The sequence below is a fragment of the Phyllobates terribilis genome, unplaced genomic scaffold, assembly GCF_046119375.1.
Source record: "Phyllobates terribilis strain yellow unplaced genomic scaffold, ASM4611937v1 Scaffold_2__4_contigs__length_985480577, whole genome shotgun sequence".
Taxonomy (NCBI): domain Eukaryota; kingdom Metazoa; phylum Chordata; class Amphibia; order Anura; family Dendrobatidae; genus Phyllobates; species Phyllobates terribilis.
Genome location: NW_027362762.1, coordinates 4,615,717 through 4,759,895, shown reverse-complemented (window position 1 = coordinate 4,759,895; position 144,179 = coordinate 4,615,717). Strand labels below are relative to the sequence as shown.

Below are 144,179 nucleotides of genomic sequence, written 5' to 3'. Positions count from 1 at the left end.
TTTGTTTCACACAAGCAAGGGCATGTGTGATTGGCAGTGTATGTCACATGTCCTTGCCCTATAAGACCCAGCCATTTTCCCCGTCGCCACCATTTTCTCACTGCTGCAGCTGCGTGTTAGACGGCACCGCTGTTGCTGTGTGCGCTATACCTTGTTAATTTCAAGCCAATTTTCGCACAAATCTACAGATAGCTTGGGAGTAGGGAATAGTTGTGATTGCAGTCCTTTTAAGGACTAGGTTACAGCATTTCCTACGACTTTTATCAGGCAGGTCTGTGCTCTTAAATAGATAGATTGTGGGAGTAAAGACTAATTGTAATTGGAGTCCTTTTCAGGACTAGGTTACATGAGTTCCTATCAGTTTTTGCCAGGCAGGTCTGTGCCAGTGCTGTGCAAGTTTTTTTCACAGCATTTGGCTGAATCTAGCAAAGCTAATCCTTTTTGGCCTATTGCAGAGTGTGTTAGTCAGTGGAGTAGCCTATCTGTATTGCAAGATATACCACCTGTGTATAGAATACCAATTTTTTTACTGCACCTAGTGAAGTAAAATCTTTTGGGCATAGCATCATTCTATTAGTCCATCTATACTGACCTCCATCAGGTTGCAAATTGAATATAATTTTTTTCTGCATCTAGCTCTGAAAAAATATTGGGCTTCTAGCAGTGTGTGGGACTTGTTGTACTAGTCCATCTATACTGACCTCCATCAGGTTGCAAACTGAATATATTTTTTTCTTCATCTACCTCTGAAAAAATATTGGGCTTCTAGCTGTGTGTGGGACTTGTTCTATTAATCCATCTATACAGACCTCCATCAGGTTGCAAACTGAATATATTTTTTTCTGCATCTACCTCTGAAAAAATATTGGGCTTCTAGCTGTGTGTGGGACTTGTTGTATTAGTCCATCTATACAGACCTCCATCAGGTTGCAAACTGAATATATTTTTTTCTGCATCTACCTCTGAAAAAATATTGGGCTTCTAGCTGTGTGTGGGACTTGTTGTATTAGTCCATCTATACAGACCTCCATCAGGTTGCAAACTGAATATATTTTTTTCTGCATCTACCTCTGAAAAAATATTGGGCTTCTAGCTGTGTGTGGGACTTGTTCTATTAATCCATCTATACAGACCTCCATCAGGTTGCAAACTGAATATATTTTTTTCTGCATCTACCTCTGAAAAAATATTTGGCCTTATAGCAGTGTGTGGGACTTTCTCTATTAGTCCATCTATACTGACCTCCATCAGGTTGCAAATTAAAAATAATTTTTATCTGCATCTAGCTCTGAAAAAATATTTGGCCTTCTAGCAGTGTGTGGGACTTTCTCTATTAGTCCATCTATACTGACCTCCATCAGGTTGCAAATTGAATATAATTTTTTTCTGCATCTAACCCAGCCAATAGTTTTGGCCTAATACCACAGTTTGGCCACTCAGCTCTGCTCGGTTCCCATCCATTGATTTTTTGTGCAAACAACTCCAGAGTTGTTAATTAGTTAACCACCAAAATGAGTGGAAAAAGGCCTGCTGCTGGTGGAAAGGGGAATAGGCGTGTTGGGAAGGGGAAAAAAGGTTGTGTCCGTGGGGTAGGTGTTAAAGCAACAGTAACATCTGCAGAAGAAAGACCATCTTCCAGCCAAACTAAAATGTCTACTTCTTTTAGCGGACAATGTGATAAGATCCCTTTCTTACGGCCACGCCAATCGCTACAAATTCCAGATGAGGCACAAAAACAGCAGGTGCTTCAACGGATATCAAGTGCTCCTTTAAGTGGGCTCTCCTCCACATCAACTTCAACATCACAAATACTCCAGTCCTCAAAGGTGTCACCCCAATCGCACTTGCTTCCTCACAGCTCCCAAATCTCCAGCTGCCCGTCTGAGTATGAGGTAGAACAGATGGTTGAGTCTGCAGAGCTGTTTACTCATACTATAGCCTGGGAATCAGAGGTCGACTCCAGCGCTTCTGTGAATCCAGACGAGGAAATGATCTGCACTGATGCCCAGAATCTTTATGAGTCGGATCCAGGACCAGACGCAGAAGGTTCTGACCATAATGTAGACCCTCATTCCCAAACTGTAACTCCTGTTGGTGGAGACAATGAGGAAGACGATGATAAGACTCAAATACCTGATTGCAGCGACAACTTTAGTTTTTTGTCAGGGCAGGAACAGGTTGGCTCTGAGGACGACGGGTGTGATAACGCACAGGGTGATGATGATGAGGTTGGAGATCCCACTTACTGTCAACCCACAGTCAGCCAAGAGATGAGGTCAGCAGAGGAGGTGGAGGAAGATGCTAGTGACGACGAGGTCAGGTTGCGCCTTCCTGGACAGAGACGTAGTACTGGAAGCACGTCAACAACTGCATCCTCAAACACAACTCTGCCTCTCACCACAAGTCGTGGTGGCTCTTCAGGTCGCATGGGTGCTAAGCCTTGCATAGCCTGGGCATTTTTTCAGATCGATAAAGATGACCCAACTCGTGTTATCTGTAACATTTGTCAGCAAAAGCTAAGTAGAGGCCAAAAAATACATAGTTTGAGTACTTCATGCATGAACCGGCACATGGACATGAAGCATAAGTTGCAGTGGGAAGCTCAGTGTGCTACAATGCGGCCTAGCCGGCCGGGCCAACCACCGTCTGCCATATCTTGTGCATCCGCGGTCTCTTCATCCTCTGTGACTGGGGGGACAGCAGTCACACCTGTTTTGGGGCGCAGACCTGCCACCTCTTTACCTGCAACAGCCAGCGTGATTGGCAGGTCATCATTTTCTTTGGAGGTGGTAACACCAGCTGGTGTTGAGCGCTGTCCGACATCGATAGCACCACCTTTGGATCAAGGCAACCTAACATGTCCGCCTGCATCTTCCTCACAGACCGGCAGTTTGCCGGGGACACCCTTATCAACCCCGTCTAAGCACAATAGCCAGCCCTCGGTCCCTCAGATGTGGACAAGTAAAAGACCATTTCCTCCTAGCCATGAGAAAGCTAAGAGGTTGAATTTCACCATCTGCAAGTTCTTGGCTACAGAAATGCTTCCTTTCCGCCTGGTGGACACAGAGGATTTTCGAGACCTTATGTCCGTCGCAGTGCCCCAGTACCAGATGCCCAGTCGGCACTACTTCTCAAAGAAAGGTGTGCCTGCGCTCCACCAGCATGTCGCACACAACATCACCGCTTCTTTGAGAAACTCTGTGTGTGACAGGGTGCATTTCACCACAGACACTTGGACGAGTAGGCATGGACAGGGGCGTTACATGTCGCTGACTGGGCACTGGGTAACTATGGTGACAGCAGGACAAGGGGCTGCTGTCCAAGTCTTGCCGTCCCCACGAGTTGTGCGTCAATCCTCTTTATGTCAAAGTTCCTCCACTGCTTCTGCCTCCTCAACCTCCTCTCGGTCTTCCACCTGCACCCAAAGCCTGTCTGGTCATGCCACAAGCTTTCTAACTGCGCAGAAGGGATCCTGCACACCTCCTTACTATGCTGGCAGTAGGGCTCAACGTCATCAGGCGGTTTTTACATTGAAATGTCTGGGAAATGTGAGTCACACAGCTGAGGAGTTGTGGTCAGCTCTGGAGAACCAATTTCATGAATGGTTGTCTCCACTGGACCTGAAACCAGGGAAGGCCGTGTGCGACAATGCTGCAAACCTGGGTGCGGCCCTTCGCCGGGGCAATGTCACACACGTGCCTTGTATGGCTCACGTGTTGAACCTGGTTGTCCAGCAATTTTTAGCCCACTATCCCAGACTAGATGGCCTTCTGCAGAGGGCACGGTCGCTGTGTGCTCACTTTCGCCGTTCGCATCCCGCAGCTCAGCGACTTACATCTCTACAGAAGTCGTTGGGCCTGCCACTTCACCGGCTAAAATGCGATGTGCCTACCCGGTGGAATTCAACTCTGCACATGTTGCAGCGACTGTGGCAGCACCGACAAGCCCTGGTGCAATACGTTCTGACGTATAGCCTGGGCCAACGAGATCCAGAGGTGGGGCAAATCACGCTGGAGGAGTGGTCTCAGATCAGGGACCTATGCACCCTTCTGCACAGTTTTGAAATGGCGATGAAGATGTTTAGTGCTGACGATGCCATTATCAGCATGACTATTCCGGTGATTTACATGCTGGAGCACATGTTAAACAGAATTCGGAGTCAGGTGGTGGCACAAGAGGAGGTGGAGGAGGTAGAGGAGGAGGAGTTGTATGCGGAAGGGCTAACATCTGCAAGGTCCAGACCGTCGGCAGCACCAAGGCGGCAGGCATGTGAGGGTGGGGGAGATGGTTTTACCAGGGCGCATGGTAGCAGCCAAACTAGTGAGGAAGGTGCAGGAGCCCAGGAAGAAGTGGAGGACGAACTGATGGAAGACTCATCAGATGAGGGAGACCTTGATCACATTTCTGTTGTGCGAGGTTGGGGGGAGAGGACAGAGGAAGGAAGCATGATTGTTACCTCGCCACCAACACAACAGGGACTTGGTGCTCCTGGATGCGCAACACACATGAGTGCCTTCTTGCTGCACTACCTGCAACATGACCCTCGAATTGTGAGAATTAGAAATAATCCTGACTACTGGGTTGCCACACTGTTAGATCCCCGGTACAAAAGTAAATTTGCAGAAATTATTCCTGCCATAGAAAGGGATGCACGCATGCAGGAGTATCAGCAGAGACTGTTGCAGAATCTTACATGTGCTTTTCCACAAAATACCAGTGGTGCACGTAGTGAATCTCACAGTTCCAACTTGCCAACCGTGGGACCGTCAAGTGTTCAGCACTCAAACCGTAACAGAACCACAGTATCTGCTGGTAACATCAATTTTGCGGAATCATTTCACCACTTTTTTAGCCCATCCTTTGCAAGGCCACAGGAGACAAGAAGTCTGACACATAGTCAACGCCTAGAGACGATGGTACAGGAGTATCTCCAAGTAAACATTGAAGCCACGACTGTGTCACTGGACCCTTGCTCTTTTTGGGCTTCCAATCTGGATAAATGGCCGGAGCTAGCCACTTACGCCTTGGAGATCTTTTCATGCCCCGCAGCCAGCGTTCTGTCTGAACGTGTGTTCAGCGCTGCTGGTGGTGTGCTGACAGATAAGCGCATGCGGCTCTCCACTGATAATGTAGACAGACTCACGTTCATAAAGATGAACAAATCATGGATCTGAAACGACTTTTCTACCCCTGTGTCATCCTGGGGAGAGTAAAAGCTTGATGATTGGTTAAAATCACCCTACCAACCGTTTTAAGCTTTCAAATTACTAATCATGTTTATCTGTATCTTGGCTGGAAAATAATTTGGGCTTTGTAGCAGTGTGCAGCACTGATTCTATTAGGCCATCTATAATAAGCTCCACCAGATTTAAAATTACTAATCATGTTTATCTGTATCTTGACTGGAAAATAATTTGGGCTTTGTAGCAGTGTGCAGCACTGATTCTATTAGGCCATCTATAATAACCTCCACCAGATTTAAAATTACTAATCATGTTTATCTGTATCTTGACTGGAAAATAATTTGGGCTTTGTAGCAGTGTGCAGCACTGATCCTATTAGGCCATCTATACTAAAGCTTCACCAGATTTAAAATTAATAATAATTTTTAGCTGCATCTAGCCCGGAAAATAATTTTGGGGCTCCGAGATGCGCAAGACACATAAGTGCCTTCTTGCTGCACTACCTGCAGCATGACCCTCATATTGTCAGAATTCAAAGTAATCATGACTACTGGGTTGCCACACTCTTAGATCCCCCAAACTTTTCGATCAACCTTTTCATTTTAATAAAGACCAAAAAATGGTCTTTTTTGAAATTATAAGCATTAGCAGGTTGTTAGAAACTGAAATCAAACAGTTTTCAACTCAAAACTTTATTCTAGGTGATGTTACATTTTCACATAGGACCCCTTGTTCGAAAGGAGCTTCTGAACTCTCTTGTCATTTGAATTTGTCAGGTTTTGGATGGTTTCTGCTTCAATTGTTTTGCATGAGGACAGAATACCCTCCCAGAGCTGTTGCTTAGATGTGAACTGCCTCCCGCCATCATAGACACTCCTTTTAATGATGCTCCAAAGGTTCTGAATGGGGTAGAGGTCAGGGGAGCATGGGGGTCACACCATAAGTTTGTCCCCTTTTATGCCCATATCAGCCAGAGATGCAGATGTTTTATGTGCAGCATGAGATGGTGCATTATCATGCAGAAAAATGATCTTGCTGTGAAATACACGGTTCTTCTTCTTGAACCATGGCAGGAAGTGCTGTTTGAGAAAATCCACATACATTATGGAGTTCATCTTTAGCGCCTTCAGGGATCCTAAAGGGGCCGACAATCTCTCTCCCCATGATTCCAGCCCAAAACATTACTCCACCTCCTCCTTGTTGGCGCTGTAGCCGTGTTTGCGTGGGGTGTCCATCAACCAGCCATCCTCCACTCCATCCATCTGGACCATCGAGCACTGCACGGCACTCATCCGTGAACAAAACAGTTTTGAAATCAGTCTTCATGTAATGTTTGGCCCACTGGAGCCGTTTCTGCTTGTGTGAAGTGGATAGAAGAGGTCGACAGGATGGCGTATGCACAGCTGCAAACCTCTGAAGGACCCTGCATCTTGTTGTTCGGGGGACGTTGGAGGCACCAGCAGCTTCAAAAACTTGTCTGCTGCTATGACAAGGCTTTTTTGCCGCTGCTCTTTCAACCTGACGTAATTGCCTGTAGGAAAGAGTCCTCAATTTGCCCTTATCAGCACGCACACGTGTGTACTGTGAATCAGCTACATACTTCTTGATTGCCAAGACACTTCATCCTGATCATCGCACAATGTTGATTGTAGTCATGCCTTGACCTAAACACTCCACAATTTGTTGCTTCTCAGCAGCCGACACATCCTTTTTCTTTCCCATTTTGGCAGAAAATGTAGGCTGCTTAATAATGTGAGACAGCCTTCTTAAGTAGTCTTGCCTTTCATTGGACACACCTGCCAAACTAATTAGCACAGGTGTCTGCAATTGCTTACAGTGATATAAAGAGCCCTGACACACATCACCATCAATGAGTTTAACTGACAAACAAATTCTTCCCTTATCACTCCTAAACACTTTTTGCATAATAATTTGGAACACAGTGTACATGTGCTTTTCCACAAAACACCAGTGGTTCACGTAGTGAATCTTACAGTTCTAACTTGCCAACCGTGGTCTGTATGGAGTTGTTCAATAAAGGGCCCAAAATTAAGATAACATAGATGGGAGAGGTCTCTATGAATAGGAATTCCTAAGTATTTGATACCCTGTGAGGGCCAGGCAAAGGGAAAGTTGGACTGGATGGAATCCTATATGGATTTGGGGAGGGAGACATCGAGGGCCTCAGACTTCGCTGCATTGATTTTAAAATTTGACCATGTAACAAAGTGATCTATTTCAGCCATAACAGCATGGATGGATATATGTGATTGAGTGATATATACTAGGACATCATCAGCAAATAGAGAGCACTTGTACTCGGTGCCTCCCACCTCAATCCACCTAATATTGGGGTTATGGCGAATTGATGAGAGCAGGTGCTCCGTCACTAGGATGTATAAGAGAGGGGACAGAGGACATCCCTGCCTTGTCCCATTGGTGATTGTGAAAGGTGATGAAAATGTTCTGACGCACCCCCTGGGCCTTGGGACACCCGGAGCCGGACCCTTTTTGGTGGATGCTGGTGGTTGTAGTCTCCGTGGCGGCAACCCGGTTCCGTGGCTCAGGGTGGTCAAACTAGTGGCGGAACTATTTATGTGGTTTTGATGTTTAAATGTCCGACTACGCCACCCGTGGATTGCGGTCAGAGTGAACCGCCGCTCCAGGGCAGACCGCTGAGGCTGGTGTTGTGGGTGCAGCAGAGCGTAGCATAACTCCCCACGGGAGGAGTATAGCCTCAGGGCAGTGTATGCGGAGGATGGGGGTGATGGTGCAGGGCAGCAGCAGTAATGACACGGAGTCAGTGATGCAATCCAGGACCTTTACTCACAGTTCTTATTATCCAGACCACGTCTGCAGGTAACGGCTGCCCACGTCGTACTGTGCTCACCAGGTGAGGGGCTCAGACAACTCCCAGATAACTTTGGAGTGCTTCACAGGACCCCCTTTGTGTGTCCTTTGTCTGGCCTTTCTTACCAACCCTTCTGTCCGGCTGCCTCGGGCCTCCTCTTGGTAAACTTGGTGCCAGTTTCCCTGACCCTATGTGGGGCCTTCCTAGCGGGTGTAGCGAGGGGCTGCGCCACATAAAATGTCACAGCCTCCTGTTTCTAGCTGAGGGTCATTTCCTGCCTCCACTAGTTTCGGGGACAGGTCTCCCCCTTTGGCCTAACCCCTCCACGCAGGTGGATTCGGGCGTGCGGTGGCGACTCGCCCGTCCGCACCCCTGAGATCCCTTCGTTCCTCGTTCCTGGAGCCTTCTCCGCTCCTCTTCCTTCCTTCTCCCTCTTCCAGGCCTGGGCCTCTGTTACTAGGCCCGCCTCCAGAGCAGAGCTCATGCAGAGCCCCTGCTCCCTGCCACTTCTGCTCAGACTTCTCTGCACTGAACTAAGATGGTGCCCACCTTTTATACTCCCTTCTCAATGCACCCAGGAACTGCTTCCTCCCTGCTCCTGCACTACAGGGTTCCCCTTCCTCAGTGTTCCCTCCCCCCACTCCAGCCAGGGACAGGGACTGTCGTGCCCATCTCAGGGGCATATTGGTCGCCCTGCCCCACGGCAATGTGGTGTAATGCATGCAGGTGTCGGGTCCTGATCCACACTACATCCTTACCTGAGAGTGAGATATCACACCTCTGGGTGAGGTGCAATACCTCTGTAGCAACCGAGCCCTCAGGGTGCTACAGTTCCATTTATCTTCAGCCTAGGTGACGTATTGCGATACAGGGCCGTGATTTTGGCTATAAAAGGGTCCCCTAGACCCCTACCCCAAGCTTTTTAAGAGAATCATATATGGCGTGCCAGGAGACTCTATGGAATGCTTTCTCAGCATCCAACGAGAGTATCTAATTACAAATTTTTAACTGCATCTAGCCCAGGAAATACTTTGTGCCTAGTAGCAGGGTCTGCTAGTCAGCGGATTATCCCGGCTGTTAAGCAAGCTACACCACCTGTAGTTTGGACACTTCATTTTTTCAAAGGAAATGCTTCGGGACCACAGGATACTCAGTGAAGAGCATCAGGAGGCACCCCAAGGCATAGGGGCTCGGACTGGCAGTAGGATGCCTTGCGGTGGACAGCCGAGCTCGATCCTTATAAAAACTTTTTAACTGCAGCAGCTTTAGTGGACGCTACTGGAGCTGGAATTACGCGGCTGCTGGCATGAGACTTGCCCTCCAATAGATCCTTGTAAATGGATTTAAAGTGTATTTATTCAAATTAGAGAGGCAATTTAAATTAAAAAGCTTAGAGCTGCCTCCACCACAGGGGGGCTCGCTCGACCCACCAGCGGACAGGCACCAGTATTGGGAGAGGGGGGCTGGCCGTCAGGGTTCACCGCGGCTCTGGCACAAACCCGGCGACACGGAGGTGGCACGGGCAGGAGCGGACTGAACGTGTCGGCTTCTCACTTTTTGGATTTTAGAAGGGCATGACATGCCTATATCTGTGTCTCCCCCTCCTTTTACTCCTCCACCTCTTTTCTTTTCGCATGACTATATGTACTTGTCACTTTTCCATGTGTTAGTTGTGTCTTCTGAGCAGTTTGTCAGCTTTTGGACACCTTTGAAGGTGTTTTCTATGTGTTTCTATGTGTTTTTGTTTGCCTGCCATTGGTTTTAACGGTGTTCGAAGGTGTTCGACGAACAGTTCGGTGAACACACGGGTGTTCGACGAACCGAACCGAACTCGAACACTACGGGGGTGGCTCAACACTAGTAGGGATAACCACGGGGCATTGAAGTGCCTCCAAATTTTTGGCAGCCCTTGCAATCACTGCATGGGCAATAACAGTATGGGAGACCCACTTCCTAATAATGGAAACATTTTTTTCATGAGGCCCTTCTCTACGTCTCTTGCTAGGGGCATTATAGTGCCTCCAAATTTTTGGCAGCCCTTGCATTCACTGCATAATCAATACCAGTATGGGAGATCCACTTCCTAATAATGGGAATTTTTTTTTAATAAGGCGCTCCTCTACGTCTCTTCCAAGGGGAGTGCGTCCAAATTTTTGGCAGCTGCTGCAGTTACTGCATACACAAGAACAGTATGGGAGACCCACTCCTTTATAATGGGAACATTTTGTTACTGAGGCCCAACACTATGTGTCTTCAAATTGGTATTGAGGTATTTCCAAAATTTAGGAAGCTGTTATACTCACTGCATATGCAATAACTTTATAGCAGAGCCACTCCTTTCTAATGGGAACATGTTGTTACGGAGGCCCACCTCTATGTGTCTTCAAATTGGTATTGGGGTATTTCCCAAATTTAGGCACCCATTGTACTCACTACAAACACATTAACTGTATAGCAGACCCACTCCTTTCAAATGGGAACATTTTGTTACTGAGGCCCACCTCTGTGTGTCTTCAAATAGTTTTTGGGGTATTTCCCATATTTTGGCAGCTGTTGTGCTCATTGCATATGCTATAGAAAAACAGTAATAGTGTCTCCCTGACTGTTCAGACACAAATATATCTGTTTAAAAGAGTCTGGTGTAGGCCAGATAACTAGAACCGTGGTTTTGCAGTTCCACGGGTCAAATCTCTGTATTAACCTTGCTTTTGGCTTTTTTTCGATAAAAAAAACAGTAATAGTGTCTCCCTGACTGTTCAGACACCAATATATCTGTTTAAAAGAGTCTGGTGTATGTAGGCCAGATAACTACAACTGTGGTGTTGAAGTTCCACAGTTCAAATCTCTGTATTATCCTGCTTTTGGCATTTTTTCCGTAAAAAAAAACAGTAATAGTGTCTCCCTGACTGCTCAGACACAAATATATCTGTTTAAAAGATTCTGGTGTAGGCCAGATAACTAGAACCGTGGTTTTGCATTTCCATGGGTCAAATCTCAGTATTATCCTGCTTTTAGCATTTTTTTCCATAGAAAAAAACAGTAATAGTGTCTCCCTGACTGTTCAGACACAAATATATCTGTTTAAAAGAGTCTGGTGTAGGCCAGATAACTACAACTATGGTTTTGCATGGTTCAAATCTCTGTATTATCGACCTTTTTGCCTTTTTTACATAAAAAAAAAAAAACTGAGTGTCTCGCTCAGTGTTCAGACACAAATACATACATAGTTACATAGTTTCTAAGGCCGAAAAAAGACAAGCGTCCATCCAGTTCAGCCTATTTCTTGTGCACTGCAGCTATTCCGCAGCGTTGATCCAGGGGAAGGCAACAAAAAACCATGCGGTATAGGCCAATTTACATCATTGAGGAAAAATTCACTTCCCGACACCAATCTGGCAGTCAGATTAAATCCCTGGATTAATTAACTATCACTAATCATAAGATGTAATTTTATTGTTCTCAAGAAAGGCGTCCAGGCCTCTCTTGAACTCATTAAGTGAGTTGGACATCACCACTTCCTCTCCCAGAGAGTTCCAGCGTCTCACGGCTCTGACCGTAAAGAATCCCCTTCTATGCTGGTGCAGGAACCTCCTTTCCTCCAGACGCATAGTGTGCCCCCTCGTCTTTGTCACCATCCTTGGTATAAACAGGTCATGGGAGAGATCTCTGTACTGCCCCCTGATGTATTTATACATGTTTATGAGGTCTCCCCTAGGCCTTCTCTTTTCCAACGTAAATAGGCCTAATTTTGACAACCTCTCTGGGTATTCTAGTCCCTCCATTCCCTTTATTACCTTAGTCGCCCTCCTTTGTACCCTCTCTAGCTCCAATATGTCTTTCCTGAGCACCGGAGCCCAGAACTGTGCACAATATTCTAAGTGCGGCCTTACCAGCGCTTTATACAGAGGAAGAACAATGTTCTCATCTTATGCCCCTATTCCTCTTCTGATGCATGCCATGACTCTATTTGCCTTCGCAGCTGCTGCCTGACACTGGGCACTCCAATTTAATTTGCTGTTAACCAAGACGCCCAGGTCCTTCTCCATGTCAGATTTCCCCAACGGTTTCCCATTTAATATGTATGGGTGACTGCTGTTTTTCCTTCCCATGTGCATGACCTTACATTTATCGGCATTGAACCCCATTTGCCATTTTTTGGCCCAACTCCCCAATTTATCTAAATCCTCCTGTAGCTGTGCCCTATCCTCATCTGTATTAACTACTTTACAAAGTTTAGTATGATCTGCAAATATTGCTATTTTACTATGCAACCCTTCCACTAGATCATTAATAAATATATTAAATAATATTTTGCCCAAGACAGACCCTTGAGGCCCCCCGCTAGTAACCCTGACACCCCCTGAGCTTACTCCATTGATAACCACCCTCTGCTTTCTATCCCTCAGTCAGCTATTCACCCACTTGCACACATTATCCCCCAGACCAAGCATTCTCATTTTATATACCAACCTTTTGTGTGGCACGGTATCAAACGCTTTGGAGAAGTCAAGGTCTACAACATCCACGGACTCTCCCCGGTCCAGCTGTGAGCTCACCTCCTCGTAGAAGGCCATCAGGAGCGATCCCTCATGAATCCATGTTGATATGGAGTTAGACAGTTATTATCATTAAGATATTCTACAATAGCATCTCTAAGAAATCCTTCAAACAATTTACCCACAACAGACGTTAAGCTGACTGCTCTATAGTTCCCAGGGTCACTTTTAGACCCCTTTTTGAATATTGGTACCACATTTGCTTGGCGCCAGTCTAGTGGGACAGTCCCTGTCCATAAAGAGTGCTTGAATATAAGATACAGGGGTCTGTCTATCACATTACTTAATTCTTTTAGTACCCGGGGGTGTATGCCATCTGGGCCTGGTGACTTGTCTATTTTGATATTATTTAGGCGTTTCTGAACTTCCTCCTGGGTTAGGTGGGTGATATTTAGCGGAGGGTTTACTTTATCACTCTGCATTTCCTCCGATAAATTGTTTTCTTTTGTGAAAACCGTGGAGAAGAAGCTATTGAGTAGGTTCGCTTTACCCTCATCGCCCTCTATGATTTTACCCAGGTTATTTTTCAATGGGCCAACTCCATCAGTTTTAATCCTTTTACTGTTTATATAGTTAAAGAACAGTTTGGGATTCGTTTTACTTTCCTTGGCAATTAGTCTCTCTGTCTCCTCTTTTGCTATTCTTATTTGTTTCTTACAGATTTTGTTTTTTTCCCTATAAGATATTAGCGCTTCCTCGCTGCCTTCTTGTTTAAGTTTACCGAAAGCCCTTTTTTTGTTTTTCATTGCCCTCTTGACCTCCTTATTAGCCACATTGGCTTCCTCCTATTCCTAGCCCTTTTATTCCCATAAGGTATGTACCTTCTACAGTGACTATGTAGGACTGTTTTGAAAATGTCCCATTTTCTATCCGTGCTCCTATTACTGAAGATACTCTCCCAGTCTATAAGGTGAAGGGCATCTCTTAGCTGAAGTTCAGTGTTTTTGTGACTCCCTTGCTGGGCACCTACTGAAGCACATGTGGAATTGTATAATGTTGGGGTCACTATTTCCCAGGTGCCCCCCGACCTGCACCTCAGTTATTTTGTCTGGCCTGTTAGTTAATATTAAGTCTAAAAGGGCCGTCCCTCTAGTTGGTTCCTGCACAAGTTGTGACAAATAATTGTCTTTGATAATTGACAGAAACCTGTTTCCTTTCTGAGATCTACAGCTTTCGGTTTCCCAGTCTATGTCGGGGTAGTTGAAGTCCCCCATAATAATCACCTCGTTATTTTTTGCTACTTCGTCTATTTGTCTCATTAATAGACTTTCCGTGGCTTCTGCTATATTTGGTGGTTTATAACAGACTCCTATGATAATTTTATTCTTGTTTTTTGCCCATGTATCTCCACCCATAAGGACTCGACCTCCTCATTTCCCTCCCATACATCCTCCCGTATTGTAGGCTTTAGACACGTCTTTACATATAGACAGACTCCAGCCCCTTTCCGACTTCTTCGATCCCTTCTAAACAGACTGTAACCCTGTAAGTTAACTGCCCAGTCATAGCTTTCATCTAACCATGTCTCGGTTATTCCCACTATGTCATAGTTACCTGTAGATATTTCTGCTTCCAGTTCATCCATCTTGTTTGTCAGGCTTCTGGCATTTGCTAGCACGCAGTTTACACGATTTTGTTTTGTTCCAATCTTCTCCCTGTGGATTGTATTGGAAATTTTCTTACCTCCCTTCCAAGTATCTTGTCTTGGACCTTCTTTGTCGCACTTCATATCTTTCATTAGTATGTTCTCTGGTTGCATGTTCGTGTCCGGCATTTTTCTTCCAATATATCTGTTTAAAAGATTCTGGTGTAGGCCAGAGAAATAGAACTGTGGTTTTCCTCTTCCACGGTTCTAATCTACTTTTTATTACCCTTTTTCCATTGATAGTGAGAGTGTAAGCTATTTTACTTCTTTAACAATGGGCAAGGCGCGTGGCAAGGGACGTGGAACTGGACGTTCTGGTGATGGTTCGTGCAGAGGACGGGGCCGTGGCCAAGGTGAAAATGTGCCACAACCACCAGCCACATCTTCTCGCTCCCACTTCTTGACCGAATTACTAGGGAAGCACAGAACAACACCAGTATTGCAAACTGATCAGTGTGAACAGGTTATTAATTGGATAGCAGATAATACTTCCAGTTACCTGGGCACCACCACCTCCGATCTGTCTTCTACATGGTGAAGTTTTAGTAGCCGTGAGTCTCGACTGCATACTCCTCCTCACCCTGATGCTCCTTCCTCCCACCATGCCGAGTGTCGTCAGACAGCAACTGATCCCACACTTGGACACTCTGAAGAGCTGTTCACTGGTCCATTTCCATATTTGTGCCCCTCGCCTGCTCCGCTTGAAGTGGTGGAAGAGGAGATCCCATGTAGCGATGCCCAAATATTTAACACTAGAACTACTGATGGAGTCATTTTGACTCCTTTCGTTTTTTATTTCTCTTCTGTGACTACATTTTTCAGAATTCCGGCTTGAAACTCAGTGACTTTTCCTCAAATATGATGTGAAAAAAGATTTTGTGAGAATAAATAATTTTGGTGAAAAATTTGCGCGTTTTTTTCAAAATTTACCAAGAACTACTGAAGGGAGTCATTTTGACTCCCTACTATATTTTGAGGTCCTTTTGTCACTAAATGTTGCTATAAAGTTTTGTGCATAATTTTTTCACTCTGTCTTATTTACCCTGATGTTCATATAGATGTAGTTCAATTTACATGTCAACTTTTCACATTTTCCTTGTGTTTTACCTGCTTGTATTACTGTGTAATGCTGAACAAAATAGCTTGTTTACTCTAGGCTCTTATCTTATGCTAATGAAGGGTGGTGTTTTTCTAAGGTCCTAGCAGGAGACAGTATTCTGGATAGTAACTTTACTTTCAGTTCAGCTGAAGAGACAAAGAGAACAGACGCAGACATACGAGCTCTGAAGACTCATACAGGTATGAATTGTTATGAAATAGCTTAGCTGTCTGTCAACTGATTCAGCCCACCTACTTTTGAAGGTGGCAGAACAGTTATTATTTCTTTTAGTTTTCATTTCATTTCTATTTTTCAGCAGGGAACTATATAGAATTATGGAATTTGTGAGGAATATGGAGAGAAGACGTTTGATAAAGCCTCAGGATATTCTGGCTACTTTGCAATCCATACCGGAGGATGAATCGGAATCCGAATTGCAGGAACATGTATTTGATTCTGACAGTGATGAAGATTTCATTTCTCAGAACATATCAAGTGAATCTGAAGACTCAGAAGGAACAAATCCAGAAGGTAAGTAGTTATGTGTATTTATTTGTTCTTCCACACACTGAGTTAGGGCCTGTGCACACTAGCAGAATTCTGGCTGAATAGCCATCTGGATATTCTTGCCGCAATACAGGCCGTACCTGCCCGCTCATGCCTGAAGCTCCGCTCCAAACCCCGGGCTGGAGCCGCTGTCAGGGACAGAGCAGCGCTTGCTTACGCGCGAGCACGGCTCCGTCCCAGACAGCGGCTCCAGCCCGGGGTTCGGAGCGGAGCTTCAGGTATGAAACTCCGCTCTGTACCTGAGCGGGCAGGTACGGGCCGGATTGTGGTGAGAATATCCGGTCAGATATTCCGCCGCTAATCCAGCCAGTGTGCACGGACCCTTACAAAACAAAAATTCTAAATATTCATCAACTTTTTTACAGATATTCCAAGCACATCAACTGGGGATCGGGCTCATGCAGTTATGTTGCCTCGTGACCATCCTCCTGGTCATGTACAGAAAAAATCAGCAAAACGTCCCAGAAATGAAAGAACAACAGATAACGATGGCGGCGAAGGTAATGCAACAACAAACACCCGAGAAGGCGAATCTGAAGGAATACTAGTTTCAGCGGATGGTATTCAATGGAAACCTGTTGAAATTGGAGAACACTTGCCTGGTAGGCGTGACAGCCAAAATATTCTTCGAGAAGCACCTGGCCCTACAGGATACGCCAGAAGAAATATCATTATCGATAGTCCTTTGAGCGCATGGTGTTTATTTTTTGATTCATATATATTGACACATATAAAGAACTGTACGCTTGCAGAAGCATGCAGGAACAATAATTTACAGTTTACTCTATCTGATGAGGAGCTAGATGCATTCATTGCGATATTCTATGCTCGTGGAATATCTGGCACGAACCGTCACTCGATTAGCAGTATTTTGTGTAATGACTGGGGAATACCGTTTTGCAAAGCGACAATGTCTAGGGACCGCTTTGTTGAAATTATGAGGTTTCTCAGATTTGATGAGAAATCTACTCGATCGGAGGGACTGCAAACGGACAAGTTTGCTCTATTTTCTACTGTGTGGGACAGGTTTATTGAAAATTGTATTGCGTGTTACAAACCTGGCCCATACATAACGGTGGAAGAGCAACTTTTCCCAAGCAAAACTAGGTGTCCATTCACGCAGTACATGCCTTCCAAACCAGATAAATATGGCCACAAATATTGGCTAGCTGTTGATAAGAGGAGCAAATATCTGGCAAATGGCTTCCCTTATCTAGGCAAAGATGACACACGCCGTGCTGAGGACCGTTTAGCTGACCATGTGGTAATGAAGTTATTGGACCCGTTTTTGAAAAAAGGTCGCAATGTTACAACCGATAATTATTTTACTTCAGTAAAATTAGCTAAACAGCTGAAAAGCAAAGGAACAACCATCGTGGGAACACTGAACAAGATAAGGCGAGAAGTGCCTAAAGAAATAAAATCCATGAAAGAGGAATTGTACAACACTAAAGTGTTTAGAAATGAAGACAATTTTACACTTACAGTAGATCAAGGAAAGCCCAACAAAAATGTTGTCATTTTGAGTTCCGTCCATCCAGATGTTGTTGTTGCGTCTGATTCCGCTAAAAAAACTCCAGAAACGGTAAAGTTTTACAATGAAACAAAATATGGAGTAGATGTAGTGGATCAGATGGCACGAAAATATACCACACGAACATGCACAAGGAGATGGCCTGTTCATGCATTTGAAAATGCCTTAGACTTTGCGGGTATAAATGCATGGATAATATTCAAGGAGATTACCCACCAAAAAATGTCACGCAAGGCATTTTTGCAAACGCTTGTGAGAGAGTTGAGTGGTCCTTATGTCACAGATAGGGAAAAGGGTTCCACGTCCCAAGTTTCTACATGCTCAGAAGTGATGGTTCAAACAAAATTTTGCCAGATCAAAGAAAAGTGCAAGAAAAATAGATCTGTCGGAAATTGTAAGACTTGTGGTAAGTCTTTGTGTGGGCAATGTACTGCCATAAATCAAAGGCAATGCCTAAAATGCGAAACACCAAATGTTTAGAAGGTGAATTCTGCGCCATATTTTCATTTTTATGCTCCTCCACCTACATTTTCTCTGCTTTTTGTTCTTCAGTTGTTGTTTATATGTGTGCACTTGAATAAAAAAAAATGTTTGAAAAACGTCTATTATAATTATTGTTATTTTCTGTAGAAAAATAAGAAAAGCAGAAAAAAAACAATCAAAAGCATTACTGTTGGATCTCACAATAATAATACATTACAAAAAATATAATTATTAATAAATAACCACAAATGAAACTCTAAAAATAAACGAAAACAACCAAGGAGTCAAAATGATTCCTTTCAGTAGTTCTAGGCGGGGTCACGAGTCCAGTAGTCCTAGTGTTAAACAGCCACGGCCAGAGGAAGTTGACGCTGGCAATTTGTCACAAGAGGTGGACCATGATGAGACACAATTGCCACGAAGTAAGGAGGAGGATCGTGGTGCGCAAGTGGAAGAGGAGGAGGTGGTGGATGATCTAGTAACTGACCCAACGTGGCAGGAGGACACGCAGAGCAAGGCCAGCAGCACATAGGGGGAGGGTGGCAGAGTACCCCAACAGGTAGGAAGAAGCAGTGTGGTGGCCGCACACAGAAGGCAGGCAACAGTTCCCCATAACACCAACACGAGGGACATTGCCAATACAACCGGTAGGTCTTCCAGAGTCTGGAATTTTTTTAAAGACTCTACTGATAATCCCAAAAAGGCGATTTGTACCACCTGCCATGCCAGCATCAGCAGGGGTGAAAAAACTACCAGCCTGACCACCACCAGCATGAACAGGCACATGGCAGCAAAGCACCTGACTTTGTGGGGTGAACCCCAGGGTCCACGACCAGTGTCAGCGAGTGTCACCACTGCTTCTTCCGCTGTTGTGCGTGTAATAGAACCCCCTGTTGTGTGTGCAAGGCAATCCCCTGTCCATACTGCATGCAAAGATGCCCCCTCCTCTCAGTCTTCACTTGTTATGGCAGTTTCTCAAGAAACAGCATCAACGTCCACGTCCACATCCCACCGCAGCGTTCAATTGTCCATATCCCAGACCTTTGAACGAAAGCGCAAATTCGCAGTCAACGCCCCACAGGCCACAGTCCTAAATTCGCACATTTCATGACTGCTTGCGTTGGAAATGCTGCCTTTTAGGCTGGTGGAGACGGAATCCTTCCGCAACCTTATGGCGGTGGCCGTCCCTCGGAACTCGGTCCCCAGCTGACACTATTTTGCCCGGTGTGCCATCCCCGCACTACACAAGTGACTCGCCCCCTGGGCCGAGGGGCACCCGGAACCTGGCTTCTGGGGGTGTTGTAGTGTCTGTGGCGGTGACCCGGTCCCGTGGCTCAGGGTGGTCAGGCCAATGGCAGTCTATTTATGGGGTTTTTTTTTTGTGGTTTAATGTCCGACTACGCCACCCGTGGATTGCGGTTATTAGGAGCCCCGCTGCAAGGCTGACCGCTGGGGCTGATGGTGTATGTGTGGCACCCCAGGGGTCTGGTTTCCACAGTAACGGCAATGTTATGTCTGAGAGCAGGTGGGAGGTCTCTTGGTCAGGGATCCTGTGCATGCCACACCTCCTGCCCAGTCCTGGGAGGGGAAGAACTTCCCCTATATAAACCTAGGGCTGAGGCAGGGTTAGTGAGTAGAGAAGAAGTAGAGACAGAGAAGAGAAGCAGATATAGGAAAGAACATCAGGAGCTCTGTGGGAGCAGTGCTACAAGGAGTCAGGGGCTGGCAGCTGCAGAGCTCGCCCTGACTGAGAAGTTATCACCGGACCCGGAGTCCGAGGCTGTGGGGACTAACTCCTATCCAGCAGCAGAAACCGACCGGCAGGGGATTGCAGGTCCTCTGGCCCAGAAACCCAAAGGCACGGTCACACGCGTGGGACCAGCACCGCCGTCGTGGAGCGGAAGCTACTAGAAGGCCCCGAGTCACCGGCCATACGGGTGAGCACCACACGGTACACTCAGGGACGTGGGCTACTTATACCCGCTTCTAGCAAGGTAGCCAGAAGAGTATCGTTAGTTTGGGAGGCCTACAACTCCGCCTGGCCAGGGGAGATCCCATCTGCTCAAGGACTGACCAGGCCCCAATCGCTAGCCAGTACTCCGGGAGGGTCTATCGTTGTCACCAGTAAAGACCCTGAACTACACCGTACCGTCTCTGAGTGGTTCCTGCTACCCCCATCATCCACGTCGGCTGCCCTGAGGCCATACCCCTCCCGTTGGGGGTTATACTATCACGCTGCACAATCCTACCACCGGCCTCCGCGGTCTGCCCTGCAGCAGCAGCTCCTTAGCTGTACTCAACGGGTGGCGTAGTCGTCCAACATCTACCGCTAATACAGCGCCACTTAGTCTGACTCCCTGGGCCTGTGTCGCGCTGCGTTGCGCATGCGGGAGCTTACCACGGACCGGATCATATGCAGCTTAGGTAGTGTGACTCCCCACGGGAAGAGTGCAGCCCCAGGGCAGTGTAGTGGATGGTGAGGGTGATAGTGCACGGGAGTCCCAGCACTAGTAGTGCTGGTACGGCGATGAAGCAGGAACGACTCAGAGTCTTTGCAGTGCAGTTCAGGGTCTTTACTGGTGATATTAAGGCAGACCCTCCCGGGAGTACTGGCTAGCATAAGGGGCCTGGTCAGTCTGCGAGCAAACAGGAGTTCCCCTGGCCAGGTGGAGTTGTAGGCCTCCCCGTCTATCTGCACTCTTTCTGGCTACCTTGCTGTAAGCGGGTAGAAGTAGCCCACGTCCCTGAGTATACCGTGTGGTGCTCACCCATATGGCTGGTGACTTGGGGCCTTCTGTTAGCCTCCGCTCCTGGATGGCGGTGCTGGTCCCTTCCTTGTGACTGAGCCTCCGGGCTTCTATGGCAAGAGGACCTGGAATCCCCTGCTGGCTGGTTTCTGCTGCTGGGCGAATATCAGTCCCCACAGCCTCGGACTCCGGTGTCTGGTTATCAGATTCTTCTGCCAGGGCGGGCTATATCTCTGCTTAGCTTTCAGTCCCTGGTCTTCTGCTCCTAGCTCCTACAGAGCTCCTGCTGTAATTTTCCCTCTCCAGGCTCTGACTCTCCTAATCCCGCCCCAGACCCAGTTTATAAGGGCAGATTCCTCCCCTCCCAGGTCTGGGCGGGCGGTGTTGCATGCTTAGGGCTCCTGACCAGAGAAACCTCCCACTTGTTCTCAGACATAATATTCCTATTACTGTGGCAACCAGACCCCTGGGGTGCCACATCCCCCCCCTAGTGACTTTTAGTACTCCGGGACTAAACACATTTTTAAGAAAACACAAATACAGAGTATAAACAATAATACAACAACATGTTTACAAGAAGCTTTAGTCTGTAGAGGTCACGGCGTGTCCGTGACCGGGTGTCCATGTCACCCAACAAGGTTAAGTCTTGGCACAGAATAGGGGACCTGTCCAAAGCAAACCCCATGCGTTGGCCCTGGGTGTGGCTGCAAGGCTGAAGCTTGCTACTTTGAGCCGCAAGGAGGCCACGCCAGACAGGTTTTCTCTTCCGCGGCCATCTTCGCAAGAGGCACCAAGGTGCAACTGTCTACATGTAGTTCCGGTTCTTCAGCGTCCATAATCTGTCAGTACAAATAAACCTGAAGGGTAACTGGAGAAACATAATTAATAAACAGGCAATAAACGTAAACCATAAACAGTTAAACAGATAAATTCACAGTGCATTAGTTTAGATTCTCCAGCGAGCGGGCACCTGACCTCTAGTGCTTCTAGTGGACCTACGAAGCTCACTAACTGGTCCTGCACTACAGGGTGTAGAAGGTGTTACGGGCAGGCCTGGCAGCTTTCAGCGCACTCTTTGGCTCACTAGGGGCACGGCAGGCTCACTACTAGCAGAGAGTTGATTCTCCTGGTCTGCTGGTATGGATTCTTCTGCCTCCTGGGCCGGCTGCTCTTCTGACACTACCTGTTCCTCTGTAGGTCCTTGAGGGGCTGGCTGGAGAAAGGTGAGGAAGGATACCACGACTGCGTTGTTGATCTGAGTCCAGGACCGGGGAAAGTCTCCGAGTACGGTACTGATCATTTCTTCCCTTTCCTCTGCGGGTTGAGGGTTTTCTTGATCTTCTTCAGGGCTTTGCAGCTGCTCGGGACACTTCTTTAGGTAGTCTCTGGAGACAATGGCTGTGGTCTCTCCTCCATCCTTACTGATGACGCAGACTTTTGGGTTCTCATGGCTTGAGGGCAGTACGGTGTACGGGTCCTTCTCCCACTGGTCGTCCAACTTGTGGAGCCGCCTCTTTCTCTTCAAGACCTGCTCTCCAGGTACCAGGGGAACAGCGGGAGCATACTGGTTATAAGCCTTCTCTTGCCTTTCTCTTGCTTGAGACAGACTCCGCTCGATGCTCTCCTGTACTTTCCGATACTGCTGCTGCCATTCTATATCCCAGTCTGCCTCTGGCGAGGTGTCCTCAGGTGTCAGGACTCCCGTATCCAGGTCAATAGGCAGCTTACCAGGTCTTGCTCTCATTAGGTAAGCTGGGGTACAGTTCGTGGAACCTACAGGGATGGGATTATATAAGTCCACCAGATCAGGCAGTTTTTCAGGCCACAGACTGCGTTCTTCCAGGGGCAACATTTTTAGCAAGTCTATCACCACCTGGTTCATTTTCTCACATAGTCCGTTGGTCTGCGGGTGATAGGGCGTTGTTCTTATCTTCTTGCAGCCATACAGGTTGCAGAACTCCTGGAAGACCTCCGCTTCGAAGGCTGGTCCTTGGTCCGTCAACACTTGCTCCGGATACCCGTATGGACGGCAGAAGTGCTGCTGGAAGGCTCTAGCTGCTGTTTGAGCCGTTAAGCCCTTGACAGGGACCACCACCAGGAACCGGAAGTAGTGATCTACGATTGTGAGGGCGTAGACATACCCGGATTTGCTTGGAGCCAGTTTCTCATGGTCCAGGGCTGCCAGTTCCAGGGGCTGCCTGGTGATGATGGGCTGCAGGGGAGTCTTCTGGCTGGCACGGTCCTTTCTTCTTAGGTTGCACGGGCCACAGTCTCTGCACCACCTCTCAATGGCTCCTCTCATGCCTACCCAGTAGAACCGTTCACGCAACAAGAACTCCAGCTTCTTCTATCCGAAATGTCCTGCTCCGTTGTGGTATGCCTCCAGAACCATAGCCGCGTCTCGTCTTGGGACCACTACCTGCAAGGTCAGCTCATGTGTTCGAGAGTTAACCATTCTCTGGCACAGCTTCTCCCTGTAGAGAAACAGCTTACTTTTCTCCTTCCACAGTTGCTTGGTCTCCTTCGGAGCGTCTGGATCCAGACGGGCATCGGCCTGTGTCACCATTTCCTTCACCAGACGGACTGCGGGATCACTGTCTTGCATTTCCGCCCAGCTATAGTGGGGCAAGGGATTGAACGTAGCAGAGCGCCTGTCCGTCACACGGTGGGAATACAGGGTAATCCCATGACGGTGGAACGCAGGGAGCTCGACTTCTTCCAGATCTTCTGGATCTTCCCCTACGTCCGGTAAGTTTGGCATTCTAGACAGGGCATCCACGTTGGCATTTGAGCGTCCCGCCCGGTATTTGATGGTGAATTCATAGTTGGACAGGTGGGCCATCCATCTCTGCTCCAGGGCACCAAGCCTTGCAGTGTTCAGGTGTGTCAACGGGTTGTTATCCGTGTACACGGTGAAGTTGGAAGAGGCAAGGTAATGCTTGAAACGTTCGGTCACTGCCCACACCACTGCCAGGAACTCTAGCTTGAATGAGCTATAATTCTCAGTGTTTCTCTCCGTGGGCCGTAGTTTTTGGCTGGCGTAAGCGATTACCCGTTCTTTCCCCTGCTGGATCTGGGACAGTATGGCTCCTAGCCTGATGTTGCTTGCGTCCGTGTGGAGGATAAAGGGCTGACTGTAGTCAGGATATGCCAGGATTTCATCCCCCGTGAGGGCCATCTTCAGCTGGCAGAAGGACTCCTCTTCCAGCTTTTCCCACCTGAAGGGTGGCTTCTGGTTTTTGGCTTTCCGAGATTGACCTATCAGGAGGTCCTGCATAGGGCTGCCATTTTGGTGAAACAGGGAATGAATCTTCGGTAGTAGCCTACCAACCCGAGGAACTGCCGCACTTCCTTTATGCTGGAGGGTCTTGGCCAGTCTTTAATCACTGTGATCTTATCGGGGTCGGGAGCCACTCCGTCAGCACTCACCACGTGTCCCAGGTATTGCACCTTTGGTTTCAGGAGGTGACACTTGGAGGGTTTCACCTTTAGGCCGTAGCTTGCCAGGGCATCAAACACTTCTGCCAGGTGTTTCAGGTGGTCCTCGTAGGTTTTGGAATAGACGATGACATCATCCAGGTATAGCAGGACCGTCTCGAAATTCCGGTGTCCCAGACAGCATTCCATCAGCCGCTGGAAGGTTCCTAGGGCATTGCAGAGCCCCGAACGGCATACAGTTAAATTCGCTGAGACCCATCGGGGTGGTGAATGCGGTCTTCTCCTTGTCTGCCTCTGCTACAGGAACCTGCCAGTACCCGCTAGTAAGATCCAAAGTGGAGAAGAAGTTAGCAGATTTTAATGCAGCTAAAGATTCTTCTATTCTAGGTAACGGGTACGCATCTTTGTGTGTGATACGGTTGACCTTTCTGTAGTCTACACACATTCTCATGGTGTTGTCCTTCTTTTTCACTAGAACTAGTGGAGCTGCCCAGGGGCTACAGCTATCCCTGATTACCCCAGCCTCCTTCATGTCTCGCAACATCCCCTTTGCATGCTGATAGTGTGCAGGGGGCACAGTTCGGTATCTTTCCTTTATGGGCGGATGGTCTCCTGTGGGGATGTGATGTTCTACCCCCTTTACTCGCCCGAAGTCTAGCGGGTGCTTACTAAAGACTCTTTCGTACTCCTGAACCACCCAGTAGACTCCCTGTTTTTGGTGTGAGGGAGTGGAGTCAGTACCCAAATGCAGTTGCTGACACCAGTCCTCCATTTGTTTCTTAGAGCCGTTACCTTCCTCTGGTTGAGATGGAGGCAAGGGTTCTACGGCCTTTACAGAATTTTGGTTTATGGTGAACAATTTGGCTAGCGTGGCATACCGGGGCAGGTATACTTCTCTCTCCCCGATATTTATGATGCGGACGGGCACCCTCCCATGGCGTACATCGACCACCCCCGTGCTGTCAAAATGGTGGGCCTACTGTCTGAGTAGACGGGTTCTACCATTGCTTGGTAGTCTCTACCTCTTAGACCAATAGCTGCCCGGCACCAGATCATCATCTCACTTTTTGGGGGCATGGCAATAGGGAACGGGTCACACATTCTCACGCTACCTATCTCACCACCAGATAATTCCACTTGTTGCCGCTTCATCAGCGCCCGGATCTCTTTTTGAAGGACACGTTGCTGACCAGAACTGGTGTTCTTGGCAACCTGCTGTAAAATGAGAATCACCTCTGCAAGACAATTTTCAATCGCGTTAGTTCCCAAGGTTATTCTAGGGTGACTCTCATGACGGCCTATGTCCACAATAATCAATCCTTGTGCTGCTATTTCGACCTTACCGACCTTAATGGTCATCTCTTTGAATCCCACCTGCAGCACGGGCTGACCATTACTGGCCCCATTTCAAGTGCAAGCTAGCAGTATGGTATTGCAGCCTGGGGGTGGGTGGGTGTCAGGCTGCACACTTACGCCTGCATTCCAAGAAAACAAAGCAGATGCTAACTTCTATCATCATCATCATGCTCCTCACCTTGGCACTCTCAACTCACCTTATGGAGAAGCCAGGGCCCACCGGATGGAGTCTCTGGCTGTTTGGTGGGCTCGTCCAATGCTGCCCTAAAGCAGGCCAGGCTAAGAAAAGTGTGGGGAAGGTTCCCGGGACAAATAGTGGTGGCTGGGGACTGAGTATGGAGACCTCGCCGCCGACGCAGCCATGAGGTAGTGGCCAGCTTTGGCCTCCTCCAAACTAAAAGGCCCCATTTCAAGTGCAAGCTAGCAGTATAGTATTGCAGCCTGCGGGTGGGTGGGTGGCAGGCTGCATATTTGCGCTTGCATTGCAAGGAATGGGGGAGGTACAATTGAACACTGCCCTGGGACAATGACTTGCACAGGGATAGTTGCAAGTCTGCATCTTCTGATGCGGCAAGGATCACTTCTGATGGGCACACTTTTAGGCAGTGACCTGGGTGTTAGAGATGCTTCCAGAGGTCTTCCCCATGCTGTTCCCATGTCTTTTCAGCACTGTATGCATGTGTCACACAGCACATGGCCAGATAAGATTGTAAAATGTTAAAATGACATTTCCCAGTGAATGCATTTGTCTTGGTTGAAAGCAATACAAAAGTGCAAAAACGCATAAAAAACACTACGTGTGAACATAGCCCAAGGTGTGGAGGAGTATTTTTATTTTTGGTTATTTATTTTGCCTTATATACACTGTGTGCAGAATTATTAGACAAGTTGTATTTTAGAAGATTACTTTTATTATTGATCAACAACTATGTTCGCAATCAACCCAAAAAACTCATAAATATCCAAGCTTAATATTTTTGGAAGTTGGAATGTTTTTTTTTTTAGATTTGGCTATCTTAGGAGGATATCTGTTTGTGGCGGTAACTATTACTGTGCAGAATTATTAGGCAACTTAATGAAAACCAAATATAATCCCATCTCACTTGTTTATTTTCACCAGGTAAACCAATGTCAGTGCACAAAATTTAGAAATAAACATTTCTGACATGCAAAAAAAACAAAAAAAAAATTAGTGATCAGTATAGCCACCTTTCTTTATGATGACACCCAACAGCCTCCATCCATAGATTCTGTCAGTTACTTGATCTGCTTTCAATCAACATTGCGCGCAGCAGCCACCACAGCCTCCCAGACACTGTTCCGAGAGGTGTACTGTTTTCCCTCCCTGTAGATCTCACATTTTATGATGGACCACAGGTTCTCTATGGGGTTCAGATCAGGTGAACAAGGGGGCCATGTCATTATTTTTTCTTCTTTTAGACCTTTACTGGCCAGCCACGCTGTGGAGTAGTTGGATGCATGTGATGGAGCATTGTCCTGCATGAAAGTCATGTTTTTCTTGAACGATACCGACTTCTTCCTGTACCACTGCTTGAAGAAGTTGTCTTCCAGAAACTGGCAGTAGGTCTGGGAGTTGAGCTTCACTCCACCCTCAACCCGAAAAGGTGCCACAAGTTCATCTTTGATGATACCAGCCCATACCAGTACCCCACCTCCACCTTGCTGGAGTCTGAGTCAGAGTGGAGCTCTCTGCCCTTTACTGATCCAGCCTCTGGCCCATCCATCTGGCCCATCAAGAGTCACTCTCATTTCATCAGTCCATAAAAAGTTTGAAAAATCAGTCTTAAGATATTTCTTGGCCCATTCTTGACATTTTATCTTATGTTTCTTGTTCAAAGGTGGTCGTTTTTCAGCCTTCCTTACCTTGGTCATGTCCCTGAGTATCGCGCACCTTATGCATTTTGATACTGCAGTAACGTTGCAGCTCTGAAATATGGCAAAACTGGTGGCGAATGGCATCTTGGCAGCTTCACGCTTGATTTTCCTCAATTCATGGGCAGTTATTTTGCGCCTTTTTTGGCCAACACGCTTCTTGCGACCCTGTTGGCTTTTGCCATGAAACGCTTCATTGTTCGGTGATCACGCTTCAAAAGTTTGGAAATTTCAAGACTGCTGCCTCCCTCTGCAAGACATCTCACAATTTTGGACTTTTCAGAGCTCGTCAAATCTCTCTTTGGACCCATTTTACCAAAGGAAAGGAAGTTGCCTAATAATTAAGCACACCTTATATAGGGTGTTGATGTCATTAGTCAACACCCCTCCTCATTACAGAGATGCACATCACCAGATTTACTTAATTGGTAGTTGGCTCTCAAGAATATGCAGCTTGGAGTAGGACGACATGTAGAAAAAGTATCGTGATCAAAATACGCATTTGCCTAATAATTCTGCACGCGGTGTACAAGTCATTACTCTGGAAGGGATGTTCTTTAACAGAAGAAAAGAGCACCCAGAAACACCCAGAAGTGACAAGAAAAAGGACAGCCAAGAAGGGAAGAAGAGTGGTGGTGGTGGGAGACTCACTACTGAGAGGAACAGAAGCAGCTATCTGCAGACCGGACATAACCGCAAGAGAAGTATGCTGCCTCCCAGGGGCGAAGATCAAGGATGTTACCGATAGGATCCCGAAGCTCATCAGTTCCAAGGATGTCCACCCATTTCTTCTGATACATGTTGGCACCAATAACACGACAAGGAAGGACCTACCGACAATCTGCAAGGACTTTGAAGCATTGGGGAAGAAAGTAAAAGAACTGGATGCGCAGGTAGTTTTTTCTTCTATCCTTCCAGTAGACGGGCATGGCATCAGGAGATGGAACAGGATCCTTGATGTGAACAACTGGCTGAGACGATGGTGCAGACAACAAGGATTTGGATTCCTGGACCACGGTGTGAATTACCTCTATGACGGACTCCTTGCCAGAGACGGACTACACCTCAACAAACCCGGGAAACACACATTCGCCAGGAGACTCGCAACACTCATCAGGAGGGCGTTAAACTAGAAGAAGAGGGGGTGGGAAGAAAAACGCCGGACACGAACATGCAACCAGAGAACATACTAATGAAAGATATGAAGTGCGACAAAGAAGGTCCAAGACAAGATACTTGGAAGGGAGGTAAGAAAATTTCCAATACAATCCACAGGGAGAAGATTGGAACAAAACAAAATCGTGTAAACTGCGTGCTAGCAAATGCCAGGAGCCTGACAAACAAGATGGATGAACTGGAAGCAGAAATATCTACAGGTAACTATGACATAGTGGGAATAACCGAGACATGGTTAGATGAAAGCTATGACTGGGCAGTTAACTTACAAGGTTACAGTCTGTTTAGAAGGGATCGAAGAAGTCGGAAAGGAGGTGGAGTCTGTCTATATGTAAAGACGTGTCTAAAGCCTACAATACGGGAGGATGTATGGGAGGGAAATGAGGAGGTCGAGTCCTTATGGGTGGAGATACATGGGGCAAAAAACAAGAATAAAATTATCATAGGAGTCTGTTATAAACCACCAAATATAGCAGAAGCCACGGAAAGTCTATTAATGAGACAAATAGACGAAGTAGCAAAAAATAACGAGGTGATTATTATGGGGGACTTCAACTACCCCGATATAGACTGGGAAACCGAAAGCTGTAGATCTCAGAAAGGAAACAGGTTTCTGTCAATTATCAAAGACAATTATTTGTCACAACTTGTGCAGGAACCAACTAGAGGGACGGCCCTTTTAGACTTAATATTAACTAACAGGCCAGACAGAATAACTGAGGTGCAGGTCGGGGGGCACCTGGGAAATAGTGACCCCAACATTATACAATTCCACATGTGCTTCAGTAGGTGCCCAGCAAGGGGGTCACAAAAACACTGAACTTCAGCTAAGAGATGCCCTTCACCTTATAGACTCGGATAGTATCTTCAGTAATAGGAGCACGGATAGAAAATGGGAAATTTTCAAAGCAGTCCTACATAGTCACTGTAGAAGGTACATACCTTATGGGAATAACAGGGCTAGGAATAGGAGGAAGCCAATGTGGCTAAATAAGGAGGTCAAGAGGGCAATGAAAAACAAAAAAAGGGCTTTCGGTAAACTTAAACAAGAAGGCAGCGAGGAAGCGCTAATATCTTATAGGGAAAAAAACTAAATCTGTAAGAAACAAATAAGAATAGCAAAAGAGGAGACAGAGAGACTAATTGCCAAGGAAAGTAAAACGAATCCCAAACTGTTCTTTAACTATATAAACAGTAAAAGGATTAAAACTGATGGAGTTGGCCCATTGAAAAATAACCTGGGTAAAATCATAGAGGGCGATGAGGGTAAAGTGAACCTACTCAATAGCTTCTTCTCCACTGTTTTCACAAAAGAAAACAATTTATCGGAGGAAATGCAAAGTGATAAAGTAAACCCTCCGCTAAATATCACCCACCTAACCCAGGAGGAAGTTCAGAAACGCCTAAATAATATCAAAATAGACAAGTCACCAGGCCCAGATGGCATACACCCCCGGGTACTAAAAGAATTAAGTAATGTGATAGACAGACCGCTGTATCTTATATTCAAGCACTCTTTATGGACAGGGACTGTCCCACTAGACTGGCGCCAAGCAAATGTGGTACCAATATTCAAAAAGGGGTCTAAAAGTGACCCTGGGAACTATAGAGCAGTCAGCTTAACGTCTGTTGTGGGTAAATTGTTTGAAGGATTTCTTAGAGATGCTATTGTAGAATATCTTAATGATAATAACTGTCTAACTCCATATCAACATGGATTCATGAGGGATCGCTCCTGATGGCCTTCTACGAGGAGGTGAGCTCACAGCTGGACCGGGGAGAGGCAGTGGATGTTGTATACCTTGACTTCTCCAAAGCGTTTGATACCGTGCCACACAAAAGGTTGGTATATAAGATGAGAATGCTTGGTCTGGGGGATAATGTGTGCAAGTGGGTGAATAGCTGGCTGAGTGATAGAAAGCAGAGGGTGGTTATCAATGGAGTAAGCTCAGGGGGTGTCAGGGTTACTAGCGGGGGGCCTCAAGGGTCTGTCTTGGGCCCTATATTATTTAATATATTTATTAATGATCTAGTGGAAGGGTTGCATAGTAAAATAGCAATATTTGCAGATGATACTAAACTTTGTAAAGTAGTTAATACAGATGAGGATAGGGCACAGCTACAGGAGGATTTAGATAAATTGGGGAGTTGGGCCAAAAAATGGCAAATGGGGTTCAATGCCGATAAATGTAAGGTCATGCACATGGGAAAGAAAAACAGCAGTCACCCATACATATTAAATGGGAAACCGTTGGGGAAATCTGACATGGAGAAGGACCTGGGCGTCTTGGTTAACAGCAAATTAAATTGGAGTGCCCAGTGTCAGGCAGCAGCTGCGAAGGCAAATAGAGTCATGGCATGCATCAGAAGAGGAATAGGGGCATATGATGAGAACATTGTTCTTCCTCTGTATAAAGCGCTGGTAAGGCCGCACTTAGAATATTGTGCACAGTTCTGGGCTCCGGTGCTCAGGAAAGACATATTGGAGCTAGAGAGGGTACAAAGGAGGGCGACTAAGGTAATAAAGGGAATGGAGGGACTAGAATACCCAGAGAGGTTGTCAAAATTAGGCCTATTTACGTTGGAAAAGAGAAGGCCTAGGGGAGACCTCATAAACATGTATAAATACATCAGGGGGCAGTACAGAGATCTCTCCCATGACCTGTTTATACCAAGGATGGTGACAAAGACGAGGGGGCACACTATGCGTCTGGAGGAAAGGAGGTTCCTGCACCAGCATAGAAGGGGATTCTTTACGGTCAGAGCCGTGAGACTCTGGAACTCTCTGGGAGAGGAAGTGGTGATGTCCAACTCACTTAATGAGTTCAAGAGAGGCCTGGACGCCTTTCTTGAGAACAATAAAATTGCATCTTATGCTTAGTGATAGTTAATTAATCCAGGGATTTAATCTGACTGCCAGATTGGAGTCGGGAAGTGAATTTTTCCTCATTGATGTAAATTGGCCTATACCGCATGTTTTTTTTTTGCCTTCCCCTGGATCAACGCTGCGGAATAGCTGCAGTGCACAAGAAATAGGCTGAACTGGATGGACGCTTGTCTTTTTTCGGCCTTATAAACTATGTAACTATGTAACTATGTACTCACAGTTCTTTATCCAAGTTACTTCATTCAGCTGGTCATAACGTCTCGCGTCGCACTGTGCTCACCAGGTGAGGGGCTCGGCCAACTCCCAGATAACTTTGGAGCGTTTCATAAAATGTCACAGCCTCCGGTTTCTAGCTGAGGGTAGTTCCCCGCCTCCACTAGTTAGGGATCCGGTACCCTCTCTTGGCCTGACCCCTCCACGCAGGTAGATTCGGGCGTGTGGTGGAGACTCGCCGCTCCACACCCCTGGGGTCCCTTTGTTCCTTGTTCCTGGAGCCTTCAATGCTCCTCTTCCTTTCTCTTCCTCTCCAGGCTGGGGCCTCAGTTGCTAGGCCCGCCTCTGGAGCACAGCTCATGGAGAGCCTCTGCTCCCTGTCAATTCTCCTCAGACTGAGCTGGACTGAACTCTGATCTAAAATGGTGCCCACCTTTTATACCTCCCTCTAGTTGCACCCAGGAACTGCTTCCTCCCTGCTCCTGCACTACAGGGTCTCCCCTTCCTCGGTGTTCCCTCCCCCCACTCTAGCCAGGGACAGGGACTGTTGTGCCCTACTTGGAGCATATCGGTCGCCCTGTCCCCCGGAAATGTGGTGTAATGCATGCAGGTATCAGGGTCCTGATCCACACTCCATCCTTACCCGGAAGTGGGGTATCACACCTCTGGTTGAGGTGCAATACCTCTGTAGCAACCGAGCCCTCGGGGTGCTACACACACAACAGGGGGTTCTCTTACATGCACAACAGCGGAAGAAGCAGTGGTGACACCTGCTGACACTGGTCGTGGACCCTGGGGTTCGCCTCACAAAGTCGGGTGCTTTGCTGACATGTGCCTGATCATGCTGGTGGTGGTCAGGCTGGTAGTTTTGTCACCCCTGCTGATGCTGGCCTGGCAGCTGGTACAAATGGCCTTTTTGGGGTTATCAGCAGAGTCTTTAAAAAAATTCCAGACTCTGGAAGAACTACCGGTTGTACTGGCAACGTCCCTCGTGTTGGTGTTACGGGGAACGGTTGCCCACCTTCTGTCTGCGGCCACCACACTGCTTCTTCCTGCCTGTTGGGGTACTCTGCTTCCCTCCCCCTGTGTGCTGATGGCCTCGCTCTGCGTGTCCTCCTGCCACGTTGGGTCAGTTACTAGATCATCCACCACCTCCTCCTCTTCCACTTCCGCACCACGGTCCTCCTCCTCACTTCATGGCAATTGTGTCTCGTCATCGTCCACTTCTTGTGACAAATTGCCAGCATTGCCTTCCTGTGGCCGTGGCTGTTCAAATATTTGGCCATCGCTACATGGGATCTCCTCTTCCACCACTTCAAGCGGAACAGGCGAGGGGCACAAATATGGAAATGGACCAGTGAACAGCTCTTCAGAGTGTCCAAGTGTGGGATCAGTTGCTGTCTGACGACACTCGGCATGATGGGAGGATGGAGCATCAGGGTGAGGAGGAGTATGCAGTCGAGACTCACGGCTACTAAGACTTGACCGTGTGGAAGACAGACCGGAGGTGGTGGTGCCCAGGTGACTGGAAGTATTATCTGCTATCCAATTAATAACCTGTTCACACTGATCAGTTCGCAATACTGGTGTTGTTCTGTGCTTCCCTAGTAATTCGGTCAAGAAGTGGGAGTGAGGAGATGTGGCTGTTGGTTGTGGCACATTTTCACCTTGGCCACGGCCCCGTCCTCTGCACGCACCATCACCAGAACGTCCAGTTCCACGTTCCTTGCCACGCGCCTTGCCCATTGTAAATGAAGTAAAATAGCTTACACTCGCACTATCAATGGAAAGAGGGTAATAAAAAGGAGATTAGAACCGTGGAAGAGGAAAACCACAGTTCTAGTTCTCTGGCCTACACCAGAATCTTTTAAACAGATATATTTGTGTCTGAACAGTCAGCGAGACACTCAAACTGTTTTTTTTTTATGGAAAAAAGGCAAAAAAGTGGATAATACAAATATTTGAATCGTGGAACTGCAAAACCACAGTTCTGTTTCTCTGGCCGAAACCAGACTCTTTTAAACAGATATATTGGTGTCTGAACACTCATAAACACACTCAATTTTTTTTTTTTTGGGGGGGGGGGGGATAACAAAAGGTTAATAAGAGGCGTATTTGTACAGTCTGACTAAGGAAAAAAAAAACAGGATTTAGATTAAAAAAAAAGGATTTTTCCTGGCCCCTGAGACCTGCGGCTAAGTCTAGCAATTTGACCAGCAGGAGCAGCACACAGGACTGTAATGATGTGTTTTGCTGGTATAACCACTGCGTCTCCTATACAGCCTGCCTGCCTGATATCTGGGATGGATATTAGTCCTGAGAAGGACTGTTTGTTTGTTCTGGCAGCCTTTACAGACCCTACACTAACTATTTTGCAGTATAAATCTCTCCCTAGCTCAGCAGCGCTGTCCCTACACTGTCTGATCCCAGCCGTCTGTGTCCAAGATGGCGGCGCCCGGTTTTAAATACTCGAGGTGACGCTGTGCGGCCAGCCAATCACTGTAATGCCCACAAACAACATGGCTGCGGAATTACAGTGACTGGCTGGCCATCCCTGCATGTTCATTGGCTCTGTAAAGAGCGCCAAACATGCAGGGCGGAGACCCGAGCTCCCGCCCGAGTAACCCGAAAATGCTCGGTGCTCGCAGAACATCCCGAGTAGTAGTGATGCTCGGGCGAGTACCGAGCAGTGTCGAGCATGCTTGCTCAACACTATTAAAGATCTATGTATTATAGATGGCTATAGTGTAACTGTAAAGTAGTAACAGACAAATCCACAAGAGGGGGCTAAAGGCTTAGTCATGGTGAGAGTTATATCAGATACTAAATGTGCTTATAAACATCTGAGAAAAAGAGACACCAAGATACAGTTGAAACTAGAAGTGTACATAGACTATATAAAAAGACACATATTCATGTTTTTCTCAATATCTGACATGAAATCAGAATAAACCTTTCCCATTTTAGGTCAATTAGGATTATACCATAATTTTTAATATTTGCCAAATGCCAGAATAATGAGAGAGAGAGAATGTTTTAAGACATTTTATTACTTACCTCCAAGTCAAAAGTTTACATACACTATGATTACTATGCCCATATGACAATGTCATGTGTTTGGAAGACATTGTGTCAATATCCAAATTGAAACGAGTACTGTATCAACATAGGATGAAAGGCCACTCTGCCAGAAAGAAGCCATTACTCCAAAAGAAACATAAAAAAGCCAGATAAATGTTTGCAAATGCACACAGGAACAAAGACCTTAATTTTTGCAGACACGTCCTGTGGTCATGGAGGAGGCCGAAGCTGGCCACTACCTCATGGCTGCTTCGGCAGCGAGGTCTCCATACTCAGTCCCCAGCCACCACTATTTGTCCCGGTAACCTTCCCCCCACTTTTCTTAGCCTGGCCTGCTTTAGCATCTGCTTTGTTTTCTTGGAAAGCAAGCGTAAGTGTGCAGCCTGCCACCCGCCCACCCCCAGCCTGCAATACCATATTCCTAGCTTACTTGCACTTGAAATGAGGCCTTTTAGGCTTGTGGAGGCAGACGCCGGCCACCATGTCATGGCTGCTCGGCGGCCGGGTGTCCACACTTGGTCCCCATCCGCCCCCATTTGTCCCGGTGCACCTTATACACAAGCGCGCATTCCAAAACATTACCTGTGCCCTCCCCGGTGCATTTAGTGGGAAGGACAGCCTATTCCGCTGTAGTGTGTGCACGCCAACCCCCTGTTCATGGCACATGCGAAGATGCCTCCTGCCCTGCACCTGTCGTTGCAGACTTGCAACTATCCCAGTTCAAGTCCTTGTCCCAGGGCAGTGTTCCATTGTACCTCCCCCATTCCTTGCAATGCAAGCGCAAGTATGCAGCCTGCCACCCACCCACCCCCCAGGCTGCAATACCATACTGTTTGCTTGCACTTGAAATTGGGCCTTTTAGGCATTTGGAGGTGGAATCTGGCCACCACGTCATGGCTGCGTCGGCGGCCTGGTATCCGTTCTCAGTCCCCAGCCGCCCGGCGGCTAGGTGTCCACGCTTCGTCCCCAGCCACCTGGGGTCGGCCAGATGTCCATAAACGGTCCCCAGCCGCCCCTATTTGTCCCGGTGTGCCTTATACACAAGCGCACATACCAAAACATTACCTGTGCCCTCCCCAGTGCATTTAGTGGGAAGGAAAGCCTAACCACAAACACGTGGACAAGTGAATGTGGCCAGGGATGGTCCATCTCACTGACGCCTTCACACTGGGTTAATATTGTGGAAGCCGGGACACAGTTGGACACTGGGATGCAACTTGTCCTCCAGACATAGAGGATTGCGGGTCCTGGGTCAATCAGGCTTCAACACAAAGTTCAGAAGGCAGACAGCAGTGGTGGTCGGTCTCCTACACAACGAATAAATTATTTATGATCATGAGGCCATCCACCTCCTTAGCTTTCTGTTCCTTGGAATGCAAGCGCATGTATGTAGTAGTGGCTAGGCCTGAGTTGGTCAGCGTTTTGGCACATATCCTACCTCCTCCGAGGATTGCTGGATGTTTTCCTGCTACTATCCCAGTTCTATGACTCCCGTTAAAACAAAGCTTCAGGTGATGAATGATGGATGAGGTGGTGGCAAAGGAGAAAGAGCAGGAGGAACAGGGACCATTCACATCAATATCAGGCCAGTCAACCACACATGTCTTGTAGGATATGTTTCTGTACCAAAAGGAGCGGTTCTGCTACACAGTTATAGGGCATACTGTCACGCTGTCTCTGTATACTGGAGGTAGGGGGCCTAAGCTGACCCTAAGCTGGGGCCCTGACTAATTCCTCAACCTGGAGGTACTGTTAAAGGTACAGAGGTCCAGGCCGCCAGCGTAACCCCTACCTCCTGAGGATCCCTGCACCTAAGTAATCTAGTCCTGAGAAGGACCCCGATCACAACAAAAAGGGGACAAGTAATAATATGCCCACACACAGTACTTAGACGAACGAGACAGTACAAGGGAAAAACCAAAACCACCTTGCATACAAAAACTACACAACTACAACAGATGGAACACCAACGGGAAAGGAGATAAATGATAAAGCGAGGAAGGGAAAAAACTCTCCGAATACACTTAGCTCTGAAACTCCAAATTCCACGATCCGCTCTGTTAGTCTGCATGAAATGCTTTCACCGACACTTCCCTAACAGACCGGCAGGCATTTGAAGGAGTCTCACTACAGCAGCATTGATTGCAGCTGGGCGAGGCTGGACCTCGTCTAGCACAGAGAGAGAGAGAATTAACTCCCTCACTGCCGAAAAACACAAAGCACCAAAAAGTCAGCTGCGAGAAGTCAGGCTGTGTAATCGTGACGATCTTCGTGGCGACACACCCGTGACAGTACCCCCCCTTCTACGAGGGGCCAGGTTTATCCGGGTGAGTTGTGTGGAAGGCCCGAACTAATCGGTCTGCGTTAATATCCGACGCAGGAACCCACATCCTCTCCTCAGGACCATACCCTTTCCAATGAACCAGGTACTGAAGGGACCGGCGATTAAAGCGTGAATCGATGACCCTCGATACCTGGAACTCCAAGTTACCCTTGACCACCACTGGAGGGGGAGGTAAAGGTGACGGTACCACCGGTGCCACATACCTCTTAAGCAACGATCTGTGGAACACGTTGTGAATTTTAAACGTAGGGGGGAGGTCAAGACAGAATGCCACCGGATTAATAATAGAACTGATTCTGTACGGCCCGATGAACCTGGGACCCAGTTTCCAGGAGGGAACCTTAAGTTTTATATTCCTGGTAGACAACCATACCCGATCGTTCACACTTAGGTCCGGACCAGACACTCTCCTCCTATCAGCCATACGTTTGTATCGGTTCCCCATAGTATTCAGCTTCTTCAGCACCCCTCTCCATACTGAAGCGAGTGATGAGGAAAATCGTTCCTCCTCAGGAACCCCCGAAGAGCCCCCCCTACTGAAAGTACAAAACTGGGGGTGAAAACCATATGCCCCAAAAAACGGGGACTTACCAGTGGACTCGCTCCGCCTATTATTAAGAGCAAACTCTGCCAGAGGTAAGAAAGAAGCCCAGTCCTCCTGGTTCTCTGACACAAAACACCGGAGATATGTCTCCAAGCTCTGGTTCATACGTTCCGTCTGACCATTGGTCTGAGGATGAAAAGCCGATGAGAACGACAAATGCATCCCCCGCCGTGCACAAAACGCCTTCCAGAACTTGGACACAAACTGAGACCCCCGATCAGACACCACCTCGGAGGGTACCCCGTGAAGCCTCACAATCTCCCCAATGAACACCTGCGCAAGAGTTTTAGCATTAGGGAGAGCCGGAAGAGCGATAAAATGTGCCATCTTGCTGAACCTGTCCACTACAACGAGTATGACCGTTTTACCCGAAGACGGAGGGAGGTCCGTAATAAAGTCCATAGACAGATGAGTCCAAGGACGCTCCGGGATCTTCAAAGGTAAGAGGGCCCCAGACGGACGGGTATGTGAGGTCTTAGAGCGCGCACAAACCCCACAGGACGCGACAAAAGTTACCACCTCCTTATGTAAGTTAGGCCACCAAAACCGACGCGAGAGGAGATCCACAGTTGCTCTACTCCCCGGGTGTCCTGCAAAAACTGAGTTATGGTGTGCCTCGATCACCTTTTGTCGCAACTGATCTGGAACAAACAGTCTCCCCGGAGGTCCAACAGGGGCGTCCCCCTGAGCCTCCAATACCTCCTCCTCCAGCTCAGAGCATACTGCCGAAACCACCACCCCCTCCTGAAGGATAGGAATCGGGTCGTCCGTATTCCCGGCCCCAGGGAAACTACGAGATAAGGCATCCGCCTTTACATTTTTTGACCCAGGACGATATGTAACGACAAAATTAAACCTGGTAAAAAACAATGACCACCTAGCTTGTCTGGGATTCAGACGTTTCGCGGACTCCAGATATAGCAGGTTCTTGTGATCGGTGATGACGGTGACCGGATGGACTGCCCCCTCCAAAAAATGGCGCCACTCCTCAAAAGCTAACTTAATGGCCAAGAGTTCCCTATTGCCGACATCGTAATTCCTCTCAGCGGACGACAATTTTTTAGAGAAAAAGGCGCACGGATGCCACTTACCAGGGGACGAACCTTGTGACAATACTGCTCCCACCCCTACCTCGGAAGCGTCTACCTCTACAATGAATGGCTGTGACGCATCAGGTTGAATGAGTATGGGTGCCGAGGCAAAACATTTTTTCAAGGAGGAGAATGCTTGACAAGCCTTGTCAGACCACCTAGAAAAATCCGTCCCCTTTTTAGTCATGTCTGTGAGAGGCTTAACCATGGACGAGAAATTACGAATGAACTTCCGGTAATAATTAGCAAACCCCAGGAAACGTTGTAGTGCCTTAAGATTCTCTGGCCGATCCCACTCAAGAACTGCCCGCACTTTCCCAGGGTCCATACGAAAACCGGACGCTGAAACCAGGAAGCCTAAAAACTGGAGTTCCTGTACGGCGAACACACACTTTTCCCATTTGGCATACAGTTTATTATCCCGCAAGATCTGTAACACCTGCCTAACGTGCTCCTGATGAGACACCAGATCCGGCGAGTAAATTAAGATATCATCCAGATATATGACAACAAACTGTCCCACCAGGCGGCGAAAAATGTCATTAACAAAGTGTTGGAACACCGCCGGGGCATTAGTCAGACCGAATGGCATGACAAGGTTCTCATAATGCCCCTCCGGAGTGTTAAACGCCGTCTTCCACTCATCCCCCTCCTTCATCCTAATCAGATTGTACGCCCCCCTGAGATCCAACTTAGAGAACCATTTGGCGCCCACGATCTGATTAAAGAGATCGGGAATAAGTGGGAGCGGATACGGATCTCGGACCGTAATCCGATTAAGTTCACGGAAATCCAGGCAAGGGCGTAGGCCTCCATCTTTCTTCTTAACAAAGAAGAACCCCGCAGCCACCGGTGAAGATGAAGGTCTAATATGCCCCTTAGCCAGACTTTCTGAAATATAATCCTTCATGGCCTGCCTCTCAGGACCAGAAAGGTTATACAACCTAGCTTTAGGTAACTTGGCCTCAGGGAGCAGTTTTACAGAACAGTCATACTCGCGATGAGGAGGTAGTTCCTGACACCCTTTCTCCGAGAATACATCCTCAAAGTCCGCCAGAAATGGAGGTAAGACCCAAGGAGTAACCGCACCGATGACCGTGTTCATGCAGTTTTTATTACAGAATTTACTCCATTGGCTTATCTCTCTGGTTTGCCAATTAATAACCGGGTTATGCTTAGTTAACCAAGGAAGGCCCAACACTATAGGAGTGGGAAGACCCTCCAACACGTAGCAAGACAACAGTTCTTTATGTATCGCCCCCACTTGAAGTTTTACGTCATGCACAGCTTGCAAAAAACTTCCCTGACCGAGAGGCCTGGCATCGATCGAGAATATGGGGATGGGTTTAGCCAACTCACTCAATCGCATACCTTGAACCCGGGCAAACCGAGCATCAACCAGATTAGCCCCGGCTCCACTATCCAGAAGAACAGATATCCTCTCAGTTCTCGTACCCACCACCACCTCCGCCGGTACGAGAAACTGAGACGAACCTAGGGACGAAATACCTACTCCCAGATTGCCGTCCACCACACAACCTGGGATCAACAGTTTTCCGACGACTCTTCACTCTGCAAGGGACGGGATGGACACCCCCCAATAAAATGTCCCTTTCTCCCGCAGAAGAAACACCTTCCTGTCTTATGGCGCACCACCGGTCCCCTCCCCCGAAATGATGTCCCTCCTAATTGCATAGGCTCCTCTGGACTGACCAGGGGAACCACCATATGAGGGGACCTTGTAGGAGGTGGAGTCATCACAGGGGGTAGAGTTATCCCGCACCTCTCCCGAAGCCGTCTGTCAACGCGAATAGCAAGGGCCATAGCGGCTTCCAGTGACGCGGGAGAGTCATACTGTGCCAACACATCCTATAATTTGTCGGATAAACCTTGACAAAACTGGCTCCTAAGAGCCGGGTCATTCCACTGGGTGTCCGTGGCCCACCTACGGAACTCCGAACAGAATTCCTCCGCCGGACGATCTCCCTGCTGAATCCTACGTAACTTAGACTCAGCAAGGGAGATCCGATCTGGGTCATCATATACGAGTCCCAGAGCAGCGAAAAACCTATCCACTGACTGGAGAGCCGGGGAGCCCGGGGGAAGAGAGAACGCCCAAGATTGTGGGTCCCCTTGTAGGAGCGAGATGACAATTCCCACCCTTTGTTCTTCACTCCCCGATGACCGAGGCCGCAGCCGAAAGTACAACTTGCATGCCTCCCGGAAAACAAAAAACTTGTCCCGCCCCCCAGTGAACCTGTCAGGGAGAGCTATTTAGGTTCTGGTCCGGCTTGCTCCTGAGGATACAAAACCTTGGACCTAACGTCCGCCAGCTCCATGGACAAACTCTGCAACTGCCGAGCTAGACCGGCTACTGGATCCATGGTAGCTGGAGAAAAACTAAGTGGTCGGTGAAAATGTCACGCTGTCTCTGTATACTGGAGGTAGGGGGCCTAAGCTGACCCTAAGCTGGGGCCCTGACTAATCCCTCAACCTGGAGGTACTGTTAAAGGTACAGAGGTCCAGGCCGCCAGCGTAACCCCTACCTCCTGAGGATCCCTGCACCTAAGTAATCTAGTCCTGAGAAGGACCCCGATCACAACAAAAAGGGGACAAGTAATAATATGCCCACACACAGTACTTAGACGAACGAGACAGTACAAGGGAAAAACCAAAACCACCTTGCATACAAAAACTACACAACTACAACAGAGGGAACACCAACGGGAAAGGAGATAAATGATAAAGCGAGGAAGGGAAAAAACTCTCCGAATACACTTAGCTCTGAAACTCCAAATTCCACGATCCGCTCTGTTAGTCTGCATGAAATGCTTTCACCGACACTTCCCTAACAGACCGGCAGGCATTTGAAGGAGTCTCACTACAGCAGCATTGATTGCAGCTGGGCAAGGCTGGACCTCGTCTAGCACAGAGAGAGAGAGAATTAACTCCCTCACTGCTGAAAAACACAAAGCACCAAAAAGTCAGCTGCGAGAAGTCAGGCTGTGTAATCGTGACGATCTTCGTGGCGACACACCCGTGACACATACAGTGAGTGCAATGCCTACCAAAAATTTTGAGGCACTCCAATGCCCCTTGGAAGTGACATGGAGGTCAGAGGGCCTTAACTTAACTGTTTTTTCCATTTATAGCAACTGTACACTGTTGGCCTAAGCAGTGAATGGAAGGCTTTCCAAAAATTATGAGGAACTGCAATGCCCCTTGAAACAGACGTGGATTACAGCGTACTAAAAACCTTCTACCCATTATTGGGGAGTGGGTCTCCCTTAGTGTTCGCCTATGCAGTGAAAAGCAAAAGCTGACTAAAATTAGGAGGAAATGCAATGCCCGTTGGAAGAGTCGTGGAGGTTAGAGGTAATTAAAAACAACATTTCAATGCCCCTTGGAAGAGCTGTGGAGTTCAGAGTGGTTTAACAAGATGGTTTTAATGCCCATTGGAAGAGACGTGGAGGTCACAGTAGCTTAACAAGACGGTTTTAATGCCCCTTGGAAGAGTGGTGGAGGTTACAGTGGAATAAAAAGACAATATCAATGCCTCGTGGAAGAGACGTGGAGGTCACAGTAGCTTAACAAGAAGGCTTTAATGCCCCTTGGAAGAGTGGTGGAGGTCGCAGTGGAATAAAAAGACAATATCAATACCCCTTGGAAGAGACGCGAAGGTCCCAGTGGAATAAAAAGACAATATCAATGACCCTTGGAAGAGACGGGGAGGTCACAGTAGCTTAACAAGATGATTTTAATGCCCCTTACAAGAGCCATGCAGTACAGCATATTAAAAACATTATTCCCATTATTGGGGAGTGGGTCTCCAATAGTCTTTGCCTATGCCTTCCAAGCAAAAGCTGCCAAAAATTAGGACGGAGGAACTTGCAATGCCCCTTACAAGAGCCATGCAGTACAGCATATTAAAAACATTATTCCCATTATTGGGGAGTGGGTCTCCCATTGTCTTTGCCTATGCCTTCCAAGCAAAATCTGCTAAAAATTAGGACGGAGGAACTTGCAATGCCCCTTACAAGAGCCATGCAGTACAGCATATTAAAAACATTATTCCCATTATTGGGGAGTGGGTCTCCCATAGTCTTTGCCTATGCCTTCCAAGCAAAAGCTGCCAAAAATTAGGATGGAGGAACTTGCAATGCTGGCAACACGGACCACGGTCACCCTGGTGGTATAGTGGTGGTGGAGGCTGAGGATAAGGAGAAGAGCAAAAAACAGCCGAAATGAGGAAGCGTATGTAGCATCGGCGTCTCTGCCCCCTGCCAGGCAGTGACGCCGTCCCTCTCACCTCCCCGCTCCCCGCGCGGCGTCCTCCTGCGCTCCTCTTCCTGCTGCTGCCGGCGCGCGCAGCTTCCCGGGAACTGTACTTAGGGCGCGCGCGCGTTCCCTTTCTCTTATAGGGGCCGCGCGCACCGTCCTAAGGAGTCCCCGGCCAACAGCCGGGGGTCCTCCCATATATAAGGCACCTCTTCCAAAATGGAGGTGCCCGAGCAAAAGTTGATGCACAGCATACTTACCTCTGCTTCAGCCCTCAGGTCCATTTGCCAGCCTGACTACTATTCCAGTCCGCCAGTCTGACTACTCTCCAGCCCGACAGTCTGCCTTCCGTTCTACCCGCCAGTCTGTCTATGGGCAAGTCCACCTGCTTACCATGAAGCACCTACCAGTTACCTGCCTGCTAGCTGCCGTGCCTGCTAGCCCGCTCACCTGGGAGCACTTGCCTGTTACCTGCCTGTTACCTGATAGCCTACCTGGAGGCTCCTGCTGTCACTTGATGTGACCACCTGTCTGTTACCTAGAAACTTCTACCTGCCCTGCCGTCACGTGCCGTGACCACCTGTCAACTATCCAGAGACTTTTGCCTGCCTGTTGTGTCCATCCGCTATACCGGTCAGTCCCAGTCTGCTGACTCGTGGAAGCCACCTGCTCTCTTACAAGGTCGTCCCCAGAGTAGCACCTGGTCTCTCTACTCGGTCCCTCCCTGGTCACGGAGTCGTTAGCCGCCGTACGACCAGGGTCGGTCTGAGTTGATACTTAGTTACGCCCCTCTGGGTCCCTCCTTGCACCGCGGCACAGAGGTTCCACCCCCCGGATCCGTAACAGCGTATACCCATGTGTGGGTGTGAAGCGGTGCATGGGAATACACCTCCCGAAATAACACAGTGGATTTGACTTTATGTTACTCTGCTGTCATTTGGTGGTGATGAGAAGTCTGGCCCAATCCAGCCCTTGTTCATTTTGATAAGGGTCAACTTGTCAGCATTGTCAGTTGACAGGTGAGTGCGCTTATCAGTTATAATTCCCCCAGCGACACTAAAAACACACTCCGATAACACGCTAGCGGCAGGGCAGGCCAGGACCTCCAAGGCATACAGAGCACTTCATTCTAAGTGTCCAGCTTGGATACCCAATAATTAAAAGGCACAGAGGAATCACGGAGGACGCTGGTACGGTCGGCAAGGTACTTCCTCACCATCTTTTGAAACTTTCCACTCCTTGTGAGAGTACCCCACGCCTCAGGGCCTGTAAGCTGGGCGGGTGTCAGAAAACTGTCCCAGAACGTTGACAGTGTTCCCCTGCCTCTGCTGGATTGGAGTTGCGTCTCTCTCGCCTGTACGCCTTGGTTGGGCAACGAACTGTGACCTCTACCCCATTTTTGTAGACCTCTCCACCTCAGGAATAAGAGAGTGAAAGTTCTCCTTGTAGCGGAGGTCTAAAAGTGTCACCAACCAGTAATGACTGTCACCCAACGCGTAGGTCACGGTTAAGGCAGCGTAACATAAAGTCAGCCATGCATGCCAGACTGGTAATGGATTAAAAGAAAAGAAGAACAACCGAACATCCAGTCCCTAAATCAAATGAGTGGAGGGACAATTTATAGATAATAAAATACCTTTATTAATATAGTGGTACACCATAAAAGGAGAGAATTACGTACGCAGATAGGCATATATGTTGCTTCAAAATTTAAACATAAGAGCAACCAATTAGGACAAAAGGTCCTCTATCCATCCTGTCCTCTAAGTTAGTGACTCGCCCCCTGGGCCGTGGGGCACTCGGATCCGGGCAGTAGGGGAACGATGGGAGTAGTAGTGGCAACCCGGTTCCGTGGCTCAGGGTGGTCAGGCCAGTGGTAGTCCGTTATGCGCTGATGATTATGTCCAACTACGCCACCCGTGGATTGCGGTTATTAGGAACCACCGCTGCATGCAGACCGCTGGGGCTGATGAGGTGTGCAGCTAGGGTAGTGTGACTCCCCACAGGAAGAGTGCGGCCCCAGGGCAGTATAATGGATGGTGGGAGTGATGGTGGTGAGAGTCCCAGTACCGGTAGTGCTGGAGGCGCGAAGGAGCACACAGACAACAGGTTGCAGTCCAGGGCCTTTACTAAAACAGGTAAACTGACCCATAAACAGTCCCGGCTAGGAGGGGACCTGGATGTCTGAGAGCAATGGGGAAATTGGCCCTGGTCAGGGTGAGGGTGTAGGCCTACCGTGCTTTCTGTGCTCCTTCTGGCTATCTCCTCCTTATAGGGTAACAGCCCACGTTTCCGAGCTTTCCGTGAACTCTCGCCTGTATGGCCTGCGACCTGGGTTCCTTCCTGCTCCCGGCCTGGTACGGCTTTACTGGTCCCTTCTGTTGTGGCAGTGCCTCCAGGTTTCTTAGGCCAAGGAGCATACAGTCCCCTGCGGACTGGTTATCTGCTGTGGGATGTGGAATCCTCCCAGCCTCAGACACCAAGGTCTGGTAAATTAAGTCCTTTATCTGCCAAGACAGGCTCACCTTGCCTCTTGTCTCTGGCTTGTGGCTCTCCTCCTGCCACACTTCCTCTTAGGTGCAATACAACTTTCTGTCCCTGCTCTGCTCCGGGACAAGTCTCAGTACTGAGACAGGTCATCCAGTTCTCTCTAACCCTGCCCCCAGCACAAGCTTTTATAGGGGCAGCCTACTCCCCCTACTGGCCTGAGACAGGAGGTACTGCATGCTAATGTTCCCCTGACTAGAGAACCTCCCCATTGCTCTCAGACACAGCTTTATTACATTTTGTGGCATCCAGGCCAGGGTGACACATTCCCCCCTAGTAAAATTTAGTACTCCGGGACTAAACAGCAAACAAAGGCAATATACACGACTATAAAACATTATCAGGAACGTGACGCACAGATTGAGTTCTTAAGGTCACAATGTGGTCTGTGACCGGGTGTCCATATCACCAATACAACGGGGAGCCTTAACCAGGTGGGGGTCTGTCCTACCCCAAGTCCTTCACAGTCTTAGTTCATTCCTTGGTTAGGCTCCGAACGCAGTCCATACAAGGTCCCGGTTATAAAAAGTCCATAACCTGTGAGTCCTTACGGTAGCTGCAAGAAACTGAAACACAGAATTACCAAACATGCATATAACTTGGCAAACATTTCAACATTTGGCAACAGGGTTATTTACAATTTTAGTGCGCCCTATATTTTCCAGCGAGCGGGTATCTGCCCCTTTGTGCTCCTGGTTGACCTCCTTAACCCACTGTCTGGTGGTGGACCGACTTGGCTTTCCCCACTAGCGTTAGGGGTACAGCTACCAGCTGGGTGTACAGGTAGGGCAGGCAGCTGTCTGCAGGTTCTTTGGCTTACCGCAGGCATGGCAGGCTCACTGTCAGCAGAGGGTTGACTCTCCTGGGCTGCTGATACAGGCTCTTCTGCCTCTGGAACCGCTTGCTCCTCTTCACCTTCCGGCTCTGGTGTTGGTTGTTGCTGTTCCGGTTGCAGGAAATGCAGGACGGGTACCACTATGGCATCATTTATTCGAGTCCAGGACTGAGGGAACTCTCCGAGAACGGTGCTGATCATTTCTTCCTTGTCCTCTGCGGGTTCAAGGTCACTCTGATCCTCTTATGCACTACGGAGTTGCTCGGGGCACCTTTTGAGGTGGTCTCTGGAGACGGTACTAGTGGTTTCTCCTCCGTCCTTGGTAGAGATGAGCGGTGTTCGACTAGAACTGTTCGCCAATCTCAAATTCGAGCTGTTTTGGGCGGTGTTCGAGTTGTTCGACGAACCCGAACGATTTGCAAAAAATTCGGCTGTTCGAGGTTATGTTCGATAACTGTTCGTACACCAAAAGCGTGTCCTGCATGGATTGTCTGCCACTCACTGTAATGCCACAGCCATGGTGGTTGTGGCATTACAGTGATTGCCCAAATCGATGGGAACAGTGCCAACAGTGAAACATGAAAAGCCGGCAATTCAGCAGCGGCATACACCAGTACCCGACAATTTAGAACCGAAAGAATAGAGCTTCACACATAGATTAGATAGATATAAACATGTCAGCCACATATATACGAAGTACAGTGAAAGTGCTGCTTACTGTACTTGTCATTTAGCGTAAAGGATTTATCAAAAAAAATAATAGTGTTTTCATGCACCGTCTCTTTAAGAAAGCCGGCCGGCAATTCAACATCTGTACCCGACAATTTATAACAGACAGAATAGAGCTTCACACATAGATTAGATAGATAGAAACATGTCAGTCACATATATATGAAGTACAGTGATAGTGTTGGTTACTGTACTTGTCATTTAGTATTAAAATAAAGGATTTATTATTAAAAAAATTGGCGTGGGGTTCCCCTTAATTTTAGGCTCTAGCGGAGGTTAAGCAGACGGCTGGGGCAGATGTTTGAAGCCTGGGAAGGGGGTAATACCCACGGAGCTTCCCAGGCTACTAATATCAGCCCCCAGCTGAATACATAGCCTTTACTAGCTATTAAAATGGGGGACCCCCCCAAAAAAATGACGTGGGGTCCCCCCTAATTTAATAGCTAGCAAAGGCTAGGCAGACAGCTGGGGGCTGATATTAATAGCCCAGGAAGGGAGCCATGAATATTGGCCCCCTCCCAGGCTAGAAACACCAGCCGTCAGCCGCCCCAGAAATGGCGCATTCATAGGATGCGCCAATTCTGGCACTTAGCCTCGCTCTTCCACGCTGCCCTGGTGCGGTGGCAGGGGGTAATAGGGTTGGGGTTGATGTCAGCTTATAATGCCAGCTGACATCAAGCCCAGGTTAGTAATGGAGAGGCGTCTATAAGACACCCCCATTACTAACCCCATAGTCAAAGTTAAAAAAAACACAAACACCCAGAATAAAGTCCTTTAATTGAAATAAAGACACAGTCCTTTATTGTTCTAAATTAAACCATACTTACCGTCACGCCCATTCCAGCTGAAGCCAACGATCTCCTGCAATAAAAGAAAAATAATAAAGCAACCTCATCCTTACCTTTCCATGGTTCCCACGACAGCTTCAGCTCTGCTACATCGAGATGACAGGCTGGACCGCAGCAGAACGCTGCCATCCAGCCTCTCATCCCGCAGACACTGAGAAGCGCAGGCTTGCTTGCGCTGCTCAGCGTCTCTCTGTGACGACATCCAGATGAGCCGAGTTCATGTCCAATGAACTCGGCTCACCTCATGCACGTCACTGACAGCGTGGGAAAATTCTCAAGCTGAAGCGCTGAGTGCAGGAGAATTTTCCCACGCTGTCAGTGACGTGCATAAGGTGAGCTCATGTCCAATGAACTCAGCTCACCTCCTGCACGTCACTGACAGCGTGGGAGAATTCTCCTGCACTCAGCGCTTCAGTGTGAGAATTCTCCCACGCTGAAGCGCTGAGTGCAGGAGAATTTTCCCACGCTGTCAGTGACCTGCATGAGGTGAGCCGAGTTCATTGGACATTAACTCGGCTCATCTGGATGCCCTCACAGAGAGACACTGTGGAGCGCAAGCAAGCCTGCGCTTCTCAGTGTCTGCGGGATGACAGACTGGATGGCAGCGTTCTGCTGCGGTCCAGCCTGTCATCTCGATGTAGCAGAGCTGAAGCTGTCATGGGAACCATGGAAAGGTAAGGATGATGTTGCTTTATTATTTTTCTTTTATTTCAGGAGATCGTTGGCTTCAGCTGGAATGGGCGTGATGGTAAGTATGGTTTAATTTAGAACAATAAAGAATTGTGTGTTTATTTCAATTAAAGGACTTTTTTCTGGGTGTTGTGTTTTTTTTAAATTCTTTACTAGAAATTCATGGTGGTCATGTCTAATATTGGCGTGACCCCATGAATTTCGGGCTTAGGGCCAGCTGATAATGCCAAGCTGGCCCTAACCCCTTTATTACCCAGTGAGCCACCGCATCAGGGCCCTGGATGAGTTGGGTACAGCGCCAGAAGATGGCGCTTCTATGAACGCGCCATTTTCCGGGGTGGCTGCGGACTGCAATTTGCAGCGGGGGTGGCCCAGAAAGCTTGGGCCTCCCTGCGCTGCGGATTCCAGCCCCCAGCTGCCTAGTTGTACCTGGCTGGACACAAAAACAGGGCGAAGCCCCACGTCAATTTTCTTTAAATTATTTCATGAAATAATTAAGAAAAAAGGGCTTCCCTATATTGTTATGTCCGGCCAGGTACAAATAGGCAGCTGGTGGTTGGGGGCAGCCCGTTCCTGCCTGCTGTACCTGGCTGGACACAAATATAGTGCGAAGCCCCACATCAATTTTTTTTAAATTATTTCATGAATTTCCTGAAATAATTTAAAAAAATTTAAGTGGGGCTTCGCACTATATTTGTGTCCAGCCAGGTACAGCAGGCAGGAACGGGCTGCCCCCATCCACCAGCTGCCTATTTGTACCTGGCCGGACACAACAATATAGGGAAGCCCTTTTTTTCTTAATTATTTCATGAATTTCATGAAATAATTAAAAAAAATTGAAGTGGGGCTTCGCACAATATTTGTGTCCAGCCAGGTACAGCAGGCAGGAACGGGCTGCCCCCAACCACCAGCTGCCTATTTGTACCTGGCCGGACACAACAATATAGGGAAGGCCTTTTTTTCTTAATTATTTCATGAATTTCATGAAATAATTAAAAAAAAAGTACGTGGGGCTTCGCCCTATTTTTGTGTCCAGCCAGGTACAACTAGGCAGCTGGGGGCTGGAATCTGCAGCGCAGGGAGGCCCAAGCTTTCTGGGCCCCCCCCCGCTACAAATTGCAGTCCGCAGCCACCCCGGAAAATGGCGCGTTCATAGAAGCGCCCTCTTCTGGCGCTGTACCCAACTCATCCAGGGCCCTGGTGCGGTGGCTCACTGGGTAATAAAGGGGTTAGGGCCAGCTTGGTATTATCAGCTGGCCCCAAGCCCAAAATTCATGGGGTCACGCCAGTATTAGACATGACCGCCATGAATTTCTAGTAAAGTATTTAAAAAAAACACAACACCCAGAATAAAGTCCTTTAATTGAAATAAAGACACAATTCTTTATTGTTCTAAATTAAACCATACTTACCATCACACCCATTCCAGCTGAAGCCAACGATCTCCTGCAATAAAAGAAAAATAATAAACCAACCTCATCCTTACCTTTCCATGGTTCCCACGACAGCTTCAGCTCTGCTACATCGAGATGACTGGCTGGACCGCAGCAGAACGCTGCCATCCAGTCTGTCATCCCGCAGACACTGAGAAGCGCAGGCATGCTTGCGCTCCTCACTGTCTCGCTGTGACGGCATCCAGATGAGCCGAGGTCATGTCCAATGAACTCGGCTCACCTCATGCACGTCACTGACAGCGTGGGAAAATTCTCACGCTGAAGTGCTGAGTGCAGGAGAATTCTCCCACGCTGTCAGTGATGTGCATGAGGTGAGCTCATGTCCAATGAACTCAGCTCACCTCCTGCACGTCACTGACAGCGTGGGAAAATTCTCCTGCAATCAGCGCTTCAGCGTGAGAATTTTCCCACGCTGTCAGTGACGTGAATGAGGTGAGCCGAGTTCATTGGACATGAACTCGGCTCATCTGGATGTCGTCACAGAGAGACGCTGAGCAGCGCAAGCAAGCCTGCGCTTCTCAGTGTCTGCGGGATGACAGGCTGGATGGCAGCGTTCTGCTGCGGTCCAGCCTGTCATCTCGATGTAGCAGAGCTGAAGCTGTCGTGGGAACCATGGAAAGGTAAGGATGAGGTTGCTTTATTATTTTTCTTTTATTGCAGGAGATCGTTGGCTTCAGCTGGAATGGGCGTGACGGTAAGTATGGTTTAATTTAGAACAATAAAGGACTGTGTCTTTATTTCAATTAAAGGACTTTATTCTGGGTGTTTGTGTTTTTTTTAACTTTGACTATGGGGTTAGTAATGGGGGTGTCTTATAGACGCCTCTCCATTACTAACCTGGGCTTGATGTCAGCTGGCATTATAAGCTGACATCAACCCCAACCCTATTACCCCCTGCCACCGCACCAGGGCAGCGTGGAAGAGCGAGGCTAAGTGCCAGAATTGGCGCATCCTATGAATGCGCCATTTCTGGGGCGGCTGACGGCTGGTGTTTCTAGCCTGGGAGGGGGCCAATATTCATGGCTCCCTTCCTGGGCTATTAATATCAGCCCCCAGCTGTCTGCCTAGCCTTTGCTAGCTATTAAATTAGGGGGGACCCCACGTCATTTTTTTGGGGGGGTCCCCCATTTTAATAGCTAGTAAAGGCTATGTATTCAGCTGGGGGCTGATATTAGTAGCCTGGGAAGCTCCGTGGGTATTACCCCCTTCCCAGGCTTCAAACATCTGCCCCAGCCGTCTGCTTAACCTCCGCTAGAGCCTAAAATTAAGGGGAACCCCACGCCAATTTTTTTAATAATAAATCCTTTATTTTAATACTAAATGACAAGTACAGTAACCAACACTATCACTGTACTTCATATATATGTGACTGACATGTTTCTATCTATCTAATCTATGTGTGATGCTCTATCTTTCTGTTCTAAATTGTCGGGTACCGCTGCTGAATTGCCGGCCGGCTTTTTTAAAGAGACAGTGCATGAAAACACTATTATTTTTTTAAATAAATCCTTTACACTAAATGACAAGTACAGTAAGCAACACTGTCACTGTACTTATTATATATGTGACTGACATGTTTCTATCTATCTAATCTATGTGTGAAGCTCTATTCTTTCTGTTCTAAATTGTCGGGTACAGATGCTGAATTGCCGGCCGGCTTTTTTAAAGAGACGGTGCATGAAAACACTAATATTTTTTTTAATAAATCCTTTACACTAAATGACAAGTGCAGTAACCAACACTGTCACTGTGCTTCTTATATATGTGACTGACATGTTTCTATCTATCTAATCTATGTGTGATGCTCTATTCCTTCTTGTCTAAATTGTCGGGTACCGGTGTATGCCGCTGCTGAATTTGCCGGCCGGCTTTTTTAAAGAGAGTGTCTTCTGAGCAGTTTGTCAGCTTTTGGACACCTTTGCAGGTGTTTTCTATGTGTTTCTATGTGTTTTTGTTTGCCTGCCATTGGTTTTAACGGTGTTCGACGGTGTTCTAAGGTGTTCGACGAACAGTTCGACGAACAGTTCCTCGAACATCCCGGTGTTCGACGAACCGAACCGAACCCGAACACTACGGGGGTGGCTCAACACTAGTCCTTGGTGATCATGCACACCTTCGGGTTGTCGTGGTCAGACTGCAGTACGGTGTAGGGTTCCCTTTCCCACTGGTCGTCCAACTTATGTAGCCTTCTCTTCTGCTTCAGGACCTGCTCACCAGGTTCCAGGGGACCTGCAGGGGCGTGTTGGTTGAAGAGTCTTTCTTGCTTCTCTCTCACCTGGGCCAGGCTCTTCTCCACACTCTCCTGTACCTTCTTGTACTGCAGTTGCCTTTCCGTATCCCAGTCCGCATCCGGGGAGGTGTCCTCAGGTGTTAGGACTCCCATCTCCAGGTCTACGGGCAGCTTACCTGGTCTGGCTCGCATCAGGTAAGCCGGGGTGCAGTTGGTAGCATTCACCGGGATATGATTGTATAAGTCTATCAGATCCGGCAGTTTTTCTGGCCACAGGCAGCGTTCCTCCAGGGGCAACGTCTTCAGGAGATCAATGACTATGTTGTTCATTTTCTCACACATCCCGTTGGTTTGTGGATGGTAAGGCGTTGTCCGAATCTTCTTACAGCCATACAGGTTGCAGAACTCTTGGAAGATTTCAGCCCCGAACGCTGGACCCTGGTCTGTCAGGACCTGTTCCGGATACCCGTGTGGACGGCAGAAGTATTGTTGGAAGGCTCTGGCCGCTGTTTGGACTGTCAAGTCTTTTACCGGGACCACCACGAGAAAACGGGAATAGTGGTCAACGATTGTCAGGGCGTAGATGTACCCTGACCGGCTTGGAGCCAACTTGACGTGGTCTACAGCTACCAGCTCAAGAAGCTGCGTGGTGACGATGGGCCTCAAGGGTGTCTTCTTGCTGGCACGGTCCTTCCTCCTTAGGTGACAAGGGCCACAGTCTCTGCACCACTTCTCTACAGCCCCTCTCATGCCGACCCAAAAGAAACGTCCTCTTAGCAGGAACTCCGGTTTCTTCCAACCGAAGTGCCCCGCTCTGTCATGGTAAGCCCCCAGGACCATAGCTGCATCCCGCCTTGGGACCACGACTTGCCAGGTCAGCTCGTGCGTCCGGTGGTTGACAATCCTTCTGCACAGCTTGCCTTCGTAGAGGAACAGCTTGCTCTTCTCTTTCCATAGCTGCTTGGCTTCCTCTGGAGCATCCGGATCTATGCGGGCATCTTCCTGGGTCAGCAGATCTTTCACCAGGCGGATGGCAGGGTCACTATCTTGGGTCTCGGCCCAGCTGTGGTGAGGTAGGGGATTGATCATCACGGTTGTTAGATCCTCCTCCTTCACGCGGTGGGAGTATTGAGCGGCTCCATACCGGTGAAACGTGGGGAGTTCTACCTCCTCCAGCTCTTCTGGGTCTTCGTCACCTTCAGGTAAGTGAGGCATTCTCGATAGGGCGTCAGCGTTGGCATTGGTTTTGCCTGCCCGGTACTTGATCACGAAGTCATAATTGGAGAGACGGGCCATCCACTGGTGTTCCAGGGCACCAAGTCTTGCATTGTCTAGGTGTGTTAACGGGTTGTTGTCCGTGTACACCGTGAACTTTGCGGAGGCCAGGTAATGCTTGAAGCGTTCGGTCACGGCCCACACCACCGCCAAGAATTCTAGCTTGAAGGAGCTGTAATTCTCCGGGTTCCTCTCGGTGGGAGTCAGCTTCCGGCTGGCGTACGCGATCACCCTTTCTCTGCCCTGTTGGTTTTGGGACAGTACGGCTCCCAGTCCCACATTACTGGCATCTGTGTGGAGAATAAAAGGCTGACCATAACCAGGGTAGGCCAGGATCTCATCCCCCGTGAGGGCCATCTTCAACTGGCGGAAGGACTCCTCTTCCGGTTTATCCCACTTGAAGGGCGGCTTCTGGCTCCTGGACTTAGACTGTCCGATTAGGAGGTCCTGCATAGGAGCTGCCATCCTAGTGAACCCGGGGATTAACCTTTGGTAGTAGCCTACCAATCCGAGAAACTGTCTCACCTCTTTGATGTTCGAGGGGCTTGGCCAGCTCTTGATTGCCGTGACCTTGTCAGGGTCGGGGGCCACTCCTTCCGCGCTTACCACGTGCCCTAGGTACTGGACCTTTGGTTTCAGCAGGTGACACTTCGATGGTTTCACCTTCAGGCCATAGCCTGCCAGGGCTTCGAACACCTCGGCCAGGTGCTTTAGATGGTCCTCGTAGGTTTTCGAATAGACGATCACGTCGTCAAGGTAAAGGAGGACCGTCTCGAAGTTTCGGTGCCCTAGACAGCATTCCATCAGCCGCTGGAAGGTCCCTGGTGCGTTGCAGAGCCCGAAAGGCATACAGTTGAATTCGCTCAGTCCCATCGGGGTGGTGAAGGCGGTCTTCTCCTTGTCAGCCTCTGCCACAGGAACCTGCCAGTACCCGCTAGTAAGGTCCAAAGTAGAAAAGAAGTTAGCTGATTTTAGTGCGGCTAAAGACTCCTCTATTCTAGGCAGCGGATGTGCATCTTTGTGGGTGATACGGTTGATTTTTCTATAGTCCACGCACATTCTCATGGTGCCGTCCTTCTTTTTCACCAGAACCAAGGGGGCTGCCCAGGGGCTACAGCTATCTCTAATGACCCCAGCTTCTTTAATTTCTTTTAGCATGCCCTTTGCGTTCTGATAGTGTGCAGGGGGTACAGGTCTGTGTCTTTCTTTTATCGGTGGGTGGCTCCCTGTGGGGATGTGGTGTTCTATCCCCTTTACTCTGCCGAAGTCTAGCGGGTGCTTACTAAAGACTCTCTCGCACTCCTGTACCACCCGGTAGACTCCTTGTTTTTGGTGCAGGGGAGTGGAGTCAGCACCCACATGGAGTTTCTGGCACCAGTCCTCCTTTTGTTTCTGGGAGCCATTACCCTCCGCCTGTGGAGATGGAGGCAAGGGTTCCACGGCCCTGATAGCTTTGTGTTCGACAACAAACAGTTTGGCGAGTGTAGCGTACCTGGGTAAGTGTACTTCCCTCTCCCCAATGTTGAGGATGTGGACGGGCACCCTCCCATGACGGACATCAACCACCCCCTCGGGCTGTCAAAATGGTGGGCCTGCTGTCTGAGTACACAGGTTCTACCATGGCTTGGTAGTCTCTACCTCTCAATCCGATTGCAGTCCGACACCAGATCATCATTTCACTTTTGGGAGGCATGGAAATGGGGAATGGGTCACTCAGTCTTACGCTACCGATCTCACCACCAGACAGTTCTACCTGCTGCCGTCTCATCAGGGCTTTTATCTCCTTGTTGAGGACTCTCTGTTGGCTGGAACTAGCATTCACCGCCACCTGTTGTAGAATTACAATTACCTCTGAAAAACAATTTTCAATCACGTTAGTACCCACAGTTATTTTAGGGTGACTTTCACGACGGTCAATGTCCACAATAAATACTCCCTGTGCCGGCAGTTCAACTTTACCAATCTTAATGGTCATCTCCTTGAACCCCATCTGCGGCACGGGTAAGCCATTACTGGCGATGATGCTCAAGTTACTGTCTGGATACCGTGTGATATCAGCATCAGTCCAATACTGCTTAAAAAGTACATAAGGGATAGTGGTTACTAGTGACCCAGTATCCAGCAAGGCGCTCATGGGGATACCGTCCAGCACCACGGGTCAAACCGGGCGCCCCCCAACGTACTTATTACGCCAATTGTAAGGGCCTGGTAATCTTATGCCTGGGGGTTGGCCCTCTGCCCCAGGTTGGACCCGTTTAAATTAAGTACCTGGAAATGTGTCCGGGCTGGTTGCATCGGCGGCAAATGGGCTGTCCATCCTCTGCGTAGCGGTCTGTGGGCCTCCCTCGGAACGACGGGATCCTCCTCTGCCGATGCCACGGGACATCCTTCGGACTTGAAGCCAGCTCGATGGGTCTTGACGGGTCCACTTGTAACGCCTGGACGGTCCTGGTCAACGCCGCGACGCTCCTGGTCAGCTCCTGGACTTGGTTGTGCAGATCTTTCGAAGGGGCTTGGTTTAGGGCCTGTGCATCAGCCCCAACGGAGTCCATAGAGGAGGGCGCCGCCTCCTGGTGGTAGGTGAGAGCAGGGCGCCGGGGGTTTATAGCGCCACTGGTTGCGGGTTCTCGGAGCACCCTTATGGCCCTGTCCTTAAATTGGGCAAAGGTCAGATCAGGGGTCTGAAAGAACATGAGGCGCAGCTGGGTCCTGTGGGCGCTAGACAGCAGACCTTCTATAAACTGTTCTGTTAGTAGCTTATCCGTTTCCTGCACGCTGCCAGGGTCAGCTTGTTGGATGGCCCTCAAGGCTTCCTGCAAATTTAGGGCATAGTCTCTGATGCTGTCCTGTGCCCGCTGCTTACATCCATAGAACCTCATTTTAATTTCAGCGGAGGTACGTGTGTCAAAGGTACCCCGCAGCCGGGCCAGAATACCCTTCACGGTCCTTTTCTCCTCAGTGGGCCATGATTTTACCTCCCTTTGGGCTGCACCAGTTAACTTCCCTGTTAATATGCTGACCTTCTGTTCCTCTGTCAGGGGGTAGACTTGGAACAAACTATACAGCCTTTCCTTAAAGTCAGTTAGGGCATGGGGCTCCCCTGAGTACTTGGGCAGCCAGGCCGCTCCAGGGATGTAGGGCAGGGAAAATGGCATCACCGCTGCTGCAGCTGCGTTGGTGGTAGTGGGCGCCTCTGTATCCGATATCTTCCTCCCCCCTAGTTAAGCGTGGCCTACCTTCCGACGATCCTCTTCTGTAGGCCGCGGCTCCGCTGCTGCTGCTCTGGACGAGGACCTTGCATTGCGTCCTGGTGACGTCAGCGTTGCTCTCTCTCCCTTCCAGGACCTTGCGCAGCGTCAGTGCGTGGGGCGGAGCTTCGGGTCTCGCGCGGTTTGGACGTCCATGCCCCTCTTCTTCCCGCGCGGCGTCCTGAAGATGGCGTCCGATGGCGGGAAAACGGCTGAAGATGGCGGGAACCAATGGAAGATGGCGGGAGACGGCTGGAAATGGCGGGTAACGGCTCCGGACGGCGGGAAACCTCTTTTCAGGTAAGTGCAAAGTCTTTTTCAGGCACGCAATACCCGTTTGTGGTGGGTTGGTTGCAATCCTGCCGACTACGCCAAAGCTGACTCGCCCCCTGGGCCGTGGGGCACTCGGATCCAGGCAGTAGGGGAACGATGGGAGTAGTAGTGGCAACCCGGTTCCGTGGCTCAGGGTGGTCAGGCCAGTGGTAGTCCGTTATGCGCTGATGATTATGTCCGACTACGCCACCCGTGGATTGCGGTTATTAGGAACCACCGCTGCATGCAGACCGCTGAGGCTGATGAGGTGTGCAGCTAGGGTAGTGTGACTCCCCGCGGGAAGAGTGCGGCCCCAGGGCAGTATAATGGATGGTGGGAGTGATGGTGGTGAGAGTCCCAGTACCGGTAGTGCTGGAGGCGCGAAGGAGCACACAGACAACAGGTTGCAGTCCAGGGCCTTTACTAAAACAGGTAAACTGACCCATAAACAGTCCCGGCTAGGAGGGGACCTGGATGTCTGAGAGCAATGGGGAAATTGGCCCTGGTCAGGGTGAGGGTGTAGGCCTACCGTGCTTTCTGTGCTCCTTCTGGCTATCTCCTCCTTATAGGGTAACAGCCCACGTTTCCGAGCTTTCCGTGTACTCTCGCCTGTATGGCCTGTGACGTGGGTTCCTTCCTGCTCCCGGCCTGGTACGGCTTTACTGGTCCCTTCTGTTGTGGCAGAGCCTCCAGGTTTCTTAGGCCAAGGAGCATACAGTCCCCTGCGGACTAATTATCTGCTGTGGGATGTGGAATCCTCCCAGCCTCAGACACCAAAGTCTGGTAAATGAAGTCCTTTATCTGCCAAGACAGGCTCACTTCGCCTCTTGTCTCTGGCTTGTGGCTCTCCTCCTGCCACACTTCCTCTTAGGTGCAATACAACTTTCTGTCCCTGCTCTGCTCCGGGACACGTCTCAGTACTGAGACAGGTCATCCAGTTCTCTCTAACCCTGCCCCCAGCACCAGCTTTTATAGGGGCAGCCTGCTCCCCCTACTGGCCTGAGACAGGAGGTACTGCATGCTAATGTTCCCCTGACTAGAGAACCTCTCCCTTGCTCTCAGACACAGCTTTATTACATTTTGTGGCATCCAGGCCAGGGTGACACATTAGCAAAAAAGAAAATAAGGAAACAGACAATGCAATAATTAGGACAAAAAGAGGGGAGGGGGAAGGGCTAGATAATAGCAACCAAGCACAAGGAAAATACTTGGAATAGACATGCCAATTGAAAGTTCGTGTACGGGAGCACGTCTTGGGGATCCTTGCGGCAAAAGAAATTACTGAGTTATCCCTTTTAAAAACCATACCCCGTCATTTTAAATTACACCACAATTGTGATGCCTCACTTTTACAAGTGATAGGGATTGACAGGGTTACACCAAAGGCTAGAGGTGGTAAGGTCAGTGTAGCTCTAGCACAACTAGAGGCCAGATGAATCTGGACCCTTAATACAGTTTCTCCCTTAGGTTTAAATGAAAATCTTAGCTTTGCGCCTTTTTTATAACTGGCTGAACCAACTTTTGTTTTTGTTTTTAGAGTTTTTTAACATTTTCTAGTTTTTTATGTATGAGATGACTTGAATAGTTGATACATTGACTTTTGGACCTCTGTCCATTCCGCTTTAGTCTTAGGACAAATTCTATTTTTGGCACTTATACTTTCTTTGGGGTATATGACTATACATATCTTTGGAATGCTCTGTATGATCTTCACATATGAATTGTAGCATTGACATATTCATTCCTTATAAAGGTTATATTACCATATAGTCTATTCCAAGTATTTTCCTTGTGCTTGGTTGCTATTATCTAGCCCTTCCCCCTCCCCTCTTTTTGTCCTAATTATTGCATTGTCTGTTTCCTTATTTTCTTTTTTGCTAACTTAGAGGACAGGATGGACAGAGGACCTTTTGTCCTAATTGGTTGCTCTTATGTTTAAATTTTGAAGCAACATATACAGTATGCCTATCTGCGTACGTAATTCTCTCCTTTTATGGTGTACCACTATGTTAATAAAGGTATTTTATTATCTATAAATTGTCCCTCCACTCATTTAATTTAGGGACTGGATGTTCGGTTGTTCTTCTTTTCTTTTAATGCATTTATACCGAATGGTCTGCCATTCCATGGTCCTTGTGCTGATCTCCAACAATTGGATTTTATGCCAGAGACTGGATTCTAGTATACATTTCATATGATATATACTTTCGTTCGGTGGTTCTTTCTTTTGTTTCCAGACTGGTAATGGGCAAGACTTCAGTGTTCTCACCAAGATGACAACTGACCATGCTCTCCTCCTCCTCCTCCTCCCCCCTGTCCTCAGGCCACCCACGCTGAACCGACGGTATGACAGTTGTACAGGTACTACGGTCTACAGCGCATGATACCAGCTCCTGTTCTTCCTCCTCCTCCGCTCCCTCATTGTCCCCCCAATGCACGTTGGGATGAGATGAGGCTGGGCTGTGTGTAATCGCCTGCTACGGCTTCTTGATCCATCTCATCATACTCTGGCTGCAATGCCTCCTCTTTAATTCTCTGCAGAGAGCGTTCCAAAAGACAGACAACTTGGATGCTGATGCTAATGATGGCGTCATCACCACTCACCATCTTGGTGGACTCCTCAAAGTTTGTCAGGATGGTACATATGTCAGACATCCAGTTCCACTCCTGAGGTCTTATGTGTGGAGTCTGACCTGAATATCGACAGCCTTGTTGCAGCTGGTACTCCACAACTGCTCTCTTCTGCTCACAAATCCTTTGCTGCAACACAGCAAGGGCGGCGGAAGCTGTAGCCGACTTCCGAAAATGACCTGACAGGCGGCGCACTTTGACGAGCAGATCTGGCAACTCGGGGTACGATTTAAGAAACCGCTGAACCACAAGGTTAAGCACATGAGCCAGGCATGGTACGTGTGTGATCTCGCCTTGCCTCAGAGCCGCCACCAGGTTACGGCCAATGTCACACACGACCATGCCTGGCTGTAGGTTCAGCGTTCTCAGCCACAGATCTGCCTGCTCTTTCACAGCTGTCCACAACTCACAAGCAGTGTGAGGTTTATCACTTAAGCTTATGAGTTTCAGCACAGCCTGTTTCCGCTTGGCTGAGGCAGTACTGCAGTGCTTCCAGCTTGTAACTCATGTAGTGATATCTGAGATGGAGGCTGAACATGAGGAGGAGGAGGAGGATGATGCGCAGGAGCTGTACACTGTGGGGGCAACTCTGACAGACATAGGGCCCGCAATCCTCTGTGTGGGGAGGATGTGTTCCGTCCCAAGGTCCGACTGGGTAGCGGCTTCCACTATGTTTACCCAGTGTGCGGTCAGGGAGATGTACCGTCCCTGGCCACAAGCACTTGTCCATGTGTCCGTTGTCAGGTGGACTCTCCCAGTAACTGCGTTGTTGAGGGCACGGCAGATGTTTTAGGACACGTGCTTGTGTAGTGCGGGGATGGCACACCGGGCAAAATAGTGTCGGCTGGGGACCAAGAACCGAGGGATGGCTACCGCCATAAGGTTCCAGAAGGATTCCGTCTGCACCAGCTTAAAAGGCAACATTTCCAACGCAAGCAGTCATGAAATGTGCGAATTTAGGACTGTGGCCTGTGGAGCATTGGCTGCGAATTTGCGCTTTCGTTCAAAGGTCTGGAATATGGACAATTGAACACTGCGGTGGGACGTGGACTTGGACGTTGATGCTATTTCTTGAGAAACTGCCATAACAAGTGAAGACTGAGAGGAGGGGGCATCTTTACATGCAGTATGGACAGGGGATTGCCTTGCACGCACAACAGGGGGTTCTCTTACATGCATAACTGCAGAAGAAGCAGTGGTGACACCCCCTGACATTGGTCGTGGACCCTGGGGTTTGCCCCACAAAGTCGGGTGTTGCTGACATGCGCCTGATCATGCTGGTGGTGGTCAGGCTGGTAGTTTTGTCACCCCTGCTGATGCTGGCCTGGCTGGTGGTACAAATGGCCTTTTTGGGTTAAATTCCAGACTCTGGAAGACCTACCGGTTGTACTGGCAACGTCCCTCGTGTTCGTGTTACGGGGAACGATTGCCCGCCCTCTGTCTGCGGCCACCACACTGCTTCTTCCTGCCTGTTGAGGTACTCTGCCTCCCTCCCCCTGTGTGCTGCTGGCCTCGCTCTACGTGTCCTCCTGCCTCGTTGGGTCAGTTGCTAGATCATCCACCACCTCCTCCTCTTCCACTTCCGCACAACGGTCCTCCTCCTCACTTCGTGGCAATTGTGTCTCATCATGGTCCACCTCTTGTGACAGATTGCCAACGTCGACTTCCTGTGGCCGTGGCTGTTCAAATATTTGGGCATCGCAACATGGGATCTCCTCTTCCACCACTTCAAGCGTATCAGGCGAGGGACACATATATGGAAATGGACCAGTGAACAGCTCTTCAGAGTGTCCAAGTGTGGGATCAGTTGCTGTCTGACGACACTCGGCATGATGGGAGGAAGGAGCATCAGAGTGAGGAGGAGTATACGGTCGAGACTCACAGCTATTAACACTTGACCGTGTGGAAGACAGACCGGAGGTGGTACTGCCCAGGTGACTTGAAGTATTATCCGATTAATAACCTGTTCACACTGATCAGTTCTCAATACTGGTGTTGTTCTGTGCTTCCCTAGTAATTCGGTCAAGAAGTGGGAGCGAGAAGATGTGGCTGTTGGTTGTGGCACATTTTCACCTTGGCCACGGCCCCGTCCTCTGCACGAACCATCACCAGAACGTCCAGTTCCACGTTCCTTGCCACGCGCCTTGCCCATTGTAAATTAAGTAAAATAGCTTACACTCGCACTATCAATGGAAAAAGGGTAATGAAAAGGAGATTAGAACCGTGGAAGAGGAAAACCACAGTTCTAGTTCTCTAGCCTACACCAGAATCTTTTAAACAGATATATTTGTGTCTGAACAGTCAGCGAGACACTCAAACTGTTTTTTTTATGTAAAAAAGGCAAAAAGGTGGATTACACCCTGTGAGGCAGTGACCGGGATCGTATACGAGAGACGTTATATCTCCCCCAGAATGTGCACAGAGACCTATTAAAACAATTGGAGTGCATTGCAGTCACAGACACACCTGTGGCTGCAATGCAGGAATGAAGGTGAGCATTGACCTAATCAGGCTATCTGGCTAAGACAGATTAGTAGAACCCGGCAGGGCCTTCATTTCTGGGAGGAGGTCACAGGAGGCAGTGGGGCGGCCTCCTCCCTCCAACCCGGGTTTTCCAGTGGCTCTAGCCACAGGTCCTTTAAAACTCCTGCACTAAGGATTAGTGGTGTTCTATGGTGGAACCTGCTAGGAGCACAGCAGGAAAGCTCGGCAGGATTGAGGGTGGCTGAACCACTGCCTGGGATCCCTCTGCACCTGTCAGGCTCTGAGCGGCCGGCGCGGCCGTTGCCCTCGGCAACCATTGTGTATGGACTTTCTGTTAACCTGGCTGCGAACCGGAGGACTTTCTGTTAACCTGTGAGTTGCTGAAATAAAAGCTGTTTATATTGGACTTGCTTGGGTCACTGCCTCACTTACTGCACGGTGTGAACACTGCCGCCTTACAGTTTGGTGGAGAATGCGGGCGTAGTGACTGAGACATACCCCACCGGCCGCTGCATGACCACAATCCGGTCTGCCACCTTTCAGCCTCACCCCGTGGACAAAATGGAGGAGCTGTTAAAGCAGCTGCTACTTACCCAGCAGCAGCAGCTGCAGTCTGAGCGGCAACAACAGGAGCGGAAACAGCAGCACAATCAGCAGCAGCTGCAGTCTCAACAGCAGCAGCAGCTACTGTACCAGCAGCAGCAGAAAACAAACGAACTGTTGCTGCAACAGATTGCTGCCCTGCAGGAGACGCCGACGGCACCAGCCCCAGAACGTCACGAAGCCAGGGACAAGGTTCGCTCAGCGTTGAGGAAGATGGGACCGGAGGACGACGTGGAAGCCTTCCTGACCATTTATGAGCGCACGGCAGAGCGGGAAAATCTACCAGCCGGCCAGTGGGCAGAAGTGGTGGCTCCGTTTTTGGTCGGTGATGCCCAAAAGGCCTGCTTCGACCTCAGTCGAGAGGATGCCCAGGACTACCAGAGACTCAAAAGTGAGATCCTTGCCCAGCTGGGGGTCAATACATACGTGAGGGCTCAGCGTGTGTTTTCGTGGGCCTATGTGGAGACCCGACCCGCCCAGTCTCAGGCTTATGACCTCCTGCAGCTGGTAAAGAGGTGGCTCTGTGACACCCCAGGGGTCTGGTTGTCACAGTGATAGAGATATTACGTCTGAGAGCAGGTGGGAGGTCCTTTGGTCAGGGATCCTGTGCATGCCACACCTCCTGCCCAGCCTTGGGAGGGGAAGAACTTCCCCTGTATAAACCCGGGGCTGAGGCAGGGTTAGTGAGTCCAGGAAGAGTAGAGACAAGAGCAGCATAGGAAGCAGCAGAGTCACAAGGAGTCAGGGGCTGGCAGCTAAAGAGCTCGCCCTGACTAAGAAGATTCTTTACCGGACCCGGAGTCCGAGGCTGTGGGGACTAACTTCTACCCAGCAGCAGAATCCGTCAGGCAGGGGATTTCAGGTCCCCTGGCCCAGAAGCCCGAAGGCCCGGTCACACGCGTGGAGCGGAAGCCATTAGAAGGCCCCGAGTCACCGGCCATACGGGTGAGCACCACACGGTACACTCAGGGACGTGGGCTACTTACATCAGCTTCTAGCAAGGTAGCCAGAAGAGTACAGTCAGCTTGGGAGGCCTACAACTACGCCTGGCCAGGGGAGATCCCATCTGCTCAAGGACTGACCAGGCCCCGTTCGCTAGCAAGTACTCCGGGAGGGTCTATCGTTGTTACCAGTAAAGACCCTGAACGCTACCATACCGTCTCTGAGTGGTTCCTGCTACCCCCATCATCCACGTCGGCTGCCCTGAGGCCATACCCCTCCCGTTGGGGGTTATACTATCACGCTGCACCATCCTTCCACCGGCCTCAGCGGTCTGCCCTGCAGCAGCAGCCCCCTGGCTGCATTCAACGGGTGGCGTAGTCATCAACCATTTTCTACCGCTAACAGACTGCCGTCCAGTTTGACTCCCTGGGCACGGACCGGGTCACCGCCACGAGACTACAACCCTAAACAGATCCGGCTCCGGGTAAGCTCCCGCGTGCGCAACGCAGCGCGACACAGGCCCAGGGGCGCGTCAACTTTGGCGTAGTCGGCAGGATCACGTGCCCGCAACCACCGGGTACTGCGTGCCTGAAAAGCAAAGACTGTTCAAACTTACCAGTGGTGAAGATTCCCGCCATCGGTGAAAGATTCCCGCCATCCGGCGCCATCTTCAGCCTTCTTCCCGCCATCGGTGAAGTTTCCCGCCATCCGGCGCCATCTTCAGCCTTCTTCCCGCCATCCGTGGAGTTTTCCCGCCATTGGACGCCATCTTGAGGACGCCGCGCGGGAAGAAGAGGGGCGTGGACTCCGAAAGCGCGCGAGAACTGAAGCCCCGCCTCACGTCCGGACGTTGCGTAAGGTCCTGGAAGGAGCCCAGCAGACGCCGACGTCACAGGAGCGCGACGGAAGGTCCTCAACCCTGACGATCCACTGCGGAGCCGCGGCCTACGGAACAGGATCATCGCAAGGTAGGCCACGGTCCACTAGGGGGGAGGAAGATGTCGGATACGGAGGAGAGCTCCACTGCCTCAACCCCCGCCAGCGCTACCGCTGTTGCAGTTATGCCCTTCACCATGCCTTATATCCCGGGAGCAGCTTGGCTACCCCAGTACTCAGGGGAGTCACATACCCTGCATGACTTTAGAGAAAAGCTGGATAGCCTCTTCCAGGTGTACCCCCTCACAGAAGAGCAAAAAGTGAGCATCCTGGTGGCCCAACTAACTGGGGCAGCCAAAAGGGAAGTAAAATCCTGGCCACCTGGGAGGAAGACTGTCGCAGGGATACTAACCCGGCTGAAGGACACCTTTGATACCCGCACCTCAGCCGAGATTAAACTTAGATTCTACGGGTGCAAGCAGCGAGCGTATAAGGGACTATGCACTCAACCTACAAGAGGCCCTGAGGGCCATTAAGCAAACCGACCCTAATGGAGTGGGAAACGAGGACAGGCTGTTGACCGAACAATTTATAGAGGGTTTATATTGCAATGCCCACCGCACCCAGTTGCGGGCAATGGCCTTACAGGACCCTCATCTAGAATTTGCACAGTTCAAGGACAGAGCCATCCGGGTGCTCCGAGAACCGGCACCAGGTGGCGTTGTGACCCACAGACGCCCCACTACCACTTACTACCAGGAGGCGGCGCCCTTGTCAGCAGGGCCTGTGGGAGCTGATGCGCAGGCTTTGGACAATGACCCGGCTCCAGACCTACACCATCAGGTCCAAGAGCTAGCTAAAGGCGTTGCTGCGCTAACCCGAACTGTGCAGTCTTTACAGGTTTCCACTCCAGGGAAGATCCAGCTGGCATCCGGACCGGAGGACATCCCGTGGCATCGACCAAGGAGGACCCCACCGGCCAGAGGAAGACCCAGTGACCGATACAGCGAGGACGGACGACCCATCTGCCGCCGCTGCAATCAACCCGGACATATGGAAAGGTACTGTTCTTTAAACGGGCACAACCTGGGGTAGAGGGCCAACCCCCAGGAAAAAGATCACCAGGCCCATCGAACTGGCGCGACAGATATGTGGGAGGACGTCCAGTCTTGCCTGTGGTACTGGATGGCATTCCCATGAGTGCCCTACTGGACACCGGGTCACAGGTCACCACCATCCCGTACGTGCTCTTCAAGCAGTACTGGAATGACTCGGATATTACCCGCTACCCTGACGACGACTTGAGTATCATCGCCAGCAATGGTCAGCCCGTGCCACAGATCGGATTTAAAGAGGTGACCATCAAAATTGGTAGAGTCGAACTGGCCGCACAGGGACTGATCATTGTAGATATTGACAAACATGAGAGTCACCCAAAAATAACTCTAGGAACTAATGTAATTGAAAATTGTCTTGCAGAGGTGATTTTCCTTTTACAGCAGGTTGCCAAGAATGCCAGCTCCGGCGAGCAGCGGGTGCTCCAGAAAGAGATCCGGGCACTGATGCAACGGCAACAAGTGGAACTCTCCGGCGGTGAGATTGGTAGCGTAAGAATGTGTGACCCTTTTCCTATTGCCATGCCCCCAAAAAGTGAAATGATGATTTGGTGCCGGGCAGCTATTGGTCTGAGAGGTAGAGATTACCAGGCAATGGTAGAACCAGTTTACTCAGACAGTAGGCCCACCATTTTGACAGCACGGGGGGTGGTCAATGTACGCCATGGGAGGGTGCCCGTTCGCATAATAAATATCGGGGAGAGGGAAGTGTACCTGCCCCGGTATGCCACGCTAGCCAAATTATATACCACTAATCAAAATTCTATACAATCTGTGGAGCCCTTGCCTCCATCTCACCCGGAGGAAGGTAACGGCTCTAAGAAAGACATGGAGGACTGGTGTCAGCAACTACATCTGGGTACTGACTCCACTCCCTCACACCAGAAACAAGGAGTCTATCGGGTGGTTCAAGAGTATGAGAGAGTGTTTAGTAAACACCCGTTAGACTTCGGGCGAGTCAAGGGGGTAGAACACCGCATCCCCACGGGAGATCATCCTCCCATAAAAGAGAGGTATCGACCCGTACCCCCTGCACATTACCAACACGCCAAGGGGATGCTTAGAGACATGAAGGAGGCTGGGGTAATCCGGGATAGCTGTAGCCCCTGGGCAGCCCCACTAGTTTTAGTCAAAAAGAAAGACAACACCATGAGGATGTGTGTAGATTACCGGAAAATCAACCGTATCACACACAAGGATGCGTACCCCTTACCAAGGATAGAGGAGTCATTGGCTGCTTTAAGATCTGCTAACTTCTTCTCTACCTTGGATCTCACTAGCGGGTACTGGCAGGTTCCTGTAGCAGAGGCGGACCGGGAGAAGACCGCATTCACCACCCCGATGGGACTTAGCGAGTTCACCTGCATGCCGTTCGGACTCTGCAACGCCCCAGGAACCTTCCAACGATTAATGGAGTGCTGTCTGGGCCACAGAAACTTCGAGACGGTCCTGTTGTACCTGGACGATGTCATCGTATACTCCAAAACTTATGAGGACCACCTGAAACACCTGGCGGAGGTGTTCGAAGCTCTGGCGAGTTACGGCCTAAAGGTGAAACCCTCCAAGTGTCACCTCCTGAAACCAAAGGTGCAATACCTGGGACACGTGGTGAGCGCTGACGGAGTGGCTCCCGACCCCGATAAGATCACCGCAATTAAGGGATGGCCAAGCCCCTCCAGCGTAAAAGAAGTGCGGCAGTTCCTAGGGTTGGTAGGCTACTACCGAAGGTTTATTCCCGGTTTCACCAAAAAGGCAGCACCTATGCAGGACCTCCTGATAGGCCAGTCCCGGAAGGCCAAGAACCAGAAGCCGCCCTTCAAATGGGAAAAGCTAGAAGAAGAGTCCTTCCGCCAGCTGAAGATGGCCCTCACGGGGGATGAAATCTTGGCGTACCCGGACTATAGCCAGCCCTTCATCCTCTACACCGACGCCAGTAACATCGGGCTAGGAGCCGTACTGTCCCAGATTCAGCAGGGGAGAGAACGAGTAATCTCCTATGCCAGCCGAAAACTGCGACCCACCGAAAGGAACCCCGAAAATTACAGCTCATTTAAGCTAGAGTTCCTGGCCGTGGTATGGGCAGTCACCGAGCGCTTTAGGCATTACCTCGCTTCTTCCCGGTTCACCGTATACACGGATAACAACCCGCTGACACACCTGGACACGGCAAGACTCGGTGCCCTGGAGCAGAGGTGGATGGCCCGTCTGTCCAACTACGAGTTCACAATTAAATACCGGGCAGGGCGCTCCAATACCAACGCGGACGCCCTGTCCAGGATGCCCAACCTGCCGGACGGAGGAGAAGATCCGGAGGGACTGGAAGAAGTTGAACTCCCTGCGTTCCACCGTCATGGGACTATCCAGTATTCCCACCGGGTAAGGAGTAAGCAGGCTGCTACGTTGAACCCCTTACCTCACTACAACTGGGCGGAAACGCAAGACAGCGACCCTGCCGTCCGACTGGTGAAGGAGATGCTGACTCGCCCGGAGGCTAGCCTGGAATCAGACGCTCCAGAGGAAGCCAAACAACTATGGGCAGAGAAGAGTCGACTGTTCCTTTACAAGGGGAAGTTGTGCCGCAGAATGGTTAACTCCAGGACGCATGAGCTACTCTGGCAAGTAGTGGTGCCACGAAGAGACGCAGCCATGGTGATGGAGGCATACCACGACGGAGCTGGACACTTCGGGTGGAAAAAGCTGGAGTTCCTGCTGCGCGAGCGGTTCCACTGGGTAGGCATGAGGGGAACCATCGAGAAGTGGTGCAGAGACTGTGGCCCGTGCAATCTGAGAAGGAAGGACCGGGCCAGCCAGAAGACTCCCCTGCAGTCCATCGTCACCCGGCAACCGTTGGAACTGGTAGCCTTGGATCATGTAAAACTGACCCCCAGCAGAAGTGGCTACGTCTACGCGTTAACCATCGTGGATCATTACTCCCGGTTTCTGGTTGTCGTCCCCGTCAAGGACTTAACGGCTCGAACAGCAGCTAGAGCCTTCCAGCAGCACTTTTGCCGTCCACACGGGTACCCGGACCAAGTGCTGACGGACCAGGGACCTGCCTTTGAAGCGGAGGTCTTCCAGGAATTCTGCAATCTGTATGGCTGCCGGAAGATAAGGACGACACCCTACCATCCGCAAACTAATGGACTTTGTGAGAAAATGAACCAGGTGGTAATGGATCTTCTAAAAACGTTGCCCCTGGAAGAACGCAGTCTGTGGCCTGAGAAGTTGCCCGATCTGGTGGACCTATACAACCACATCCCGGTAGGTTCCACCAACTGTACCCCGGCTTACCTAATGAGGGCAAGACCTGGTAAGTTACCTGTTGACCTGGAAATGGGAGTCCTGACGCCCGAGGACACTTCACCAGAAACGGACTGGGACACAGAGAGGCAGCAGCAGTACCGGAAAGTACAGGAGAGCGTGGAGCGAAGTCTCTGTCAGGCTAGGGAAAGACAAGAGAAGACTTACAACCAGTATGCTCCCGCTGTTCCCCTGGTACCCGGAGAGCAGGTCTTGAAGAGGAAGAGACGGCTCCACAAGTTGGACGACCAGTGGGAGAAGGACCCGTACACCGTACTGCCCTCAAGCCACGAGAACCCGAAGGTCTGTACCATCAGTAAAGACGGAGGGGAAACCACAGCCATTGTATCCCGGGACCACCTGAAGAAGTGCCCCGAACAACTGAGGAACCCTGAGGAGGAACAGGAAGACCATCGACCCGTGGAAGAAAGGGAAGATATGGTTAGTACCGTGCTCGGGGACTTCCCTCGGTCTTGGACTCAAGTCAATGGTGCAGTTGTGGTACCCGTACTCACCTTCCTCCAACCATCATCCCAAGAACCTACGGAGCAACGGGTAGAGCTGGAAGAGCAGCCGGTCCAGGAGGCAGAAGACTCCACCCAAGCGGAACAGGAGAATCCACCCTCTGCTTATAGTGAGCCTGCCGTACCCCTAGTGAGACAAAGAGCCGGTAGACAGCTGCCCAGTTTACCCTTGACAGCTCCTACACCCTATAGTTCAGGGCCAGACAGTCAGCTCCGTAGGTCCACTAGGGCCACTAGAGGCCAGTTACCCGCACGTTGGAGGATCTAAATGTTTAAGTTGTTTTACAATGTTTACCTGTTTATTGTTGCTTGTGTGTAATTTTGTGTTTCTAGCTGTTTTTAGGAGTCTTCGGTGGATTTACCGGGAATCCTTTGTATATAGTTGGAGCGTAACCCAGGATGGACTAGAGACTGTTAAGGACTCGGGGTAGGACAGACCCCTACCTGGTTACGTCTCCCTGTGTTGGTGAAATGGACACCTTTGTTTTTCTTCAAAGACTGCACCCGGTTGCGGACATCCGTGACCATCTTATTGTGTTTCCTTATTGTATTTTATTGTTCTTTGATATACCTTGTTATATTTTTCTAAAAAGTGTTTAGTCCCGGAGTACTAAATTTCACTAGGGGGGAGTGTGACACCCCAGGGGTCTGGTTGTCACAGTGATAGAGATATTACGTCTGAGAGCAGGTGGGAGGTCCTTTGGTCAGGGATCCTGTGCATGCCACACCTCCTGCCCAGCCTTGGGAGGGGAAGAACTTCCCCTGTATAAACCCGGGGCTGAGGCAGGGTTAGTGAGTCCAGGAAGAGTAGAGACAAGAGCAGCATAGGAAGCAGCAGAGTCACAAGGAGTCAGGGGCTGGCAGCTAAAGAGCTCGCCCTGACTAAGAAGATTCTTTACCGGACCCGGAGTCCGAGGCTGTGGGGACTAACTTCTATCCAGCAGCAGAATCCGTCAGGCAGGGGATTTCAGGTCCCCTGGCCCAGAAGCCCGAAGGCCCGGTCACACGCGTGGAGCGGAAGCCATTAGAAGGCCCCGAGTCACCGGCCATACGGGTGAGCACCACACGGTACACTCAGGGACGTGGGCTACTTACATCAGCTTCTAGCAAGGTAGCCAGAAGAGTACAGTCAGCTTGGGAGGCCTACAACTACGCCTGGCCAGGGGAGATCCCATCTGCTCAAGGACTGACCAGGCCCCGTTCGCTAGCAAGTACTCCGGGAGGGTCTATCGTTGTTACCAGTAAAGACCCTGAACGCTACCATACCGTCTCTGAGTGGTTCCTGCTACCCCCATCATCCACGTCGGCTGCCCTGAGGCCATACCCCTCCCGTTGGGGGTTATACTATCACGCTGCACCATCCTTCCACCGGCCTCAGCGGTCTGCCCTGCAGCAGCAGCCCCCTGGCTGCATTCAACGGGTGGCGTAGTCATCAACCATTTTCTACCGCTAACAGACTGCCGTCCAGTTTGACTCCCTGGGCACGGACCGGGTCACCGCCACGAGACTACAACCCTAAACAGATCCGGCTCCGGGTAAGCTCCCGCGTGCGCAACGCAGCGCGACACAGGCCCAGGGGCGCGTCAGCTCCAGCCTGAGACTTTGACTCGAGCCCAGATGGTGGAGAGGGTGGTGATTGACCGGCTGGTGAAGACTCTGCCAGCCGCTATCCAATGTTGGGTGGGGCAAGGGGACCCCGGCACACTCGACCAGGTGGTCAGCTTGATCGAGCGCTACTCGGCCACTCAGGACTTTATTCAGGAATCTGCCCCCTTGCAGCTGTCACGCCGATCCCTGCCCACCCTGGAGTCAGGAAAGGGGTCGCGTCCCTCTGCTGGGGACAGTCAGCACCGTAACCATGCTGAATGGGAACCCCGGAGTGAGAGTAGCAGGAGACCGGTTCCCTTCCAGACTGTCATAAGACCTAACAGTACATCCACCCTTAGGTGCTGGAGGTGTCAGGGGCCGGGACATGTGGTTGCTAATTGCCCCCTGACTACGGAACCCATGGACTGCGGATATAGCCGCCGGGTCTCAATATATGCCCAGACCATCTGCACGGTGAGCGCCGACCCCCGAGACAGTGAATTCCAACTATGCCAGGTACTGGTTAATGGGTACCCCACGGAGGCCCTCCTGGACTCAGGGAGCCTTGTGACTTTGGTACATGGGTCGCTGGTGGCAGGAGACAACCCCGGTGAACGGCCCGTCGGGGTTGTGTGTATCCATGGGGACCTTCGAGAGTACCCAACTGAGGAGGTAGTCTTGTCCACGACGTGTGGAGAAATAAAACATGTGGTAGGAGTGGTAAAAACTTCCCTATGGGACGGTGTTGGGAAGAGACTTGCCCCTGTTCTGGACTCTGTGGAAAAACAAAATCCACTCTCCCCCGGTAAAATGTATTACAGACATTGTACCCGACGAACCTGAGTCAGAGGAACCTGCCGTAGAGGTGTCCAACCTAGGGAAAGAGTGTGACCCCGATAGGTTTCCCTTAGAGGTGCTGGCAGGAGAGGTCGAGGAGATCCCATCGATCCCCGAGCTGAAAGTGTCCCAGGACACGTTTGGGACGGCTCAGCTACAGGATCCCACCCTGGCTCAGGCGCGGGAAAGGGTGTTAGAGGTAAATGGCGTAGCTCAACAGCCCAGTGCAGATACTGTATTTCCACGCATGGTAATCAACGGTGAGTTGCTCTATAGGATAGATAAGACCAGGGACGAGGTTGTGGATCAGTTAGTGGCACCTCAGTCGTACCGTCGGGCGATTCTGGAGATGGCACACTCACACCTGCTGGGTGGACACGTAGGGGTAAAAAAGATGCTAGAACGTATCTTACAGCGGTTCTTTTGGCCTGGGGTTTACGCGGAGGTCAAAAGGTACTGCGAATCTTGCCCCGAATGTCAGTTGACCACACACAGCTCAAGTTTTCGTAGCCCATTGGTACCCCTGCCAGGGATAGAGGTACCTTTTGAACGGATTGCAATGGACTTGGTAGGGCCCATTGTAAAATCCGCCCGTGACCACCAACATATACTGGTGGTCGCCGTGTGGCACCCCTGAGGGTTCGACCGCCACAGGGATGCTGCACTTCTCTAATGGAGTGTGGTGTTCCTCCTCTGAGATAAGGACAGTGTGATAGTCGTGACCCAGCCTTTGCATCCAACACCACATTTCTCCACCAGAGGGAGCTAGTATGCACTAGGTGCTGCTCCCCTGGTTACAGGGAGACTGGGGAACCAAGAGTGAGGGGAACCAGTTAGTGGGTGAGGGTGGAGGACTTACAATTTAGTTACACTTTAGATTTCATATTTAATAAAAAGCCATCTTTGATCTTGGTCCTTTTTGCTAGTCTTTGTTAGTTAGTTGGTCTTGGTTGCTGTCAACTACTGTGTGTAATGTGACCTCCCTCCGGGAGCGCAGATCCTGTGTGGGCCTGCACCGGCAAGGGACACAGCCCTCGTACCCTGGCCTTGGGACAAGAGGTAGGTTGAAGACCAGGAATGTCTCAACCCGGCCAAGGACCAGGATCAAGAAGGCCCAGAGCTTAAGAGTGTGGCTCCACAGCAAATGGATCCCAGGCAGAATGCAGACGGAGCGGTGTACGCCACCTGTCCTCACCATACTGATATATTCAGAGGGACTCCGGCTGCAAGAGGGGTACCGGCCCCCCACACCCGACCTTGCTACTCTACGTCCTGGTCGGGAAAGCCCGGTAGGCCCAGAGGATCCCACCGGGTATTGGACGGAGCAGAGCTGCCACCCGTACCCTTGTTCTGAGAGGAGTTCAGAGGGAGTTCCGGCCTATTTGCACACACACGGACAGGAAAGGATTCGGTCTGTAGTTCAGAAACACTCTGCAGTAGGGTCCCGACTGAATGCTGGACTTACTCGGAGGTTGTCGGACCCCCGTCCCTGGTGACCGCAGGACTCCGCGGGGAGCAGGGGGTCGCCTTCCTTCTGCCATCTCTAAAGTGAGTAAAGCCTTGGAAGTTCACCCCTATGGACTCCGGACTGTTATTTCTGCGCCACACCGCACGACGCGGCATCCGTTCTTCCTCTACTACTACCCCCATCCTCCTGTCCCTCTGCCCTGAGGCCTTGCTCCGCCTGTGGGGAGTAGTAAGAACTCTGGCCGCCATAAAACCAGGCCTCAGCGGACTGTGAGCGGCGCTGGTGACCCTTCACCAGGTGCCAGAGGTGGCGTAGTCGTTAATCAGCCACTCAACCCGGATGAGCCCACACCATCTCTTTTTAATGTGATGGCCCTGAGCACGGGTCGGGTCCGGGCCACGGCTGCACCCCATCTCTTCATCGCAGGACCCGACACCGAGTTCCCCATCACCCAGGGTAAACTAAAAGGGCTCTTTCGAGAACGAGGCGTCACAACCGACTATGCCACCCGGTACCCCGAGGCTATACCACTACGCCACACCTCAGCAAAACTGATTGCACGGGAGCTGTTTGCCATGTTTGCCATGTGCCTTGGACTACCTAAGGAGATCCTGACGGATCAAGGGACCCCTTTTATGTCCAAGGTGACAAGGGAACTGTGCAAATTGCTAAAAATTAAACAATTGCGCGCCTCGGTGTACCACCCTCAAACCGACGGGCTAGTAGAACGGTTCAATAAAACCCTCAAGTCCATATTAAAAAAGGTGGTTTCTAAGGACGGGAGGGATTGGAACATGTTGCTACCCTATCTAATGTTTGCCGTCCGTGAGGTACCCCAGGCTTCCACAGGATTCTCTCCCTTTGAGTTATTGTACGGCAGACACCCTAGGGGTCTGTTGGACGTAGCCAAAGAGACGTGGGAACAAGAGCCGACTCCATATAGGAGTATAATTGAACACGTGGCTAGTATGCAGGACCGAAACGCGGCGATCATGCCCATTGTGATAGAACATCTGTTAGATGCCCAAGCAGCCCAGAGGCGCACATATAATAAAAGGGCCAGAGTCAGGTCTTTTAACAAGGGCGATCGGGTGTTAGTTCTGGTACCCACAACTGAGAGTAAACTCATGGCCAAGTGGCAAGGGCCATATGAGGTTCGAGAAAAAGTGGGGGAGGTAAATTACCGGGTGTATCAGCCCGGAAAAAGGAAACCTGAGCAGCTTTACCCTGTAAACCTGCTAAAACCTTGGAAGGACAGAGAGTGTTTAGTTACAGACGTCACCCCGGGCGTATCGCCAGAGAGTTCTCTACCTTCAGCCAGGGAAGGATTCGAGGGGGAGGTCAGGATAAGTGATGTCTTCACTAAACAGCAGTGACGGGAGGCTCCCTCGCTGGTGCAGCACAATACTGACGTGTCCTCAGAGCTACTGGGTAGGACTACGGTGATCCAACATGACATTGTCACTGAACCTGGGGTAAGGGTGCGAATAAGACCGTATCGGGTACCCGAAGCCCGGAGGCAAGCCATCATGGATGAGATAAAACAAATGCTTCAGTTAGGCGTCATAGAGGAGTCACGGAGTGAGTGGGCTAGCCCCATTGTACTGATTCCAAAACCAGACGGATCGTTACGCTTCTGTAACGATTTCCGGAAATTGAATGAAGTGTCAAAGTTTGACCTCTATCCAATGCCCAGGGGGGACGAGCTGATTGAAAGACTGGGGCAGGCCCAGTACTTTACCACGCTCGATCTCACCAAGAGTTACTGGCAGGTACCTCTCACAGATTCGCAAAGGAAAAAACCGCCTTCGTAACTCCGGAGGGTCTATACCACTATGTGGTCTTACCTTTTGGGTTAAATGGGGCCCCGGCTACATTCCAGAGGTTGATGGACAGAGTGCTCAAGCCTCATCAGGAGTACGCGTCCACGTATTTACATGACATTATCATCTTTAGCACTGACTGGCATACGCACCTATCCCAGGTACAAGCTATTCTGGATTCTCTCAGAGCTGCGGGGTTAACGGCAAATCCAAAAAAATGTGCGAAAGGGCTAGAGGAAACCCGATATTTGGGATATGTGATAGGCCGAGGAGTTATCAAGCCCCAAATCAATAAAGTTGAGGCCATAAAAAACTGGCCTAAACCGTCAAGTACAAAGCAGGCGAGGGCGTTCCTTGGCATCCTTGGGTATTACCACCGGTTTATACCTAATTTTGCTGGGCGAACGGCGGCCCTGACTGATGTCTTCAAAGGAAAAAAATTGGTAATGTTTCAGTGGAACCCTAAGGCAGAAGAAGCTTTTCAGTCCATGAAGTTGATCCTGTGTGGACAGCCGGTCCTCATTAGCCCCAACTTCAAGGAAACCTTCATTGTACAGACAGATGCCTCGGAGGTAGGCCTAGGGGCGGTATTGTCACAAAAAGTGAATGGTGAAGAGCACCCGGTCACCTACTTGAGTAGAAAACTTGTCCCGGCAGAGAAAAACTATAGCGTGGTAGAGAAGGAGCGTTTGGCTATTAAGTGGGCCTTGGAATCGCTACGTTATTATTTACTCGGGCGTCAGTTCCGCTTGGTGACGGACCACTCACCCTTGGTATGGATGAGAAATGCCAAGGAGAGGAATGCGCGAGTCACCAGGTGGTTCCTGTCTCTGCAAAATTTCAGTTTCTCTGTAGAACATCGCCCTGGGAAGTCGCAGGGAAACGCGGATGCCCTGTCCCGGGCACCCTGTATGATGGCAAATGTTTAACCCCACAAGTTTGAACAGAGGGGGGGATATGTGAGGCAGTGACCGGGATCGTATACGAGGGACGTTATATCTCCCCCAGAATGTGCACAGAGACCTATTAAAACCATTGGAGTGCATTGCAGTCACAGACACAGGTGCGGCTGCAATGCCAGAATGAAGGTGAGCTTTGACCTAGTCAGGCTATCTGGATAAGGCAGATTAGTAGAACCTTGCAGGGCCTTCATTTCTGGGAGGAGGTCACAGGAGGCAGTGGGGCGGCCTCCTCCCTCCAACCCGGGTTTTCCAGTGGCTCTTGCAAACAGGTCCTTTAAAATCCCTGCACTAAGGATTAGTGTTGTTCTATGGTGGAACCTGCTAGGAGCACAGCAGGGAAGCTCGGCAGGACTGAGTGTGGCTGAACCACCGCCTGGGAAGGCTCTGCACCTGTCAGGCTTGGAGCGGCCGGCACGGCCGTTGCCCTTGGCAACCATTGTGTACACTGTGTTCCAAATTATTATGCAAATAATATTTTCTCAGATTTTCCCAAATTACCTATATGAATTGCAGTCATTGTAATTTTCCAGTCAAATAACTATTAGAGTACAATTGAAAGGTTTTTGTACAAACTGCCGATGATAACAGGATATTTTTAAAAAAATAAAACACTCAAACTGCACTCAAAATGCATGTTCCAAATTATTATGCACAGCAGAGTTTTCAACCTTTTCATTTTAATAAAGAACAAAAAAATGGTCATTTTTGAAATTATAAGCATTAGCAGGTTATTACAAACTGAAATCAAACAGTTTTCAACTCAAAACTTTATTCTAGGTGATGTTACATTTGCACATAGGACCCCTTGTTCGAAAGGAGCTTCTGAACTCTCTCGTCCATTGAATTTGTCAGGTTTTGGATGGTTTCTGCTTCAATTGTTTTGCATGAGGACAGAATACCCTCCCAGAGCTGTTGCTTAGATGTGAACTGCCTCCCGCCATCATAGACACTCTTTTTGATGATGCTCCAGAGATTCTCATTGGGGTTGAGGTCAGGGGAGCATGGGTGCCACACCATAAGTTTGTCCCCTTTTATGCCCATATCAGCCAGAGATGCAGATGTGTTATGTGCAGCATGAGACGGGGCATTATCATGCATGAAATGATCTCGATGGTTCAGATGGATGGAGTGGAGGATGGCTGGTTGATGGACACCCCACGCAAACATGGCTATGGCGCCAACAAGGAGGAGGTGGAGTAATGTTTTGGGCTGGAATCATGGGGAGAGAGATTGTCGGCCCTTTTAGGATCCCTGAAGGGGTAAAGATGAACTCCATAATGTATGTTGAGTTTCTCAAACAGCACTTCCTTCCATGGTTCAAGAAGAAGAACCGTGCATTCCGCAGCAAGATCATTTCATGCATGATAATGCCCCGTCTCATGCTGCACATAACACATCTGCATCTCTGGCTGCTGTGGGCATAAAAGGGGACAAACTTATGGTGTGGCCCCCATGCTCCCCTGACCTCTACCCCATTCAGAACCTTTGGAGCATCATTAAAAGGAGTGTCTATGATGGCGGGAGGCAGTTCACATCTAAGCAACAGCTCTGGGAGGGTATTCTGTCCTCATGCAAAACAATTGAAGCAGAAACCATCCAAAACCTGACAAATTCAATGGACGAGAGAGTTCAGAAGCTCCTTTCGAACAAGGGGTCCTATGTGCAAATGAAACCATCCAAAACCTGACCAATTCAATGGACGAGAGAGTTCAGAAGCTCCTTTCGAACAATGTGCAAATGTAACATCACCTAGAATAAAGTTTTGAGTTGAAAACTGTTTGATTTCAGTGTGTAATAACCTGCTAATGCTTATAATTTCAAAAATGACCATTTTTTTGTTCTTTATTAAAATGAAAATGTTGAAAACTCTGCTGTGCATAATAATTTGGAACATGCATTTTGAGTGCAGTTTGAGTGTTTTATTTTTTTAAAAATATCCTGTTATCATCGGCAGTTTGTACAAAAACCTTTCAATTGTACTCTAATAGTTATTTGACTGGAAAATTACAATGACTGCAATTCATAGAGGTAATTTGGGAAAATCTGAGAAAATATTATTTGCATAATAATTTGGAACACAGTGTATGGACTTTCTGTTAACCCGGCTGCGAACCGGAGGACTTTCTGTTAACTCGTGAATTGCTGAAATAAAAGCTGTTTATATTGGACTTGTTTGGGTCACTGCCTCACCACTCAAACAGTTTTTTTTATGTAAAAAAGGCAACAAGGTGGATAATACAGAGATTTGAACCGTGGAACTGCAAAACCACAGTTCTAGTTATGTGGCCTAAACCAGACTCTTTTAAACAGATACAGACACACTCACAGACACACTTAATTTCTTTTTTTGGGGGGAAAATATACCAAAAGATTAATAAGACAGGTATTTATACAGTCTGACTGAGGGAAAAAAAAGAGGATTTAGATGAAAAAAAAAAGGATTTTTCCTGGCCCCTGAGACCGGGGGATAAGTCCAGCAATTTCAGCAACAGGAGCAGCACACAGGACTGTAATGCAGTGTTTGTTGGTATAACCACTGCGTCTCCTATACAGCCTGCCTGCCTGCCTGCCTGATATCTGGGATGGATATTGGTCCTGAGAAGGACTGTTTGTTTGATTTTGCAGGCTTTAGAGACCCTACACTACCTATTTCGCAGTATAAATCTCTCCTTAGCTCAGCAGCGCTGTCCCTACACTGTCTGTGTTATGTTCTGCTACCAGAGCTAAGGAAAGAGAGGAGATCTGTCCCTACGATAGAACTCAGCTTAATCCCTACGATGTAACAGGGAACCTGATCCTGCGATCAGACCTGCTAAAGTCCTAAGCTAGTCTGTACGGAGACCTATAGATGTGGGGAAGGAATCCCTACAAGTACTAAGGACTGGGAGGAAAATGGGACACCTCCTAACAGAAATAGTAGCAGACAGACGAACAAACAAAATATATAGAACATAGAGGTCAGTAGACCAAGCAAACTAACAGAGCAAGACACAGAGCACAGGCTAGCTAGAAAGTAGATATACAATGAAGTCCAGCAAAGCCAGAAGGGCGGAGCAGGATTAAATAGGCCAACAAGGTCATGTGACCAGCAAAGGAAAAAAAAACTAAGAGCAAGGTTCTAACAGTACCCCCCCTTCTAAGAGGATCCTCCGGATCCCCTAGGACCAGGCTTATCAGGAAATCTCCTGTGAAACGCTCTGATAAGTCTGGACGCGGAAACATCATCCGACCTCACCCAAGAGTTATCCTCGAGACCGAAACCTTTCCAGGCCACAAGATACTGCAAACTACCTCTATACCGTCTAGAGTTAAGGATGCGAGAAATTTCATATTCCCCGTCCTCCACCACCGGAGGAACAGAGGCAGAGGCGTCACAATCCGATACAACAGCTTTTTTCAACAGAGAGACATGAAATACCGGATTAATTCTCCAGGAGGTAGGAACCTCCAACCTAACAGCAGATTGGTTGACAACCTGAAGCACCTTAAAGGGCCCTACAAACTTGGGACCCAATTTCTTTGAAGGAATCCTCAACTGCAGATTCCTAGAGGACAACCAAACCATGTCACCAACAGCGAACAAAACCTCCTGTCGTTTCCTATCAAAGTAGTCTTTAGATTTTCTGTTGGCCTCCTGAAGATTACCACGCACATCCGTCCAAACTCTTTCCAAATCACCGGAAAAATTCTCCTCCTCAGGCACGGCAGATCCCAACTTGGAGAACGACCCAAACGACGGATGTCTCCCAGAACAACAAAAAAAAGGCGAACAACCAGCAGAAGAAGATGTATGATTGTTCAGAGCAAATTCGGCAAGTGGCAGAAACTCAGACCACCCCTCTTGATTGTCTGCCACAAAACAACGCAAGAACTGCTCAACATCCTGGTTTTTCCTTTCTGTCTGGCCATTAGATTCAGGATGATATCCGGACGAAAACGACAAATGAATTCCCAACCTGTCACAAAAGGCACGCCAAAAACGAGCCACGAACTGAGGACCCCTATCAGAAACAATGTCAGTAGGAACGCCATGAAGTCTGACAATTTCCTTGACAAAGGCCTTAGCGAGAGTTTTAGCGCAGGGCAGTTTGACGAAGGGAACCAAGTGACACATCTTGCTAAAACGGTCCACGACCACCCAGATGACAGTAAAACCCTCAGAGGGGGGAAGGTCAGTTATAAAGTCCATAGCCAAATGTGTCCAAGGAGCACTGGGGACCTCCAAAGGACAAAGTAACCCCGCAGCAGGAGTATGTGAGTACTTAGATCTAGCACATACAGTACATTGGCGTACCCACTTAATGACTTCCTTCTGCCATCCAGGCCACCAAAAACTGCGACCCACTAGTCTCTTGGTCTCAGAGATTCCGGGATGACCTGCCAACCGAGATTCGTGACACTCAACAAACAAATCTCTCCTAAAGGTCCCAGGCACAAACAACCTCCCATGAGGAGTGTTAGAAGGGGCATTCTCCTGTGCTTTAAGAATCTCATTTTCCAAAACGGAGTCCAAAGCAGCTATCACAACACCTTCTTGTAAAATGTTCTCCTCTTTCTCAGCACCGACTATGGGAGAAAAACTGCGAGACAAGGCATCCGCCTTAACATTCTTAGTACCAGGGATGTAAGTAACGGAGAAATTAAACCGCGAGAAAAACAGTGCCCACCTAGCCTGACGGGCATTCAGGCGCTTGGCAGCATCAAGATATATCAGATTTTTATGATCCGTAAGAACCTGAACGGGAAATTCAGCACCTTCCAAGAAGTGGCGCCAGTGTTCAAATGCGAGTTTAATAGCCAATAATTCCCGATTACCAATATCGTAATTCAGTTCAGTCTCCGAAAAATTTTTTGAAAAAAAGGCACAGGGATGTAATCCATCCCCGTTATCCTGAGACAATACTGCGCCAACCCCCACAGAGGAAACATCAACCTCAACCAAAAACGGCCTAGTAACATCAGGCTGCATAAGGATGGGAGCAGAGGTGAACCTCTCCTTGAGATACACAAAAGCTTCAATGGCCTCAGAAGACCACTGAACCGCATCAGCACCTTTCCTGGTGAGATCAGTCAGAGGTTTGACAATACTAGAAAAATTTTTTATGAATTTTCTATAGTAATTGGCGAAACCCAAAAACCTCTGTATCGATTTCAAACCAATAGGCCTAGGCCATTCCTGCACAGCCTGAACCTTAACCGGATCCATCTCAAAACCTTTGCTGGAGATAATGTAGCCCAAAAAACTAATTCTCTGTACAGCGAACTCACATTTCTCCAGCTTAGCAAAAAGCGAATTGTCCATTAATAACTGTAATACCTCACGCACGCTCCGCCAATGAGACTCCAGATCCGGCGAATAAATCAAAATGTCATCCAAATACACAACCACATTTTTACCGATCAAAGGTCTAAGGATGTCATTAATCAGATTCTGAAAAAATGCAGGAGCATTAGTAAGACCAAAAGGCATAACCAGATTCTCAAAATGACCCACAGGAGTGTTAAAAGCAGTCTTCCATTCGTCACCCTCCTTCATGCGCAACAGATTGTATGCCCCCTTAAGGTCAATTTTAGAGAACCACTTGGCCCCCATTAACTGGTTAAACAGATCAGGAATCAATGGCAGTGGGTAAGGATTGCGTACAGTAATTTTGTTAATCTCACGAAAATCCAGACAAGGACGTAAACCACCGTCCCTTTTTTTTTTACAAAAAAAAATCCAACCGCCACAGGAGACTTAGAGGGCCTAATGTGACCGGCGGCCAAACTTGTCTGTATGTATTCCTCCAAAGCCTTCCTCTCAGGAATAGTAAGGTTAAATAAATGACTTTTAGGAAGAGTCGCTCCAGGGACAAATTCAATAGAACAATCATAGTCTCTATGGGGAGGCAAAACCTGCGATTCCTTCTCAGAAAAAACTCTCCAAAAATCCTGAATAGGAACAGGCAATTCTCCCCTATCCAAAGCTGCAATACGTCCGTTACAACACTTGTCATAACATTTATGGCTCCAGGATTTAATTTCACTGGTAGACCAATCCAGTACAGGATTGTGAAATTTTAACCAGGGCAATCCCAATATTACTGGAGAAGGCAAGTTATTCAACACTACCAAATCCAATTTCTCATTGTGAACACCATTAATAGTGAGAGGAAATTCACTGACCTTGAGAGAAATATTCTTCAAAGGGGAACCATCCACAGAAACCACAGCAATGGGGGATGATAAAGGTTCAGGTTTTAAATTGAGTCTTTCCACGAATCCCCCATCAATTACATTCAGAGTAGACCCGCAATCAACAAACACCCGAAATTCCATTAATTTTTCCTGAGCAATCGTGGAAGCAGCTAAAAATACACCCTTGGAATTTAAACAGGCAATAAGGGCATGACTGACCATTTTTTTTTCTTTCTTCATACGAAGCTCACAGCCTTTAATCAAATGACCAGATTTTCCGCAATAGAAACACAAGCCTTCAAAAAATCGATGGTCTTTTTCTTGAGAGCGAGGTGCCACCGATCCAATCTCCATCGGTTCACCACTGTTAGTACACATTCTCATAACCAGAAACTGACATAGCAGAGGATTTGCTCTCATTAACCCTTGCACGCAGTCTTCTATCCACCCGTATAGCTAATTGCATAGCCTGTTGCAAATCTTCAGGTGTAGGATAAGCAATTAGCAGGTCTTTAACCCTTTCACTGAGCCCAGCAAGAAATAGACTTTTCAGAGCAGAATCGTTCCACCCTATTTGAGTAGACCAACGACGGAAATGAGTACAATATTTTTCCACATTACCTGATCCTTGTTTTAAACGTCTCAACTCAGTCTCAGCTGATGCGACACGGTCAGGATCATCATATAATAGTCCCAAAGCAGAAAAAAAACTATCCACTGATCTGAAGCATGTATCACTAGGTTGCAAAGAAAAGGCCCACTCCTGAGGCTCTTTGCGCAAAAGTGACATTATGAACCCTACGCGCTGGGATTCATCCCCAGAGGACTTAGGTCTCAAACGAAAATACAATAAGCAAGCATTTTTGAATGAAAAAAATTCTCGGTGTTCACCAAAAAATAAATCCGGCAAACATACCTTAGGCTCCAAGAAATGTGCTCCAGGACAGTTACTCACGTGCTGACGGAGCTCGGCCACCTCCAGAGAGAGTCCCTGCAGACGATGAACCAAATCCTGAACCGACACCATGATGGAACAGAAAAATCTTTCCTTAGAGAATTTGCTGGCTGGACTTACTGTTATGTTCTGCTACCAGAGCTAAGGAAAGAGAGGAGATCTGTCCCTACGATAGAACTCAGCTTAATCCCTACGATGTAACAGGGAACCTGATCCTGCGATCAGACCTGCTAAAGTCCTAAGCTAGTCTGTACGGAGACCTATAGATGTGGGGAAGGAATCCCTACAAGTACTAAGGACTGGGAGGAATATGGGACACCTCCTAACAGAAATAGTAGCAGACAGACGAACAAACAAAATATATAGAACATAGAGGTCAGTAGACCAAGCAAACTAACAGAGCAAGACACAGAGCACAGGCTAGCTAGAAAGAAGATATACAATGAAGTCCAGCAAAGCCAGAAGGGCGGAGCAGGATTAAATAGGCCAACAAGGTCATGTGACCAGCAAAGGAAAAAAAACCTAAGAGCAAGGTTCTAACAGTCTGATCCGGAGCGACTGTGTCCAAGATGGCGGCGCCCGGTTTTAAATACTCGAGGTGACGCTGTGCGGCCAGCCAATCACTGTAATGCCCACAACCAACATGGCTGCGGCATTACAGTGACAGGCTGGCAATCCCTGCATGTTCATTGGCTCTGTAAAGAGCGCCAAACATGCAGGGCGGAGACCCGAGCTCCCGCCCGAGTAATCCGGAAATGCTCGGTGCTCGCCGAACATCCCGAGTAGTGAGATGCTCGGGCGAGTACCGAGCAGTGTCGAGCATGCTCGCTCAACACTAGTAAGGAACTTTACATCACTGGAGCTTTTCTCAATGGAGGTAGTGGTGGAATTATTTGGTAACTTCTTAACTGACCGTCGTATATTTTGTATTGGTCGGATAATATGATAGTGGTGTAAGTATTGGGAAATTCTCATATTCTCTTCCAGTTTTAGAGCTAATACATTATTTGACATTGAGATGCTTGTAGATGAATATTTGGTTCTGAGCTTGCCGTGTCCCAGGGGTAGACAAGAACATTGCAGATATCTTGGTACGTTACCTTATTCCTTACCTCAAGAGGCTGGCAATCCTTGCCCAAAGAATCTACAGTGGGTACGGAAAGTATTCAGACCCCTTTACATTTTTCACTGTTTGTTTCATTGCAGCCATTTGGTAAATTCTTAAAAGTTAATTTTTTTTCTCATTAAAGTACACTCTGCCCCCATCTTGACAGAAGAAAAACAGAAATGTAGACATTTTTGCAAATTTATTAAAAAAGAAAAACTGAAATATCACATGGTCATAAGTATTCAGACCCTTTGCTCAGACACTCATATTTAAGTCACATGCTGTCCATTTCCTTGTGATCCTCCTTGAGATGGTTCTACTCCTTCATTGGAGTCCAGCTGTGTTTAATTAAACTGATAGGACTTGATTTGGAAAGGCACACACCTGTCTATATAAGACCTCACAGCTCACAGTGCATGTCAGACCAAATGAGAATCATGAGCTCAAAGGAACTGCCCAAGGAGCTCAGAGACAGAATTGTGGCAAGGCACATATCTGGCCAAGGTTACAAAAGAATTTCTGCATTACTCAAGGTTCTTAAGCGCACAGTGACCTCCATAATCCTTAAATGGAAGAAGTTTGGGACCACCAGAAGTCTTCCTAGACCTGGCCGTCCAGCCAATTTGAGCAATAATGGGAGAAGAGCCTTGGTGAGAGAGGTTAAAAGAACCCCAAGATCACTGTGGCCGAGCTCCATAGATGCAGTAGGGGGATGGGAGAAAGTTCCACAAAGTCAACTATCACTGCAGCCCTCCACCAGGCGGGCCTTTATGGCAGAGTGGCCCGACGGAAGCCTCTCCTCAGTGCAAGACATATGAAAGCCCGCATAGAGGTTGCTCAAAAACACATGAAGGATTCCCAGACTATGAGAAATAAGATTCTCTGGTCTGATGAGATGAATATAGAACTTTTTGCTGATAATTCTAAGCGGTATGTGTGGAGAAAACCAAGCACTGCTCATCACCTGCCCAATACAATCCCAACAGTGAAACATGGTGGTGGCAGCATCATGCTATGGGGTGTTTTTCAGCTGCAGGGACAAGACAATTTGTTGCAATTGAAGGAAACATGAATGCGGCCAAGTACAGAGATATCCTGGATGGAAATCTCTTCCAGATTGCTCTAGACGTCAAACTTGGCGAAGGGTTCACCTTCCAACAAGGCAATGACCCTAAGCACACAGCTAAAATAACAAAGGAGTGGCTTCAGAACAACTCTGTGACCATTCTTGACTGGCTCAGCCAGAGCCCTGACCTAAACCCAACTGAGCATCTCTGGATAGACCTGAAAATGGCTGTCCACCAACGTTCACCATCCAACCTGACGGAACTGGAGAGGGTCTGCAAGGAAGAATGGCAGAGGATCCACAAATCCATGTGTGAAAAACTTGTTGTATCATTCCCAAGAAGACTCATGGCTGTACTAGCTCAAAAGGTGCTTCTACTCAATGCTGAGCAAATGGTCTGAATACTTAATGACCATGTGATATGTCAGATTTTCTTTTTAAATAAATTTCCAAAAATTTCTACATTTCTGTTTTTTTTTCAGTCAAGATGGGGTGCAGAGTGCACTTTAATGAGAAAAAAAATGAACTTTTTAGAATTTACCAAATGGCTGAAATGAAACAAAGAGTGAAAAATGTAAAGGGGTCTGAGTACTTTCCTTACCCACTGTATAGAAGAAAGTGGAGGACAAATTATGACATTATTGCACAATTCTGTGTTAAGCTCGACCTGGGCAAGCCATCCACGAACGTGGGATATCTGAAAAGTTTGGGATTGTTTGTGATCGGGGTTAGTGAGAATGATAATTTTCAAGCTACGTTACGTGAGAAGCATGCCTCAGCTATTTATGTTAAAACCTCAAGGGTGGAGAGACATTACAAAGAATTTTATTATTAAGCAGGTATTGAAAGGGTGGAAAAAAAGTAAAAAGGGAATATAGATGGTTAGTGTCTATAACGATTATTACAGATAGTTGGGGTGGTTTATAAGGACAGCTATGAGCAGGACTTTTTCAAGGCTACTTTCCCTTTGGAGCTTTTGGAGCATTTTGCAAAGGCAAGTTGGTATCACCCAGCATGACAAAAATGATGTCACTATCTTGTCAGATAGAATTCAAACTTATGTTTGGAGGTCAAAAACGGATATGGAAGTTAAGGGTCCTGGATGGTCTGAAGAGCCCGATAAGGACAGTTTTGGAATAATTCAGCAGTTAGAGCCCTGGCTACATCTTTCCTGTTAGATGCATTGGGTCTGTCGTTGTCACATTTCCAGTTTGGATCCGTTTTCAAAGCCTGTTTGTTCAGACTTCATTTGGCGGCTGCCGACTTTGATACAAACTCGTTTCGGATCGGTACAGCCTCAGGGGTGGATGCATTGGGTTACAATGTAATGGGCATACAGCGCCTAAGCAAGAGGTAAGTCAAGTTGCTATAAATCATATGTTCCCCATGACTTGGTTGTTGATTAAATATTGTTTTAGTTTTTGATAAGTTTATTTATCAATGGAAAATAAGTAATGGGATCATTTGGAGGAAATGTTTCCACAGTAGAAACATGAGGTAATCACTTCTATGAAGAGCAGAGTGCCATCAGCACAGTCTAGAGATTAAGTTACCAAATCTACTGGAACCAGTGCATGAGTGATGATAAAAGTGTAGTAGAACTCCCTACATCGTGAAGATCCTTTTGCCCCTTCTATGATGCAGCCCAGCTCATAGCACACATATTTTAGTTTGCTATGGTGACGTCACTAGTTTTGAGGACAGAAGTTTTGTCAACTTCACTCTTATTTCCCTGGTTTTCCATCCATAGATCAGAGGATTCAGAATTGGTGGAACCACAAGGGATTGCACTGACATTATTGTTCTCAGTTCATAGGAGAGGTTGGTGGGACTGAAACGATGGAGCAGGATCTCAAATAACACATTGATGACAAAGTTAGTGATGGTCACAAAGTGCGGAGTGCACGTCTGTAGGGACTTGGATCGGAAGTCCTTAGAGGCCCGGACACAAACTTTTAGAATCTCAATGTAAGAAATGAAGATCAGTGCCAACGTGGGGGCCATAAACATAGTGGTGATGAAGAGCCCATAGATATTGTTGACCATCGTGTCAATGCAGGACAAGCTCACCACGGACCAGTTATTACAGTAGATCTTCAGGATGAATGAGCTGCATAGCGGGAGCCTAATGGTCAATGCAAGCTGAACTGTGAAAAGACAAATAACGTAGGACCAGGCCCCGAAGATGAGCTTCGAAATCATGGTCAAAGACATGATTGTGGTGTACCTCAAAGGGTGGCAGATGCTCAAATATCGATCATACGCCATGACTGTCAGGATGGCGAATTCTATACCCATGTAGGTGTGAATTACGAAGATCTGAGCTAGACAACCTACGTAGGAAATGGTTTGTGTTTGGCTAATTAAGTTTACAAATAAATTTGGGAAGAAGGAGCTGCTCCCATAGAGTCCATTGAGGCACAGGACAGCTATGCAGATATACATGGGCTCCAGGAGACTCTTATGTAAGGCCACGGTGGAGATGACCGCACAGTTGAACACTACGATGATGAGGAAACCAAGGAATGTGATGGTGCTGTAGACATATTTCAGTTCAGTCATTGGTCTAAAGTCCAGGGTCAGGAGCGATGGATGAGTGCCCGTGATATTCAACATCTTCTCTTTTCAGTTGGGTATCCTACAAAACCAAACATTTTACATTAAACATTAGCTATGATGTTCTCCAGGACTATAACACCGCTGAGCAACCCTTAGGAAAGACCATGGATGGTTAATCATTGAGGGTCTGATCTCCAGGAGAGGTTATGCCTGTAATTTGGTTCCTCCTGTTATTTGTAATGTCCTCTTCATTGGGCACAGTTTTAAAGCTCAGACCCCCAGTGGTCAAGCATTAATATTTTATACTGGGAAGCCGTGATTATTATAGACCCCAAATCATATAAGGCTAACTCTGTAGTTATAGACTATGGAAAATGTTTACTCCTCTGTGTGAGGAAGTTTAGATATCAAAACCTATGTGATATCAAACTCTATGATATCTGTGGTGTTACATGGGACTGCAGGTAACATATATGACATTATTTGCATTCAAACATTTATCATTGTGTTATCTGTGGTGTTACATAGGACTGCAGGTGACATCTACTACATTATCTGTACTCAGAGAGATATCACTGTGTTATCTGTGGTGTTACATAGGACTGCAGGTGACATCTACTACATTATCTGTACTCAGAGAGTTATCACTGTGTTATCTGTGGAGTTACATAGGACTGCAGGAGACATCTACTACATTATCTGTACTCAGAGAGTTATCACTGTGTTATCTGTGGTGTTACATAGGACTGCAGGTGACATCTACTACATTATCTGTACTCAGAGAGTTACCACTGTGTTATCTGTGGTGTTACATAGGACTGCAGGTGACATCTACTTCATTATTTGTACACAGAGAGATATCACTGTGTTATCTGTGGTGTTACATAGGACTGCAGGTGACATCTACTACATTATCTGTACTCAGAGAGTTATCACTGTGTTATCTGTGGAGTTACATAGGACTGCAGGTGACATCTACCACATTATCTGTACTCAGAGAGTTATCACTGTGTTATCTGTGGTGTTACATAGGACTGCAGGTGACATCTACTACATTATCTGTACTCAGAGAGATATCACTGTGTTATCTGTGGTGTTACATAGGACTGCAGGTGACATCTACTACATTATCTGTACTCAGAGAGTTATCACTGTGTTATCTGTGGTGTTACATAGGACTGCAGGTGACATCTACTACATTATCTGTACTCAGAGAGTTATCACTGTGTTATCTGTGGTGTTACATAGGACTGCAGGTGACATCTACTACATTATCAGTACTCAGAGAGTTATCACTGTGTTATCTGTGGTGTTACATAGGACTGCAGGCGACATCTACTACATTATCTGTACTCAGAGAGTTATCACTGTGTTATCTGTGGTGTTACATAGGACTGCAGGTGACATCTACTACATTATCTGTACTCAGAGAGTTATCACTGTGTTATCTGTGGTGTTACATAGGACTGCAGGTGACATCTACTACATTATCAGTACTCAGAGAGTTATCACTGTGTTATCTATGGTGTTACATAGGACTGCAGGTGACATCTACTACATTATCTGTACTCAGAGAGTTATCACTGTGTTATCTGTGGTGTTACATAGGACTGCAGGTGACATCTACTACATTATCTGTACTCAGAGAGTTATCACTGTGTTATCTGTGGTGTTACATAGGACTGCAGGTGACATCTACTACATTATCTGTACTCAGAGAGTTATCACTGTGTTATCTGTGGTGTTACATAGGACTGCAGGTGACATCTACTACATTATCAGTACTCAGAGAGTTATCACTGTGTTATCTGTGGTGTTACATAGGACTGCAGGTGACATCTACTACATTATCTGTACTCAGAGAGTTATCACTGTGTTATCTGTGGTGTTACATAGGACTGCAGGTGACATCTACTACATTATCAGTACTCAGAGAGTTATCACTGTGTTATCTGTGGTGTTACATAGGACTGCAGGCGACATCTACTACATTATCAGTACTCAGAGAGTTATCACTGTGTTATCTGTGGTGTTACATAGGACTGCAGGTGACATCTACTACATTATCTGTACTCAGAGAGTTATCACTGTGTTATCTGTGGTGTTACATAGGACTGCAGGTGACATCTACTACATTATCTGTACTCAGAGAGTTATCACTGTGTTATCTGTGGTGTTACATAGGACTGCAGGTGACATCTACTACATTATCAGTACTCAGAGAGTTATCACTGTGTTATCTGTGGTGTTACATAGGACTGCAGGTGACATCTACTACATTATCAGTACTCAGAGAGTTATCACTGTGTTATCTGTGGTGTTACATAGGACTGCAGGTGACATCTACTACATTATCTGTACTCAGAGAGTTATCACTGTGTTATCTGTGGTGTTACATAGGACTGCAGGTGACATCTACTACATTATCTGTACTCAGAGAGATATCACTGTGTTATCTATGGTGTTACATAGGACTGCAGGTGACATCTACTACATTATCTGTACTCAGAGAGATATCACTGTGTTATCTATGGTGTTACATAGGACTGCAGGTGACATCTACTACATTATCTGTACTCAGAGAGTTATCACAGTGTTATCTGTGGTGTTACATAGGACTGCAGGTGACATCTACTACATTACCTGTACTCAGAGAGTTATCACAGTGTTATCTGTGGTGTTACATAGGACTGCAGGTGACATCTACTACATTATCTGTACTCAGGTAGTTATCACTGTGTTATCTGTGGTGTAGGACTGCAGGTGACATCTACTACATTATCTGTACTCAGAGAGTTATCACTGTGTTATCTGTGGTGTTACATAGGACTGCAGGTGACATCTACTACATTATCTGTACTCAGAGAGATATCACTGTGTTATCTGTGCTGTTACATAGGACTGCAGGTAACATCTACTACATTATCTGTACTCAGAGAGTTATCACTGTGTTATCTATGGTGTTACATAGGACTGCAGGTGACATCTACTACATTATCTGTACTCAGAGAGTTACCACTGTGTTATCTATGGTGTTACATAGGACTGCAGGTGACATCTACTACATTATCTGTACTCAGAGAGTTATCACTGTGTTATCTGTGGTGTTACATAGGACTGCAGGCGACATCTACTACATTATCTGTACTCAGAGAGTTATCACTGTGTTATCTGTGGTGTTACATAGGACTGCAGGTGACATCTACTACATTATCTGTACTCAGAGAGTTATCACTGTGTTATCTGTGGTGTTACATAGGACTGCAGGTGACATCTACTACATTATCTGTACTCAGGGAGTTATCACTGTGTTATCTGTGGTGTTACATAGGACTGCAGGTGACATCTACTACATTATCTGTACTCAGAGAGTTATCACTGTGTTATCTGTGGTGTTACATAGGACTGCAGGTGACATCTACTACATTATCTGTACTCAGAGAGTTATCACTGAGTTATCTGTGGTGTTACATAGGACTGCAGGTGACATCTACTACATTATCTGTACTCAGAGTTAACAATGTGTTATCTGTGGTGTTACATAGGACTGCAGGTGACATCTACTACATTATCTGTACTCAGAGAGTTATCACTGTGTTACCTGTGGTGTTACATAGGACTGCAGGTGACATCTACTACATTATCTGTACTCAGAGAGTTATCACTGTGTTATCTGTGGTCTTACATAGGACTGCAGGTGACATCTACTACATTATCTGTACTCAGAGAGTTATCACTGTATTATCTGTGGTGTTACATAGGACTGCAGGTGACATCTACTACATTATCTGTACTCAGAGAGTTACCACTGTGTTATCTGTGGTGTTACATAGGACTGCAGGTGACATCTACTACATTATCTGTACTCAGAGTTATCACTCTGTTATCTGTGGTGTTACATAGGACTGCAGGTGACATCTACTACATTATCTGTACTCAGAGACTTGTTGCTGTGTTATCTGTGGTGTTACATAGGACTGCAGGTGACATCTACTACATTATCTGTACTCAAGAGTTATCACTGTGTTATCGGTGGTGTTACATAGGACTGCAGGTGACATCTACTACATTATCTGTACTCATAGAGTTATCACTGTGTTATCTGTGGTGTTACATAGGACTGCAAGTGATATCTACTACATTATCTGTACTCAGTGAGTGATCACTGTGTTATCTGTGGTGTTACATAGGACTGCAGGTGACATCTACTACATTATTTGTACTCGGAGAGTTATCACTGTGTTATCTGTGGTGTTACATAGGACTGCTGGTGACATCTACTACATTATCTGTAGAGAGTCATCACTGTGTTATCTGTGGTGTTACATAGGACTGCAGGTGACATCTACTACATTATTTGTACTCGGAGAGTTATCACTGTGTTATCTGTGGTGTTACATAGGACTGCTGGTGACATCTACTACATTATCTGTAGAGAGTTATCACTGTGTTATCTGTGGTGTTACATAGGACTGCAGGTGACATCTACTACATTATCTGTACTCAGAGAGTTATCACTGTGTTATCTGTGGTGTTACATAGGACTGCAGGTGACATCTACTACATTATCTGTACTCAGAGAGATATCACTGTGTTATCTGTAGTGTTACATAGGACTGCAGGTGACATCTACTACATTATCTGTACTCAGAGAGATATCACTGTGTTATCTGTGGTGTTACATAGGACTGCAGGTGACATCTACTACATTATCTGTACTCAGACAGTTATCACTGTGTTATCTGTGGTGTTACATAGGACTGCAGGTGACATCTACTACATTATCTGTACGCGGAGAGTTATCACTGTGTTATCTGTGGTGTTACATAGGACTGCAGGTGACATCTACTACACTATCTGTACTCAGAGAGTTATCACTGTGTTATCTGTGGTGTTGCATAGGACTGCAGGTGACATCTACTACATTATCTGTACTCAGAGAGATATCACTGTGTTATCTGTGGTGTTACATGGGACTGCAGGTGACATCTACTACATTATCTGTACTCATAGAGTTATCACTGTGTTATCTGTGGTGTTACATAGGACTGCAAGTGATATCTACTACATTATCTGTACTCAGTGAGTGATCACTGTGTTATCTGTGGTGTTACATAGGACTGCAGGTGACATCTACTACATTATTTGTACTCGGAGAGTTATCACTGTGTTATCTGTGGTGTTACATAGGACTGCTGGTGACATCTACTACATTATCTGTAGAGAGTCATCACTGTGTTATCTGTGGTGTTACATAGGACTGCAGGTGACATCTACTACATTATCTGTACTCAGAGAATTATCACTGTGTTATCTGTGGTGTTACATAGGACTGCAGGTGACATCTACTACATTATCTGTACTCAGAGAGTTATCACTGTGTTATCTGTGGTGTTACATAGGACTGCAGGTGACATCTACTACATTATCTGTACTCAGAGAGATATCACTGTGTTATCTGTAGTGTTACATAGGACTGCAGGTGACATCTACTACATTATCTGTACTCAGAGAGATATCACTGTGTTATCTGTGGTGTTACATAGGACTGCAGGTGACATCTACTACATTATCTGTACTCAGACAGTTATCACTGTGTTATCTGTGGTGTTACATAGGACTGCAGGTGACATCTACTGCATTATCTGTGCTCAGAGAGTCATCACTGTGTTATCTGTGGTGTTACATAGGACTGCAGGTGACATCTACTACATTATCTGTACTCAGAGAGTTATCACTGTGTGATCTATGGTGTTACATAGGACTGCAGGTGACATCTACTACATTATCTGTACTCAGAGAGTTATCACTGTGTTATCTGTGGTGTTACATAGGACTGCAGGTGACATCTACTACACTATCTGTACTCAGAGAGTTATCACTGTGTTATCTGTGGTGTTGCATAGGACTGCAGGTGACATCTACTACATTATCTGTACTCAGAGAGATATCACTGTGTTATCTGTGGTGTTACATGGGACTGCAGGTGACATCTACTACATTATCTGTACTCAGAGAGTTATCACTGTGTTATCTGTGGTGTTACATGGCACTGCAGATGACATCTACTACATTATCTGTTCTCAGAGAGTTATCAATGTATTATCTGTGGTGTTACATAGGACTGCAGGTGACATCTACTACAATATCTGTACTCAGAGAGTCATCACTGTGTTATCTGTGGTGTTACATAGGACTGCAGGTGACATCTACTACATTGTCTGTACTCAGAGAGTTATCACTGTGTTATCTGTGGTGTTACATAGGACTGCAGGTGACATCTACTACATTATCTGTACGCAGAGAGTTATCACTGTGTTATCTGTGGTGTTACATAGGACTGCAGGTGACATCTACTACACTATCTGTACTCAGAGAGTTATCACTGTGTTATCTGTGGTGTTGCATAGGACTGCAGGTGACATCTACTACATTATCTGTACTCAGAGAGATATCACTGTGTTATCTGTGGTGTTACATTGGGACTGCAGGTGACATCTACTACATTATCTGTACTCAGAGAGTTATCACTGTGTTATCTGTGGTGTTACATAGGACTGCAGGTGACATCTACTACATTATCTGTACTCAGAGAGTTATCACTGTGTTATCTGTGGTGTTACATGGGACTGCAGGTGACATCTACTACATTATCTGTACTCAGAGAGTTATCACTGTGTTATCTGTGGTGTTACATAGGACTGCAGGTGACATCTACTACATTGTCTGTACTCAGAGAGTTATCACTGTGTTATCTGTGGTGTTACATAGGACTGCAGGTGACATCTACTACATTATCTGTACGCAGAGAGTTATCACTGTGTTATCTGTGGTGTTACATAGGACTGCAGGTGACATCTACTACATTATCTGTACTCAGGGAGTGATCACTGTGTTATCTGTGGTGTTACATAGGACTGCAGGTGACATCTACTACATTATCTGTACTCAGAGAGGTATCACTGTGTTATCTGTGGTGTTACATAGGACTGCAGGTGACATCTACTACATTATCTGTACTCAGAGAGATATCACTGTGTTATCTGTGGTGTTACATAGGACTGCAGATGACATCTACTACATTATCTGTACTCAGAGAGATATCACTGTGTTATCTGTGGTGTTACATGGGACTGCAGGTGACATCTACTACATTATCTGTACTCAGAGAGATATCACTGTGTTATCTGTGGTGTTACATGGGACTGCAGATGACATCTACTACATTATCTGTTCTCAGAGAGTTATCAATGTATTATCTGTGGTGTTACATAGGACTGCAGGTGACATCTACTACATTATCTGTACTCAGAGAGTTATCACTGTGTTATCTGTGGTGTTGCATAGGACTGCAGGTGACATCTACTACATTATCTGTACTCAGAGAGTTATCACTGTGTTATCTGTGGTGTTACGTAGGACTGCAGGTGACATCTACTACATTATCTGTACTCAGAGAGTTATCACTGTGTTATCTGTGGTGTTACATAGGACTGCAGGTGACATCTACTACATTATCTGTACTCAGAAAGTTATCACTGAGTTATCTGTGGTGTTACATAGGACTGCAGGTGACATCTACTACATTATCTGTACTTATAGAGTTATCACTGTGTTATCTGTGGGTTACATAGGACTGCAGGTGACATCTACTACATTATCTGTACTCAGAGACTCATCACTGTGTTATCTGTGGTGTTACATAGGACTGCAGGTGACATCTACTACATTATCTGTACTCAGAGAGTTATCACTGTGTTATCTGTGGTGTTACATAGGACTGCAGGTGACATCTACTACATTATCTGTACTCAGAGAGTTATCACTGAGTTATCTGTGGTGTTACATAGGACTGCAGGTGACATCTACTACATTATCTGTACTCAGAGTTATCACTGTGTTATCTGTGGTGTTACATAGGACTGCAGGTGACATCTACTACATTATCTGTACTCAGAGAGTTATCACTGTGTTATCTGTGGTCTTACATAGGACTGCAGTTGACATCTACTACATTATCTGTACTCAGAGAGTTATCACTGTGTTATCTGTGGTGTTACATAGGACTGCAGGTGACATCTACTACATTATCTGTACTCAGAGAGTTTTCACTGTATTATCTGTGGTGTTACATAGGACTGCAGGTGACATCTACTACATTATCTGTACTCAGGGAGTTATCACTGTATTATCTGTGGTGTTACATAGGACTGCAGGTGACATCTACTACATTATCTGTACTCAGGGAGTTATCACTGTGTTATCTGTGGTGTTACATAGGACTGCAGGTGACATCTACTACATTATCTGTACTCAGAGAGTTATCACTGTATTATCAGCGGTGTTACATAGGACTGCAGGTGACATCTACTACATTATCTGTACTCAGAGAGTTATCACTATGTTATCTGTGGTGTTACATACGACTGCAGGTGACATCTACTACATTATCTGTACTCAGATAGTTATCACTGTATTATCTGTGGTGTTACATAGGACTGCAGGTGACATCTACTACATTATCTGTACTCAGAGAGTTATCACTGTGTTATCTGTGGTGTTACATAGGACTGCAGGTGACATCTACTACATTATCTGTACTCAGAGAGTTATCACTGTGTTATCTGTGCTGTTACATAGGACTGCAGGTGACATCTACTACATTATCTGTACTCAGGGAGATATCACTGTGTTATCTGTGGTGTTACATAGGACTGCAGGTGACATCTACTATATTATCTGTACTCAGAGAGTTATCACTGTATTATCTGTGGTGTTACATAGGACTGCAGGTGACATCTACTACATTATATGTACTCAGAGAGTTACCACTGTGTTATCTGTGGTGTTACATAGGACTGCAGGTGACATCTACTACATTATCTGTACTCAGAGAGTTACCACTGTGTTATCTGTGGTGTTACATAGGACTGCAGGTGACATCTACTACATTATCTGTACTCAGAGAGTTATCACTGTGTTATCTGTGGTGTTACATAGGACTGCAGGTGACATCTACTTCATTATTTGTACACAGAGAGATATCACTGTGTTATCTGTGGTGTTACATAGGACTGCAGGTGACATCTACTACATTATCTGTACTCAGAGAGTTATCACTGTGTTATCTGTGGAGTTACATAGGACTGCAGGTGACATCTACTACATTATCTGTACTCAGAGAGTTATCACTGTGTTATCTGTGGTGTTACATAGGACTGCAGGTGACATCTACTACATTATCTGTACTCAGAGAGATATCACTGTGTTATCTGTGGTGTTACATAGGACTGCAGGTGACATCTACTACATTATCTGTACTCAGAGAGTTATCACTGTGTTATCTATGGTGTTACATAGGACTGCAGGTGACATCTACTACATTATCTGTACTCAGAGAGTTATCACTGTGTTATCTGTGGTGTTACATAGGACTGCAGGTGACATCTACTACATTATCTGTACTCAGAGAGTTATCACTGTGTTATCTGTGGTGTTACATAGGACTGCAGGTGACATCTACTACATTATCTGTACTCAGAGAGTTATCACTGTGTTATCTATGGTGTTACATAGGACTGCAGGTGACATCTACTACATTATCTGTACTCAGAGAGTTACCACTGTGTTATCTATGGTGTTACATAGGACTGCAGGTGACATCTACTACATTATCTGTACTCAGAGAGTTATCACTGTGTTATCTGTGGTGTTACATAGGACTGCAGGCGACATCTACTACATTATCTGTACTCAGGGAGTTATCACTGTGTTATCTGTGGTGTTACATAGGACTGCAGGTGACATCTACTACATTATCTGTACTCAGAGAGTTATCACTGTGTTATCTGTGGTGTTACATAGGACTGCAGGTGACATCTACTACATTATCTGTACTCAGGGAGTTATCACTGTGTTATCTGTGGTGTTACATAGGACTGCAGGTGACATCTACTACATTATCTGTACTCAGAGAGTTATCACTGTGTTATCTGTGGTGTTACATAGGACTGCAGGTGACATCTACTACATTGTCTGTACTCAGAGAGTTATCACTGAGTTATCTGTGGTGTTACATAGGACTGCAGGTGACATCTACTACATTATCTGTACTCAGAGTTATCACTGTGTTATCTGTGGTGTTACATAGGACTGCAGGTGACATCTACTACATTATCTGTACTCAGAGAGTTATCACTGTGTTACCTGTGGTGTTACATAGGACTGCAGGTGACATCTACTACATTATCTGTACTCAGAGAGTTATCACTGTGTTATCTGTGGTCTTAAATAGGACTGCAGGTGACATCTACTACATTATCTGTACTCAGAGAGTTATCACTGTGTTATCTGTGGTGTTACATAGGACTGCAGGTGACATCTACTACATTATCTGTACTCAGAGAGTTATCACTGTATTATCTGTGGTGTTACATAGGACTGCAGGTGACATCTACTACATTATCTGTACTCAGGGAGTTATCACTGTATTATCTGTGGTGTTACATAGGACTGCAGGTGACATCTACTACATTATCTGTACTCAGGGAGTTATCACTGTGTTATCTGTGGTGTTACATAGGACTGCAGGTGACATCTACTACATTATCTGTACTCAGAGAGTTATCACTGTATTATCTGTGGTGTTACATAGGACTGCAGGTGACATCTACTACATTATCTGTACTCAGGGAGTTATCACTGTGTTATCTGTGGTGTTACATAGGACTGCAGGTGACATCTACTACATTATCTGTACTCAGAGAGTTATCACTGTATTATCAGTGGTGTTACATAGGACTGCAGGTGACATCTACTACATTATCTGTACTCAGAGAGTTATCACTATGTTATCTGTGGTGTTACATAGGACTGCAGGTGACATCTACTACATTATCTGTACTCAGAGAGTTATCACTGTATTATCTGTGGTGTTACATAGGACTGCAGGTGACATCTACTACATTATCTGTACTCAGAGAGTTATCACTGTATTATCTGTGGTTTTACATAGGACTGCAGGTGACATCTACTACATTATCTGTACTCAGAGAGTTATCACTGTGTTATCTGTGGTTTTGCATAGGACTGCAGGTGACATCTACTACATTATCTATACTCAGAGAGTTATCACTGTGTTATCTGTGGTGTTACATAGGACTGCAGGTGACATCTACTACATTGTCTGTACTCAGAGAGTCATCACTGTGTTATCTGTGGTGTTACATAGGACTGCAGGTGACATCTACTACATTATATGTACTCACAGAGTTATCACTGTGTTATCTGTGGTGTTACATAGGACTGCAGGTGACATCTACTAAATTATCTGTACTCAGAGAGTTATCACTGTGTTATCTGTGGTGTTACATAGGACTGCAGGTGACATCTACTGCATTATCTGTACTCAGAGAGTTATCACTGTATTATCTGTGGTGTTACATAGGACTGCAGGTGACATCTACTACATTATCTGTACTCAGAGAGTTACCACTGTGTTATCTGTGGTGTTACATAGGACTGCAGGTGACATCTACTACATTATCTGTACTCAGAGTTATCACTCTGTTATCTGTGGTGTTACATAGGACTGCAGGTGACATCTACTACATTATCTGTACTCAGAGACTTGTTGCTGTGTTATCTGTGGTGTTACATAGGACTGCAGGTGACATCTACTACATTATCTGTACTCAAGAGTTATCACTGTGTTATCGGTGGTGTTACATAGGACTGCAGGTGACATCTACTACATTATCTGTACTCATAGAGTTATCACTGTGTTATCTGTGGTGTTACATAGGACTGCAAGTGATATCTACTACATTATCTGTACTCAGTGAGTGATCACTGTGTTATCTGTGGTGTTACATAGGACTGCAGGTGACATCTACTACATTATTTGTACTCGGAGAGTTATCACTGTGTTATCTGTGGTGTTACATAGGACTGCTGGTGACATCTACTACATTATCTGTAGAGAGTCATCACTGTGTTATCTGTGGTGTTACATAGGACTGCAGGTGACATCTACTACATTATCTGTACTCAGAGAATTATCACTGTGTTATCTGTGGTGTTACATAGGACTGCAGGTGACATCTACTACATTATCTGTACTCAGAGAGTTATCACTGTGTTATCTGTGGTGTTACATAGGACTGCAGGTGACATCTACTACATTATCTGTACTCAGAGAGATATCACTGTGTTATCTGTAGTGTTACATAGGACTGCAGGTGACATCTACTACATTATCTGTACTCAGAGAGATATCACTGTGTTATCTGTGGTGTTACATAGGACTGCAGGTGACATCTACTACATTATCTGTACTCAGAGTTATCACTGTGTTATCTGTGGTGTTACATAGGACTGCAGGTGACATCTACTACATTATCTGTACTCAGAGAGTTATCACTGTGTTACCTGTGGTGTTACATAGGACTGCAGGTGACATCTACTACATTATCTGTACTCAGAGAGTTATCACTGTGTTATCTGTGGTCTTAAATAGGACTGCAGGTGACATCTACTACATTATCTGTACTCAGAGAGTTATCACTGTGTTATCTATGGTGTTACATAGGACTGCAGGTGACATCTACTACATTATCTGTACTCAGAGAGTTACCACTGTGTTATCTATGGTGTTACATAGGACTGCAGGTGACATCTACTACATTATCTGTACTCAGAGAGTTATCACTGTGTTATCTGTGGTGTTACATAGGACTGCAGGCGACATCTACTACATTATCTGTACTCAGGGAGTTATCACTGTGTTATCTGTGGTGTTACATAGGACTGCAGGTGACATCTACTACATTATCTGTACTCAGAGAGTTATCACTGTGTTATCTGTGGTGTTACATAGGACTGCAGGTGACATCTACTACATTATCTGTACTCAGGGAGTTATCACTGTGTTATCTGTGGTGTTACATAGGACTGCAGGTGACATCTACTACATTATCTGTACTCAGAGAGTTATCACTGTCTTATCTGTGGTGTTACATAGGACTGCAGGTGACATCTACTACATTGTCTGTACTCAGAGAGTTATCACTGAGTTATCTGTGGTGTTACATAGGACTGCAGGTGACATCTACTACATTATCTGTACTCAGAGTTATCACTGTGTTATCTGTGGTGTTACATAGGACTGCAGGTGACATCTACTACATTATCTGTACTCAGAGAGTTATCACTGTGTTACCTGTGGTGTTACATAGGACTGCAGGTGACATCTACTACATTATCTGTACTCAGAGAGTTATCACTGTGTTATCTGTGGTCTTAAATAGGACTGCAGGTGACATCTACTACATTATCTGTACTCAGAGAGTTATCACTGTGTTATCTGTGGTGTTACATAGGACTGCAGGTGACATCTACTACATTATCTGTACTCAGAGAGTTATCACTGTATTATCTGTGGTGTTACATAGGACTGCAGGTGACATCTACTACATTATCTGTACTCAGGGAGTTATCACTGTATTATCTGTGGTGTTACATAGGACTGCAGGTGACATCTACTACATTATCTGTACTCAGGGAGTTATCACTGTGTTATCTGTGGTGTTACATAGGACTGCAGGTGACATCTACTACATTATCTGTACTCAGAGAGTTATCACTGTATTATCTGTGGTGTTACATAGGACTGCAGGTGACATCTACTACATTATCTGTACTCAGGGAGTTATCACTGTGTTATCTGTGGTGTTACATAGGACTGCAGGTGACATCTACTACATTATCTGTACTCAGAGAGTTATCACTGTATTATCAGTGGTGTTACATAGGACTGCAGGTGACATCTACTACATTATCTGTACTCAGAGAGTTATCACTATGTTATCTGTGGTGTTACATAGGACTGCAGGTGACACCTACTACATTATCTGTACTCAGAGAGTTATCACTGTATTATCTGTGGTGTTACATAGGACTGCAGGTGACATCTACTACATTATCTGTACTCAGAGAGTTATCACTGTATTATCTGTGGTTTTACATAGGACTGCAGGTGACATCTACTACATTATCTGTACTCAGAGAGTTATCACTGTGTTATCTGTGGTTTTGCATAGGACTGCAGGTGACATCTACTACATTATCTATACTCAGAGAGTTATCACTGTGTTATCTGTGGTGTTACATAGGACTGCAGGTGACATCTACTACATTATCTGTACTCAGAGAGTCATCACTGTGTTATCTGTGGTGTTACATAGGACTGCAGGTGACATCTACTACATTATATGTACTCACAGAGTTATCACTGTGTTATCTGTGGTGTTACATAGGACTGCAGGTGACATCTACTAAATTATCTGTACTCAGAGAGTTATCACTGTGTTATCTGTGGTGTTACATAGGACTGCAGGTGACATCTACTGCATTATCTGTACTCAGAGAGTTATCACTGTATTATCTGTGGTGTTACATAGGACTGCAGGTGACATCTACTACATTATCTGTACTCAGAGAGTTACCACTGTGTTATCTGTGGTGTTACATAGGACTGCAGGTGACATCTACTACATTATCTGTACTCAAAGTTATCACTCTGTTATCTGTGGTGTTACATAGGACTGCAGGTGACATCTACTACATTATCTGTACTCAGAGACTTGTTGCTGTGTTATCTGTGGTGTTACATAGGACTGCAGGTGACATCTACTACATTATCTGTACTCAAGAGTTATCACTGTGTTATCGGTGGTGTTACATAGGACTGCAGGTGACATCTACTACATTATCTGTACTCATAGAGTTATCACTGTGTTATCTGTGGTGTTACATAGGACTGCAAGTGATATCTACTACATTATCTGTACTCAGTGAGTGATCACTGTGTTATCTGTGGTGTTACATAGGACTGCAGGTGACATCTACTACATTATTTGTACTCGGAGAGTTATCACTGTGTTATCTGTGGTGTTACATAGGACTGCTGGTGACATCTACTACATTATCTGTAGAGAGTCATCACTGTGTTATCTGTGGTGTTACATAGGACTGCAGGTGACATCTACTACATTATCTGTACTCAGAGAATTATCACTGTGTTATCTGTGGTGTTACATAGGACTGCAGGTGACATCTACTACATTATCTGTACTCAGAGAGTTATCACTGTGTTATCTGTGGTGTTACATAGGACTGCAGGTGACATCTACTACATTATCTGTACTCAGAGAGATATCACTGTGTTATCTGTAGTGTTACATAGGACTGCAGGTGACATCTACTACATTATCTGTACTCAGAGAGATATCACTGTGTTATCTGTGGTGTTACATAGGACTGCAGGTGACATCTACTACATTATCTGTACTCAGACAGTTATCACTGTGTTATCTGTGGTGTTACATAGGACTGCAGGTGACATCTACTGCATTATCTGTGCTCAGAGAGTCATCACTGTGTTATCTGTGGTGTTACATAGGACTGCAGGTGACATCTACTACATTATCTGTACTCAGAGAGTTATCACTGTGTGATCTATGGTGTTACATAGGACTGCAGGTGACATCTACTACATTATCTGTACTCAGAGAGTTATCACTGTGTTATCTGTGGTGTTACATAGGACTGCAGGTGACATCTACTACACTATCTGTACTCAGAGAGTTATCACTGTGTTATCTGTGGTGTTGCATAGGACTGCAGGTGACATCTACTACATTATCTGTACTCAAAGAGATATCACTGTGTTATCTGTGGTGTTACATGGGACTGCAGGTGACATCTACTACATTATCTGTACTCAGAGAGTTATCACTGTGTTATCTGTGGTGTTACATGGCACTGCAGATGACATCTACTACATTATCTGTTCTCAGAGAGTTATCAATGTATTATCTGTGGTGTTACATAGGACTGCAGGTGACATCTACTACAATATCTGTACTCAGAGAGTCATCACTGTGTTATCTGTGGTGTTACATAGGACTGCAGGTGACATCTACTACATTGTCTGTACTCAGAGAGTTATCACTGTGTTATCTGTGGTGTTACATAGGACTGCAGGTGACATCTACTACATTATCTGTACGCAGAGAGTTATCACTGTGTTATCTGTGGTGTTACATAGGACTGCAGGTGACATCTACTACACTATCTGTACTCAGAGAGTTATCACTGTGTTATCTGTGGTGTTGCATAGGACTGCAGGTGACATCTACTACATTATCTGTACTCAGAGAGATATCACTGTGTTATCTGTGGTGTTACATGGGACTGCAGGTGACATCTACTACATTATCTGTACTCAGAGAGTTATCACTGTCTTATCTGTGGTGTTACATGGCACTGCAGATGACATCTACTACATTATCTGTACTCAGAGAGATATCACTGTGTTATCTGTGGTGTTACATAGGACTGCAGCTGACAACTACTACATTATCTGTACTCAGAGAGTTATCACTGTGTTATCTGTGGTGTTACATAGGACTGCAGGTGACATCTACTACATTGTCTGTACTCAGAGAGTTATCACTGTGTTATCTGTGGTGTTACATAGGACTGCAGGTGACATCTACTACATTATCTGTACGCAGAGAGTTATCACTGTGTTATCTGTGGTGTTACATAGGACTGCAGGTGACATCTACTACATTATCTGTACTCAGGGAGTGATCACTGTGTTATCTGTGGTGTTACATAGGACTGCAGGTGACATCTACTACATTATCTGTACTCAGAGAGTTATCACTGTGTTATCTATGGTGTTACATAGGACTGCAGGTGACATCTACTACATTATCTGTACTCAGAGAGTTACCACTGTGTTATCTATGGTGTTACATAGGACTGCAGGTGACATCTACTACATTATCTGTACTCAGAGAGTTATCACTGTGTTATCTGTGGTGTTACATAGGACTGCAGGCGACATCTACTACATTATCTGTACTCAGGGAGTTATCACTGTGTTATCTGTGGTGTTACATAGGACTGCAGGTGACATCTACTACATTATCTGTACTCAGAGAGTTATCACTGTGTTATCTGTGGTGTTACATAGGACTGCAGGTGACATCTACTACATTATCTGTACTCAGGGAGTTATCACTGTGTTATCTGTGGTGTTACATAGGACTGCAGGTGACATCTACTACATTATCTGTACTCAGAGAGTTATCACTGTGTTATCTGTGGTGTTACATAGGACTGCAGGTGACATCTACTACATTGTCTGTACTCAGAGAGTTATCACTGAGTTATCTGTGGTGTTACATAGGACTGCAGGTGACATCTACTACATTATCTGTACTCAGAGTTATCACTGTGTTATCTGTGGTGTTACATAGGACTGCAGGTGACATCTACTACATTATCTGTACTCAGAGAGTTATCACTGTGTTACCTGTGGTGTTACATAGGACTGCAGGTGACATCTACTACATTATCTGTACTCAGAGAGTTATCACTGTGTTATCTGTGGTCTTAAATAGGACTGCAGGTGACATCTACTACATTATCTGTACTCAGAGAGTTATCACTGTGTTATCTGTGGTGTTACATAGGACTGCAGGTGACATCTACTACATTATCTGTACTCAGAGAGTTATCACTGTATTATCTGTGGTGTTACATAGGACTGCAGGTGACATCTACTACATTATCTGTACTCAGGGAGTTATCACTGTATTATCTGTGGTGTTACATAGGACTGCAGGTGACATCTACTACATTATCTGTACTCAGGGAGTTATCACTGTGTTATCTGTGGTGTTACATAGGACTGCAGGTGACATCTACTACATTATCTGTACTCAGAGAGTTATCACTGTATTATCTGTGGTGTTACATAGGACTGCAGGTGACATCTACTACATTATCTGTACTCAGGGAGTTATCACTGTGTTATCTGTGGTGTTACATAGGACTGCAGGTGACATCTACTACATTATCTGTACTCAGAGAGTTATCACTGTATTATCAGTGGTGTTACATAGGACTGCAGGTGACATCTACTACATTATCTGTACTCAGAGAGTTATCACTATGTTATCTGTGGTGTTACATAGGACTGCAGGTGACACCTACTACATTATCTGTACTCAGAGAGTTATCACTGTATTATCTGTGGTGTTACATAGGACTGCAGGTGACATCTACTACATTATCTGTACTCAGAGAGTTATCACTGTATTATCTGTGGTTTTACATAGGACTGCAGGTGACATCTACTACATTATCTGTACTCAGAGAGTTATCACTGTGTTATCTGTGGTTTTGCATAGGACTGCAGGTGACATCTACTACATTATCTATACTCAGAGAGTTATCACTGTGTTATCTGTGGTGTTACATAGGACTGCAGGTGACATCTACTACATTATCTGTACTCAGAGAGTCATCACTGTGTTATCTGTGGTGTTACATAGGACTGCAGGTGACATCTACTACATTATATGTACTCACAGAGTTATCACTGTGTTATCTGTGGTGTTACATAGGACTGCAGGTGACATCTACTAAATTATCTGTACTCAGAGAGTTATCACTGTGTTATCTGTGGTGTTACATAGGACTGCAGGTGACATCTACTGCATTATCTGTACTCAGAGAGTTATCACTGTATTATCTGTGGTGTTACATAGGACTGCAGGTGACATCTACTACATTATCTGTACTCAGAGAGTTACCACTGTGTTATCTGTGGTGTTACATAGGACTGCAGGTGACATCTACTACATTATCTGTACTCAAAGTTATCACTCTGTTATCTGTGGTGTTACATAGGACTGCAGGTGACATCTACTACATTATCTGTACTCAGAGACTTGTTGCTGTGTTATCTGTGGTGTTACATAGGACTGCAGGTGACATCTACTACATTATCTGTACTCAAGAGTTATCACTGTGTTATCGGTGGTGTTACATAGGACTGCAGGTGACATCTACTACATTATCTGTACTCATAGAGTTATCACTGTGTTATCTGTGGTGTTACATAGGACTGCAAGTGATATCTACTACATTATCTGTACTCAGTGAGTGATCACTGTGTTATCTGTGGTGTTACATAGGACTGCAGGTGACATCTACTACATTATTTGTACTCGGAGAGTTATCACTGTGTTATCTGTGGTGTTACATAGGACTGCTGGTGACATCTACTACATTATCTGTAGAGAGTCATCACTGTGTTATCTGTGGTGTTACATAGGACTGCAGGTGACATCTACTACATTATCTGTACTCAGAGAATTATCACTGTGTTATCTGTGGTGTTACATAGGACTGCAGGTGACATCTACTACATTATCTGTACTCAGAGAGTTATCACTGTGTTATCTGTGGTGTTACATAGGACTGCAGGTGACATCTACTACATTATCTGTACTCAGAGAGATATCACTGTGTTATCTGTAGTGTTACATAGGACTGCAGGTGACATCTACTACATTATCTGTACTCAGAGAGATATCACTGTGTTATCTGTGGTGTTACATAGGACTGCAGGTGACATCTACTACATTATCTGTACTCAGACAGTTATCACTGTGTTATCTGTGGTGTTACATAGGACTGCAGGTGACATCTACTGCATTATCTGTGCTCAGAGAGTCATCACTGTGTTATCTGTGGTGTTACATAGGACTGCAGGTGACATCTACTACATTATCTGTACTCAGAGAGTTATCACTGTGTGATCTATGGTGTTACATAGGACTGCAGGTGACATCTACTACATTATCTGTACTCAGAGAGTTATCACTGTGTTATCTGTGGTGTTACATAGGACTGCAGGTGACATCTACTACACTATCTGTACTCAGAGAGTTATCACTGTGTTATCTGTGGTGTTGCATAGGACTGCAGGTGACATCTACTACATTATCTGTACTCAAAGAGATATCACTGTGTTATCTGTGGTGTTACATGGGACTGCAGGTGACATCTACTACATTATCTGTACTCAGAGAGTTATCACTGTGTTATCTGTGGTGTTACATGGCACTGCAGATGACATCTACTACATTATCTGTTCTCAGAGAGTTATCAATGTATTATCTGTGGTGTTACATAGGACTGCAGGTGACATCTACTACAATATCTGTACTCAGAGAGTCATCACTGTGTTATCTGTGGTGTTACATAGGACTGCAGGTGACATCTACTACATTGTCTGTACTCAGAGAGTTATCACTGTGTTATCTGTGGTGTTACATAGGACTGCAGGTGACATCTACTACATTATCTGTACGCAGAGAGTTATCACTGTGTTATCTGTGGTGTTACATAGGACTGCAGGTGACATCTACTACACTATCTGTACTCAGAGAGTTATCACTGTGTTATCTGTGGTGTTGCATAGGACTGCAGGTGACATCTACTACATTATCTGTACTCAGAGAGATATCACTGTGTTATCTGTGGTGTTACATGGGACTGCAGGTGACATCTACTACATTATCTGTACTCAGAGAGTTATCACTGTCTTATCTGTGGTGTTACATGGCACTGCAGATGACATCTACTACATTATCTGTACTCAGAGAGATATCACTGTGTTATCTGTGGTGTTACATAGGACTGCAGCTGACAACTACTACATTATCTGTACTCAGAGAGTTATCACTGTGTTATCTGTGGTGTTACATAGGACTGCAGGTGACATCTACTACATTGTCTGTACTCAGAGAGTTATCACTGTGTTATCTGTGGTGTTACATAGGACTGCAGGTGACATCTACTACATTATCTGTACGCAGAGAGTTATCACTGTGTTATCTGTGGTGTTACATAGGACTGCAGGTGACATCTACTACATTATCTGTACTCAGGGAGTGATCACTGTGTTATCTGTGGTGTTACATAGGACTGCAGGTGACATCTACTACATTATCTGTACTCAGAGAGGTATCACTGTGTTATCTGTGGTGTTACATAGGACTGCAGGTGACATCTACTACATTATCTGTACTCAGAGAGATATCACTGTGTTATCTGTGGTGTTACATAGGACTGCAGATGACATCTACTACATTATCTGTACTCAGAGAGATATCACTGTGTTATCTGTGGTGTTACATGGGACTGCAGATGACATCTACTACATTATCTGTTCTCAGAGAGTTATCAATGTATTATCTGTGGTGTTACATAGGACTGCAGGTGACATCTACTACAATATCTGTACTCAGAGAGTCATCACTGTGTTATCTGTGGTGTTGCATAGGACTGCAGGTGACATCTACTACATTATCTGTACTCAGAGAGTTATCACTGTGTTATCTGTGGTGTTACGTAGGACTGCAGGTGACATCTACTACATTATCTGTACTCAGAGAGTTATCACTGTGTTATCTGTGGTGTTACATAGGACTGCAGGTGACATCTACTACATTATCTGTACTCAGAAAGTTATCACTGAGTTATCTGTGGTGTTACATAGGACTGCAGGTGACATCTACTACATTATCTGTACTTATAGAGTTATCACTGTGTTATCTGTGGGTTACATAGGACTGCAGGTGACATCTACTACATTATCTTTACTCAGAGACTCATCACTGTGTTATCTGTGGTGTTACATAGGACTGCAGGTGACATCTACTACATTATCTGTACTCAGAGAGTTATCACTGTGTTATCTGTGGTGTTACATAGGACTGCAGGTGACATCTACTACATTATCTGTACTCAGAGAGTTATCACTGAGTTATCTGTGGTGTTACATAGGACTGCAGGTGACATCTACTACATTATCTGTACTCGGAGTTATCACTGTGTTATCTGTGGTGTTACATAGGACTGCAGGTGACATCTACTACATTATCTGTACTCAGAGAGTTATCACTGTGTTATCTGTGCTGTTACATAGGACTGCAGGTGACATCTACTACATTATCTGTACTCAGGGAGATATCACTGTGTTATCTGTGGTGTTACATAGGACTGCAGGTGACATCTACTACATTATCTGTACTCAGAGAGTTATCACTGTGTTATCTGTGGTCTTACATAGGACTGCAGGTGACATCTACTACATTATCTGTACTCAGAGAGTTATCACTGTGTTATCTGTGGTGTTACATAGGACTGCAGGTGACATCTACTACATTATCTGTACTCAGAGAGTTTTCACTGTATTATCTGTGGTGTTACATAGGACTGCAGGTGACATCTACTACATTATCTGTACTCAGGAAGTTATCACTGTATTATCTGTGGTGTTACATAGGACTGCAGGTGACATCTACTACATTATCTGTACTCAGGGAGTTATCACTGTGTTATCTGTGGTGTTACATAGGACTGCAGGTGACATCTACTACATTATCTGTACTCAGAGAGTTATCACTGTATTATCAGTGGTGTTACATAGGACTGCAGGTGACATCTACTACATTATCTGTACTCAGAGAGTTATCACTATGTTATCTGTGGTGTTACATAGGACTGCAGGTGACATCTACTACATTATCTGTACTCAGATAGTTATCACTGTATTATCTGTGGTGTTACATAGGACTGCAGGTGACATCTACTACATTATCTGTACTCAGAGAGTTATCACTGTGTTATCTGTGGTGTTACATAGGACTGCAGGTGACATCTACTACATTATCTATACTCAGAGAGTTATCACTGTGTTATCTGTGCTGTTACATAGGACTGCAGGTGACATCTACTACATTATCTGTACTCAGGGAGATATCACTGTGTTATCTGTGGTGTTACATAGGACTGCAGGTGACATCTACTATATTATCTGTACTCAGAGAGTTATCACTGTATTATCTGTGGTGTTACATAGGACTGCAGGTGACATCTACTACATTATATGTACTCAGAGAGTTATCACTGTATTATCAGTGGTGTTACATAGGACTGCAGATGACATCTACTACATTATCTGTACTCAGAGAGTTATCACTGTGTTATCTGTGGTGTTACATAGGACTGCAGGTGACATCTACTACATTATCTGTACTCAGAGAGTTATCACTGTATTATCTGTGGTGTTACATAGGACTGCAGGTGACATCTACTACATTATCTGTACTCAGAGAGTTATCACTGTATTATCTGTGGTGTTACATAGGACTGCAGGTGACATCTACTACATTATATGTACTCAGAGAGTTATCACTGTATTATCAGTGGTGTTACATAGGACTGCAGGTGACATCTACTACATTATCTGTACTCAGAGAGTTATCACTGTATTATCTGTGGTGTTACATAGGACTGCATGTGACATCTACTACATTATCTGTACTCAGAGAGTTATCACTGTATTATCTGTGGTGTTACATAGGACTGCATGTGACATCTACTACATTATCTGTACTCAGAGAGTTATCACTGTATTATCTGTGGTGTTACATAGGACTGCAGGTGACATCTACTACATTATCTATACTCAGAGAGTTATCACTGTATTATCTGTGGTGTTACATAGGACTGCATGTGACATCTACTACATTATCTGTACTCAGAGAGTTATCACTGTGTTATCTGTGGTGTTACATAGGACTGCAGGTGACATCTACTACATTATCTATACTCAGAGAGTTATCACTGTATTATCTGTGGTGTTACATGGGACTGCAGATGACATCTACTACATTATCTGTTCTCAGAGAGTTATCAATGTATTATCTGTGGTGTTACATAGGACTGCAGGTGACATATACTACATTATCTGTACTCAGAGAGATATCACTGTGTTATCTGTGGTGTTACATAGGACTGCAGGTGACATCTACTACATTATCTGTACTCAGAGAGTTATCACTGTGTTATCTGTGGTGTTACATAGGACTGCAGGTGACATCTACTACATTATCTGTACTCAGAGAGTTATCACTGTGTTATCTGTGGTGTTACATAGGACTGCAGGTGACATCTACTACATTATCTGTACTCAGAGAGATATCACTGTGTTATCTGTGGTGTTACATGGGACTGCAGATGACATCTACTACATTATCTGTTCTCAGAGAGATATCAATGTATTATCTGTGGTGTTACATAGGACTGCAGGTGACATCTACTACAATATCTGTTCTCAGAGAGTTATCACTCTGTTATCTGTGGTGTTACATAGGACTGCAGGTTACCTCTACTACATTATCTGTACTCAGAGAGTTATCACTGTGTTATCTGTGGTGTTACGTAGGACTGCAGGTGACATCTACTACATTATCTGTACTCAGAGAGTTATCACTGTGTTATCTGTGGTGTTACATAGGACTGCAGGTGACATCTACTACATTACCTGTACTCAGAGAGACATCACTGTGTTATCTGTGGTGTTACATAGGACTGCAGGTGACATCTACTACATTATCTATACTCAGAGAGTTATCACTGTGTTATCTGTGGTGTTACATAGGACTGCAGGTGACATCTACTACATTATCTGTACTCAGAGAGTTATCACTGAGTTATCTGTGGTGTTACATAGGACTGCAGGTGACATCTACTACATTATCTGTACTTATAGAGTTATCACTGTGTTATCTGTGGTGTTACATAGGACTGCAGGTGACATCTACTACATTATCTGTACTCAGAGAGTTATCACTGTGTTATCTGTGGTGTTACATAGGACTGCAGGTGACATCTACTACATTATCTGTACTCAGAGAGTTATCACTGTGTTATCTGTGGTGTTACATAGGACTGCAGGTGACATCTACTACATTATCTGTACTCAGAGAGATATCACTGTGTTATCTGTGGTGTTACATAGGACTGCAGGTGACATCTACTACATTACCTGTACTCAGAGAGTTATCACTGTGTTATCTGTGGTGTTACATAGGACTGCAGGTGACATCTACTACATTATCTGTACTCAGAGAGTTATCACTGTGTTATCTGTGGTGTTACATAGGACTGCAGGTGACATCTACTACATTATCTGTACTCAGAGAGATATCACTGTGTTATCTGTGGTGTTACATGGGACTGCAGATGACATCTACTACATTATCTGTTCTCAGAGAGATATCAATGTATTATCTGTGGTGTTACATAGGACTGCAGGTGACATCTACTACAATATCTGTTCTCAGAGAGTTATCACTCTGTTATCTGTGGTGTTACATAGGACTGCAGGTTACCTCTACTACATTATCTGTACTCAGAGAGTTATCACTGTGTTATCTGTGGTGTTACATAGGACTGCAGGTGACATCTACTACATTACCTGTACTCAGAGAGACATCACTGTGTTATCTGTGGTGTTACATAGAACTGCAGGTGACATCTACTACATTATCTGTACTCAGAGAGTTATCACTGTATTATCTGTGGTGTTACATAGGACTGCAGGTGACATCTACTACATTATCTATACTCAGAGAGTTATCACTGTGTTATCTGTGGTGTTACATAGGACTGCAGGTGACATCTACTACATTATCTGTACTCAGAGAGTTATCACTGAGTTATCTGTGGTGTTACATAGGACTGCAGGTGACATCTACTACATTATCTGTACTTATAGAGTTATCACTGTGTTATCTGTGGTGTTACATAGGACTGCCGGTGACATCTACTACATTATCTGTACTCAGAGAGTTATCACTGTGTTATCTGTGGTGTTACATAGGACTGCAGGTGACATCTACTACATTATCTGTACTCAGAGAGTTATCACTGTGTTATCTGTGGTGTTACATAGGACTGCAGATGACATCTACTACATTATCTGTATTCAGAGAGATATCACTGTGTTATCTGTGGTGTTACATGGGACTGCAGGTGACATCTACTACATTATCTGTACTCAGAGAGATATCACTGTGTTATCTGTGGTGTTACATGGGACTGCAGATGACATCTACTACATTATCTGTTCTCAGAGAGTTATCAATGTATTATCTGTGGTGTTACATAGGACTGCAGGTGACATCTACTACAATATCTGTTCTCATAGAGTTATCACTGTGATATCTGTGGTGTTACATAGGACTGCAGGTGACATATTTTCTATACTCAGTGAGTTATCACTCTGTTATCTGTGGTGTTACATAGGACTGCAGGTTACCTCTACTACATTATCTATACTTAGAGAGTTATCACTGTATTATCTGTGGTGTTACATAGGACTGCAGGTGATATCTACTACATTATCTGCACTCAGAGAGTTATCACTGTATTATATTTGGTGTTAGATAGGACTGCAGGTGACATCTACTACATTATCTGTACTCAGAGAGTTATCACTGTGTTATCTGTGGTGTTACATAGGACTGCAGGTGACATCTACTACACTATCTGTACTCAGAGACTTATCGCTGTCATATCTGTGGTGTTACATAGGACTGCAGGTGACATCTACTACATTATCTGTACTCAGAGAGTTATCACTGTGTTATCTGTGGTGTTACATAGGACTGCAGGTGACATCTTCTACGTTATCTGTACTCAGAGAGTTATCACTGTGTTATCTGTGGTGTTACATAGGACTGCAGGTGACATCTTCTACATTATCTGTACTCAGGGAGTTATCACTGTGTTATCTGTGGTGTTACATAGGACTGCAGGTGACATCTACTACATTATCTGTACTCAGAGAGTTATCACTGTGTTATCTGTGGTGTTACATAGGACTGCAGGTGACATATTTTCTATACTCAGTAAGTTATCACTGTGTTATCTGTGGTGTTACATAGGACTGCAGGTTACCTCTACTACATTATCTATACTTAGAGAGTTATCACTGTGTTATCTGTGGTGTTACATAGGACTGCAGGTGACATCTACTACATTATCTGCACTCAGAGAGTTATCACTGTATTATATTTGGTGTTACATAGGACTGCAGGTGACATCTACTACACTATCTGTACTCAGAGAGTTATCGCTGTTTTATCTGTGGTGTTACATAGGACTGCAGGTGACATCTACTACAATATCTGTACTCAGGGAGTTATCGCTGTGTTATCTGTGGTGTTACATAGGACTGCAGGTGACATCTACTACATTATCTGTACTCAGAGAGTTATCACTGAGTTATCTGTGGTGTTACATAGGACTGCAGGTGACATCTACTACATTATCTGTACTTATAGAATTATCACTGTGTTATCTGTGGTGTTACATAGGACTGCAGGTGACATCTACTACATTATCTGTACTCAGAGACTCATCACTGTGTTATCTGTGGTGTTACATAGGACTGCAGGTGACATCTACTACATTATCTGTACTCAGAGAGATATCACTGTGTTATCTGTGGTGTTACATGGGACTGCAGATGACATCTACTACATTATCTGTACTCAGAGAGATATCACTGTGTTATCTGTGGTGTTACATGGGACTGCAGATGACATCTACTACATTATCTGTTCTCAGAGAGTTATCAATGTATTATCTGTGGTGTTACATAGGACTGCAGGTGACATCTACTACAATATCTGTTCTCAGAGAGTTATCACTGTGATATCTGTGGTGTTACATAGGACTGCAGGTGACATATTTTCTATACTCAGTGAGTTATCACTCTGTTATCTGTGGTGTTACATAGGACTGCAGGTTACCTCTACTACATTATCTATACTTAGAGAGTTATCACTGTATTATCTGTGGTGTTACATAGGACTGCAGGTGACATCTACTACATTATCTGCACTCAGAGAGTTATCACTGTATTATATTTGGTGTTACATAGGACTGCAGGTGACATCTACTACACTATCTGTACTCAGAGAGTTATCGCTGTGTTATCTGTGGTGTTACATAGGACTGCAGGTGACATCTACTACATTATCTGTACTCAGAGAGTTATCACTGTGTTATCTGTGGTGTTACATAGGACTGCAGGTGACATCTACTACATTATCTGTACTCAGGGAGTTATCGCTGTGTTATCTGTGGTGTTACATAGGACTGCAGGTGACATCTACTACATTATCTGTACTCAGAGAGTTATCACTGAGTTATCTGTGGTGTTACATAGGACTGCAGGTGACATCTACTACATTATCTGTACTTATAGAGTTATCACTTTGTTATCTGTGGTGTTACATAGGACTGCAGGTGACATCTACTACATTATCTGTACTCAGAGACTCATCACTGTGTTATCTGTGGTGTTACATAGGACTGCAGGTGATATCTACTACATTATCTGTACTCAGAGAGTTATCACTGTGTTATCTGTGGTGTTACATAGGACTGCAGGTGACATCTACTACATTATCTGTACTCAGAGAGTTATCACTGTGTTATCTGTGGTGTTACATAGGACTGCAGGTGACATCTACTATATTATCTGTACTCTGAGAGTTATCACTGAGTTATCTGTGGTGTTACATAGGACTGCAGGTGACATCTACTACATTATCTGTACTTATAGAGTTATCACTGTGTTATCTGTGGTGTTACATAGGACTGCAGGTGACATCTACTACATTATCTGTACTTATAGAGTTATCACTGTGTTATCTGTGGTGTTACATAGGACTGCAGGTGACATCTGCTACATTATCTGTACTCAGAGAGTTATCACTGTTATCTGTGGTGTTACATAGGACTGCAGATGACATCTACTACATTATCTGTACTCAGAGAGATATCACTGTGTTATCTCTGGTGTTACATGGGACTGCAGGTGACATCTACTACATTATCTGTACTCAGAGAGATATCACTGTGTTATCTGTGGTGTTACATGGGACTGCAGATGACATCTACTACATTATCTGTACTCAGAGAGATATCACTGTGTTATCTGTGGTGTTACATGGGACTGCAGATGACATCCACTACATTATCTGTACTCAGAGAGATATCACTGTGTTATCTGTGGTGTTACATGGGACTGCAGATGACATCTACTACATTATCTGTACTCAGAGAGTTATCAATGTATTATCTGTGGTGTTACATAGGACTGCAGGTGAAATCTACTACAATATCTGTACTCAGAGAGTCATCACTGTGTTATCTGTGGTGTTGCATAGGACTGCAGGTGACATATACTACATTATCTGTACTCAGAGAGATATCACTGTGTTATCTGTGGTGTTACATAGGACTGCAGGTTACCTCTACTACATTATCTATACTTAGAGAGTTATCACTGTATTATCTGTGGTGTTACATAGGACTGCAGGTGACATCTACTACACTATCTGTACTCAGAGACTTATTGCTGTGTTATCTGTGGTGTTACATAGGACTGCAGGTGACATCTACTACATTATCTCTACTCAGAGAGTTATCACTGTGTTATCTGTGGTGTTACATAGGACTGCAGGTGACATCTACTACATTATCTGTACTCAGGGAGTTATCACTGTGTTATCTGTGGTGTTACATAGGACTGCAGGTGACATCTACTACATTATCTGTACTCAGAGAGTTATCACTGTGTTATCTGTGGTGTTACATAGGACTGCAGGTGACATATTTTCTATACTCAGTGAGTTATCACTGTGTTATCTGTGGTGTTACATAGGACTGCAGGTCACCTCTACTACATTATCTATACTTAGAGAGTTATCACTGTGTTATCTGTGGTGTTACATAGGACTGCAGGTGACATCTACTACATTATCTGCACTCAGAGAGTTATCACTGTATTATATTTGGTGTTACATAGGACTGCAGGTGACATCTACTACACTATCTGTACTCAGAGAGTTATCGCTGTGTTATCTGTGGTATTACATAGGACTGCAGGTGACATCTACTACATTATCTGTACTCAGAGAGTTATCACTGTGTTATCTGTGGTATTACATAGGACTGAAGGTGACATCTACTACATTATCTGTACTCAGGGAGTTATCACTGTGTTATCTGTGGTGTTACATAGGACTGCAGGTGACATCTACTACATTATCTGTACTCAGAGAGTTATCACTGTGTTATCTGTGGTATTACATAGGACTGCAGGTGACATCTACTACATTATCTGTACTCAGAGAGTTATCACTGTGTTATCTGTGGTGTTACATAGGACTGCAGGTGACATATTTTCTATACTCAGTGAGTTATCACTGTGTTATCTGTGGTGTTACATAGGACTGCAGGTTACCTCTACTACATTATCTATACTTAGAGAGTTATCACTGTGTTATCTGTGGTGTTACATAGGACTGCAGGTGACATCTACTACATTATCTGCACTCAGAGAGTTATCACTGTATTATATTTGGTGTTACATAGGACTGCAGGTGACATCTACTACACTATCTGTACTCAGAGAGTTATCGCTGTGTTATCTGTGGTGTTACATAGGACTGCAGGTGACATCTACTACATTATCTGTACTCAGAGAGTTATCACTGTGTTATCTGTGGTGTTACATAGGACTGCAGGTGACATCTACTACATTATCTGTACTCAGGGAGTTATCGCTGTGTTATCTGTGGTGTTACATAGGACTGCAGGTGACATTTACTACATTATCTGTACTCAGAGAGTTATCACTGAGTTATCTGTGGTGTTACATAGGACTGCAGGTGACATCTACTACATTATCTGTACTTATAGAGTTATCACTTTGTTATCTGTGGTGTTACATAGGACTGCAGGTGACATCTACTACATTATCTGTACTCAGAGACTCATCACTGTGTTATCTGTGGTGTTACATAGGACTGCAGGTGATATCTACTACATTATCTGTACTCAGAGAGTTATCACTGTGTTATCTGTGGTGTTACATAGGACTGCAGGTGACATCTACTACATTATCTGTACTCAGAGAGTTATCACTGTGTTATCTGTGGTGTTACATAGGACTGCAGGTGACATCTACTACATTATCTGTACTCTGAGAGTTATCACTGTTATCTGTGGTGTTACATAGGACTGCAGATGACATCTACTACATTATCTGTACTCAGAGAGATATCACTGTGTTATCTGTGGTGTTACATGGGACTGCAGGTGACATCTACTACATTATCTGTACTCAGAGAGATATCACTGTGTTATCTGTGGTGTTACATGGGACTGCAGATGACATCTACTACATTATCTGTACTCAGAGAGTTATCACTGTGTTATCTGTGGTGTTACATGGGACTGCAGATGACATCTACTACATTATCTGTACTCAGAGAGATATCACTGTGTTATCTGTGGTGTTACATGGGACTGCAGATGACATCTACTACATTATCTGTACTCAGAGAGATATCACTGTGTTATCTGTGGTGTTACATGGGACTGCAGATGACATCTACTACATTATCTGCACTCAGAGAGTTATCAATGTATTATCTGTGGTGTTACATAGGACTGCAGGTGAAATCTACTACAATATCTGTACTCAGAGAGTCATCACTGTGTTATCTGTGGTGTTACATAGGACTGCAGGCGACATCTACTACATTATCTATACTTAGAGAGTTATCACTGTATTATCTGAGGTGTTACATAGGACTGCAGGTGACATCTACTACACTATCTGTACTCAGAGACTTATTGCTGTGTTATCTGTGGTGTTACATAGGACTGCAGGTGACATCTACTACATTATCTGTACTCAGGGAGTTATCACTGTGTTATCTGTGGTGTTACATAGGACTGCAGGTGACATCTACTACATTATCTGTACTCAGAGAGTTATCACTGTGTTATCTGTGGTGTTACATAGGACTGCAGGTGACATATTTTCTATACTCAGTGAGTTATCACTGTGTTATCTGTGGTGTTACATAGGACTGCAGGTCACCTCTACTACATTATCTATACTTAGAGAGTTATCACTGTGTTATCTGTGGTGTTACATAGGACTGCAGGTGACATCTACTACATTATCTGCACTCAGAGAGTTATCACTGTATTATATTTGGTGTTACATAGGACTGCAGGTGACATCTACTACACTATCTGTACTCAGAGAGTTATCGCTGTGTTATCTGTGGTGTTACATAGGACTGCAGGTGACATCTACTACATTATCTGTACTCAGAGAGTTATCACTGTGTTATCTGTGGTATTACATAGGACTGCAGGTGACATCTACTACATTATCTGTACTCAGGGAGTTATCACTGTGTTATCTGTGGTGTTACATAGGACTGCAGGTGACATCTACTACATTATCTGTACTCAGAGAGTTATCACTGAGTTATCTGTGGTGTTACATAGGACTGCAGGTGACATCTACTACATTATCTGTACTCAGAGAGTTATCACTGTGTTATCTGTGGTATTACATAGGACTGCAGGTGACATCTACTACATTATCTGTACTCAGGGAGTTATCACTGTGTTATCTGTGGTGTTACATAGGACTGCAGGTGACATCTACTACATTATCTGTACTCAGAGAGTTATCACTGTGTTATCTGTGGTATTACATAGGACTGCAGGTGACATCTACTACATTATCTGTACTCAGAGAGTTATCACTGTGTTATCTGTGGTATTACATAGGACTGCAGGTGACATCTACTACATTATCTGTACTCAGGGAGTTATCACTGTGTTATCTGTGGTGTTACATAGGACTGCAGGTGACATCCACTACATTATCTGTACTCAGGGAGTTATCACTGTGTTATCTGTGGTGTTACATAGGACTGCAGGTGACATCCACTACATTATCTGTACTCAGAGAGTTATCACTGAGTTATCTGTGGTGTTACATAGGACTGCAGGTGACATCTACTACATTATCTGTACTCAGAGAGTTATCACTGAGTTATCTGTGGTGTTACATAGGACTGCAGGTGACATCTACTACATTATCTGTACTCAGAGAGTTATCACTGAGTTATCTGTGGTGTTACATAGGACTGCAGGTGACATCTACTACATTATCTGTACTCAGAGAGTTATCACTGTGTTATCTGTGGTGTTACATAGGACTGCAGGTGACATCTACTACATTATCTGTACTCAGAGAGTTATCACTGAGTTATCTGTGGTGTTACATAGGACTGCAGGTGACATCTACTACATTATCTGTACTCAGAGAGTTATCACTGAGTTATCTGTGGTGTTACATAGGACTGCAGGTGACATCTACTACATTATCTGTACTCAGAGAGTTATCACTGTGTTATCTGTGGTGTTACATAGGACTGCAGGTGACATCTACTACATTATCTGTACTCAGAGAGTTATCACTGTGTTATCTGTGGTGTTACATAGGACTGCAGATGACATCTACTACATTATCTGTACTCAGAGAGTTATCACTGAGTTATCTGTGGTGTTACATAGGACTGCAGGTGACATCTACTACATTATCTGTACTCAGAGAGTTATCACTGTGTTATCTGTGGTGTTACATAGGACTGCAGGTGACATCTACTACATTATCTGTACTTATGGAGTTATCACTGTGTTATCTGTGGTGTTACATAGGACTGCAGGTGACATCTACTACATTATCTGTACTCAGAGACTCATCACTGTGTTATCTGTGGTGTTACATAGGACTGCAGGTGACATCTACTACATTATCTGTACTCAGAGAGTTATCACTGAGTTATCTGTGGTGTTACATAGGACTGCAGGTGACATCTACTACATTATCTGTACTCAGAGAGTTATCACTGTGTTATCTGTGGTGTTACATAGGACTGCAGGTGACATCTACTACATTATCTGTACTCAGAGAGTTATCCCTGTGTTATCTGTGGTGTTACATAGGACTGCAGGTGACATCTACTACATTATCTGTACTCAGGGAGTTATCACTGTGTTATCTGTGGTGTTACATAGGACTGCAGGTGACATCCACTACATTATCTGTACTCAGAGAGTTATCACTGAGTTATCTGTGGTGTTACATAGGACTGCAGGTGACATCTACTACATTATCTGTACTCAGAGAGTTATCACTGAGTTATCTGTGGTGTTACATAGGACTGCAGGTGACATCTACTACATTATCTGTACTCAGAGAGTTATCACTGTGTTATCTGTGGTGTTACATAGGACTGCAGATGACATCTACTACATTATCTGTACTCAGAGAGTTATCACTGAGTTATCTGTGGTGTTACATAGGACTGCAGGTGACATCTACTACATTATCTGTACTTATGGAGTTATCACTGTGTTATCTGTGGTGTTACATAGGACTGCAGGTGACATTACTACATTATCTGTACTCAGAGACTCATCACTGTGTTATCTGTGGTGTTACATAGGACTGCAGGTGACATCTACTACATTATCTGTACTCAGAGAGTTATCACTGTGTTATCTGTGGTGTTACATAGGACTGCAGGTGACATCTACTACATTATCTGTACTCAGAGAGTTATCACTGAGTTATCTGTGGTGTTACATAGGACTGCAGGTGACATCTACTACATTATCTGTACTCAGAGAGTTATCACTGTGTTATCTGTGGTGTTACATAGGACTGCAGGTGACATCTACTACATTATCTGTACTCAGAGAGATATCACTGTGTTATCTGTGGTGTTACATAGGACTGCAGATGACATCTACTACATTATCTGTACTCAGAGAGATATCACTGTGTTATCTGTGGTGTTACATGGGACTGCAAGTGACATCTACTACATTATCTGTACTCAGAGAGATATCACTGTGTTATCTGTGGTGTTACATGGGACTGCAGATGACATCTACTACATTATCTGTTCTCAGAGAGTTATCAATGTATTATCTGTGGTGTTACATAGGACTGCAGGTGACATCTACTACAATATCTGTACTCAGAGAGTCATCACTGTGTTATCTGTGGTGTTGCATAGGACTGCAGGTGACATATACTACATTATCTGTACTCAGAGAGATATCACTGTGTTATCTGTGGTGTTACATAGGACTGCAGGTTACCTCTACTACATTATCTATACTTAGAGAGTTATCACTGTATTATCTGTTGTGTTACATAGGACTGCAGGTGACATCTACTACATTATCTGCACTCAGAGAGTTATCACTGTATTATATGTGGTGTTACATAGGACTGCAGGTGACATCTACTACACTATCTGTACTCAGAGACTTATCACTGTGTTATCTGTGGTGTTACATAGGACTGCAGGTGACATCTACTACATTATCTGTACTCAGAGACTCATCACTGTGTTATCTGTGGTGTTACATAGGACTGCAGGTGATATCTACTACATTATCTGTACTCAGAGAGTTATCACTGTGTTATCTGTGGTGTTACATAGGACTGCAGGTGACATCTACTACATTATCTGTACTCAGAGAGTTATCACTGTGTTATCTGTGGTGTTACATAGGACTGCAGGTGACATCTACTACATTATCTGTACTCTGAGAGTTATCACTGAGTTATCTGTGGTGTTACATAGGACTGCAGGTGACATCTACTACATTATCTGTACTTATAGAGTTATCACTGTGTTATCTGTGGTGTTACATAGGACTGCAGGTGACATCTACTACATTATCTGTACTTATAGAGTTATCACTGTGTTATCTGTGGTGTTACATAGGACTGCAGGTGACATCTGCTACATTATCTGTACTCAGAGAGTTATCACTGTTATCTGTGGTGTTACATAGGACTGCAGATGACATCTACTACATTATCTGTACTCAGAGAGATATCACTGTGTTATCTGTGGTGTTACATGGGACTGCAGGTGACATCTACTACATTATCTGTACTCAGAGAGATATCACTGTGTTATCTGTGGTGTTACATGGGACTGCAGATGACATCTACTACATTATCTGTACTCAGAGAGTTATCACTGTGTTATCTGTGGTGTTACATGGGACTGCAGATGACATCTACTACATTATCTGTACTCAGAGAGATATCACTGTGTTATCTGTGGTGTTACATGGGACTGCAGATGACATCTACTACATTATCTGTACTCAGAGAGATATCACTGTGTTATCTGTGGTGTTACATGGGACTGCAGATGACATCTACTACATTATCTGTACTCAGAGAGTTATCAATGTATTATCTGTGGTGTTACATAGGACTGCAGGTGAAATCTACTACAATATCTGTACTCAGAGAGTCATCACTGTGTTATCTGTGGTGTTACATGGGACTGCAGGTGACATCTACTACATTATCTGTACTCAGAGAGATATCACTGTGTTATCTGTGGTGTTACATGGGACTGCAGATGACATCTACTACATTATCTATACTTAGAGAGTTATCTCTGTATTATCTGTGGTGTTACATAGGACTGCAGGTGACATCTACTACACTATCTGTACTCAGAGAGTTATCGCTGTGTTATCTGTGGTGTTACATAGGACTGCAGGTGACATCTACTACATTATCTGTACTCAGAGAGTTATCACTGTGTTATCTGTGGTGTTACATAGGACTGCAGGTGACATCTACTACATTATCTGTACTCAGAGAGTTATCACTGTGTTATCTGTGGTGTTACATAGGACTGCAGGTGACATATTTTCTATACTCAGTGAGTTATCACTGTGTTATCTGTGGTGTTACATAGGACTGCAGGTCACCTCTACTACATTATCTATACTTAGAGAGTTATCACTGTGTTATCTGTGGTGTTACATAGGACTGCAGGTGACATCTACTACATTATCTGTACTCAGGGAGTTATCACTGTGTTATCTGTGGTGTTACATAGGACTGCAGGTGACATCTACTACATTATCTGTACTCAGAGAGTTATCACTGTGTTATCTGTGGTGTTACATAGGACTGCAGGTGACATCTACTACATTATCTGTACTCAGAGAGTTATCACTGTGTTATCTGTGGTATTACATAGGACTGCAGGTGACATCTACTACATTATCTGTACTCAGAGAGTTATCACTGTGTTATCTGTGGTGTTACATAGGACTGCAGGTGACATCTACTACATTATCTGCACTCAGAGAGTTATCACTGTATTATATTTGGTGTTACATAGGACTGCAGGTGACATCTACTACACTATCTGTACTCAGAGAGTTATCGCTGTGTTATCTGTGGTGTTACATAGGACTGCAGGTGACATCTACTACATTATCTGTACTCAGAGAGTTATCACTGTGTTATCTGTGGTATTACATAGGACTGCAGGTGACATCTACTACATTATCTGTACTCAGGGAGTTATCACTGTGTTATCTGTGGTGTTACATAGGACTGCAGGTGACATCTACTACATTATCTGTACTCAGAGAGTTATCACTGTTATCTGTGGTGTTACATAGAACTGCAGATGACATCTACTACATTATCTGTACTCAGAGAGTTATCACTGAGTTATCTGTGGTGTTACATAGGACTGCAGGTGACATCTACTACATTATCTGTACTCAGGGAGTTATCACTGTGTTATCTGTGGTGTTACATAGGACTGCAGGTGACATCCACTACATTATCTGTACTCAGAGAGTTATCACTGAGTTATCTGTGGTGTTATATAGGACTGCAGGTGACATCTACTACATTATCTGTACTCAGAGAGTTATCACTGAGTTATCTGTGGTGTTACATAGGACTGCAGGTGACATCTACTACATTATCTGTACTCAGAGAGTTATCACTGAGTTATCTGTGGTGTTACATAGGACTGCAGGTGACATCTACTACATTATCTGTACTCAGAGAGTTATCACTGTGTTATCTGTGGTGTTACATAGGACTGCAGATGACATCTACTACATTATCTGTACTCAGAGAGTTATCACTGAGTTATCTGTGGTGTTACATAGGACTGCAGGTGACATCTACTACATTATCTGTACTCAGAGAGTTATCACTGTGTTATCTGTGGTGTTACATAGGACTGCAGGTGACATCTACTACATTATCTGTACTTATGGAGTTATCACTGTGTTATCTTTGGTGTTACATAGGACTGCAGGTGACATCTACTACATTATCTGTACTCAGAGACTCATCACTGTGTTATCTGTGGTGTTACATAGGACTGCAGGTGACATCTACTACATTATCTGTACTCAGAGAGTTATCACTGAGTTATCTGTGGTGTTACATAGGACTGCAGGTGACATCTACTACATTATCTGTACTCAGAGAGTTATCACTGTGTTATCTGTGGTGTTACATAGGACTGCAGGTGACATCTACTACATTATCTGTACTCAGAGAGATATCACTGTGTTATCTGTGGTGTTACATAGGACTGCAGGTGACATCTACTACATTATCTGTACTCAGAGAGTTATCCCTGTGTTATCTGTGGTGTTACATAGGACTGCAGGTGACATCTACTACATTATCTGTACTCAGGGAGTTATCACTGTGTTATCTGTGGTGTTACATAGGACTGCAGGTGACATCCACTACATTATCTGTACTCAGAGAGTTATCACTGAGTTATCTGTGGTGTTACATAGGACTGCAGGTGACATCTACTACATTATCTGTACTCAGAGAGGTATCGCTGTGTTATCTGTGGTGTTACATAGGACTGCAGGTGACATCTACTACATTATCTGTACTCAGAGAGTTATCACTGTGTTATCTGTGGTATTACATAGGACTGCAGGTGACATCTACTACATTATCTGTACTCAGAGAGTTATCACTGTGTTATCTGTGGTGTTACATAGGACTGCAGATGACATCTACTACATTATCTGTACTCAGAGAGTTATCACTGTGTTATCTGTGGTGTTACATAGGACTGCAGATGACATCTACTACATTATCTGTACTCAGAGAGTTATCACTGAGTTATCTGTGGTGTTACATAGGACTGCAGGTGACATCTACTACATTATCTGTACTCAGAGAGTTATCACTGAGTTATCTGTGGTGTTACATAGGACTGCAGGTGACATCTACTACATTATCTGTACTCAGAGAGTTATCACTGTGTTATCTGTGGTGTTACATAGGACTGCAGGTGACATCTACTACATTATCTGTACTCAGAGAGATATCACTGTGTTATCTGTGGTGTTACATAGGACTGCAGATGACATCTACTACATTATCTGTACTCAGAGAGATATCACTGTGTTATCTGTGGTGTTACATGGGACTGCAAGTGACATCTACTACATTATCTGTACTCAGAGAGATATCACTGTGTTATCTGTGGTGTTACATGGGACTGCAGATGACATCTACTACATTATCTGTTCTCAGAGAGTTATCAATGTATTATCTGTGGTGTTACATAGGACTGCAGGTGACATCTACTACAATATCTGTACTCAGAGAGTCATCACTGTGTTATCTGTGGTGTTGCATAGGACTGCAGGTGACATATACTACATTATCTGTACTCAGAGAGATATCACTGTGTTATCTGTGGTGTTACATAGGACTGCAGGTTACCTCTACTACATTATCTATACTTAGAGAGTTATCACTGTATTATCTGTTGTGTTACATAGGACTGCAGGTGACATCTACTACATTATCTGCACTCAGAGAGATATCACTGTGTTATCTGTGGTGTTACATAGGACTGCAGGTGACATCTACTACATTATCTGTACTCAGAGAGTTATCCCTGTGTTATCTGTGGTGTTACATAGGACTGCAGGTGACATCTACTACATTATCTGTACTCAGGGAGTTATCACTGTGTTATCTGTGGTGTTACATAGGACTGCAGGTGACATCCACTACATTATCTGTACTCAGAGAGTTATCACTGAGTTATCTGTGGTGTTACATAGGACTGCAGGTGACATCTACTACATTATCTGTACTCAGAGAGTTATCACTGAGTTATCTGTGGTGTTACATAGGACTGCAGGTGACATCTACTACATTATCTGTACTCAGAGAGTTATCACTGAGTTATCTGTGGTGTTACATAGGACTGCAGGTGACATCTACTACATTATCTGTACTCAGAGAGTTATCACTGTGTTATCTGTGGTGTTACATAGGACTGCAGATGACATCTACTACATTATCTGTACTCAGAGAGTTATCACTGAGTTATCTGTGGTGTTACATAGGACTGCAGGTGACATCTACTACATTATCTGTACTCAGAGAGTTATCACTGTGTTATCTGTGGTGTTACATAGGACTGCAGGTGACATCTACTACATTATCTGTACTCAGAGAGATATCACTGTGTTATCTGTGGTGTTACATAGGACTGCAGATGACATCTACTACATTATCTGTACTCAGAGAGATATCACTGTGTTATCTGTGGTGTTACATGGGACTGCAAGTGACATCTACTACATTATCTGTACTCAGAGAGATATCACTGTGTTATCTGTGGTGTTACATGGGACTGCAGATGACATCTACTACATTATCTGTTCTCAGAGAGTTATCAATGTATTATCTGTGGTGTTACATAGGACTGCAGGTGACATCTACTACAATATCTGTACTCAGAGAGTCATCACTGTGTTATCTGTGGTGTTGCATAGGACTGCAGGTGACATATACTACATTATCTGTACTCAGAGAGATATCACTGTGTTATCTGTGGTGTTACATAGGACTGCAGGTTACCTCTACTACATTATCTATACTTAGAGAGTTATCACTGTATTATCTGTTGTGTTACATAGGACTGCAGGTGACATCTACTACATTATCTGCACTCAGAGAGTTATCACTGTATTATATGTGGTGTTACATAGGACTGCAGGTGACATCTACTACACTATCTGTACTCAGAGACTTATCACTGTGTTATCTGTGGTGTTACATAGGACTGCAGGTGACATCTACTACATTATCTGTACTCAGAGACTCATCACTGTGTTATCTGTGGTGTTACATAGGACTGCAGGTGATATCTACTACATTATCTGTACTCAGAGAGTTATCACTGTGTTATCTGTGGTGTTACATAGGACTGCAGGTGACATCTACTACATTATCTGTACTCAGAGAGTTATCACTGTGTTATCTGTGGTGTTACATAGGACTGCAGGTGACATCTACTACATTATCTGTACTCTGAGAGTTATCACTGAGTTATCTGTGGTGTTACATAGGACTGCAGGTGACATCTACTACATTATCTGTACTTATAGAGTTATCACTGTGTTATCTGTGGTGTTACATAGGACTGCAGGTGACATCTACTACATTATCTGTACTTATAGAGTTATCACTGTGTTATCTGTGGTGTTACATAGGACTGCAGGTGACATCTGCTACATTATCTGTACTCAGAGAGTTATCACTGTTATCTGTGGTGTTACATAGGACTGCAGATGACATCTACTACATTATCTGTACTCAGAGAGATATCACTGTGTTATCTGTGGTGTTACATGGGACTGCAGGTGACATCTACTACATTATCTGTACTCAGAGAGATATCACTGTGTTATCTGTGGTGTTACATGGGACTGCAGATGACATCTACTACATTATCTGTACTCAGAGAGTTATCACTGTGTTATCTGTGGTGTTACATGGGACTGCAGATGACATCTACTACATTATCTGTACTCAGAGAGATATCACTGTGTTATCTGTGGTGTTACATGGGACTGCAGATGACATCTACTACATTATCTGTACTCAGAGAGATATCACTGTGTTATCTGTGGTGTTACATGGGACTGCAGATGACATCTACTACATTATCTGTACTCAGAGAGTTATCAATGTATTATCTGTGGTGTTACATAGGACTGCAGGTGAAATCTACTACAATATCTGTACTCAGAGAGTCATCACTGTGTTATCTGTGGTGTTACATAGGACTGCAGGCGACATCTACTACATTATCTATACTTAGAGAGTTATCTCTGTATTATCTGTGGTGTTACATAGGACTGCAGGTGACATCTACTACACTATCTGTACTCAGAGAGTTATCGCTGTGTTATCTGTGGTGTTACATAGGACTGCAGGTGACATCTACTACATTATCTGTACTCAGAGAGTTATCACTGTGTTATCTGTGGTGTTACATAGGACTGCAGGTGACATCTACTACATTATCTGTACTCAGAGAGTTATCACTGTGTTATCTGTGGTGTTACATAGGACTGCAGGTGACATATTTTCTATACTCAGTGAGTTATCACTGTGTTATCTGTGGTGTTACATAGGACTGCAGGTCACCTCTACTACATTATCTATACTTAGAGAGTTATCACTGTGTTATCTGTGGTGTTACATAGGACTGCAGGTGACATCTACTACATTATCTGTACTCAGGGAGTTATCACTGTGTTATCTGTGGTGTTACATAGGACTGCAGGTGACATCTACTACATTATCTGTACTCAGAGAGTTATCACTGTGTTATCTGTGGTGTTACATAGGACTGCAGGTGACATATTTTCTATACTCAGTGAGTTATCACTGTGTTATCTGTGGTGTTACATAGGACTGCAGGTCACCTCTACTACATTATCTATACTTAGAGAGTTATCACTGTGTTATCTGTGGTGTTACATAGGACTGCAGGTGACATCTACTACATTATCTGCACTCAGAGAGTTATCACTGTATTATATTTGGTGTTACATAGGACTGCAGGTGACATCTACTACACTATCTGTACTCAGAGAGTTATCGCTGTGTTATCTGTGGTGTTACATAGGACTGCAGGTGACATCTACTACATTATCTGTACTCAGAGAGTTATCACTGTGTTATCTGTGGTGTTACATAGGACTGCAGGTGACATCTACTACATTATCTGTACTCAGGGAGTTATCACTGTGTTATCTGTGGTGTTACATAGGACTGCAGGTGACATCTACTACATTATCTGTACTCAGAGAGTTATCACTGTGTTATCTGTGGTGTTACATAGGACTGCAGATGACATCTACTACATTATATGTACTCAGAGAGTTATCACTGAGTTATCTGTGGTGTTACATAGGACTGCAGGTGACATCTACTACATTATCTGTACTCAGGGAGTTATCACTGTGTTATCTGTGGTGTTACATAGGACTGCAGGTGACATCCACTACATTATCTGTACTCAGAGAGTTATCACTGAGTTATCTGTGGTGTTATATAGGACTGCAGGTGACATCTACTACATTATCTGTACTCAGAGAGTTATCACTGAGTTATCTGTGGTGTTACATAGGACTGCAGGTGACATCTACTACATTATCTGTACTCAGAGAGTTATCACTGAGTTATCTGTGGTGTTACATAGGACTGCAGGTGACATCTACTACATTATCTGTACTCAGAGAGTTATCACTGTGTTATCTGTGGTGTTACATAGGACTGCAGGTGACATCTACTACATTATCTGTACTCAGAGAGTTATCACTGAGTTATCTGTGGTGTTACATAGGACTGCAGGTGACATCTACTACATTATCTGTACTCAGAGAGTTATCACTGTGTTATCTGTGGTGTTACATAGGACTGCAGGTGACATCTACTACATTATCTGTACTTATGGAGTTATCACTGTGTTATCTGTGGTGTTACATAGGACTGCAGGTGACATCTACTACATTATCTGTACTCAGAGAGATATCACTGTGTTATCTGTGGTGTTACATAGGACTGCAGATGACATCTACTACATTATCTGTACTCAGAGAGATATCACTGTGTTATCTGTGGTGTTACATGGGACTGCAAGTGACATCTACTACATTATCTGTACTCAGAGAGATATCACTGTGTTATCTGTGGTGTTACATGGGACTGCAGATGACATCTACTACATTATCTGTTCTCAGAGAGTTATCAATGTATTATCTGTGGTGTTACATAGGACTGCAGGTGACATCTACTACAATATCTGTACTCAGAGAGTCATCACTGTGTTATCTGTGGTGTTGCATAGGACTGCAGGTGACATATACTACATTATCTGTACTCAGAGAGATATCACTGTGTTATCTGTGGTGTTACATAGGACTGCAGGTTACCTCTACTACATTATCTATACTTAGAGAGTAATGACTGTATTATCTGTTGTGTTACATAGGACTGCAGGTGACATCTACTACATTATCTGCACTCAGAGAGTTATCACTGTATTATATGTGGTGTTACATAGGACTTCAGGTGACATCTACTACACTATCTGTACTCAGAGACTTATCACTGTGTTATCTGTGGTGTTACATAGGACTGCAGGTGACATCTACTACATTATCTGTACTCAGAGAGTTATCACTGAGTTATCTGTGGTGTTACATAGGACTGCAGGTGACATCTACTACATTATCTGTACTCAGAGAGTTATCACTGTGTTATCTCTGGTGTTACATAGGACTGCAGATGACATCTACTACATTATCTGTACTCAGAGAGTTATCACTGTGTTATCTGTGGTGTTACATAGGACTGCAGATGACATCTACTACATTATCTGTACTCAGAGAGTTATCACTGAGTTATCTGTGGTGTTACATAGGACTGCAGGTGACATCTACTACATTATCTGTACTCAGGGAGTTATCACTGTGTTATCTGTGATGTTACATAGGACTGCAGGTGACATCTACTACATTATCTGTACTCAGGGAGTTATCACTGAGTTATCTGTGATGTTACATAGGACTGCAGGTGACATCCACTACATTATCTGTACTCAGAGAGTTATCACTGAGTTATCTGTGGTGTTACATAGGACTGCAGGTGACATCTACTACATTATCTGTACTCAGAGAGTTATCACTGAGTTATCTGTGGTGTTACATAGGACTGCAGGTGACATCTACTACATTATCTGTACTCAGAGAGTTATCACTGTGTTATCTGTGGTGTTACATAGGACTGCAGATGACATCTACTACATTATCTGTACTCAGAGAGTTATCACTGAGTTATCTGTGGTGTTACATAGGACTGCAGGTGACATCTACTACATTATCTGTACTCAGAGAGTTATCACTGTGTTATCTGTGGTGTTACATAGGACTGCAGGTGACATCTACTACATTATCTGTACTTATGGAGTTATCACTGTGTTATCTGTGGTGTTACATAGGACTGCAGGTGACATCTACTACATTATCTGTACTCAGAGACTCATCACTGTGTTATCTGTGGTGTTACATAGGACTGCAGGTGACATCTACTACATTATCTGTACTCAGAGAGTTATCACTGAGTTATCTGTGGTGTTACATAGGACTGCAGGTGACATCTACTACATTATCTGTACTCAGAGAGATATCACTGTGTTATCTGTGGTGTTACATAGGACTGCAGGTGACATCTACTACATTATCTGTACTCAGAGAGTTATCCCTGTGTTATCTGTGGTGTTACATAGGACTGCAGGTGACATCTACTACATTATCTGTACTCAGGGAGTTATCACTGTGTTATCTGTGGTGTTACATAGGACTGCAGGTGACATCCACTACGTTATCTGTACTCAGAGAGTTATCACTGAGTTATCTGTGGTGTTACATAGGACTGCAGGTGACATCTACTACATTATCTGTACTCAGAGAGTTATCACTGAGTTATCTGTGGTGTTACATAGGACTGCAGGTGACATCTACTACATTATCTGTACTCAGAGAGTTATCACTGAGTTATCTGTGGTGTTACATAGGACTGCAGGTGACATCTACTACATTATCTGTACTCAGAGAGTTATCACTGTGTTATCTCTGGTGTTACATAGGACTGCAGATGACATCTACTACATTATCTGTACTCAGAGAGTTATCACTGAGTTATCTGTGGTGTTACATAGGACTGCAGGTGACATCTACTACATTATCTGTACTTATGGAGTTATCACTGTGTTATCTGTGGTGTTACATAGGACTGCAGGTGACATCTACTACATTATCTGTACTCAGAGACTCATCACTGTGTTATCTGTGGTGTTACATAGGACTGCAGGTGACATCTACTACATTATCTGTACTCAGAGAGTTATCACTGTGTTATCTGTGGTGTTACATAGGACTGCAGGTGACATCTACTACATTATCTGTACTCAGAGAGTTATCACTGAGTTATCTGTGGTGTTACATAGGACTGCAGGTGACATCTACTACATTATCTGTACTCAGAGAGTTATCACTGTGTTATCTGTGGTGTTACATAGGACTGCAGGTGACATCTACTACATTATCTGTACTCAGAGAGATATCACTGTGTTATCTGTGGTGTTACATAGGACTGCAGATGACATCTACTACATTATCTGTACTCAGAGAGATATCACTGTGTTATCTGTGGTGTTACATGGGACTGCAAGTGACATCTACTACATTATCTGTACTCAGAGAGATATCACTGTGTTATCTGTGGTGTTACATGGGACTGCAGATGACATCTACTACATTATCTGTTCTCAGAGAGTTATCAATGTATTATCTGTGGTGTTACATAGGACTGCAGGTGACATCTACTACAATATCTGTACTCAGAGAGTCATCACTGTGTTATCTGTGGTGTTGCATAGGACTGCAGGTGACATATACTACATTATCTGTACTCAGAGAGATATCACTGTGTTATCTGTGGTGTTACATAGGACTGCAGGTTACCTCTACTACATTATCTATACTTAGAGAGTTATCACTGTATTATCTGTTGTGTTACATAGGACTGCAGGTGACATCTACTACATTATCTGCACTCAGAGAGTTATCACTGTATTATATGTGGTGTTACATAGGACTGCAGGTGACATCTACTACACTATCTGTACTCAGAGACTTATCACTGTGTTATCTGTGGTGTTACATAGGACTGCAGGTGACATCTACTACATTATCTGTACTCAGGGAGTTATCACTGTGTTATCTGTGGTGTTACATAGGACTGCAGGTGACATCTACTACATTATCTGTACTCAGAGAGTTATCACTGAGTTATCTGTGGTGTTACATAGGACTGCAGGTGACATCTACTACATTATCTGTACTTATAGAGTTATCACTGTGTTATCTGTGGTGTTACATAGGACTGCAGGTGACATCTACTACACTATCTGTACTCAGAGACTTATCACTGTGTTATCTGTGGTGTTACATAGGACTGCAGGTGACATCTACTACATTATCTGTACTCAGGGAGTTATCACTGTGTTATCTGTGGTGTTACATAGGACTGCAGGTGACATCTACTACATTATCTGTACTCAGAGAGTTATCACTGAGTTATCTGTGGTGTTACATAGGACTGCAGGTGACATCTACTACATTATCTGTACTTATAGAGTTATCACTGTGTTATCTGTGGTGTTACATAGGACTGCAGGTGACATCTACTACATTATCTGTACTCAGAGACTCATCACTGTGTTATCTGTGGTGTTACATAGGACTGCAGGTGACGTCTACTACATTATCTGTACTCAGAGAGTTATCACTGTGTTATCTGTGGTGTTACATAGGACTGCAGGTGACATCTACTACATTATCTGTACTCAAAGAGTTATCACTGAGTTATCTGTGGTGTTACATAGGACTGCAGGTGACATCTACTACATTATCTGTACTTATAGAGTTATCACTGTGTTATCTGTGGTGTTACATAGGACTGCAGGTGACATCTACTACATTTTCTGTACTCAGAGAGTTATCACTGTGTTATCTGTGGTGTTACATAGGACTGCAGGTGACATCTACTACATTATCTGTACTCAGAGAGATATCACTGTGTTATCTGTGGTGTTACATAGGACTGCAGATGACATCTACTACATTATCTGTACTCAGAGAGATATCACTGTGTTATCTGTGGTGTTACATGGGACTGCAGATGACATCTACTACATTATCTGTACTCAGAGAGATATCACTGTGTTATCTGTGGTGTTACATGGGACTGCAGATGACATCTACTACATTATCTGTTCTCAGAGAGTTATCAATGTATTATCTGTGGTGTTACATAGGACTGCAGGTGACATCTACTACAATATCTGTACTCAGAGAGTCATCACTGTGTTATCTGTGGTGTTGCATAGGACTGCAGGTGACATATACTACATTATCTGTACTCAGAGAGATATCACTGTGTTATCTGTGGTGTTACATAGGACTGCAGGTGACATCTACTACATTATCTATACTCAGAGAGTTATCACGGTGTTATCTGTGGTGTTACATAGGACTGCAGGTGACATCTACTACATTATCTGTACTCAGAGAGTTATCACTGTTTTATCTGTGGTGTTACGTAGGACTGCAGGTGACATCTACTACATTATCTGTACTCAGAGAGTTATCACTGTGTTATCTGTGGTGTTACATAGGACTGCAGATGACATCTACTACATTATCTGTACTCAGAGAGTTATCACTGTGTTATCTGTGGTCTTACATAGGACTGCAGGTGACACCTACTACATTGTCTGTACTCAGAGAGTTATCACTGTGTTATCTGTGGTGTTACATAGGACTGCAGGTGACATCTACTACATTATCTGTACTCAGAGAGTTATCACTGTGTTATCTGTGGTCTTACATAGGACTGCAGGTGACATCTACTACATTATCTGTACTCAGGGAGTTATCACTGTGTTAACTGTGGTGTTACATAGGACTGCAGGTGACATCTACTACACTATCTGTACTCAGAGAGTTATCACTTTATTATCTGTGGTGTTACATAGGACTGCAGGTGACATCTACTACATTAATTGTACTCAGAGAGTTATCACTGTGTTATCTGTGGTGTTACATAGGACTGCAGGTTACATCTACTACATTATCTGTACTCAGAGAGATATCACTGTGTTATCTGTGGTGTTACATAGGACTGCAGGTGACATCTACTACATTATCTGTACTCAGGGAGTTATCACTGTGTTATCTGTGGTGTTACATAGGACTGCAGGTGACATCTACTACATTATCTGTACTCAGGGAGTTATCACTGTGTTATCTGTGGTGTTACATAGGACTGCAGGTGACATCTACTACATTATCTGTACTCAGAGAGTTATCACTGTGTTATCTGTGGTGTTACATAGGACTGCAGGTGACATCTACTACATTATCTGTACTCAGAGAGATATCACTGTGTTATCTGTGGTGTTACATAGGACTGCAGATGACATCTACTACATTATCTGTACTCAGAGAGATATCACTGTGTTATCTGTGGTGTTACATGGGACTGCAAGTGACATCTACTACATTATCTGTACTCAGAGAGATATCACTGTGTTATCTGTGGTGTTACATGGGACTGCAGATGACATCTACTACATTATCTGTTCTCAGAGAGTTATCAATGTATTATCTGTGGTGTTACATAGGACTGCAGGTGACATCTACTACAATATCTGTACTCAGAGAGTCATCACTGTGTTATCTGTGGTGTTGCATAGGACTGCAGGTGACATATACTACATTATCTGTACTCAGAGAGATATCACTGTGTTATCTGTGGTGTTACATAGGACTGCAGGTTACCTCTACTACATTATCTATACTTAGAGAGTTATCACTGTATTATCTGTTGTGTTACATAGGACTGCAGGTGACATCTACTACATTATCTGCACTCAGAGAGTTATCACTGTATTATATGTGGTGTTACATAGGACTGCAGGTGACATCTACTACACTATCTGTACTCAGAGACTTATCACTGTGTTATCTGTGGTGTTACATAGGACTGCAGGTGACATCTACTACATTATCTGTACTCAGGGAGTTATCACTGTGTTATCTGTGGTGTTACATAGGACTGCAGGTGACATCTACTACATTATCTGTACTCAGAGAGTTATCACTGTGTTATCTGTGGTGTTACATAGGACTGCAGGTGACATCTACTACATTATCTGTACTCAGAGAGTTATCACTGAGTTATCTGTGGTGTTACATAGGACTGCAGGTGACATCTACTACATTATCTGTACTTATAGAGTTATCACTGTGTTATCTGTGGTGTTACATAGGACTGCAGGTGACATCTACTACATTATCTGTACTCAGAGACTCATCACTGTGTTATCTGTGGTGTTACATAGGACTGCAGGTGACGTCTACTACATTATCTGTACTCAGAGAGTTATCACTGTGTTATCTGTGGTGTTACATAGGACTGCAGGTTACCTCTACTACATTATCTATACTTAGAGAGTTATCACTGTATTATCTGTTGTGTTACATAGGACTGCAGGTGACATCTACTACATTATCTGCACTCAGAGAGTTATCACTGTATTATATGTGGTGTTACATAGGACTGCAGGTGACATCTACTACACTATCTGTACTCAGAGACTTATCACTGTGTTATCTGTGGTGTTACATAGGACTGCAGGTGACATCTACTACATTATCTGTACTCAGGGAGTTATCACTGTGTTATCTGTGGTGTTACATAGGACTGCAGGTGACATCTACTACATTATCTGTACTCAGAGAGTTATCACTGTGTTATCTGTGGTGTTACATAGGACTGCAGGTGACATCTACCACATTATCTGTACTCAAAGAGTTATCACTGAGTTATCTGTGGTGTTACATAGGACTGCAGGTGACATCTACTACATTATCTGTACTCAGAGACTCATCACTGTGTTATCTGTGGTGTTACATAGGACTGCAGGTGACGTCTACTACATTATCTGTACTCAGAGAGTTATCACTGTGTTATCTGTGGTGTTACATAGGACTGCAGGTGACATCTACTACATTATCTGTACTTATAGAGTTATCACTGTGTTATCTGTGGTGTTACATAGGACTGCAGGTGACATCTACTACATTTTCTGTACTCAGAGAGTTATCACTGTGTTATCTGTGGTGTTACATAGGACTGCAGGTGACATCTACTACATTATCTGTACTCAGAGAGATATCACTGTGTTATCTGTGGTGTTACATAGGACTGCAGATGACATCTACTACATTATCTGTACTCAGAGAGATATCACTGTGTTATCTGTGGTGTTACATGGGACTGCAGATGACATCTACTACATTATCTGTACTCAGAGAGTTATCACTGTATTATCTGTGGTGTTACATAGGACTGCAGGTGACATCTACTACATTATCTGTACTCAGGGAGTTATCACTGTGTTATCTGTGGTGTTACATAGGACTGCAGGTGACATCTACTACATTATCTGTACTCAGAGAGATATCACTGTGTTATCTGTGGTGTTACATAGGACTGCAGGTGACATCTACTACATTATCTGTACTCAGGGAGTTATCACTGTGTTATCTGTGGTGTTACATAGGACTGCAGGTGACATCTACTACATTATCTGTACTCAGAGAGTTATCACTGTGTTATCTGTGGTGTTACATAGGACTGCAGGTGACATCTACTACATTATCTGTACTCAGAGAGATATCACTGTGTTATCTGTGGTGTTACATAGGACTGCAGATGACATCTACATTATCTGTACTCAGAGAGATATCACTGTGTTATCTGTGGTGTTACATGGGACTGCAAGTGACATCTACTACATTATCTGTACTCAGAGAGATATCACTGTGTTATCTGTGGTGTTACATAGGACTGCAGGTGACATCTACTACAATATCTGTACTCAGAGAGTCATCACTGTGTTATCTGTGGTGTTGCATAGGACTGCAGGTGACATATACTACATTATCTGTACTCAGAGAGATATCACTGTGTTATCTGTGGTGTTACATAGGACTGCAGGTTACCTCTACTACATTATCTATACTTAGAGAGTTATCACTGTATTATCTGTTGTGTTACATAGGACTGCAGGTGACATCTACTACATTATCTGCACTCAGAGAGTTATCACTGTATTATATGTGGTGTTACATAGGACTGCAGGTGACATCTACTACACTATCTGTACTCAGAGACTTATCACTGTGTTATCTGTGGTGTTACATAGGACTGCAGGTGACATCTACTACATTATCTGTACTCAGGGAGTTATCACTGTGTTATCTGTGGTGTTACATAGGACTGCAGGTGACATCTACTACATTATCTGTACTCAGAGAGTTATCACTGTGTTATCTGTGGTGTTACATAGGACTGCAGGTGACATCTACTACATTATCTGTACTCAGAGAGTTATCACTGAGTTATCTGTGGTGTTACATAGGACTGCAGGTGACATCTACTACATTATCTGTACTTATAGAGTTATCACTGTGTTATCTGTGGTGTTACATAGGACTGCAGGTGACATCTACTACATTATCTGTACTCAGAGACTCATCACTGTGTTATCTGTGGTGTTACATAGGACTGCAGGTGACGTCTACTACATTATCTGTACTCAGAGAGTTATCACTGTGTTATCTGTGGTGTTACATAGGACTGCATGTGACATCTACTACATTATCTGTACTCAAAGAGTTATCACTGAGTTATCTGTGGTGTTACATAGGACTGCAGGTGACATCTACTACATTATCTGTACTTATAGAGTTATCACTGTGTTATCTGTGGTGTTACATAGGACTGCAGGTGACATCTACTACATTATCTGTACTCAGAGAGTTATCACTGAGTTATCTGTGGTGTTACATAGGACTGCAGGTGACATCTACTACATTATCTGTACTTATAGAGTTATCACTGTGTTATCTGTGGTGTTACATAGGACTGCAGGTGACATCTACTACATTATCTGTACTCAGAGACTCATCACTGTGTTATCTGTGGTGTTACATAGGACTGCAGGTGACGTCTACTACATTATCTGTACTCAGAGAGTTATCACTGTGTTATCTGTGGTGTTACATAGGACTGCAGGTTACCTCTACTACATTATCTATACTTAGAGAGTTATCACTGTATTATCTGTTGTGTTACATAGGACTGCAGGTGACATCTACTACATTATCTGCACTCAGAGAGTTATCACTGTATTATATGTGGTGTTACATAGGACTGCAGGTGACATCTACTACACTATCTGTACTCAGAGACTTATCACTGTGTTATCTGTGGTGTTACATAGGACTGCAGGTGACATCTACTACATTATCTGTACTCAGGGAGTTATCACTGTGTTATCTGTGGTGTTACATAGGACTGCAGGTGACATCTACTACATTATCTGTACTCAGAGAGTTATCACTGTGTTATCTGTGGTGTTACATAGGACTGCAGGTGACATCTACTACATTATCTGTACTCAGAGAGTTATCACTGAGTTATCTGTGGTGTTACATAGGACTGCAGGTGACATCTACTACATTATCTGTACTTATAGAGTTATCACTGTGTTATCTGTGGTGTTACATAGGACTGCAGGTGACATCTACTACATTATCTGTACTCAGAGACTCATCACTGTGTTATCTGTGGTGTTACATAGGACTGCAGGTGACGTCTACTACATTATCTGTACTCAGAGAGTTATCACTGTGTTATCTGTGGTGTTACATAGGACTGCAGGTGACATCTACCACATTATCTGTACTCAAAGAGTTATCACTGAGTTATCTGTGGTGTTACATAGGACTGCAGGTGACATCTACTACATTATCTGTACTCAGAGACTCATCACTGTGTTATCTGTGGTGTTACATAGGACTGCAGGTGACGTCTACTACATTATCTGTACTCAGAGAGTTATCACTGTGTTATCTGTGGTGTTACATAGGACTGCAGGTGACATCTACTACATTATCTGTACTTATAGAGTTATCACTGTGTTATCTGTGGTGTTACATAGGACTGCAGGTGACATCTACTACATTTTCTGTACTCAGAGAGTTATCACTGTGTTATCTGTGGTGTTACATAGGACTGCAGGTGACATCTACTACATTATCTGTACTCAGAGAGATATCACTGTGTTATCTGTGGTGTTACATAGGACTGCAGATGACATCTACTACATTATCTGTACTCAGAGAGATATCACTGTGTTATCTGTGGTGTTACATGGGACTGCAGATGACATCTACTACATTATCTGTACTCAGAGAGTTATCACTGTATTATCTGTGGTGTTACATAGGACTGCAGGTGACATCTACTACATTATCTGTACTCAGGGAGTTATCACTGTGTTATCTGTGGTGTTACATAGGACTGCAGGTGACATCTACTACATTATCTGTACTCAGAGAGATATCACTGTGTTATCTGTGGTGTTACATAGGACTGCAGGTGACATCTACTACATTATCTGTACTCAGGGAGTTATCACTGTGTTATCTGTGGTGTTACATAGGACTGCAGGTGACATCTACTACATTATCTGTACTCAGAGAGTTATCACTGTGTTATCTGTGGTGTTACATAGGACTGCAGGTGACATCTACTACATTATCTGTACTCAGAGAGATATCACTGTGTTATCTGTGGTGTTACATAGGACTGCAGATGACATCTACTACATTATCTGTACTCAGAGAGATATCACTGTGTTATCTGTGGTGTTACATGGGACTGCAAGTGACATCTACTACATTATCTGTACTCAGAGAGATATCACTGTGTTATCTGTGGTGTTACATAGGACTGCAGGTGACATCTACTACAATATCTGTACTCAGAGAGTCATCACTGTGTTATCTGTGGTGTTGCATAGGACTGCAGGTGACATATACTACATTATCTGTACTCAGAGAGATATCACTGTGTTATCTGTGGTGTTACATAGGACTGCAGGTTACCTCTACTACATTATCTATACTTAGAGAGTTATCACTGTATTATCTGTTGTGTTACATAGGACTGCAGGTGACATCTACTACATTATCTGCACTCAGAGAGTTATCACTGTATTATATGTGGTGTTACATAGGACTGCAGGTGACATCTACTACACTATCTGTACTCAGAGACTTATCACTGTGTTATCTGTGGTGTTACATAGGACTGCAGGTGACATCTACTACATTATCTGTACTCAGGGAGTTATCACTGTGTTATCTGTGGTGTTACATAGGACTGCAGGTGACATCTACTACATTATCTGTACTCAGAGAGTTATCACTGTGTTATCTGTGGTGTTACATAGGACTGCAGGTGACATCTACTACATTATCTGTACTCAGAGAGTTATCACTGAGTTATCTGTGGTGTTACATAGGACTGCAGGTGACATCTACTACATTATCTGTACTTATAGAGTTATCACTGTGTTATCTGTGGTGTTACATAGGACTGCAGGTGACATCTACTACATTATCTGTACTCAGAGACTCATCACTGTGTTATCTGTGGTGTTACATAGGACTGCAGGTGACGTCTACTACATTATCTGTACTCAGAGAGTTATCACTGTGTTATCTGTGGTGTTACATAGGACTGCATGTGACATCTACTACATTATCTGTACTCAAAGAGTTATCACTGAGTTATCTGTGGTGTTACATAGGACTGCAGGTGACATCTACTACATTATCTGTACTTATAGAGTTATCACTGTGTTATCTGTGGTGTTACATAGGACTGCAGGTGACATCTACTACATTTTCTGTACTCAGAGAGTTATCACTGTGTTATCTGTGGTGTTACATAGAACTGCAGGTGACATCTACTACATTATCTGTACTCAGAGAGATATCACTGTGTTATCTGTGGTGTTACATAGGACTGCAGATGACATCTACTACATTATCTGTACTCAGAGAGATATCACTGTGTTATCTGTGGTGTTACATGGGACTGCAGATGACATCTACTACATTATCTGTACTCAGAGAGATATCACTGTGTTATCTGTGGTGTTACATGGGACTGCAGATGACATCTACTACATTATCTGTTCTCAGAGAGTTATCAATGTATTATCTGTGGTGTTACATAGGACTGCAGGTGACATCTACTACAATATCTGTACTCAGAGAGTCATCACTGTGTTATCTGTGGTGTTGCATAGGACTGCAGGTGACATATACTACATTATCTGTACTCAGAGAGTTATCACTGTGTTATCTGTGGTGTTACATAGGACTGCAGGTGACATCTACTACATTATCTATACTCAGAGAGTTATCACTGTGTTATCTGTGGTGTTACATAGGACTGCAGGTGACATCTACTACATTATCTGTACTCAGAGAGTTATCACTGTTTTATCTGTGGTGTTACGTAGGACTGCAGGTGACATCTACTACATTATCTGTACTCAGAGAGTTATCACTGTGTTATCTGTGGTGTTACATAGGACTGCAGATGACATCTACTACATTATCTGTACTCAGAGAGTTATCACTGTGTTATCTGTG

At 45.4% G+C, this 144,179-nt stretch overlaps 1 protein-coding gene across 1 annotated transcript; it reads right to left on the bottom strand.

The window, feature by feature from the left end:
• Positions 1-87,326: 87,326 nt before the first annotated feature.
• Positions 87,327-88,268, bottom strand: LOC141242929 (olfactory receptor 52D1-like). Its single transcript, XM_073668878.1, has one exon. The coding sequence runs from the start codon at positions 88,266-88,268 to the stop codon at positions 87,327-87,329; it is 942 nt and encodes a 313-aa protein (XP_073524979.1).
• Between the last annotated feature and the right edge of the window lie 55,911 nt (positions 88,269-144,179).

Coding starts and splice junctions, on each gene's coding strand:
- LOC141242929 (XM_073668878.1), bottom strand. CDS start 88,268: ATGTTGAATATCACGGGCACTCATCCATCGCTCCTGACCCTGGACTTT.